Source organism: Sorghum bicolor, chromosome 3, assembly GCF_000003195.3.
Source record: "Sorghum bicolor cultivar BTx623 chromosome 3, Sorghum_bicolor_NCBIv3, whole genome shotgun sequence".
NCBI classification, from domain to species: domain Eukaryota; kingdom Viridiplantae; phylum Streptophyta; class Magnoliopsida; order Poales; family Poaceae; genus Sorghum; species Sorghum bicolor.
In genome coordinates this window covers 19,181,243-19,284,061 of record NC_012872.2, presented here as the reverse complement: position 1 = coordinate 19,284,061, position 102,819 = coordinate 19,181,243, and the positions used below count along the sequence as shown (strand labels likewise).

The window sequence follows — 102,819 nt, the reverse complement described above, 5'->3', positions numbered from 1 at the left end:
GGCTTCAGCTTCCTCTTCACTGCAGCGCTTTGCGACCATGGACGTTTCGTTCTTGTTCAAGGTGCTTGATGGTCTCCGGCAGTTGACTCTCTTCTTGCTGGGCTTGGGACAGAGCATCCTCTACTTGCTTGAGTTCGGCCAGTAGAGCTTCTCTTTTTGCCGATAGATCAGATACTTTCTGCTTCAGTGCATCACCTGAGGACTTTAAGGTGCCGATGTTCTTATGTTTCTCATCGGCTAAGAGTTTTTCTTTCATCATCTCCTCAGAAAGCTGGATTTGAGCGGCTCTATCGGCAAGGCGTCGAGTGGCTCTCTGGTACTGTAGCTGGCGGCTTTCTAGGTGTGCAGCATGGAAGAGGGTTTCTTCAGCATCGGCAGGAATTTGGCCTCTAAGGGTTTTGAACAGGGCCTTGGCTGGGTCAGAATCGTTGACCAGTTGAGCTGTGTCTTGATGAAGTATGGCCGATAGCTCCTCCAGCTTAGCCCTGGTTTCTGCCGATACATTCCCAATTGCCCGAGAGGAGCTTGCTTCCTCACCTTCTTCTTCGAAGATATCAATGGCGAAGGAGAATAAGCTATCAGGAGAATCTTGTTCCTGAAAATGAGAATGAAATAAGTCATTTTTATGGTCAAAGCTTCGGCAGACGATACTGGTGGAAAAATTGGATGACTTACTTGTTTCAAGGCAATTTCTTGCCTTTGACTCAAAGATACCGATGGAGCTACAGGTTGATCGGCAAATGTTGCCGATGGAACGATATCAACTGAAAGAAGACAGGAAGGGTTATGAGACTAAATGAGAATAAGTTTATCGGCGGAAGTATTGTTGAAATATGTTACCCGGAGGAGGAACAACAGTTGTCTGAATCGGGGAAACCGCCGATGATATAACTGGACCTGCCGGGCCAGTTGTTTGTTCACCCACGTCAGCTGATGTACCTTCTGTTTGAGGTTCTTCCTGCTGGGGTTCTTCCATCTGTGGTGCTTCCTGCATTGGTTGGGGAGATGGTGCTTGCTGTGTCTGGACTTCTGGAGAAGAAGGGGAAGATTCCACCGGGATTGGAGACACCGGAGGAGGAGGGGGAGTTGCCACTTTCTGGCGCTTTGTTCCAGCCTTAGCACCTTGGGTGCCCTTCCTCTTTGGCTGGCTAGACTGGGGGGCATCGGTACCTTGGCGTTTGGCTTTTGCCGATGCACCAGTTTGCTGCAACAACAAAAAGGAGTTTATGAACACAGATGGCCGATACAAAGATAGTCAGCATAAATGAAAAGGGTTTGACAAATTGCCTTGAAAGCTTGCGCCAGAGTGGAAGCAGTTACCGTTGGCGATGTCTGAGTTTTCCTGGTGGTAACTTTCTTGAGGCGCGCACCCCGATGCACGATGGAAGCCAGAGTGGGAGCATTGTGGCCGATTGAGGAGATCGGGCCTGAGGGGAACAAGTCGATCGGCTTGCCACTCCTGCTAACCGATGGGGGGGTGTTGTCAACCTGCAAAAGGAATACAGGGGTAAGTTACCGATGGAAATAGTATTGGAAAATGAGACATCGGTTTAAAATACTTACAGTGTCATCAGGGACTTCGTATTCAGGGTCGATCATGCCGCGGTATGAGAGGGCCGATCTGCAGAAGAGATTCTCTTTCCATTCTGCCCACCATAGCTTGTATGCCTGAGTGATAAAGGCAGCTGGAACCCATTCTGACAGATCTACATCTGTATCGGCATTTGGTGGTAGCTGGGCTACTCGAGTCCACTCGAGAAGGTTGGTGATGGGTTCTCTGGGCTTTATCACATCGGCATAAGGAAGTGCAATCGGCAACTGGCCGAAAGCTAGCTGGCGAGCTAATGCCGATGGATTGTAAAATTCATAGGTTTGGGGAGAGGTTTTTGTGCTACCGAAGAAATTCACTGGTATGGCTCTGGGAGTCACAATTGCCATCATCACCTCATTATCCCTGTCAAGAGCTTCATCAAATGGATTGAAGGTTAGAGGGAGCATGCTGTCTGGGTCATCATAGGCCAACCATGGTCGTTCATCTCTGGCCAATCCCTCATACAGAGTCTCGAAGAATCGGCCGATCTGATCCGGATTGTTCCCTGAACCGGGTAAGACTATAACGGCTTCGCCAAAGTTCAAGGGGGCACGCGTTGCCGATTCCTCTTCACCCAACACATGATTTTCGGCTATATCTCTTGGGAAGTGCTGTGAGAACAAGTTGAAATCAAGGCGCTTATGCAGGTGCAGATTGAGCCACATATTAATAAACCACCAGGGGCCTCCCAAGTTGCCGATGGATTGGCCAAGCAGGAGTTTCTGGGCTACCTGATGAAGAAGGTGGTAAACAGCGCTGAGCAAATATCGGCCGAGAGGAAATTGGCCACCGCTAGCCAGTCTTTCTGCTGCCGATAGATAGACAGAAGTCAGTCCTGCCGATCGACCACAGAATACAAACTTGTCCAGCCACATGTTCAGAAAGGTGGTTTGCTCCTTTAGGGTGACAGGCCCTCTCCCGCGGTACTTCTGGATGTACCCTGACCAACCGCCGATAGCGCGAGTCTCCACTTTGGCACTGGGGGCAGTATCAAAAAAGTGGGTGCTATCGGCAGAAGATATATCTAGCCCAGTGAGCATGGCTACATCGGCAAGGGTAGGAGAAGCAGGGCCGTGGCCAAAAACAAAAGCATTGAGAGTGTCTGACCAAAAGTAGGATGCAGCTATCAGCAGTGACTCGTTCCTGTGCATATCGACAATGGATAGCCTAATGCATTGAGCTAGCTTCCTCTCACCCCACTGGACTTCATAAGAATTGCTGACCCTCAAGAACCAATCTTTCCACCCTACAGTAGGGCTGGGCCAAGAGCGAAAGGTGTCTTTCCACAGATCTAAAGAAAAGTTTTCGGCTCTAAAGGGAATCCTGTTGGTTTCTGCATTGATAAGGTCGGTTGGATCTGGATTCCCTAGAGGGCCGAGGCACTGAAGGTGTGGTTGATCGGTAGGGATGACAATTTTGTTGGACAACTCCTAGTGTTTTGGGGAATAAAAATACAAAGAAAAAGGAAAAGGAAGATATTCAGTAAGATGAATCGCAGATGAACAGGAATGCGAGAAAAGGTACAGGAGATGAGATGGAAGTCTGACCTCAGGGACGACGAAGCCAATGGCCATCTTGTCGTGAAGAGGACGTTGGAGGGCACCGGAGTTGATGGAGAGGAGTGCTTGTCGGAGATCTTGAGGGTTGTAAATGGCGCCGCCGCTGGAAAAGCAAAGGTGGATAGTAGAATGGTGTAATGGGGGAGGAGTACCCAAGAAGGAACTATTTATAGGACAAGATGGGCAAGGGCAAATCCGACTTATCTCTTTGCCGCATCCGAGAAGCCCGAGGGTACTCAGGTGGATATGGTAACTGTTCGCACGGTAATCCAGGGATTGTGCAGGTGATTTGACGGGAAGCGGTCATTATCTAAAGATATTTTACTGTGCGAGATCTCCTGGTCGGTCCATCGGCGATATTCTATAACGGTCATCTTGCCGATGGGCGGATAGAGGGGAGGTAACCGTTTTTGCGAATATCCTGGTCAGAGCATCGGCAGATCTTTGTAACGGTATTGTTGCCGATGTACGACCAAGAAAGATGCCCGTTTAGGAAGTTGGGGATTTCGAGGAATCTGCGGAGAATTAGGATCAGAGTTGTCCAGATTGAAGTTGTCGGTTACCAGATTAGGAGCATTAATTGCGGAGAAGGCTTCATTACTGCAGAGAATTTCGGAGCATTAATAGTTTTATACTCCGAAACTGGGGGGCATGTGTTGACACCATTTTTGGGCACGTGTCTAGGATGGCAGGATAGGGTGGCAGTACGATGCGGGTTGCTGATGAGGATGGTTGCCGATGAGGGAGAAGTTGAATGTGACTAAGTCCACAGGCAGTAATATGGTGCCGATGGCTGGATAAAAAGGTCTGCCGATGACTATGGCAAGGGGATTGCCGATGATGCGAAGGAGGAGTCCGGAAGCTGCCAGTTGTCATGTGGAGGAGTTTCGGTTTGTCACGAAGGATAGTTTTATTATTTCCTTAGTTATTTGCATCGTTTTGTATACGGATTCCGTGTAATTTGGAATTCGAATTCTAATCGTGTCTGGTTGTAGCTCTTTGAGCAGGGTATAAATATAAACCCTAGGACCTTGTAATAAAAAATCAAGAAATCAATCAAACACACGTTTTTACTCATATTCCAGCATCTACTTTTCGACGACTTCGTCATACTTTTTTCTTTTTATTACGAGTTCTTAGGAATTCGTCGACTTAAGCTCGGCGTGTTCTTGAGTTCCGCGTGAGTACCTCTTAGCCGTGACATCCGGGCGCATCGCTGTTGTCAGGACTAAAGTATTCGAGTTATCACCTTTGCCGATAGCAAGGTCAAATCGGCTGGCACGCCTTAACGTTTGAATCGGGTATTAGCCCTTTGTGTTTGCAGATCAGTTTTGCATCAACAGAACCTTTTATGTACTAAATACTTATGGTTTGTAACCGTTGGACTTAAGTTTCAATCTATGTTATGTAACTTTCCGCTTTTACTCTGATTTCTCTTATCTATGAAATGTTGTAATACTGTAATGCTTAATGAGGGAATTCCTGGAAAGAATGTAACGTGGATGATTCGGGTTTTCCGAGGACACCCGACAGACTTCTTGAGTCATTTGGAACTCGTGCACGCCGATCAGAAGTCTTTGAGACAATGATGAGTGCATGTGGGCCACTTAATTCAGGAGGTTCTGCCACACTGAATCAGTATCCTTTGATCAATTATTTTTGTATATAGATGTTAATTAAACTTAATTAGGCCATGTTTTATCCCTATAGATAGTAGTTGTCTGTTAACAATTATCTCTTTTAGATCCAAGTAGATATAATAATAGAATAAGTAATTGTTAGCTAGACACCTAGATAACAACTACATCACTAGTTAGACCAAATAAGATAATAACAAGTAGTAGGTGGATAATAACAGAAACCTAAAAAAATTATTAGCTAGCTAATAGTTGCGCATCCAAACATCCTCCAACTAATAGGTAATAGTTAGCTAGCTAATATGAGATATAAGCAATTAGCTAGCTAACTATTAGCAGATTATGAATTAAAATAGATTAAACCAAGTGGTAGCTGAACTTTTAGAAATGGGTTTATATTTATTCATGTTTGGAGGGAGTAAAGTCGTAACAGGTTGAAAGCGAAATGAGTTTTACCTTGTTAATTAACGCACCCATACTTCAATGTACTACTACATGGTTAACAACCCTAATACCACTCTGTTTTAAAAACTCTCCATAAATAATTCTCAAGCGTTACAGAAAACAGCTAACTCATCCTCTAATTTATGAACCCAAGATTTTAGCTCAGCGCTTTTTTTTTTGTTGGGTCTTCAAATGGTCAGCGCATTCACTCGCAGATTCACAGGCTTCAATTGGGATTAGCAGACAACCCCGTCGAATCCCAAGGTCCAAAGGCCAGCAGAGGCAATAGAAATAGCAGTTTCTTGCACTGCACCAACCCCACCACCACCACCAAAAGCACATGCGTTTTGTAGCTAGTAGCAGTCCGAGGGAGTCGAGCTGTCCATCCAGTGTTTGTTAGGGAGAAACGTACAACACAAATGCAACTCGCCACAAACTGACACGAACACAAGCGTCCAGCGCCAGACTCCGCTCCGCTCCTGCCGAGTCCGCACACGCCACACCACACCGCCGCTAGCTCCTTCCTCCCTGTTGTTTCCTCGGTGACCACTTTAACTGTTGTTCATCGCATTGAGGGGAGGGGTGGTGCTACTGCTTTCCAGTACCTGCCTACCTGCACTTCCATCTGCTGCTTGCCTCCCGGCTGCTGACGGCTGGCCTGCGAATCCACCTGCATTTGCTGAGGCTCAGCGCCGCGTGTACTCCTCCTCCTCTGTGGTACCACTGACCTTGTCCTTTTGCTCTTTCCGTTTCCATCCCTGAAATCTGAAATCCTCTAGCGCAAAGTTAGTTCCTCTGTTTCCTTTTTCTTTTGTACCTGCAATCCGAGTGCTCCCTGAAGATTGGATTCCTTGGTTTCTCTCTGTTCTTCAGAGGGGATTCAGGAAATGCTCGGAGTTCCATTCCGCGGCTGAAACTTCTGGAAGGGTTTAAGGTACAGAGTTTTCTTCTCCGGCTTCTCCATGATCTCATCAGCCTTCCAAAATTCTAAACTTTTTTTCTTCAGTTCTTGATTTTCTTTCTCTTTCTCCACTTGGTTCAGTTCTTCCTTTGCCGCTACTCACTCCTAAGCGTTTCTCTATTTTTCCGATATATTAAAGGTTGCTGTTTCTGGTACCGTGAAAGGATTGTTCGGTTGAGAAAGGTTGTTGCTGGCGTTTCATTCTATTTTAATATTTGAGAACGGCGCCCACTAGATCTGAGCACGAGGAGGAATTTTTGTGTGGGCGGTATTTCAAACCGGAGGACGGTTTCTTCCCTGATTTTCGGTTTACTTACTTATGCTAGGGTGCTTTTACTTCCTCCCTTTTCAAACCTCGCTGATGCCGTCCAGGCTGTGAATCCGTTGGGGCTATCGCTATCATCTTTTCTTACATAAAAGTAGCATCATGTTACGCATATTTGTGTTATGTGATGAAAGTTCTGGATCTGATTGAATTTTACGTCACCTTTACTTCTCTTTGACTTCCCTGTCTTGTGGCAAAATTTCTGTACCTAAACTACTGGTAGTTTTTATCTTGTTCAAATTTTGTTCTTTTTTCTTTCTTTTTAGAAATGAACACACACTTCCTTGAAATATTACCCTATAAGGATGTGTACCTCCTCTCGTTTTTTCTTTACTTGACTGATTATGGATAGATAAGAAATGTATTTTAGTTGGCGAGTTTTCACTTCAGTTCTTATTGCAAGGTTTGCTCCTATTCTCGTCCTGGTTATTAATTTATGTTTTGACCAGAGAGTAGGGAGAACTTGGCCTCAGCGGTAGAGAAGGATATGGCAGCCACTGAAGCGGCCATGGACACAGGCAGTTCAAGGAGGTCACAAGATGACACCGCAACATTAATCCCCCACAGTGGCAATTTGGGAGAATCAAGCCAGAAGGGCGTGAAGACCACCAGGTTCAAAGATGATGACGAGGTTGTGGAAATCACCATTGTACAGCGTGATTCAGTGGCAATCGAAGATGTCAGGGCAGTCGATGACGGCTCCGGACATGGTGGTGGGTTTGATGGACTGTCACTTGTGTCACCTTCCTCATCAAGGAGCGGCAAGCTGTCATCGAAGATTAGGCAGGTGAAAAATGGGTTAAAGATGAAGAGCTCAAGCAGTAAGGCGCCACAGACACAGTTGGGAAAGAACGTGAGGAAGAGATTGAACAGAAGCAAGAGTGGCGCTGCTGTAGCACTCAAGGGCTTGCAGTTTGTGACTGCAAAAGTTGGTCATGATGGCTGGGCTGCAGTGGAGAAACGGTTCAACCAGCTACAGGTTGATGGCGTGCTGCTACGTTCAAGATTTGGGAAATGCATTGGTAATTTCAGTGGGTCTATTGAATATGTATCTCCATACAGCTATTTGAACAATGCTAATACAAGCATTGCTTTGGATTGTGCAGGGATGGATGGATCTGATGAGTTTGCAGTGCAAGTCTTTGATTCATTAGCAAGGAAGAGAGGGATAACGAAGCAGCTGCTGACTAAGGATGAGCTGAAAGATTTCTGGGAGCAACTCAGTGATCAGGGTTTTGACAACCGTCTACAGACGTTCTTTGACATGTTAGTAATTTTGATGAATATCTTATTAGTCCTGGCATGGTTTCCTTCTTTATGCATAACTGTATGTGATGCATTATCAAAATCCTCCTCCATATGAAAAAAAAAACTTGGCCTTACTCATAACATGTTATCTTAAAAAAAACTATGAAGCAAACTATTGTAATAAGTTTACACCAGCTGTTGTGTATTCAACAATTTTATTTGGCACCTACCATATGTTAATTTTTTCTGTTCAGGGTTGACAAGAATGCTGATGGAAGGATCACAGCAGAGGAGGTTAAGGAGGTCTGTCAGAAGAATCAAGAATTAAAAATCTGATATGTTCATGCTGTGTGTTGTAAGGTGCTAAGTAAGTGATAATATGCTCTTGCAGATTATTACCCTCAGTGCTTCAGCAAACAAACTTTCCAAGCTCAAGGACCGGGCTGATGAGTACACAGCACTCATTATGGAAGAACTTGACCGCGACAATCTGGGATACATTGAGGTCTGCCTAATATACTCACAAAAATAACAATTGTGGCACAGTCCATGAACTAACTCATGCTAAAAAATTAACAGCTTGAGGATCTGGAGGCACTTTTGCTGCAATCGCCATCTCAAGCTGCTGCAAGATCGACAACACAAAGCTCAAAACTTAGCAAAGCTCTTAGCATGAAGCTTGCATCAAACAAGAACACAGGTCCACTTTACCACTACTGGCAAGAGTTCATGTACTTCCTTGAGGAGAACTGGAAGCGCATTTGGGTTATGACTCTCTGGCTCTCAATCTGCATTGGCCTCTTCATTTGGAAGTTCATCCAATACCGTAATCGAGCCGTATTTCACATCATGGGTTATTGTGTGTGCACTGCAAAAGGTGCTGCAGAGACCCTCAAATTCAATATGGCCCTGGTTCTTTTTCCTGTTTGCCGAAATACAATCACTTGGATTCGATCAAAGACAAAGATCGGAGCTGTTGTGCCCTTCAATGACAACATAAACTTCCATAAGGTAAGACTATATGTACTCAGTATTGAACACAGGATGAACCTTTCCATTCTGTGGGAGTATCCATTCCAATTGAAACATAGTTCTCTTTTTTTATCCTAGACTAGAGGACCCATGAGAATGAATTGTTAACCTTCCCATCTGATAGTTACACTTACTAATGTGGAAATTACATTATGTAATATGTATGGAATTATTGTGCAGGTAATAGCAGCAGGTGTTGCAGTTGGTGTTGCTTTGCATGCAGGTGCTCACCTGACATGTGATTTTCCTCGGCTGCTCCATGCAAGTGATGTTGCCTATGAACCAATGAAGCCTTTCTTCGGAGACAAAAGGCCACCAAATTATTGGTGGTTTGTAAAGGGAACTGAAGGGTGGACAGGTGTGGTCATGGTTGTACTTATGACTATAGCTTTTGTATTGGCCCAGCCATGGTTTCGGCGTAATAGGCTCAAGGATTCTAATCCCCTTAAGAAAATGACTGGCTTCAATGCCTTTTGGTTTACGCACCACTTATTTGTTATTGTGTATGCACTGCTCGTTGTCCATGGGATCTGCTTATATCTAAGCAGGAAATGGTACAAGAAAACGGTAAACATATGTACACTCATTGGCTAGAGAGCATCTAATTTCTGAAAGTTAATAGTTACAGAGCATTTCTACCATTGCAGACTTGGATGTACCTTGCTGTCCCTGTGCTCCTGTATGTAAGTGAGCGCATTATTCGGCTATTTAGGAGCCATGATGCTGTTAGGATTCAGAAGGTACCTACAATTCCATTCCTTTGGTTTTGCATTCATTTTTTTAACTTGCATATGATGAGAACAAAGCAAAGTTCAGTTAGTAGGTGTGCAGTGTGCTATACACCCTTCCACCCAAGTTCTGTGTTCAACCCGAATTTCAGTGTCTATTTTCTTTCATTCTACAAAGATACCTACTTACTCTGCAGTGTTTCATTTTATTTATTTATGAGAAGTCATTTTGAAAGTTATGGTTTTTCTTTTTGACTTCTAATTTTGTGCCCTCTCAATAGGTTGCAGTATATCCAGGGAATGTTTTGGCTCTCTATATGTCCAAGCCACCTGGATTCAGGTACCGGAGTGGGCAGTATATCTTCATAAACTGCCGTGCTGTCTCTCCATACGAATGGTAGGCAGTTACACCCTTCCTCAAGGAAAGTGATGTACCTCAACTATATGATCAGCATATGACTGAAGTGCATAATATTTTTCTCTTGCAGGCACCCATTTTCCATTACATCAGCACCAGGAGATGATTATCTTAGTGTCCACATTCGCACAAGGGGTGATTGGACTTCACGTCTTAGGACTGTCTTCTCTGAGGTAATTTGACTCCTAGGTTTTGAGTTTTTATTGGTCCAATAAGATCCTTGTAGAACAAGACTCAACAACTCTTGGAGGATGGTGAACACAACTTGTGAAATTTGTTATTTGTGAACTTTGATATCTGATGCCATTGCTTTTGTTGTTGGAACTGACAATTATGTAAATATGAACCAGGCATGCCGTCCTCCAACTGATGGAGAAAGTGGACTCCTCAGAGCTGACCTTTCCAAGGGGATCACTGAGAGCAACGCCAGGTAGAATTTGTTTGATTTGTTTTGAAATGTAGTACAGTAAAATATACATTTCTTAGATTCATTGGACCCTGAAGTTTGACATGCTCTAGGTTCCCAAAACTCTTAATTGATGGACCATATGGTGCTCCGGCACAAGACTATCGGGAATATGATGTGCTCCTGCTCATTGGACTAGGCATTGGAGCCACTCCATTGATTAGCATTGTGAAGGATGTACTTAACCACATTCAGCATGGAGGATCTGTTGCAGGCACCGAGCCTGACGGCAGTGGCAAGGCCAAGAAGAGGCCATTCATGACAAAGAGAGCCTACTTCTACTGGGTGACCAGAGAAGAGGGATCTTTTGAATGGTTCCGAGGGGTCATGAATGAGGTGGCTGAGAAGGACAAGGATGGAGTCATTGAACTCCACAACCACTGCTCGAGTGTGTACGAGGAAGGGGATGCACGTTCTGCCCTCATTGTCATGCTCCAAGAGCTCCAGCACGCAAAAAAGGGAGTCGACATCTTGTCTGGAACTAGTGTCAAGACGCACTTTGCGCGTCCCAATTGGCGAAGCGTCTTCAAACATGTTGCAGTGAACCATGAGAACCAACGCGTCGGTATGTCATATCCTTTGTCGTCTCCCTATCATGCCGAAGCACTAGAAACGTTCTCTGTCGTCTTCCTATCGTGTCGAAGCACTAGAAACATCAATTGACTTCATCATCTACTAACATCTGATTACTGTTCAGGAGTTTTCTACTGCGGTGAGCCCGTCCTTGTGCCACAGCTACGGCAGTTTTCAGCAGACTTCACCCACAAGACAAATACAAAGTTTGAGTTCCACAAGGAGAACTTCTAAGGGCGTAACTGGAGAAGCGCTGGACGTGGTCCTCTAATGATTTCAGAATGTGAATGACAAGGGTTGTAATATATATACAAGTAGATGAATAAGACGATGGGAGTTATTTTGTTGTAGATGTCAAAGTAGATGAAGTGTCTTTGGGAACATGACATTTCATTTTAAAGCTGGTTTTGACAGGTCTGTTGTGCTATCTGCTCCTGTTGGGCATACCTCTATAGTGAAGATCCGAGGAAGGTATTTACAGCACAAGTGAGTCAGTTTCACTTGTGATCGTGAACTCATATTGATGCCTTGTACGCGTTGTTAAATTTTAGTCAGCTAAAATTATTTTAGCTACTCTTGGATGATTAATAAAACTAAACTATTTTAGTTTTTTTAGTCAGTGTGTTTGGAAGTTTAGCTACTAAAGTGACTAGAATTTAGTTAGGTAAAATTTAGCAAAGGAAACCAAATATGCCCTGAGTACTTAGTTACTTGCGGTGCTGTATATATTGTTTGATGTCTCGGCATTTCAGAGCTTGTGATAAAGAAATGAGCTTTCCCTTGCCCTTGGTGTTGCGTACGGATGGCAGCATGCCTGAACTGCTTTGATCCATTCTGCCACGGATCGCCCGAATGAACCGTGTCGCGCGGCCCACCAGTCGTCCGGACGCCTTTGCGCAGACGGACTTCTCAGCTCAAAGGGCCATTGCTTAGCTCCGCCTCGGGCCGAGTTGCCCCTGGCCCCTGCGCTTCCCCATCAAGAACGGAGAGAGTTTTTTCAAAAAAAAAAAAAGAACGGAGAGAGTTCCTCGGAAAAAAGAGAGAGGAAAAAAAACGGAACGGACAGAGTAGACCCGCCGCCCACAGCAGCCAGCCATCATTACCATCACCTGTCCAGGTCTCAGGAAGGTGGTTCGCGCACACGGGAGTGGAGGCGGAGGTTCTAGTCGCCTTGCTCGTTTGGTGTTCGACGAAATGTCTGTTACCACCCAGGAGATGCCAGCAGAGTGGTTGGATTATACATCGAGGACAATGGCGACTGTAAACAGACTGCCCTCATGGGTCGCAATCATGTCGATGTTCATGACCGAGGCGGTGCCGCTTTGATGCACTGAGCCAAAGGAGGTAAGTAGGTAACAATCTTGCTCCTACCTGTGGTGAAGTAATATAATTCTTGTTTATACTACATTTGCTAGCTCTTGGAATCCCTAGTTGTTCCATTGCCACTACTGACGACACTGCATGCTAACGGTAGCTGAAACCTGTATGGTGGTACAGTAGTGTCTCGAGTGAATGTGCCATGAATGCTAATTTTATGCTTTCTTTGAAGCAAATCTGCAGACTCTATGGTTGTGCATAGATAGGCCAAAGGTCTGCCTTGTCGTCCACATTTGTGGTGTCAAACCCAACCCCTAATGAGGTAATAATCTTGCTCCTACCTGTGTTGAAGTAGTACAATTCTTGATTCTTGTTTATACCTCATTTGTAGCTCTTGGAATCCCTAGTTGTTCCATTGCCACTACTGAGGACACTGCATGCTAGCGGTAGCTGAAACCTGTATGGTGGTACAGTAGTGTCTAGAGTGAATGTGTGCCATTAGTGCTAACTCCATGTTTTCTTTGAAGCAAATCTGACTTTCCTGTGCATGGATAGGCCAAAGGTTTGCCTTGCCGTCCATATTTGTGGTGTCAAACCCAGCCCTACTGAATTTAATTGTGGGAACTGACTTCTTAACTACATCATACATCCACATAAGTGGATAACGTTGGGGAAGCAGCTTGGACTACAGGGAGTCTCAAGGACTGTTAATGTTGTGCACAGGATTTTGTTTCCTGTATACAATAAAACATTTAGGCCGCTCCAACTTTGAGTGAGCTATGGAAAATTGCTGTACCTGATTGTGCCATCTGCTGGTGTGAATGAATAGATTAAAAGTTAAGACAGTTACTGCTTGCAAATAAACAGCTGTGAACTAGTTCAATAGAACTCTGAGAGCTGTATGGTAGACTGTGTTTCATCGTGTTAAGGTTGGTCTGCACATCAACCACCATTGGCTTGCAAATGAAGTAAGCCTGTTCTTTGTATGACTATATAGGCCTTGCACTTATCGAAGTAACCAGATCCTTAGATTGCATGCTGCTATTGTTGAAAATTAAGGCATCCTTTTTGTTTTTAAAAGCTGGATCCAACATGTTACATGAAACTATAAAACCAGTGACAGTTTCAAGAAAAATACTGAAATTCTGAATGTCCGAGACTGACTCATGAAGTAAAAAAAAAGATTGATCAAATGTAACATTCCAGTTCCTAGTGGCAGGCAGGGTACCTCCAGTTTGAATTGGCATTACAATACATTTTTTTTAGTGGAATGGGCAGGTGTTCTGCTGTTTCATTAAGGCTCCGTTCGGTTGTGGACCAACCCGGTCTGGATTCAATCTTGGTATGTCTTTTCTTCAGCACTTTGTACAACGCCGGAACCATTCCTGGCCGTTCCTGGCCGGGAATGGCATAAACGAACGGAGCCTAAGTTGAAAGCAAGTGGAATACTTGCATGGATCTGAGAACTACTGAATGCAACACTACTCTGCTAAAACGAAGAAGAAAACGAAACCACAGTACCCTACTAAAACAAAGATGAAAAAGAAAAGGACTGAATATAGCTGCTGTGACTCACATCCAGCCTCTAGATGCATACTCTGTCAATCACCCGAGGCAAGCCTCAAATAGAGCCCAGAAGCTGCTGCACTGTACGTGACTTGTTGTCAAACATGCATCGGCATCTTTTTTCCAAAGATTCCAGGCCGTATAAACTATGGTCGTTGTTCTCTTTCAGTCTGGTGTCTGGCCTTGCAGAAGTACCAAATCATTCCACCAGCCTTTGATGTTTGCTATGATTGGTTTGCAGTTAAGCCGGTTTGTTCAGACCATGATTCTATCTGTCTCCATACCTCCCTGGCATATGTACACTTTGACTGTTAGCTAATTAGATGCCTATAATTGTAATTCGGTCGTTCTGGTATTGGAGTCTGTAATAGTTGGTTAGGGGGATGAGATCATAGGCGTGCTTGATCTCATCGTAGCCTGTATGGAGTCGATGGAGTCTCCCGTCACGAGACGACGGCGCACGTAGCGCGCACCGGGTAAACGGGGCGGCGTTTTGGCGTGTCGTGGCGGGGGAGGGCTATGCGTTTTGGCAAGCCTATATATATCAAGTAATAAAGGTCGAACAAGCTGCGGTTGCTGGGCAGCATCATATCTCATCTTCTTCCTCGCATATTTTGCATCTTGTGTCTGAACTCGCCGTGATCACCCTGTGGTGACCACGCTCTCGGTGTGCCAGCGTTCGCGATCATCGTTGGGCGTTGTGTTCTAACCCGTGGTATCAGAGCGTAGGTGGCCGGTGCCGGAGGCGTGAAGAGGCGGTGGACAGGAAGAGAGCCAGGTAGATTGGATCTACCGTACGTGACACTACCAAAATGGTGGAGTTCTCCTAGTGTTTTTAGTTAGTAATAAAACACTACCACTAGTCAAAACACTAGGGAGTCCTCACTAGGAGACATTTACTAGGGAAAGTTTATACTAAAATTTGAATGCTAAAACACTAGAAGAACTCCACATCACTAGGAGAAATTGAAAAATCTGGTTGTGTGAAGAAGAAGAAGAAGAAGGAGAAACTCCCAAGATCGTCGACATGACGGGCAGCACAAGCGAAAAGTCTGACAAGGACACAATGGAGTGTGCGTGAAACCAGGCGGCTGGCAATCTCGTCTGGCCAATGCTTTCCCGCACGAACTATCAAGAGTGGTCAGCTCATGTTCGCTGCAACCTTGAGGCTATGTACCTGTGGGATGCGATCGAGACTGACAAAGTCGAGCAGCGTCGAGATCGACTCGCGCTCGGGGCCATGATCCGTGGCGTGCCTCCTGAGATGCATTCGATGATGTTAAACAAGAAGTCAGCTCACGAAGCATGGGAAATCAAGTCGATGCGCATGGGTGCAGAGAGGGTCAAGGAGGTTAATGCCCAGAAGCTTTTGGCGGAGTTCGAGTTGATCTCGTTCAAGCCAGGAGAATACATAGAAGATTTCGCTGTTAGGATCGGCAAATTAGCAACCGATCTGAAAGGTCTTGGTGAGGACAGCGTGACAGATACAAGGGTCGTCAAGAAATTTCTCTGAGTCGTGCCGGCGCGCTATAATCAAGTCGCGGTGACGATTGAGATGTTTTGTGACCTGAAGACGCTCACTGTCAAGGAGCTGGTAGGACGTCTCCGTGCGGCTGAAGATAGGTTCGGGCCTACACCGGAGTCCACCGAGAAGACAAGACAACCATCTCTGTTGCTTTCGGAGGAGTGGATGGCAAAGAACCGGAGTCGTATGATGAACGCTGATTCATCCTCATCAGCCGGGAAGAAAGGCGCTCATTATGTGAAGAAGGATAGAAACGGAGGTCGTGGCGACGGCAAGAACGACCGCGACAAGCGAGACTCCAGCAATTGTCATCCGTCGTCTGGAACGCCGAGACGCAATGGGAGATGCAAGAAGTGCGGTGTCTACGGACACTGGGCGCGGGAATGCTTAAACAAGAAGCCCGAGAAGGAAGATCCAGAAGATGCAGCTCACCATGTCGCAGGTGAACCAGAGCGGGGGCCGGCACTTCTGGTGGCAAGCGTGTGCAATATCGAGCGTTCGTCGGTCTCAGGTGCGCGTGGCCTGTTCCTGAATCAGGAACGTGTATTCCCGGCAAAGTTTGATGAAGGAGCGTGGGTGCTTGATACTGGTGCCACAAATCACATGATAGGTTGTCGGTCCTCATTGGCAGACCTGGATGAAACAATTCGTGGCGCTGTGAGGTTTGGCGATGGATCCACCGTGGAGATCTGCGGCGTCGGAGCAGTTACGATGGCAGGCAGAAACAAGGAGCATCGCGTACTCACAGAGGTATATTACATCCCATCTCTTCGATGCAACATTGTTAGTCTTGGTCAGCTAGAGGAGGCAGGTTGTCGGGTGGAAATCGACAAGGGCGTGATGGAGGTGTTCGAGCGTGAACAACCTGGAGCTGCACGGGGAATCTTGATCCGAGCAGAAAGGAAGAATCGCCTGTATGTCATGAAGGTTAATCTAACGTCGCTGATTTGTTTACTGACCAAGATGGAGCAGGAAGCCTGGCGGTGGCACGCGCGTTTTGGTCATCTGAATTTCAAAGCGCTGCGTGAGCTCGGCTCAAAAGGGATGGTAGAAGGCCTACCTCAGATCAAGCAGATAGAACAAGTCTGCGACGATTATGCTTTGGGTAAGCAGCACCGTGCGGCGTTTCCAAGAGCCTCAAATTATCGAGCTTCAGGTGGTCTTGAGCTGGTTCACAGTGACTTGTGTGGGCAAATTTTGCCGCCCACACCAGGAGGGAAGGAGTACTTCCTGTTGGTTGTAGATGATTACAGCCGTTTCATGTGGATTGAGCTCTTGGAGAAGAAAGTGAAGCATTGACATGTTTCAAGAAGATCAAGGTGGCGGCTGAACTGGAGTCTAGTCGTCGACTGAAAGCACTCAGGACGGATCGCAGTGGAGAGTTTAACTCAAGAGCGTTTGTGGTCCTTTGCAATGAGTTTGGCATCAGGCACAACACAACCACACCGTATACACCGCAACAAAACGGTGTAGTAGAACGAAGGAATCAGACAGTAGTTGAGATGGCGCGTTGTCTGTTGAAAAGCATGAAGGTTCCATCAAAATTCTGGGGCGAAGCTGTCAAGACTGTTGTTTATATTCTGAATCGTTCACTGACAAAGAGCTTGAGTGGGAAGACTCCGTTTGAGATGTGGCATGGCAAGAAGCCTAGGATCAACCATCTACGTACATTTGGGTGTACTGCATATGCTAAGATAGTCGGGCCTGGGGTGAGCAAACTGACTGATAGGTCAGTTCCAGGTGTTTTTCTTGGTTACGAGCCAGGAACCAAAGGCTATCGAGTTTACGATCCGATCAAGGACAAGCTGATGGTGACTCGTGATGTGGTTTTTGATGAAACAAAGCCATGGAATTGGGAAGGGAATGAAGGCAGGGCGACAGTTGAAGCAGCAACTGTGCCGTTTTTAGTTCAGAACCTGGATGATGATACTGTCCATAATCCGACAATAGAGCCGGCGGCCGTGGAATCTGAAAATTTTTCGACAATAGAGGGCGCTGAACCAAACTCGCCTGCCGTGTCAATTCCATTAGTGGGGGTGGTCACTCTCCCCATACTCCTGATTCTGTCCATGGAGCACCGACGCCGATCCAGTGGGCTACACCGTCTACTGGTGGGTCTGTTGATTCCGAAGGTGTGCGATTAAGGTATCGCACGATCCCTGATTTGCTTGATTCAACTGATGAGCTTCACGAGTTTGAATACAGTGGACTGTGTCTGGTTGCTGCTGAAGAACCGAGATCGGTGGACGAAGCATTGACTAAGCAATGTTGGCGTCAGGCAATGCAGTCTGAAATGCAGGCAATTGAAGACAACAGGACTTGGGATGCATGTGTGTTGCCACCAAAACAGAAGGCCATTGGTCTCAAGTGGGTTTTTAAGATCAAGAAGGACCCTGAAGGGAATGTGGTCAAATACAAGGCATGTCTCGTAGCAAAAGGCTACACTCAACGACATGGAGTTGATTTTGACGAGGTTTATGCTCCAGTAGCGAGGATTGAAACCGTGAGAGTATTGCTGGCACTAGCAGCTCAAGGTGGATGGGAAATCCATCATATGGACGTAAAATCAGCGTTTTTGAACGGAGATCTCACTGAACAGGTGTTTGTGCAGCAGCCTCCAGGGTTTATAGTTGGCACTGGTGATAAAGTACTCCGGTTGAGGAAGGCGTTGTATGGGCTTAAGCAAGCCCCGATGGCATGGAACGCCAAACTTGATAAAGAGCTTATCTCTCTTGGCTTTGAGAGGAGTAAGCTTGATCATGCTGTGTACCGGAGGAGCAACCGAAACTCTTTCTTGCTTGTGGGAGTATACGTGGACGACTTGATCATTTCAGGACCAAATGTCAGTGACATCAATGTGTTTAAGTCTGAGATGAGAAAGAAGTTTAGTATGAGTGATTTGGGTGTACTATCGTATTACCTTGGAATAGAGGTGAAACACAGGACTGACGGCATTACTCTTTGCCAAAGCTCATATGCAGCGAAGATACTCGATAATGCAGGGATGAAGAACTGCAATCAGTGTGAGACACCAATGGAGTGTCGACTCAAACTGAGCAAGCTAAAGGAAGGGGAGCCTCTGAATGCAACCGAGTACAGAAGCATTATAGGGAGCCTTAGATACCTGGTGAACACACGGCCGGATCTGGCTTAAGCAGGAGTGGTGAGCATGTATATGGAGGCATCTGGGAGAGAACATTGGGCTGCCGTGAAGCACATCCTGAGATACCTTCGGGGTACATTGGGATATGGGTGCAAGTATGAGAAAGGGGCAGAATTGAAGCTGATGTTGATAGGATCCAGCGATAGTGACTTCGCTGGAGATGTGGAGGACAGGAAAAGCACTTCGGGTGTGGGTTATTTTCTTGACAGCAGCTTGGTCACTTGGGCCTCGCAGAAGCAGAAGATAGTCGCATTATCCTCTTGTGAAGCGGAGTACGTCGCAGCAGCAGGAGCAGCATGCCAGGGAATCTGGTTGAGCCGACTGGTTGCAGACATGTTGCGAACGAAGGTGACAACGGTGAAGCTACTCATGGACAATATGTCCGCTATTGCGCTCAGTAAAAATCCGGTGCATCACGATCGAAGTAAGCACATAGATACCAAGTATCATTTTCTTCGTGAGTGCATTGAGGATGGCAAGGTGGAGGTTGATCATGTTGGGACTCAGAGCAGCTAGCTGACATCTTCACGAAGGCGTTGGGGCGCGTGAGGTTCGTGGAACTGAGGAGTGCTCTTGGAGTTGTCAAGGTGCATCTAGATTAGGGGGTGTTTTGTTAGCTAATTAGATGCCTATAATTGTAATTCGGTCGTTCTGGTATTGGAGTCTGTAATAGTTGGTTAGGGGGATGAGATCGTAGGCGTGCTTGATCTCATCGTAGCCTGTATGGAGTCGATGGAGTCTCCCGTCACGAGACGACGGCGCACGTAGCGCGCACCGGGTAAACGGGGCGCGCGCACCGGGTAAACGGGGCGGCGTTCTAGCGTGTCGTGGCGAGGGAGGGCTATGCGTTTTGGCAAGCCTATATATATCAAGTAATAAAGGTCGAACAAGCTGCGGTTGCTGGGCAGCATCATATCTCATCTTCTTCCTCGCATATTTTACATCTTGTGTCTGAACTCGCTGTGATCACCCCGTAGTGACCACGCTCTCGGTGTGCCGGCGTTCGCGATCATCGTCGGGCGTTGTGTTCTAACATTGACATCATCAGGTTGGCTAAAACATAATTTGCAAGTTGAGGCCTTGTTTAGATGTGAAAAAATTTTGGATTTCGCTACTGTAGCACTTTCGTTTGTTTGTGGTAAATATTGTCCAATCATAGACTAACTAGGGTCAAAAGATTCATCTCGCGATTTACAGTCAAACTGTGTGATTAGTTTTTGTTTTCGTCTATATTTAATGCTTCATGCATGTGCCACAAGATTCGATGTGACAGGGAATCTTGAAAACTTTTTGGTTTTCGGGGTGAACTAAACAACCTGGCCACCACTTTTTTTTGATGCAGTCAGCAGTAGGGAGTTTCCATTGCAGAAGGAGCCAGATAAAGAATTGGCACTTTGGTTCGACTTTTAGTTTCCAGATTTTGCTCCAGTTGTGATCCGGGTATGCACCAATGAATTGAACATGGTAAGAAGATGTTGCCGTATATTGGCCAGACGCGAGCGCCAAGTAATACCATCTTCCCGTTCTGGTAGCGTTGAGTCCATACTTCAGTGAACTGTCATAACTCTTCATTATTGGCCATGTGAAGTAAGCTGCACACCCGTCATCTTCCTTGCAATGCTGTGTCTACCGTTTGATTTTGTGCCAAAAAAGCCAAAAGCTGGAGCAGTATCCTTAGGTGCACAGCCATTTAACCAGTTATCCTTCAAGACCCTTGCTCTTTTTCCATTCCCAACTTGAAACCTTGTTCTTTTCCCATTCCCAAGTTGAAGGACTGTACAATGCTTGGGGAGTTTCTCCTCAGTGCTATTCAAATTGATTGGCAGGGCTGTCCATGGCTTATTTGGGCTGTCCGTTTGTACCATAACCATCCTAATCTCAAGGCACGGTTGAAGTATGCCAGGTCCTGTATGCCCAGGCCACTGAGCCCAGCTCTTTGCTCTTAAGGACAATCTTGCTAAGGACTTGTTTTAACTTGATGGCTCTGAGATCTCATTAGTGTGCCTTTTCTAGACTTAGAAGCCACCATGATAGTGGGGTTTTAGAAACCGGATAGGCTATTGCTTTTAAGTTTTTAGAGCCCAATTCACCCTCTTCCCCCCTCTTACACTAAGCAATTTTAAAAATGCATGGAGTACCTTTTGAAAGTGATTTTCTCTGTTATCATTGTATTCAACATTTTTTCGTGGTACAGAGGGGATACTAAATGGCTCAATGCTAGGTAGAACAAATGCATATGCATTTGCATAATGAGTGGGTCGTGAACTTGGCAGAATGACAATTGTGGACCTAAACTCTTAACATTATGCGTCAGACGAAATTCTCTCATCTCATTTAAAATTTTGCGCACATCGGACGCATCTAACATACAGATGGGCATCTCAATACCTGTTCTAGCGTTAACAGCCCGTGAGACTAAGGGCACCCTGTTTAGCAATACTTTTTAGCGAATAAACAGTGCTTTCTCTCACTAACATAAGAATCAGCATAAGCTAAATTTCAGCTAAACAAATAGGACCTCGAGATTCCGTAACTATGCCACTCGAGTACTAATCAAATACTCTGACACACACATACACACACACACACACACACAAGCTACTAGACTAAAAAAAAAGAATGACTTCTTTATGCAGAAGCACGTGAACCTGGGTGACTGGGCCTCGAGATTTGGCTCAACAATAATTTTTGCAAGTGGCAAATTTTGTAATGGCAAAATGAACATGGCCAGCCATGACGGTTTTAGATGTTGAGATTTAAAATTAACATGCCTCACTGGCTGTTAACGTTAATGTGCCTCAGTCTGGTCAATGTTTGCTCTGAACATCTAAAAGGAATCCATTGCTCAGCTGGTGGCTGCTGCAAGCTGGAGTGAGAAGCCAACCTCTCACGGGTTTCAGAGCTTCGGATCAAACGCTAGGAGAATTTTATTTTAGGCGATTATCATGCATTATGTACAAAACGTCATTTTTCTATTGTGGTTGCTGCTACAACCAACCAAACGCATCCACTTGGCTCCCCAAAGGTCAATGCACTGGCATTCGTCTTCATCTACCTCCAAAGCGGCAAAGCGCTTGCTCGGGCCATTCCTTTCTGCACTCTGAAGCCGTGTTTTCCCTGAGTTTGTTCTGAGCGTGTGTGTTCTCGTGAGCTCCGACTACTGCTCCAATGGGGGAGCTAGTGGTCAGCATGGTGGTTGGGCCACTGCTGTCCCTGGTGAAGGAGAAGGCGTCGAGCTACCTCCTGGAGCAGTACAAGGTGATGGAGGGCATGGAGGAGCAGCACAAGATCCTGATGCGCAAGCTGCCTGCCATCCTCGACGTCATCGCCGACGCTGAGGAGAAGGCGACCCACCGAGAAGGAGCCAAGGCATGGCTCAAGGAGGTCAAGGCGGTGGCGTACGAGGCAAATGAAGCATTTGATGAGTTCAACTACGAGGCGCTCCGCCGTGAAGCCAAGGAGAAGGGGCACATCCGCAAGCTTGGCTTCGAGGGAGTGAAGCTCTTTCCTACTCACAACCGTGTTGCATTCCGTAAGAAGATGGGCAACAAGCTTAGCAAGATTGTGCAGACCATTGAAGTTCTTGTGACTGAGATGAATACATTTGGATTCAACTATCAAAACCAAGCACCAGCACCAAAGCAGTGGCGTGAGACTGATTCCATCCTTGTTGACTCCGAGAATATTGCTGCCAAATCAAGAGATGCAGAGACGCAGAATATTGTTAAGATGCTGATTGATAGAGCTAACTTTGCAGAGCTCACTGTCCTTCCTATTGTTGGAATGGGTGGGTTGGGCAAGACTACCCTAGCTCAGCTCATCTACAACCACCCTGATGTCAAGAAGCATTTTGAACTATGCAAATGGGTCTGTGTGTCAGATGAGTTCGATGTTTTTAAGCTTGCAAACAAGATCTGCAATAAGTCTGAGAAGAACCTTGAAGAGGCACAGAAGACGCTCCAGAATGAACTTAAAGGAAAGAGGTAAAGTGGATTCTCTCTCATATATTTCTCAAACCTTTTTTGTATTTAATAATGTTTCTAAAACTTGCACCGTACCCTTTGTTCTAAAAAAGTATCGAATTCTAGTTTTTAAATTTAACCAAATGTATAACAAACACTAATCCTTTTGGTACTGAATCATGGAATATATTTTCAGAGCAAACTTATATATTTGGAGATATATTTTTTCATGGATGTGCCTGAGCAAGCATTGAATTAATAAATATAAGGAAACATGCGACCACATGCATGTCTGCTATTTTACTATGTTGATGATTCAAATGATGATGTGGACGGTTCCATGGGTAATAAAATACTAAGATGGTAATTTGTATGATCAATCGATCATAAAGGATGATAGCATGATTAATCGTATCATTTTAAACTGATACGAGAACTTAATGGCAATTTGTCCCCACGTGCCTTCTTTATAGCTTAATACCTTATTCATTTATATGGTTCTATGTGGTTTCATGTCAGTAAAATATAATATTTAGCTAAAAACTTTAAATTATTCAAGAAAACATGATATCAGTATTTTTTAGAATTAACATGATATTAGTATTGGCGTATTCTAAAAAATGATTATTTTTAATACTCTGCTATTGGAACTTAGTGTCAGCTGCGATCCACTACACAAACACTACATTGCTACGAAACAGCTATCCACTATTAATTACCTTGGATTGCACGAATATAGCCTAGTTTATATGAAAAGAAAAGTTTTTGAGTATTATAGTATATTTGTAAGTATAGCAATTAGTGTTCAATCATGGATTAATTAGTTTTAAAGATTCGTCTTGCAAAATACATATAAATTATTTTTTTAATTTATATTTATTAGTTTTAAAGATTCGTCTTGCAAAATACATATAAATAATTAATTATTTTTTTAATTTATATTTAATGTTCTATGTATGTGTCTAAACATTCGATACGTTGGGGCAAAAAGTTTTAGGGTGGAACAGTACTATTCGCTGGTCTGAAAAGTCATAGCTGATGAACAGGCCCGGCTTCCGGGTTCACAACGTGGGCTCAAGCCCGCTCTCCCCTCCTACCATCTCTAAAAAGCAGAGGAATTCTCCTCCTTTTTTTAAAAAAAAGTCATAGCTGAAAATATTGTTCGCTGATTTATTATTAGAGAAAAACACTTAGCTAGCAAAAGAAGTACGGCTTATAAGACAAGCGAACGAAAATAATAGGGTCTTACAATGTTTTACTCAACAACAGCCAAAAAAAACCTATTGTAAACGATAAATTATACATCAGAAGTGCCAAAACGCGTGGCAATAAAGAGCCTCATATAGGGTATCCACAGCCAGCCCTGCACCTAGCATTGCGCCTCGTCTTTATAATCCTTAGTGCCAAAGCGCGTGGCAATAAAGAGCCACATATAGGGCATGTTTGGTGGCCCGGGAAGTCTAGAACGTCTGTTCTGCTCCTTCCATATTAACCAAAGCATCAACGTCACTACGAAATCAAACTCATTACAATAAAACATACTCTCTCCGTTCCACAAATAAACGTATTTCTTTGACTTCTATAAAGCCAAGCTTAATAGGGTAGACAACCAAACAAGCCTATCTTAACTTGCTAGAGACAGTTCTAGGCTAGCCAGACTTATTTTTTAGCCAGGCTACAAGGAAGCCATGTAACCAAACAGACCCACTTCCACATTAACCAAAGCATCAACGTCACTAGAAAGTCAAACCCATTGCAATGAAACATATTATAGTCCGTAAATAGTCAGACAACTCTCTAGTATTTTCTACTCACTTCGTCTCTGTATAAATCAATTTCTAGAAAGTTGTCTGAAGTTGTTCCTTTTACCTGTTGCTTCTTTCGGTTTTGGTGTCTGTTGTTTAGTTGTATGGTGTTTTTTCCTCTATTTATTTAGCAAAAGATATCTTAGAGCGGGGGCTTCTCTTGTTGTATTCTCGCTCAAAAAAAAGTTGCTAAGGTTATTTTTTTAATGTATGACCAAATTTAATGAAAAGAGCACACATATTTACGACATCACATGAACACATTATGAAAAGATAGTTTATGGTGTATATAATGGTATTAATTTGGTTTCATAAATTCGTTCAAACTTAAAAATTGACTTAAGACAACTTTCTTAAAATTGATTTATCGAGAGACAGGAGGAGTATAAACTTACAAGATATAATTATAGATATTATTGTTTTTGAGATTGCTACAAATATAGTTAAATTTAATAAAATGTGACTTAGTCCAATCGTCCAAACCCAGAATTGCACTCCTTTTGGAAAGGACGCAGGATCTACTACTCAACATAAGCACAAGAGCATACAAACCTCACCCACATGTAATTTTCATTTTAAGTATTTCAAGCTCACCCCACTCTCTTACGAAGCTCGAAGGCCACAAAAGGCCCTCAAACCTGAGCTATAGGTGAACGCCATAATCAATCTGAGTTGCACGTTACCCTCTCCAACATGCAGAAAACTTGCAATCTCTGCTTGTGTTGTGTTCTCCACGCACTAATGCCAGGTTTATTTGTCACACAGGTATCTTATTGTGTTGGACGACGTCTGGAACGAGGACAGTGACAAGTGGGAAAAGCTAAAAGCCAGCCTTAAGCATGGTGGGAACGGTTGTGCCGTATTGACAACCACTCGCAAGGAAGGAGTTGCGAAACTAATGGGTACAGTTAAAGCCCATGACATTGTACTTCTGGATGCCGAAGCCATAAAGAAAATTATAGAGACTAAAGCATTTGGTTCACAAGAGAAGAGGCCAACTGAGCTACTGGTCTTGGTTGATGGCATTGTGGAGAGATGTGCAGGATCTCCCTTGGCCGCCAATGCACTAGGATCTGTGCTGCGTGGGAAGACAAGTCCAGAAGAATGGAAGGCTGTCCAAAGCAAAAGCATCGCCCATAACAAAGAAGATAAAATCCTGCCTATTCTCAAGCTCAGTTACGATGACCTGCCATCATATATGAAGCAGTGCTTTGCTTTCTGTGCTGTGTATCCCAAGGACACTGAGATTGACATGGAACACCTGATCCAACTATGGATGGCAAATGGCTTTGTTCCCAAAGAAAAAGACATTCGTCTTGAAACCACTGGTAAACACATTTTCCAGGAGCTTGTCTCAAGGTCATTCTTTCAAGATGTGAAGCAAATCAAAGGGGATAGTGAGGGCAGTGATGTGGATTGGTATTGCCCTAGCACTACATGTAAAATCCATGATCTCATGCATGATGTGGCACTGTCTGCCATGGAAAATGAAGTTGCTACCATAATTGATGAGAAGCCAAAGCAGAGTGAGTTTCTTCAAAACACTTGTCGCCATATAGCTTTGTTGTGTGATGAGCCAGAGGCCATTTTGAACAGTTCTCTGAAGACAAGATCATCAGCTATCCAAACACTACAATGTGGAAGAATCAAAAGTTCACTACATCATGTAGAAAAATACAGCTCATTGCGAGCCTTATTATTCTCTCAAAGAAAGGGCACATTCCTACTGAAACCAAGGTATCTACATCACCTGAGGTACCTTGATGTTTCGGGGAGTTTTATAGAGTCCCTTCCAGAAGATATAAGCATCTTATATCATCTGCATACGCTGGATGTTTCTCACTGTTGGCATCTTAGCCGGCTTCCAAAGCAAATAAAGTACATGACTGTACTCCGTCACCTCTACACTCATGGATGTCAGAATTTGGAGGGCCTGCCTCCAAAGCTTGGGCAACTCACTTCCCTGCAAACACTCACTAATTTTGTAGTGGGTACAGGGCCTGATTGCAGTAGTATTGGAGAGCTGCAACATCTAAATAACCTTAGTGGTTCACTGCAGCTTAGTAAACTCGAAAATGTGACAGAAGCAATAGATGCAAAGATGGCCCATCTTGAAAATAAAAAGGAACTCACAGCATTGTCATTAAGATGGACAACTACCGAGGAGGATAAACCAAACTGTCTTAAGGTCCTTGAAGGTCTAGAAGCTCCTTATGGACTTAAGGCTCTAAGGATAAATGATTACCGAGGAACCAGTTTCCCAGCGTGGATGGGTATGCTGCCAAACATGGTCGAGCTTCATCTTTATGATTGTAAGAAGTCAAAGAATCTTCCACCATTGTGGCAAGTACCAACTCTGCAAGTTTTATGTTTAAAAGGATTGGAAGAATTGCAATGCTTGTGTAGTGGTGATACATTCTTCAGTTTTCCTAGTCTGAAGGAGCTTATGCTGGTTGGACTGCCTGCTTTCGACAGATGGTGCGAAGTAAACTGGCTCCAAGGGGAGCAGGTAATATTTCCTCAACTTGAGAAGTTGTCCGTTAAGAAATGTGAAAAGCTGATATCATTGCCAGAAGCAGCACCGCTCGGACAATCATGCAGTCAGAATCGTACTGAGATATGGTCACCATTTCCAGCATTGAAGATACTCAAATTAAAAGTTCTAGAGAGCTTTCATGGATGGGAGGCGATCAAAGCCACTCAAAGGCACCAGATAATTCCGTCAAAAAAAGGACACCAGATAATGTTTCCTCATCTTGAAAAGTTATCTATTCGCAGCTGCCAAGAGTTGATAACTCTACCAGAAGCTCCACTGCTTGAAGAATTTTGTGGGGTACATTATAAAATGGCACTCTCAGCATTTCCAGTACTGAAGGTGCTAAAGTTGAGAAAGTTAGATAAATTTCAAATATGGGGAGCAGCTGATGAAGCAATTCTAGGACAACATATAATATTTCCGTGCCTTGAAAATTTATCAATTGGTTATTGCCAAAATCTGATAGCACTACCGGAAGGACCATTGCTCCATGAATTGTGTGGTGGAGATTATGAAAAGGCACGTTCAGCATTTCCGACATTGAAGGTACTTCAATTGAAGGAACTGGAGAATTTTGAGAGATGGGGAGCAGCTGATGAAGGAACTCAAGGACAACAGATAATATTTCCGTGCCTTGAAAATTTATCAATTCTTAATTGTCAAAATCTGACAGCACTACCGGAAGGACCATTGCTCCATGGATTGTGTGGTGGAGATTATGAAAAGGCACGCTCAGCATTTCCGACATTGAAGGTACTTGAATTGAAGGAACTGGAGAATTTTGAGAGATGGGGAGCAGCTGATGAAGGAACTCAAGGACAACAGATAATATTTCCGTGCCTTGAAAATTTATCAATTCTTAATTGCCAAAATCTGACAGCACTACCGGAAGGACCATTGCTCCATGGATTGTGTGCTGGAGATTATGAAAAGGCACACTCAGCATTTCCGGCATTGAAGGTACTTGAACTGGAGAAGCTAGAGAATTTTGAGAGATGGGAACAAGTTGGGGCAACTCAAGGAGGAGACACGATGTTCCCACATCTTGAAGAGTTATCGGTTCGTAACTGCCCAAAGGTGACAGCATTACCGGCAGGTACATCATCTCTGGCACCATCAGTCGGCCGTAGTGATATTACAACACGGTCATTTTTTCCAAAATTAAAGAAAATCGAGTTCTTTTGTTTAGAGAGTTTTGAAAGCTGGGGAGTGACGGAAGCAATTAATGGTGAACAATGGATATTCCCTGAACTTGAGACTGTCTCTATTTCTGGAATCCCAGGGTTGACAACTCTACCTGAGGTACCAAAGCTCAGCTCATTTGAAATAATATATGGCCACCAGCAGATCTTCTTAGCAGCAATTCCTAGAGTTATTGATTCATTATCCAAACTAGTGATATCTTTCAACGATCCAGCAGCAGCAGCCTTACCAGCTTGGCATGGTGCGTTTGAGCTGGCGGACAGCAGCAGTATTAAATCCCCTCTGACAAGTCTGCAGCTAGGAAGCAACTGCAATTTGCTCTTCCACTCAAGCGCACTAGCACTATGGACATCTTTTGTACAGCTCCAAGATCTGAGAATTCAGTACTGTGATGCGCTTGTCTACTGGCCAGTGGAGGAGTTCCAGAGCTTGGTGTCCTTGAGGAATCTGGAAATTGAGGACTGCAATAAACTGATTGGATACGCACCAGCTGCTCCTGGCCAATCAACATCAGAAAGGAGCCAACTTCTGCCCAACCTCGAGTCTCTAAACATAAGTTATTGTGAAATTCTGGTAGAGATCTTCAACATGCCCACATCTCTCAAGACAATGGAGGTTCTGAGGTGTCCTGAACTTAAGTCCATATTCGGCAAGCAACAGGACAAGACGACATGGAATCAAGGGCCTAGCACTGACGTCATGGCATCCACAGCTGCTGTACCAGAGCTGTCTTCATCGGCCAGCCGGGATCGCTTCCTTCCGTGCCTTGAATCCCTTTTCATACGGCAGTGTGGCAGCTTGTCAGAGGTTGTCAACCTTCCACCATCCCTCAGGAAAATAGAAATTTCGGGTTGCGACAAACTACGACTCCTCTCGGGCCAGCTGGATGCACTCCGAACACTGAAGATTCATTGGTGCCCAAGGTTGAGATCACTGGAATCTACCTCCGGAGAGCTCCAAATGCTGGAAATCCTCCAACTTTGGAATTGCAAAATCCTAGCACCATTCTTGTCCAGTGGGCCACAAGCATACTCATATCTTCGTTACTTTACAATTGGAGGCTGCCCAGGTATAAAGTCGCTCCCTTCGTCCCTGCGGCAGCGACTGGACAGCCTCGAAATATATCTGGATGCTCGTTATCAAGGTACCCACTAAACTATAACTTTGCCATTTCACCATCAATTGTGTAAAATCGTCTGCTCGTGTCTATTATCCTCGTCAAGCTGCTACTCGCTATCTAGAAATATATATCAGTTACCTTAGCCCTTAGTCATGCATGCAATATCTTGTTTAGGTCCTGAGATATATTTATCATTTGAATATACATGTGTGCTCGAATGTTCACTGATCAACTATGAAGTCACCAGTGTGCTATTTTTGCTTTGCTCCTAATAGAACCATTAAATGATATAATGAGCTTAATGTTTTTCATTGGAGAGAAGTGCAGCACACCACAAATGATTGTGGTGCCTTTCTGTTCATGTCATTAATTCATGAATTTCCATTAACTATGCCACTTTGACTTTCTACATAGCAAGTACTCCCTTTATCCCAAAATAAGTCTTGACCTCGAATTTCGAAAAGTCAAACAATCTCAATTTTGACCAAATATATACGAAAAATTACTAATATTATGATATCAAATAAACATCATTAGGTTAATTACATCATATATTTTCATAGTAGACCTATTTGGATCTACAAATGTTGATTGCAGAAAAGTCCAGCACACACACATGATTGTGGTGCCTTTCTATTCATGTCGTTAATCCCTGAATTTCCATTGAAGCTCATACGAGTTCCTATACTTTTCTGTCACTTAATTATGCTACTTTGACTTTCTAAATAGTAAACACTACTAAAGAGGTAGTTTTACACAAGACTGATGTTACCTTCCCAACAGAGATGCCAACGAAGATTTGTACTTGTCAATTTAATTAACATTTCTCCTATCTAGCTGACGGAATTTGACTAATTGAAGTTCAGGGAAATAGCATTAACTTCACTGATAGGATGCACAAAAGTGTAATATGTCTATTTTTCGTTTCAGAAAGAATTCGACAATTAGTCTGTACAACTTAGTAGCAATACACTTTTAAGATGCTATACCCGAATGTTCTTGCTGTACGCTTTTTCATGTTTCTATAAATTTATATGCACAAATCCTAACATAAGCTATCACCAGGTGCAAAGCTACTGAAGCCAAAGACATGGAAATATGCGAGCTGTAGAAATTAGTGAGCTGGAATTGGAAATAACGCGAAGCACAAAGAAAGGTTAATAAACAGGTTAGTACCATATCAACATTTCTTAAATTCTTGGGTCTTGATTACAATCATCTCGAGTTATTAGTGCTGATCGCATAACCTATCTGTTGCAGGGACTGATGTGCCTTGTTTACTGTCAGCAGCCAAACATCATGTATATAAGGGTCTAAATTTCTCTTCCACAAGCATGAGATGTAACACTATTATTTTCGCATCAAATGGATGCAGACTTGGGATATTGAAACTACTTCCCATGGAATACATATACATCTTGGTTGTTATTATCTCCCCATGACGAGTTTTGCATTTCACAAATGAAGTGCAAGTATGGCATTTCTTTTAAGTGAGCTCGGCAGAGAGACTGGCTTGTAATGGGCTAATGGCTCTAATGTTTATGAAAAATTGCTAGTTGCTATTGTCAATTGCTGACACTGCTACATGCCAAAGGTCCACTTCATGGTGCAATAATGCTATTGGACATAAGTAGCTGACCGATTCTGCAGTAATGCTATCGACATACAAAAATAGTCGGTTTGAAATCCAGCAACATGAAAACAACCTGAAGAATAATACAATCAAACGATGCTAACTTGGTGCTTGAAATGATTACAGCTGTGATGCTTTGTGCAGAGAAGATAACTTCTGGGTTAAACGAGATTCTACAAATACGTTTCGAGTTACAAGCAGCAGTTACTGGCTTATTTCGTGCTCAAAGCCCAATTGACAGTGCACGTCGATACATACTTGTGTGAGCATTGTTTAGTGCAGTCATTGGATTCTTCTCAACAACAAACAAAGCCACACAAACAGATAAATTCATTCCTTTATCACGAAATGAACTGTCAAGAACAAAACCAAACCTTGGAACTCATTGATCCAAGTTGCAAGTTGAACAGCGCAATTAAGATAGCACAACAAAATCTAGAATGGAACCAAATAAAACATTCTGTAATGACTTGCCATGAGATAATGTTAACCTGATAGATAGATGTCTACAGTATTTCAAAATACTAATAACTACTAGCCTAAAAGGGTTACATTTCAGTCCCAAACTCGGATGCAAGGCATATTTTCATTGAATGTTTCAGCAAACTTTATGCAAACTACTTAAGCATTCGCAGCAGTCTGAGCAGCAGCATCCCGCTTTCTCTGCTCCTCAATGATGCTGAGCTTGATACCCTTGCCCTTGGGGAGACTCACCCATGGTTTGTTGCCCTTGCCAATTGTGAACACATTGCCCATACGGGTGGCAAAGGCATGGCCCAAGCCCCAAGGCATCCTCCACATGAATGGTCTCAAAGCTTCCCTTGTGCTTCTCCCTGTTCTTTACCACCTCCCTCCACTAGTACACAGAGGTTCTAAGTCGGCGGGGGTAAAACATTTGCACAGGCGGTTTTAATTATAATGCGCCTGTGTTGTAAATTTCTACGGCTAGAATTGAAAACCGCATGTATAAAAGGCTCAGTAGAGGCGGTTATTGTAAGAAAACCGCCTGTGTAAATGAACCATTTACAGTGAAAATCTATTAACACAGGCGGTTCACATAACTGAACCGCCTGTGTAGGCTGGGGATATTTATATGAAGATAAATCACAGACGGTTTGTTAACTGAACTGCCTGTGTTAATAGATTTTCACAGGCGGTTCACATAGCAAACCGCCTGTGATTTATCTTCCTATAAATACCCCCAGCCCCTTCTTCCTCCTCAAGCAGAACCGTAGCTCGCAGCCACCTTCCATTGCAGCCCATCTTGGAGGTCCAGATTTTTCAAAATACAAGGGAGAGGTTTTGATCTTCATTTCTTGGAAGGAGGTGGCTAAGAAAGGTTAGTTGATGCCTCTAATGCCTCTTTTTGTGCCCTCTTGCTCAATTTAAGCTACTTTTTAGATCTAGGGTTTCACCATGAGAGGGAGAGAGTAGAATAGCTAGGTATGGTCTATATTTGCTCAAATGGGGTTGCTTAAGATGGTTAGATGATGTCTCTCCTCTCTTCTTTTTTATGTTTCCTTCTCTAATTAGTGAATCCAAGAAATATATATGTAGTAGTTTCCGTGAATGGTGTTTCCATGCTTGGGAAGAGAGAGAAAGATAAGTTTTCTTTTTAGTTTTTTAAATTATATTGTTTAGGATGTTATTTTTTATGTAAATTTGATTTAATTACGCGATAAGCATTTTTCATGTATGAGGTTGGTTAAGATGTTGCCTCTCCTCTCACCATTTCCATGTTTCCTTTTTCAATTTGATTTAATTGTTAGGTGTTCTTTTATTTTTAATAACAAATATTCCTAGACAATATTTCAATTAATTTACTAACTTTTCAACAGGTCATGATGGAGAGGTCCTTATGGATGTATAACTTATCAAGACTAGATCCATCATATATACCTGAGGTGCATAGGTTTGTTGATGCTGCTAAGAACCATGCTTTGAGAACAAAGACGAAGTATATATATTGTCCATGCTACGACTGCAGAAATATTCTTCTATTTGAAGATACTGAAGTAATCATTTCTCATCTAGTCTGCCGAGGATTTATGAAGGATTACTTGATTTGGACAAAGCATGGAGAGGGTAGCTCAGCGCCTTACACATGTTGGGGACCCAGCACACATCGACACCGTTGGTCTAGGCATGCCTGCTGATCAGTTTTTTCACGAGACACCCCATAGTGAACATGTTGGGCCAAATGTTACCGCTGGTGGATTTGCTGGGGGAAATAATGGTGCAAGAACTCATGTCTTACCAAATGATACGGCTGCGGAAAATGCTGAATTCTTGGAGGCAATGTTGCGTCGTCATACTGAACCATCAATGTTATTAATGAAAGGGATGAAGGCCTTGACGAAGGCAGCAGAAGAGCCTTTGTATGATGAGTCTAAAGGTTGTAGCAAAGAGTACACAACGTTGCGAGCTGTGCTAAAACTGTTAATGACAAAAGCCAGGTATGGTTTGTCTGATGCTGGATTCGATACGTTCTTAAGTATTATCGGCAATATGCTTCCAAAGGAGAACAAAGTGCCTGCTAACACGTACTATGCAAAGAAGCTGATCAGTCCGCTGACTATAGGTGTCAAGAAGATCCATGCGTGTAGAAATCATTGTATCATGTACCGAGGTGATGATTACAAGGACTTGGATAGTTGTCCAAAGTGTGGTGCAAGTCGGTACAAGACAAACAAAGACTATCGAGAGGATTGTGCTGCCTCCATGTGTAAAGCAGGGAAGAAGCGAAAGAAGTCCTAAAAGAACACCCAACAGAGTTCAAAACCCATGAGCAAAGATAAAGAAGAGGTTGACTATTATGCGCAGAAAAAGATTCCTGCTTTAGTGATATGGTACCTTCTAGTGGTAGATCGACTGAGGAGTTTGTTTGCTAACCCTGAGGATGCAAAATTTATGAGTTGGCATGCTTCTGATGAGCACAAAAATGATGGCAAGCTTCGCCATCCAGCCGATGGAAAGCAGTGGCAAGATTTCAACGACAACCACCGAGACTTTGCCAGCGAACCAAGGAATGTTAGGTTCGCACTGTGTACAGATGGAATGAATCCTTTTGCTGAGAGGAGCAGCAAGCATAGCACATGGCCGGTGATTCTCACCATCTACAACCTCCCTCCATGGTTGATGCAGAAGCGAAAATACCTTTTACTAACCTTACTTATCTCTAGACCAGTCCAACCTGGAGTTGACATGGATGTTTTCTTGGAGCCATTGATGGAGGAGATGAAAATGTTATTGGAAAAAGGTGTTCAAATGTTGGATGAGTATCACAAAGATTCATTCACGCTAAGAGCATTATTTTTGTTACTATCAACGATTACCCTGCTCTCTTTATTTTATCAGGGCAATTCAAGGGAAAGGTTGGTTGCATGGTGTGCATAGATGGAACCCATTACGTGTCCCTTAATGCATCTAAGAAGATAGTGTACATGAGGCACAAACGCTTCTTATCGAAAGGACACAAGTACCGCCTGAAAAAGATGGATATGTACTTTGACTATAATGATGAAAGGAACTCAGATGCACCATTAGGTAATAGCAAAGGCCATAGTGTTTTCAAAATAGTGAGCAACATTGAATTTGTGTTTGGAAAGAAGACAAAGGATTGAAAATTAAGAAAGGATGTCAAATCAACTCCAGGGGCAACATTCAAGAAGAAGTCCATTTTCTTCGAGTATTTGCCATACTGGAAAGACTTGGATGTACAACACGTGATCGATGGTATGCACATCCAGAAGAATGTGTTTGAAAGTCTAATTGGCACATTGCTAGACATCAAGACCAAGACAAAGGAAGGACTCAATTCATGCTTTGACATGGTGCAGTTAGGCATAAAAAAAGAGCTTCATCCTGTTCTTCAAGAAAATGGGAAGTACCATCTCCCAACAGCAAGCTACAACCTCAACATAGATGAGAAACATGTGCTGTGTGAGTGGTTGAAGAAATTGAAAGTCCCATCTGGATTCTGCTCTAGCATATGGAGTTTTGTGTCAATGAAAGACCTAGCACTCACCAACTACAACTCACATGATTGTCATGTCATGCTGACTACTTTCCTCCCTATTGCAATAAGGGCTATAAATCTAGTATTCTTAAAGATGGCCGTCACAAGATTGTGCTACTTTTTCAACAAGATCACACAAAAGGTAATTGACCGTGATGAGTTAGAATCCCTTCAGGAATTCACAGTGGAAACAGTGTCACAGTTTGAGATGTGTTTCCCCCCATCATTCTTTGATATCATGGTGCACCTTGTGGTGCACTTGGTTCCACAAATACAGGCACTGGGTCCCATATACCTGCATGAAATGTGGACGTACGAGTGTTTTATGTCAATACTAAATGGCTATGTATCAACTCGTGCTTGTCCCGAGGCGTCCATGATAGAGGGGTATTGTACCGAAGAGGCGATTGAGTCCGGAGGACCATTCTGCAATAATGTCCTAAAAGACCAGGTTGCAATAGGTTTGCCTCCGTCAAGACATGAGGCTAGGCTACATGGATGTGGGAGGATTGGACGGAAATTATTCATCCCACCAGATTACAATACAGTACTTAAGGCACATCACAGCATCTTACATCAGCTCTCGATAATGGAGCATTTGATTGAACAACACATGAATGAGCTTCAAGAACATAATCCTAGGCAAATAGAGGATTGGGTAATGAAGGAACACAAGAAACAGTTGTACACATGGCTAAGGGAGCAGGACATTCCATATGGGGAAACAATTGAGAAACAAACCATCAAGGCTTTGGCATCTGGACCATCACGCCAAGTCATAACATGGAAAACCTATGACATAAGTGGATTCACATTTTGTTGACACCATTTTTGGGCACATGTCCATAATCGGTAAAAGTATAGATCGGCAGAATAAGGCGGTGGTGTTTGGTCTGCAGGAAGAGTTGCCGATGGAGATGGTTGCCGATGGAAGGGTGAATGAACGTGATTAAGTCCATAAGTGGTGACATGTCTGTGCCGATAGCTGTGACAAGGAAGTCTGCCGATGACAAGGGAGTATACCGATGATATGGAGGGAGAGCCTGGAGGCCGCCGAACGGTTTGTGGAATTGTTCGAGTTCGTCACGGAAGGATAATTTTATGTTTTCCATAGTTGTTTGAGTCATTTTGTATACGGATTCTGTGTAATTTGGAACTCGAGTTTTAGTCGTGTCTGATTGTAGCTCTTTGAGCAGGGTATAAATATAGACCCTAGGGCCTTGTAATAATAGAATCAATCAATCAATCAATCAAACACACGTTTTTACTCATATTCCAGCATCTACTTTTTCGACGACTTCGTCATACATTTTTCTTTTTCATTACGAGTTCTTAGGAATTCGTCGACTTAAGCTCGGTGCGTTCTCAAGTTCCGCGTGAGTACCTCTTAGCCGTGACATCCAGGTGCATCGCTGTTGTCAGGACTAAAGTATTCGAGTTACCACCTTTGCCGATAGTAAGGTCAAATCGGCTGGCACGCCTTAACGTTTGAATCGGGTATTAGCCCTTTGTGTTTGCAGACCATCTTTTGCACCAACACATCTTTTGGCACGCCTGGTGGGACAGATTCAAGATCAAGATCAACATGTTGACTTCTGAGTTTGATTAAGAGAACGTCATCCCCGTGACGGAAGCCAATCTCAAGGATGAGCAGAAGCAAGCTATTGCTAAAGCCATGGAGGATTACAAGCAGCAATGCCTGAGGTCCTTCAGCATGAACAGGAGTGGCGAGGTGATCCAGAAGGATGCACTGCCGGCTCCGCGGCAGGTTACTTTTGAAGCCAATCCTGGCAAGCTTCAAGAGATGGTTGACAACGCTATAAACCGTGCTTTGATCAACCAAGCTGGTGTACTGTCCAATACGGTCTTCAATGCCGTGGCAAGAACTTTCAAGGAAGGACAGCTGCCACCAGATTATGTGGGTCCCACTTATCACCAACCGAAGTCACCAGTGGTCACAGCTCCATTGGCCGCTACGGCCGCTGCGGGCATGGAGATCCCTGTTCCGCCAAGCACGTTGGGAGTCACTAATGCACAATCTACGCCGATGACAACCAATCCACAGACTTCAGATGGGCAGATCAAACTCGCTACAGATATGTTGGCATCGGCAGTGTCAGGATTGACTCTTCCTCCTAACTGGTGGGGTTATGGTATGCCTCCGGAGTTAACGCCGGGTACGTCACAGACAACTGACATGAGAGGCAAGACTCCTATGACATCGGCACCTCCAAGTATGCCGATGAATCAGAGTCCCCAGTATACCACAACTACTACTGCAAGACCGCATACTGGGAATTCTCAAGCTCCAACGTTCCAGATGCCTAACGCATCGGCAGACTCAATGCTGATGCAACAGAGGTCTATGATCCAGCCAGGGTATGTCAGTTCAATGATAATGCCCAATTACCAGTCATCGGCAGGGCCTATGCCGATGAACGCTAATAGTGGATGGCTTGGGCAGCAAGTCTTTCCGCAAACGCCCTAACCGAATCATCAGGCTACAGGGTTCCACCAAGGACAGATCTATCCGGGGTTCCACAATCAGGGGATGCCTAACCACCCAATGAACCTTGGGCAACAGGTCGGCAGACAGCAGATTGGTGGGCAGCAGCTTGGCGGTCCACAGATTGGAGGCTAGATGATTAACCCAATGTTTCATGCAGATCGTGCGCCACACCGACACGTGGAAGCTTATCAGCAGGTGCCTGATCCGCAACAACCCCATCGGCAAGATGCCGATGCTTATTGGGCCGATAAGATTGCTGAAGTAATGAGAGACCAATTCGGGATAAAGCCCAAAGTCAATACTTATTCTTATCGGACACCGTATCCTCCCACATATGATTTGATTCCGCTTCCGCATCGGTACAAGGTACCGGATTTTACTAAGTTTTCTGGGCAGGATGACACGTCGACCATGGAGCACGTCAACAGGTACATCATCCAATACGGGGAAGCTGGTAACAGGGACGAGTTAAGGGTTCGCCTATTCTCGTCATCATTGTCTGGATCGGCTTTTACCTGGTTTATATCACTGCCTCCCAACTCGGTGATTACTTGGGCCGATCTGGAGAAGCAATTCCACAAGTACTTCTTTTCTAGGGTCCATGAGAAGAAGATCACCGATTTGGTCAAATTGAGGCAGCGCAATGATGAATCGGTTGAAAGTTTTGTGCAGAGGATACGAGAGGTCAAGAACAAGTGCTATAGTCTGGTTCTGGACGATCGGCAGCTAGCTGATTTGGCTTTCCAGGGTTTGTTGCCACACATCAAAGATAAGTATGCTTCTCAGGAGTTTGAAAGCTTAAGTCATTTGGTGCAGAGAATTTGTGATCAAGATATCAAGCCTTTTGAACCTAAGAGAGCATGGAACAAAAAGGTGTCGTTCGTTGATGAAGCAGCAAGCTCGGATTCTGACGAGGAACCAGTCATCGGCTTGGCAGAGTGGGTGAAAAACAAGAAGCCGATGTCTTGTCCTTTTGGACATAAAGAACCAGAGAAATTTGCGTTTGACACTGCTAAAGCCGATAGGATATTTGACTTTCTGCTCCAGGAAGGCCAGATCAAACTGTCACCTAATCACGTGATCCCATCGGTTGAAGAATTGAAAAGGATGAAATATTGCAAGTGGCACAATGCAACTTTTCATGACACTAACGAGTGCAAGGTGTTCAGACAGCAGCTGCAATCGGCTATAGAATCTGGGAGGATCAAATTTGATAGTTCCAAGACCCAGAAGCCGATGAAGATTGACCAACATCATTTCCCAACAAACATGGTGGATGCTAAGGGAAAGGCCAAGGTCTTAACATCAGAAGCAGCCGAAAGAAGTGCATCGGTGGATCCTCAGCATCAAGTCACTACTGCCGATGCGAGAGGAAGGGGCTTGGTCCAGGAAGGAACCAGCTCAGAAAGGCCTCCTCGATCTGGGATTGTAATAACTCACAGAAGGCCTCAGGAAACTTGGCAGCAATGAGAAGATCGGTACCAGCGCCAGCAAGAAGATTATCGTCGGGAAGAAGAAAGACGGCGACAGGAGTGGAATCGGCATAAGGATCACTGGAATTGTCCGTTCTTCATCCATTGCTGGGAGGAGAATATCAAGCTTCCTACTGTCAGAGATTGCCCTGAGTGCAACGGTTATGATCGGTACGACAGATCCGATCGGAGCTATCGTGATAATGATCGACGCTTCGATGGGCCGATTAGAGGGAGAGCATCCGTCCATGATCGGCTGGGGGGCAGACTCAGTGTGCACGACAGGCTTGGTGATCGTGTCCAATATTTTCCCATGAACCAGGAAGAACTTGAGGAGATGGCTAATGCACGAGTTCCCAACGAATTCATATTTTGCAGGGATGCCAATACGCATCGGGTGGAGTCAAGGGAGTATCGTCGCCCAGCAGCAAGACAGCAGCAACTTCCTCCATGGTGTCTAGAGGGTTTGACCAGGACTCAGAAGAGAAGATTGCAGCGTGAAAGGCGAGAAGGGTTGAGCAAAGGGGAGAACTCCGGACAGTCTGGGGATCAACAACAATCAGGTCCTAAGGGGGAAGGTCCATCGGCAGATGTCAACATGGTATTTATGTTGCCGATGGAGTTCCTTGCGCCGTCTAGCGATGATGAGGGGGAGTTTTCCGACCAAATAGCTCAGTTGGCTCTGGATCCGATGACGGCTATCTTCGAGAAGCCTGCCGATGATGAAAGGCAGCATCTCAAGGCCCTGTTTGTTAAAGGAAAAGTAGATGGTCAGCCGATGACCAAGATTCTGGTTGATGGTGGAGCTGCTATTAATATCATGCCATATGCAGTGTATCGGAAGCTTGGGAAAGGGGATCATGATTTCACCAAGACCGATATGATGCTTAAAGACTTTGAAGGGAATGTGTCTCCAGTCAAGGGGGCAATATGTGTAGAGTTGACCATCGGCAGCAAAACCTTGCCGACAACCTTCTTTGTGATCAGTGGAAAGGGTGCTTACAACTTGCTATTGGGAAGAGATTGGATTCACGCTAATTGTTGCATCCCATCTACAATGCACCAGTGCTTGGTTCAGTGGGTAGGAGATAAAATTGAGATTGTCCTGGGAGATTCTTCTTATGTTATTGCGTCGGCAGAGGCGGACACCTATGAAAGGACTAGGTGTATTTCAGGAGAAGTTTGGGAGAAGGATTTTCTCAAGGTTGCCGATTACGAGATTCCACCGATCCAAGCAGTCGGTTCTGACGAAGGTTTTTAATGGATAGGTTCGCCGATGATGGAAAATTAGGCCAGGGATTCACATCGACGATGATCTAGTAGAGGTAGACATAGGTAGTGGTGATAAACCTAGACCCACTTTTATTAGTGCTAAGTTAGATTCTGAGTGTAAGCAACAGTTAACTGATTTGTTAAAGGGATATAAAGATTGCTTTGCTTGGGACTATACTGAGATGCCTGGTTTGGACCGATCAATTGTTGAACATCGGTTGCCTATCAAGTCTGGATTTCGGCCACATCAGCAGCCAACTCGCCGATGTAATCCTAATATTCTCCCTGATATTAAGGCCGAAATCACCAAACTTATTGAAGCTAAGTTTATTCGGCAGTGTCGATATGCCGAATGGATTTCCAATGTCGTTCCGGTCTACAAGAAGAATGGGAAGCTTCGGGTCTGCATTGATTTCAGGAATCTCAACAAGGCCACGCCGATGGATGGATATCCGATGCCAGTTGCTGATCTGTTGGTTGATGCTGCGGCAGGACATCGGATAATCAGCTTTATGGATGGCAATGCAGGGTATAACCAAATATTCATGGCTGAGGAAGATATTCCAAAGACTGCGTTCAGGTGCCCTGGGCATGTTGGATTGTTTGAATGGATAGTCATGACCTTTGGCTTAAAGAATGCTGGTGCTACTTATCAAAGGGCCATGAATTTTATATTTCACGAGTTTATCGGCAAGATAGTGGAAATTTATATTGATGATGTGGTAGTCAAGTCTGGGGACTTCGCAAAGCATCTTGCCGATCTGCGAAAGGTGTTGGAGTGCACAAGGAAGCATGGATTGAAGATGAATCCCAATAAGTGTGCATTTGGTGTGTCGGCAGGGCAATTTCTTGGTTTCATGGTGCACCAGAGGGGAATTGAAATCAGTCGAAGATTTATTGATGCCATCAATAAGATAGTAGCCCCTACCAACAAAACTGAGCTCCAATCCTTGATCGGCAAGGTAAATTTTATTAGAAGGTTCATTTCTAACTTGTCTGGTAAAATTCGTGCTTTCAGCCCTCTTCTTAAGTTAAAGGCCGATCAAGAGTTTGTTTGGGGGGAGGAACAACAGTTGGCTTTGGATGAAATCAAGAAGTATTTAATGAATCCTCCGGTTTTGATTCCACCTCAGCAAGGAAAGCCCTTCTGATTGTATTTGTCTACCGATGGGATGGTCATCGGTTCGGCTTTAATTCAGGAGTTTGAAGGAAAAGAGCGTGTAATTTATTATTTAAGCAGGAGGTTGATTGATGCTGAGACCAGGTATTCGGCTATTGAGAAATTGTGCTTGTGCTTATATTTCTCTTGTATCAAGTTGAGGCATTACTTGCTGTCGGCCAAATGCACTGTTATTTGCAAGGATGATGTGGTCCGGTACATGCTGTCCATGCCGATTATGAGTGGCAGGATCGGTAAGTGGATTTTGGCGCTGTCGGAGTTCGATCTGCGTTATGAATCGGTTAAGGCAGTTAAGGGACAGATTATAGCCGATTTTGTAACCCAGCATTGCGGTACAGTGGAGACTTTGGAAATTGTGCCTTGGACGCTTTTCTTTGATGGGTCTACATGTGACCGGGGGGCAGGAATCGACATAGTGTTAGTTTCCCCTCGGGGAAGGAAGTATGAATTTTCCTTGCCGATTGTTGCCACGTCGACAAATAATCAGGCTGAGTATCAAGCTTTGATAAAGGGATTGGAGTTATTGAGGGAGGTTCATGCTGATGCTGTCGAAGTCTTCGGAGATTCTATGCTGGTTATAAATCAATTAACCGGAAGCTATGAATGCCGAAGTGAAGTTCTCATAACTTATTACGAGCGAAGCATGCAATTATTCATGGAATTCAAAGATTTCTGATTGGAGTATGTTCCTCGATTGCATAATGAAGAAGCCAATCGGTTGGCTCAACATGCCTCGGGATATCAGCCTATGATTGATGCAATATCGGCAATTGGTGCCGATGATTGGAGAAAAGAAATCGTTGATTATTTGAAAGATCCATCCAAGAAAGTTGAAAGGCCAGTTCGGTTCCAAGCCACCAAGTATGTGCTCCTTGAAGATGAATTGTACTACCAAACTATTGATGGGATTCTGCTCCGATGCTTGGATGATGATGAAGCTAGAAGTTTAATGGGAGAAATCCATGAGGGGGTATGTGGAGCGCATCAGTCGGCTTTCAAAATGAAGTGGATGATTAGAAGGAATGGATATTACTGGCCGACCATACTTGAAGATTGCTTCAAGTATTTCAAAGGATGTCAAGGATGTCAAAAGTTTGGCAATATTCAAAGAGCACCCGCATCGGCTATGAATCCTATTATCAAACCTTGGCCGTTCCGGGGGTGGGCTATTGATTTGATCGGCCAAGTTTATCCACCATCTAGCAAAGGGCATAAGTTTATTCTAGTTGCCACCGATTATTTCACTAAATGGGTTGAAGTTATTCCTTTGAAGAAAGTCACATCGGCCAATATGATTGATTTTGTGAAGGAGAATATCATTTACCGATTCGGAATCCCTCAGACGATCACTACCGATCAGGGCACTATGTTTACATCAGGGGAGTTCGAGGAATTTGCGATCGGCATGGGGATTAAAGTATTGAATTCTTCTCCTTACTATGCTCAAGCTAATGGGCAGGCCGAGGCGTCTAACAAAGGAATTATTAAGCTTATTAAACGGAAGATTGAAGAAAATCCTAGAAGGTGGCACACATTGTTAAACGAAGCCTTATGGTCCTATCGGATGGCTTGTCATGGATCAACCAAGGTTTCACCCTATCAGTTGGTGTATGGACATGATGCGGTATTGCCTTGGGAAGTTAAGGCTGGATCTAGGCGACTATCTTTTCAAGATCAATTGGCTGCCGATGATTATGCTACTTTGATGACAGACGAGTTGGATGATCTGGCAAGGCATCGGCTGAGGGCTTTGATGAGTATAGAAGAGAATAAGAAAAGAGTTGCCAGATGGTATGATAAGAAGGTAAAGGCTAAGGAATTTGCCAATGGGGACTTGGTATGGAAGTTAATCCTACCGATCGGAACAAAAATTCAAAGTTTGGCAAATGGTCTCCCAATTGGGAAGATCCCTATCTGATAAATCGATCGGCTCCTGGTAATGCCTACATTCTAGAGACTCTCAAAGGAGTTGAATTTCCCAGAGCATTAAATGGCAAGTATTTAAAGAAGTACTACCCCAGCATATGGGTCGATGCATGAAGTTTAAATGCGGATAACACTCCTATCGGCTGGATTAAAATGTTTGGGGCAGAACTTAATGTTTCAAAAGATGCCGATAACAGTCCTATCGGCTAGACTGAACATCAAGACAGCTGAAGAGCAGGCAGAGGCAAGTGTGTTGCCGATGAGGAACTTACATACTTAGCAGCGCTTGGATAGCCGATATAGCGCGTAGGCGGATCTGGTCGGCTGCTTCTATCTCCTTGACATCTTCATCGGCAGAGCCTTCTATTGGCTTCAATTTCTTCTTTAGCTGCAGGGCTTTACGACCATGGGTGTTTCGCTCTTGCTCGAGGTGTTTGATGGTTTCCGGCAGTTGATTTTCTTCCTGTTGAGCTTGGGATAGGGCATCCTCCACTTGCTTGAGTTCTGCCAACAGGGCTTCTCGTTTCGCTGATAGGTCGGAGATCTTCTGCTTCAATGCATCGCCTGAGGATTTCAAGGTGCCGATGGTCTTGTGGTTCTCATCGGTCAGGAGCTTCTCTTTCATCATCTCCTCAGAAATCCGGGTTTGAGCAGCTCTATCGGCAAGGCGCCGAGCGGCCCTCTGGTACTGCAGCTGACGACTCTCCAGATGTGCGGCCTGGAAGAGGGTTTCCTCGGCATCGGCGGGAATCTGGCCTCTGAGGGCCTTGAACAGAACCTTGGCCGGGTCAGAATCATCGACCAGTTGAGCCGTGTCTTGATGAAGGAGGGTCGACAATTCTTCTAGCTTGGCCCTGATCTCTGCCGATGCGATCCCAACTGCCCGAGAGGAACTTGCTTCTTCACCTTCATCTTCGGAGATATCAATGGCGAAGGAGAATAGACTGTCGGGAGAATCTTGTTCCTGAAAAGGAAAACAAAGTGGGTTATTCCATGATCAGAGCATCGGCAAATAGTATTGATTGAGATTGGATGGCTTACTTGCTTCAAGGCTATCTCTTGCCTCTGACTCGAAGACGCCGATGGAGCCACGGGTTGATCGGCTAGAATGGCCGATGGAACTACATCAGCTGAAAGTTAACAGAGAGGGTTATAAGGCTGAAAAGGAACAAATTCATTAGCAGTAATGTTATTAAAATGTGTTACCTTGGGGAGGGGCAGTTCTTGTCTGGATGGAAGAGACTACTGATGCTATAATAGAACCTGCTGGATTGGCAGTTGGTTCATGCACATCAGCCGATGTGTCTTCTGGCTGAGGTACTTCTTGTTGAGGTTCTTCCACCTGTGGTGCTTCTTGCATTGGTAGGGAAGATGGTGCTTGCTGCGTCTGGACTTCTGGAGAAGAAGGGGAAGACTCTACCGGGATTGGAGATACCGGAGGAGGAGGAGGAGTTGCTACTTTCTGGCGCTTGGTTTGTGCCCTGGTACTCTTGGCACCTTTTCTTTTCTGCTGGCTGGACTGGGGGGCATTGGCACCTTCGCTTTTAGTTCTTGCCGATGCACTGGTTTGCTGTTACAGAAAAAGGAATTTGTCAGTACCAATACAGCCGATGTTAAAGTAAGATTGAAGGTATAGGTGAGAAGGTTTAGCAGTTACCTTAAAAGCCTGCGCTAGGGTAGAAGCGGCTACCGATGGCGATGTCTGAGTTCTCCTGGTGGTGACCTTCTTGAGGCGTATACCCCGATGCACGATAGCAGCCAGAGTAGGGGCCTTGTGGCCGATTGAGGAAACTGGACCTGATACAAACAAGTCAATCGGCTTGCCACTCTTGCTGACCGACGGAGGAGTGACATCGACCTGAAAAATCACACAAAGGGTCAGTTACCGATGGAAATAAGATTGAAAGAATTGAAACATCGGTTTGAAAGTACTTACGGCATCACTGTGAACTTCGTATTCGGGGTCGATCATGCCACGGTATGTGAGGGCCGATTTGCAGAATAGATGCTCCTTCCATTCTGCCCACCACTGCTTGTATGCCTGAGTGATAAAGGCGGCTGGGACCCACTCTGATAGGTCTACATCGGTATCGGCACTTGATGGCAGTTGGGCCACTCGAATCCATTCGAGAAGACTGGTGATGATTTCCCTGGGCTTTATCACATCGGCATAACAGAGTGCAATCGGCAGCTGGCCGAAAGCTAGTTGGCGAGCTAGTGCCGATGGATTATAGAACTCATAAGTCTGGGGAGATGTTTTCCCACTGCCAAAGAAGTTCACCGGTATGGCTCTGGGGGTCACCAATGCCATCATTACTTCGTTGTCTTTGTCAAGAGCTTCGTCAAACGGGTTGAAAACCAGAGGAAACACGGTGTTTGGGTCATCATAAGCCAACCATGCTCGCTCGTCTCTGGTCAGGCCCTCGTATAAGGTTTGAAAGAATCGGCTGAACTTATCTGGATTACCCCCTGAACCGGGCAAAACTATGACAGCTTCACCAAAGTTTAAGGGAGCGCGTGTTGCCGATTCTTCTTCACCTAGCACATGGTTCTCTGCTATGTCTCTTGGAAAGCGCTGTGCAAAAAGATTGAACTCCAAACGCTTGTGCATGTGGAGGTTGAGCCACATGTTAATGAACCACCAGGGACCTCCTAGATTACCGATGGACTGGCCAAGCAAGAGCTTCCTGGTTACTTGGTGGAGAAGGTGGTAGGCTGCACCAAGCAGGTATCGGCCGAGGGGAAATTGGCCACCATTGGCCAGATTTTCTGCTGCTGCTAGATAAATAGAAGTTGGTCCTGCTGATCGGCCACAAAACACGAATTTGTCCAGCCACATGTTCAGGAAGCAGGTCTGTTCTTTTTTGTCAACAGGGCCTGTTTTGCGGTATTTTTGGATATACCCCGACCAGCCGCCAATGGTGCGGGTCTCTACCTTGGCACTGGGTTTGGTGTCGAAAAAGTGGGTGCTATCGGCAGAAGAAACGTCCAGGCCGGTAAGCATAGCTACATCGGCAAGTGTAGGGGAAGCAGGACCATGGCCAAAGACAAAGGCGTTGAGCGTGTCTGACCAGAAGTATGATGCAGCTATCAACAGTGACTCGTTCCTATGCATATCGGCAATGGACAATCTAATGCATTGGGCTAGATTTCTCTCACCCCACTGAACTTCATTAGAGTTGCTGACCCTCAGGAACCAATCCTTCCATCCCACGGTAGGGCTGGGCCAGGAACGGAAAGCATCCTTCCATAGATCCAAAGAAAAATTCTCTGCCCTAAAAGGGATTCTGTTGGTTTCTGCATTTATAAGATCGGTTGGATCTGGATCCCCTAGTGGGCCAAGGCATTGGAGGTGTGGTTGATCGGTGGGGATGACAATTTTGTTAGCTGATTCCTAGTGGTTTTGGAGGTAAAAAGGAAAAACAGAAAAAAAGAGGGGAAAAGAAAATGCTCAGTAAGACTGTGGATGAACAGGGATGCGAGAAAAAGTACAAAGGATAGTGCGAAGAACTGACCTCAGGGATGATGAAGTTGACGGCCATTTTGCCACGGAGGAGAAGCTTGAGAGTTTTGGAGTTGGTGAAGAAGGAGCCTCGTCGGAGATCTTGAAGCTTTGGGACAGCGCCGCCGCTGGAAAGAAGAAGTTGGGGTTCTGGAATGATGTGATGGGGAAGGAGTACCCGAGAAGGAACTATTTATAGGACAAAACGGGCAAGGGCAAATCTGACTTATCTCTTTGCCGCATCCGCGAAATTCGAGGGTACTCAGGTAGATATGGTAACTGTTTGCACGGTAATCAAGGGATTGTGCAGGTGATTTGACAGGAAGCGGTCATTATCTAGAGATATTTTACTGTGCGGGATCTCCTGGTCGGTCCATTAGCGGTGCCTGGTAACGGTCATATTGCCGATGGGAGAGAGATGTGGAGATAGCCGTTTGGAAAGATAAGATAACAGGTGTCCTGGTCAGTACATCGGTAAATCCCCTGTAACGGTAATATTGCCGATACGCGGCTCAGATGGAAGTGTCCGTTTAGGGAAGTTGAGGATTTCGAGGGATCTGCGGAAGGATAAGGTCAGAGTTGTTCAGATTAAGGTTGTTGGTTGCCAGGTTAGGAGCATTAATTGTGGGAAAAAGGCATCATTACCGCAGAGAATTTCGGAGCATTAATGATTCCATACTCCGAAATTGGGGGGCATGTGTTGACACCGTTTTTGGGCACGTGTCCATAATCGGTAAAAGTATAGATCGGCAGAATAAGGCGGTGGTGTTTGGTCTGCAGGAAGAGTTGCCGATGGAGATGGTTGCCGGTGGAAGGGTGAATGAACGTGATTAAGTCCATAAGTGGTGACATGTCTGTGCCGATAGCTGCGACAAGGAAGTCTACCGATGACATGGGAGTATACCGATGATATGGAGGGAGAGCCTGGAGGCCGCCGATCGGTCTGTGGAATTGTTCGAGTTTGTCACGGAAGGATAATTTTATGTTTTCCATAGTTGTTTGAGTCGTTTTGTATACGGATTCTGTGTAATTTGGAACTCGAGTTTTAGTCGTGTCTGATTGTAGCTCTTTGAGCAGGGTATAAATATAGACCCTAGGGCCTTGTAATAGTAGAATCAATCAATCAATCAAACACACGTTTTTACTCATATTCCAGCATCTACTTTTTCGACGACTTCGTCATACCTTTTTCTTTTTCATTACGAGTTCTTAGGAATTCGTCGACTTAAGCTCGGCGCGTTCTCAAGTTCCGCGTGAGTACCTCTTAGCCGTGACATCCGGGCGCATCGCTGTTGTCAGGACTAAAGTATTCGAGTTACCACTTTTGCCGATAGTAAGGTAAAATCGGCTGGCACGCCTTAACGTTTGAATCGGGTATTAGCCATTTGTGTTTGCAGACCAGCTTTTGCACCAACACATTTCATACCAAGTCCAAGGACCAAAAGAGCATGACACAAAATAGTGGTGTTCGATGCGAGGCCGTAGATGACAAAACTGGTGATATTATTGCATACTTTGGCTTTATCGAGGATATATGGGAACTAGACTATGGTACATTTTAGATCCCTGTGTTTCGATGTCAATGGGTTGAAGATAAACATGTCACAATGGATAATTATGGGGTCAGAGTTCTTGATCTAAGTAAGGTGGGATATAAAGATAACCCGTGGATCCTTGCTAATCGTGCTGCACAGGTTTTCTATGCTGAACAGATCCTTTGTAAGAATGAGAAGAAAAGTACCGACAAACCGAATCATGTAGTTTTTCTAGGAAAGCAACAAGCAGTTGGAGTTGACGGTGTATCGGATCTTGAGGATTTTAACCAGTTCAGTGATATGTCCCTCTTTGTGGACCATCCTATGAAGATAAAAAATATTGAGCGAAGCATCCCACAGAGTTCTTTACCATGGGTGCGCCCTGATGGACAAGGAAGAATAGTAGCGGCCTAGATTGTATCTGTGTTTCATCATGTAAACTCTGGTATGAAATGTATGTGAATCTCACACAAACTTTATGGAACTATATGTGAGACTTATGGATTTAGAACTATACTTTTGAAACGCTTTGTCAAATGCAAAAATGTCCTATGTATGAAATGTATATCTTGATGAGTGGAACAAACTTTGTATTCATGACTTTTCGAGTTGGGGACGTCTCGGGTTTCGAAAACGTGTGTGTAGCTGTGGAAATTTGAAATTTCAAAATTTGAGTGGTCCAAACTCTCTCAAATGAAAAGTTGACCCTTACACACAATGTGTATCTTGATGAGCTGGACAAACTTTGTATTCATGACTTTTGTATCCGAGACTACCAAGGGTCCGGTCAAAGTGACTTTTCAGAAAAAATCCAAGATTTGACTTGGTCAAACTAGGTCAAATTAGGCATTAAATGACCTCAAATGAAAAACTTTTGAATACGTGGATTTTAGAGCTCCTCAAGATACACATTCCATACATAGGATATTTTGACATTTGGGAAAGGATTGGTAAACTCTAGTCACAAAGTTTTGAATCTCACACAAACTTTATGAAACTATATGTGAGATTTGTGGATTTAGAACTACACTTTTGAAACGCTTTGTCAAATGCAAAAATGTCCTATGTATGAAATGTATATCTTAATGAGTGGAACAAACTTTGTATTCATGACTTTTTGAGTTGGGGACGTCTCGGGTTTCGAAAACGTGTGTGTAGCTGTGGAAATCTAAAATTTAAAATTTGACTAGGTCAAACTAGGCACTAAAACTCTTCAAATGAAAAAGTTTTGGATACAGAGGAGTTATAGCTCATCAAGCTCTACCTTTCATACAATATGCAATATGTATTTGAAATTTAAAATAATATAAAAATAATATATAAGTGTGAAACAATATAATTATGTTACAAATATAGAATATAGAAATAATTATGTTAAAATATTATTATATTATAATATCAATATGCAATAAAAAATAGTTACCAAAAATATAGAAAACAATAATAATAAAAAAAATTACAAAATTCTTTGTACAGGCGGGTGGTATTGACCACCGCGTGTATAGAGCTATTTCTACAGGCGGTTGGCATGGACCACCGCCTATAGAAAGCATTTCTACAGGCGGTGGTCAATGCCAACCGCCTGTAGAAATTAAGGCCATATATACCCCACACGCAGACCCGAAATTTTCTAAGTCTGAAGGCGCCAGTCTCTGTTCAAACTCACGCCGCCAGGCTGCCCAAATTTCCGACGAGCTCACCGGCGCACCACCCTTCTCCTTTCATCGCCGGCATCTGCGCTTCCACGGGTCGAGGTAAGCTCCCCGACTGTGACAGGTGCGGGTGCGACGCGGCTGCGCGCGGCGGCCGATGCGGTGGAGGCAGAGAGCGCGCGCGGCGGCCGTGGCTCGCCGGCGGCCACGCGGCGAGTGCGGCCGGCGTGGGAGAGTCGAGGTGGCGTTGGGAGGCGAGGGGAGTCGAGGCGACCGGGGCGTCGGGATGGTCACCCGAGGTGGCGGCGGCGTTGCGGCCGGTGGAGAGGACGAGGGTGAGAGGGAGGGGGAGGGGAAGGGGCCGGTGGGCCGCCTGCCCAGCTGGGCCAGCCCACCAGCGGCTAGTGTTTTATTTTTCTTATTTTTTATTTTTCTTATATGATATATAATTGTCCTAAATAAATGTATATAATGTATTATTTATTATTAATTGTCTTAAATAAATGTATATGATGTTTTATTTTTCTTATAATTATTAATTGTCCTAAATAATTATTAATTGTCCTAAATAAATGTATATGATGTATTATTAATTATTAATTGTCCTAAATAATTATTAATTATTAATTGTCTTAAATAAATGTATATGATGTTTTATTTTTCTTATAATTATTAATTGTCCTAAATAATTATTAGTTGTCCTAAATAAATGTGTATGATGTATTATTAATTATTAATTGTTCTAAATAATTATTAATTGTCCTAAATAATTATTAAATGTCCTAAATAATTATTAATTATTAATTGTCCTAAATAATTATTAATTATTAATTGTCTTAAATAAATGTATAGGATGTTTTATTTTTCTTATAATTATTAATTGTCTTAAATAAATGTGTATGTTGTATTATTAATTATTAATTGTCCTAAATAATTACTAATTGTCCTAGATAGTTATTAATTGTCCTAAATATTTATTTATGTGTAAAAATAATAAATAATTAATATTTGCTTTTAGTTTAAGTGTCTATGTATAACCATTATTTATAATGCAATTATTTACAATGCAATTATATATATATGTGTATAAAAACAATTAGTAATATTATTTCTTTCTTTATAATGCAACTATTTATAATGCATGATGCATGCTAAGTAATTATTTGTATAGATTATCACGATGACTTCGCCAACCCCAAACCAAGCGTCAGGGTCTGACCGCATCGACCAAGCACCGGAAAAAGGTTCGGACCACACAGAGAAGGTGCAAGTGTCACACAACACTAAGCAAGCACAAGGGTCGGACCACACGGAGAATGCAAAAGAACGTGAATCAAGTCTTTCGTACGAGACCTCCCCTAGCGACATTCCAAATCCTCGCATAGAGAGGAACGCTCGTCGTGAATTAGAACGTGACCCTGATTACATTCCAGAAGGAGATGAGGTGATGAATTACTCATCCATAATTAAATCTTTCTAACTTTTATGTCCTTCAGTATATGTACAAGAATGATTTATGTTTTTAACTTTTAACATGAACGTGAGGTGTTATCTCAGAACTGAAAGAGATCCTATCCACATGAAGGTGCACCCAAACCGACGACGGAGACAACCACCGAGAAGACCACCGAGAAGACAGATGACAGAAAAAGGAAACGAGGTGATAGAGGATTGAATCAGTTTCCAAAAGTCACGTTTAGAATTATGGATGTGAGCCCGACAGGACTACCCGTAGCTCCTCCAGAGGCCTTACCTAAGTGGCGTAACGCACTTGGATTCTTAGTTAGGGACCATCTTGACATCACAGTCAGAGAGTGGGCAAAAGTGGACCAAAATGAAATCAAAAGAATATGGAACAAGCTGCTTACATGGTTTGTTTTACCTTAGGGTTCAAAAGACCTAGTAAAGGAGTACACATTGAAGCAGTGGGGAAACATGTTTAGGAATTACAAGTCCGAGTTGAATTCTAAGTGGGCAAAGAAAGGGTTGGACCCGACAAAAAGGTATAAAATCACTGCTGGTCAGTGGGTAGTGTTTCTAGAGCACAGGAGTACCGAGGAGTTCAAAGCTTTGAGCGAATCTAAATCCGAGCTCGCAAAAAGGAACAAGTACCACCACCACCTAGGCACAGGTGGTTACCAGCGCAAGCTTGCCCAATGGGAGCAAGAGGATGAAGCGCAGAGGGCTAAGGGTCTGCCAGCGCTCCCTGACCAACTTGGTCGCAGGGGCTCGAGGTGGACTCATGCTTGTGTACCGGCAAAGGAAGCCAAGTCTGGCTTATCATTTTCTAACCCAATGGTCGAAGAGGCAGCGACGAATATTCTCGCGGTGGCAGCTAAGCAGCAAGCGGGCGAATTTAAACCTCAAAGGGAGAAAGATGTCCTTACTGTTGCTCTGAGTAACCCAGAGCATCATAGTCGTGTACGAGGCATCTCATCAAAATAAGGATGAAAAGAAGGATTCGGACCAGAGTGAGAAGCAATGTATAGGAAACGGGATCGCTACAAGGAAGAAATGTCTAATTATTTTAAGGAGGAGGCTAAGAAAGAAGTCGAAGAGGTGATGTCTAAAATCCTCTCCAATCCTCCTCCTGAGTTGATGCAGCAATTGGCGACCGCAATGTCTAGCCAATTAAGTGGCCAGCAACCTCCTCAAATGCAGCTAGTTGTCACCCCGACAACCACAGAACAAGCTCCGGTCGTCCCAAGCAGTATTGCATCTACCAGAGACAAGGTCCTCTATCCAGTTGATGAGATTGATAGTCCTGTGCCTTGCTCCCTAGTCATAAGGTATGGTTTTAACAATAACCGTACAAGGGAAGTAGCCACAGGACTTGCGATCCCGGGGCGTCAATTCCATGGTAGTGAGATCCCTAAGGACTACTGCAGGGTGGAAGTGTTGACAGTTGTCCAAGGATATGAGGACGACATGCTAGACATTCCCGGTCTCAATGGCATTGAGAAACTGGGACAAGCTATCAAGAATTTTATTCTTTAGCCTCGACGGAACGTCCTGCTGTCTCAGCTACCAGAACCATCACCCCGAGAAGTGTCGCAGACTCAGGAGTTGTCCCATCCCACATCTCTTCCCACTCCACCAACCTCTCCAATCTTGCATCCACAATCCCCACCACCACCATCACCAATAATGCCTCAACCACCATCCCCGCCACCATCAAAACCCACTCCCCTACCATCACCTAAACCCCAGGCTTCACCACCATCACCTAAACCCCATGCTTCAACACCGCAATCTTCCACACCACCGGCAACCAAAAATGATGATAAGACACCACTGCAACCAAAGAAAACAAAATTCTCGGTCCCCAAATTGGTTTCCCCGTACGAGCCAAAGAAGAAGGCCGCTGGTACGACCCTATTTTTGTCCAGAATTGCAAGGAGCCGCACTTCAAAACTTGTTGACTTGGCAAAGCATGAGAAGGAGGGGTCGAAAAGCTTTGAAACACGTATTGTCAATATCAGGCCACCAACGAAGGATGATTACAAATTTGTCCCTACTAAATATATGAGCCAGGCAGACCACTACTTAGTTGGGACAAACTCAAAAAGATCCCAGCTGGTATAAAAAGGATGCATGACTGGTATATGAGAGCAGCTTCTGTAGGCATTGACACGATCAATGTGATTATACCACCAAAAGAATTCAACAGTGAGCGTATAAAGGCAATCGTTACCTTCGAGGACATGTGGCTAATGATGAACCTCCAGAGACTAGACGTGCAGCTGGTAACTGTGTTTGCATTGTAAGTGTCACTCGTACTATCTTGTGTTTTTATTCTTTAGTTGCATCAATTTTCAACATCTAACATACAAGTGCTCATTGCAGAATGAATTTTGAACAACAAGAGATGCGGTACGGTTTGGATCCAGATAGGTCTACCAGTAAAAGGGTTGCGTATCTGAGCCCGATGAAGATATGTGAGGAGCAGCACAACTTCAGAATCGGAGACAAACATGACTCCTTAGAAGGTTTGGATCCCGCTGAGCGTAAGAAGATAATAGATAAAAGTCGACTAGATTATGAATGTAAATACGACCTCTACATAGCCTTGGCACTGCTCAAGTATCAAGATCGAGAATGTGTAAGTGTCAATTTGTATTCATCGTCGTATTAGTAATTTGGGTAAGTGTCAATTTGTATTCATCGTCGTATTAGTAATTTCAATGGGCATTGCATCATAAATTTGATTCTCTCAGGGACCACTGGATCTGCCTCCTCATTAATCCTAGTCTAGGACGTGTGCTAGTCCTAGACTCTGCAAACTATGATCCTTCAAGTTATGAAAAATTCATTATACACTTGGAACAGTAAGCTGAGTGTTGATATTTGGGAACGCAATAAGGAATTGATCCGCAAGCGCACGGATATTGGTGAGCACTTCACCCGGGATGTTATCCAGAGTATCGTATTTATATTTTTATCACTAGGAGAAAGAGTGCATCTGACTAACCCGGTCTATTACTGCTAACCTTTAGGCTACAAAGAATGTTTCTCGATGTGAGCGATATATAGAGAAGACTACAACCTTAATCTCGTTCTAACCTTGGTAAGGATAATCTATTGTTCTATTGGGGAGGCTCACGGAATCTAGACACCACAGAGGATGTTCAACCCACACCTATAAACCCTATCGATCCTACTAACGTGATATGGGCTGCAAAGGTAACTCGGAAATGTCACGTTCCTCCCTACTACCACGGTCTAGCTAGTCAGGGGATATCTATGAGTATCCTAGCCCAAACACCACGTCTACGCTAGAGATGATTACTCTAAACTCTACGCGAAGAGATTAAAGTAAACTCATAAACCAAAGAACAATAAAACAAGAACTTACTAGTATTTAGAAGTCGAAATATTGAAGAATCCTAGGAGCAAGCTTCGGGTTAGGAGAACTTGATCCTGCAGGTACAACCTCGGAGTAGACACCGACAGGCCAGGCTTTCTCCGATCTACACCTCCACTCTATCTCTCTCAATCTAGTAGATCTAGTCTACTCACATTAGATGCTAAGCCCTAAGTCTATTTAGAGGAAATGTTATCCTTCGAGGGCACCTCTCAACTCTATGATGAACTTGTTCTCCTCCAGGGGCCAGGGGGTCTACTTATATAGTCCCCTTAGGTGAACATGGGTCGTTGGATCAAACCGACATTGATTGAACGGTTATCCTTGATCCTTTAGGTCGGTGGAGCGTGATCCGTGAGATTGGACATGATTGGGCACAACACCAGGGCGGGCGCCCTAGGGGGGAGGGTGGGCGCCCTGCCCTCGGGCCCGATCGCCTTCCCGTTCGTTCCCGTGGCTTCTGGAGTCTTCTAGATGGTAGAAAATTGCGTGGTGCGTTAATATCTCTATGTAATCCCGACATGTGGGCCTTTCTTCCTTTTTTCCTGATAACCCCCTGCAGAAACAAATAAACAACAAAACTCGTGGAATTCTGTCAGATCAAACCCTAATTGTAGGTGTTGTTTGTATATTGGTCCTTTCCCTTGTTTATTTGATAATTAAAATTGATACTTAAGAACCGTCAACAAATACCCCCATACTTAGGCTTTTACTCATCCTCGAGAAAATGATGGTTAAGAAAAATATCTGGAGTTAAAACATTGTAAAGCATTTTCTTCATACCTGCAGGGTGTTGTAAAAATTCACTGTGTACCGTTGTCAGGGAAATATATGTTCAAGAGTAGAGGTCCTTCCTTCTCAATCCTATTACTTGGAGTTTTTGTATATTTTTGAAAAGAAATCTAGCATACCTTTATCCTCATAGGTTCTCTCAGGTCACTCATTATCTTTTATATCTCACTGAGGCTGTTTTAATTTGCAAAAATTCTCAAGCATACTTACCTTGCATTTATTGCCTGATCAAAACGGGATCCGAGGAGAAGAATGCCATACTCTTAGATCAAAGACTTTGGAAATTAAAAACTGGTCAACTCTTGCTGGCATATTGCTTATTAGAGGGACCATGGGCTATCATTTTCTTCTTTTCTTCTTTCTTTTTTTAGGTGGATACCGAGGTACCCCTAATTCTACTACCGGACACTTGTCCATTTTTTCTGCGAGGTTGTCGAGCACTTGCTCCTTTTTATTTCCTCGAAATATTCCTTATTTTTGCATAGCCCATGCCTCTAATGCAATAATACTTCAGAAGAGTGAATCTTTCTGAATAAATATCTTGATCTTAGGAGCATGATAAATCTCTCAACAAGGGTCTAACTCATTTTGACAAACTCAATACAGAGTAGATAGCTTTTATTATTATATTTTCAGGTTTATCATGCATATAAAACATTGAGGATGGTAGCTAGAATTTTTTTGAAGATTTTGAAATAAATTCTCCAAGCAGCAATGATATCAAGAATAAGATACTCATACTCTATCATCTCACATTCCACAAAGACTTAAGTAACACAGGGTTTTAAAATGATTTTTTTGATAATTGCAAGTTTCAGGAAATATCACAGAGTGAGATTAATCATGATTAGAAAGATGTTAATCTTTTTAATTTATCATGTCGGAGACAGTATTCTGCACAATCCAAGATATATGTGTATGTGTAAAGTAAAGTGTGCAGAGTATGTACCTGAATCGTGGAGTGGTGTAGTCGAAGTGTATTTGGCACGTCGAGGGATCTCCCCCATACTTATTTTCTGCTTTCTTGTATAAAAAGAAAGTAGAGACACACAAGACAAATAATAATACTCTTTATTAATCTTGAGGCAATTATTACAAATGACTAGTAATGAACTGAAGCTAACAGTAAATCTAAACCAAATTTAAAGATAAATAACTAAGATGCATTGCCTCAAGATCTAATCTAGATAACTTAGCGGCGCTCTAACTCCTTGATCTTCTTATTGGCACTAGCAAGATCATGCCTAAGACCTAGTATAATGGTGTTCTGGTTAGAGAGCTGCCTAGTGATAGAGTTCACTGAGGACTGGAGGTCTATGATGACCTTGTCTAGCCTACAAACGTTCTCATCAATATCTACTATAGTCTTGCGACACTTAGGAGGTGTCTCGAGAGCATTGAGAGCGTGCTTCGGGGCTGCCTTTGGAGGGATGAAACGGACTTTGGCTGCTCTAATCCCCTCAAAGTAAGGCCTCTCCTCCTCCGTAGTGTAGCGGATGCTGCTGATCTCATCGCTCCGGTTGGTCTTGACTCCAACGACCCTCTCATTGGGTCTAGGTGGAAGGATCCTTGTACCGGCTGGCACCTTGATGGTGGCCTCCTTCTTGGCTGATGGTCCCTTGAGAAATAGGGGTTGTGGCGGTGCGGTGAGAACTGGTTGAGCATGATAGGATTGGGCGGAGCTGCGCTGGCGTAATGGCATGGCTTCTAGCTGTCGCTCTGTTTTGGCCGGGACGAGAGCGTGGGCGTCGGGGTCTTCCTTGGGCTTCTTTTTGAGGTTGTAGGGAATGACTTCGCAATCATCGTGGAACTCTTCGGCCATTGGAGCAGCAGGGAACTAAGCAAGCTCTAATTGAAGAAGGAGAGAAGGCTTGAATGGATTGGTGTTTGAAAACTGACGTCAGGGGTCTGTTTATATAGGGGTCAAAAAGTGCCTCTAGGGTTTGCTCGGGCTACTCCCGCCGCCGTGCGTGCGAAACTTTCCATCTGTAGTATTATTTGGTTTACCATAAATGTATTTATTGCGACGGAGGAAATCAGGACTGAGAGGGGGCAGGGGCTGGGCGCCCGCCCTCTTCATCAGGGCGCCCGCCCTGTGCCTGGCCCCTCTGTGGGCCCACTTCCTCGAGCGTGCTTCTAGATGCAGACTTAATTAGAAAAATATATGCATGGCCCTAAAACGTCAGCTTAAAAAGGTTGGGCTCTAAATCTCCATGGGAAGGTAAAAATGGATCACGTCTATCTCTTCTAATTCTTTATTGGGCTCTAAAAATAATTTAAGACGTTGACCATTTACCTTGAATAACGTACCTTCATTATTTTGAAGTGTGATAGCTCCGTGGGATGATGAATTGATTACCTTGAATGGTCCTTTCCATTTACTCCAGAGTTTTCCATGCTCGAAAATCTTCACCCTGGAATTAAAAAGTAATACCTTATCTTCGGGTGCGAACTCCTTCTTCTTGATCCTCTTGTCATGCCACCTTATGGCCCAGTGTGCTTTGAATTCTAGTTCAACAGGTAGGTGGCAAGTCTTCCTGTACACCAATTGGTATGGGGACATTCCAATTGGGGTCTTGTATGCTGTCCGGTATGCCCAGAGTGCACCGGGTAACTTGTCCTTCCATGCCATTCCCATTTCATTGACTGTCTTCTGAAGAATATTCTTGATTTGCTTGTTGGAAGTCTCTACATGGCCACTTGTCTGAGGATGGTAGGGAGTAGCGACGTTGTGACGGATTCCATGTTTTGATAGATATTGCTTGAAGCGTTTGTTGATGAAGTGTGCTCCTCCATCACTTATCACTACTCTAGGAACTCCAAATCTTGGAAATATAACTTCTTCAAACATCCTCTTTGAACTGATGTTGTCGGCATGCTTGCAAGGTAGTGCCTCTACCCACTTGGAGACGTAGTCAACTGCCACCAAGATGAACTCACACTTCTTTGATGGGGGAAATGGACCCATGAAATCTATTCCCCAGACATCAAAGAGCTCAATCTGAAGGATGTTGGTGAGTGGCATGGCATCTCTTGTGTTTATGTTTCCGTGCCTTTGACATGGCCCACATCTTCTGATATATTGCTTTGTGTCTTCATACATTGTAGGCCACTAGAATCCACACTGCCAGATCTTTGAATGTGTACGGAATGCTCTATAATGACCTCCATATGGTGACGAATGACATCTGTCGATGATCTTCCATCCTTCCTCAGTGGTCACACACCTCCTGAGTAAGCCATCAGAGCATACTCAGAAGAGGTATGGCTCATCCCATATATGTGAACGACTTTCTTGAATAATCTTCTTCTTGTTTGCTCCTGGTGGTACATACCCTGAAACCATAAAATTAACAATATCTGCATACCAGGGGTCAGACCTGTTAATTCCGTAGAGCATGTCGTCCCGGAGTGAATCATTGATGGGGGTTTCCTGTGGATTCCTAAAATACATTCTAGACAAGTGATCAAGAACAGAATTTTCTATTCCCTTTTTATCTTTTATTTCTAAGTCAAATTCTTAAAGTAATAAGATCCATCTAATCTGGCGAGGTTTAGCATCTTTTTTAGTGAGCAGATATTTTAGTGCAGCATGATCAGTGTAAACAATTATTTTAGCTCCAACTAAATAAGATCTAAATTTATCAATGGCAAAGACAACAGCGAGAAGCTCTTTTTCAGTGGTTGCATAATATAGTTGAGCTCCTGTCAAAGTTTTACTGGCATAAGCAATTGCATGATGCTTCTTATTTTTAGTTTGTCCCAAAACTGCCCCCACAACATAATCACTAGCATCACACATAATCTCAAAAGGCAACTGTTGGCACTAGCTAACACCACTTGAATACTAGGTTGTCATCCCCAGCATGATGCCAGAGTGTACAAAGGTATTTATAAGTATGGAGGCTCTCTAGAAAATAATCTATTCTATCCGCAAGCGCACAGATAAAACACCTCATTGTAGCATTTCACCAAGATAAGTATTCCAGGTATCGTTATTTATAATTTTGCTTAAGAGAACAAGGGGTGAAATTAAAATAAGGATTAAATCTATCAAGGTATAGACTAGAGATAAACTTGCAAGAACATGATTACTAATGAGAAACTCGTGACACAGTCACTTACTTTGGCAGGGGGTAAACCATAAAGATAATGATAATGAATTATAAGTTCATGGGTAAATAACACAGCGATTAGAAAATAGACTACTCCTCATATATGTAGGTGACGTCGGATTAGCTAGAGAATGGATTCTAAGTTATCTACTATCTACTAAGTCACAATCTACTCTAGTTATCTACAAGATCATGTATAGCATAAAAGACTCTTCATTCATGTATAAGGAACATTGCTAAAGTAAATCAGAACATCGTAAGACTTACTCCGCAATACAAATTCTGCCTGTCCTATCGACGGAGGGTGGACTATATAAGAATCAATGAAGCTGTCACTATCGCGAACTACCACACGACCCGACCAATAAGATACATTTGCAGGTAAATAACATCTAAGCACCTCGCCCACATGTGATCTACCACTTAACTCCCTCGAGTTAAGAGCTAAGCACTTTGCAAACTTATACATAAACTCATTATGAATCATAACTATATCAAATATAGAACTAGAGCAAACTAAGAGCATAATAAATAGAGACATAATGTAATTAGAACAAAGTATTAGAGAAAGATATGAATAATACCAATCTTTATTACCGAAGATCCGAATCTAGAGCGTAGTGCTCTACTTCTCTAATTGCTATCTAATCAATCCTCTAAACTTGTAGGATTAGGGAGTAGCTAATTCTAATTCTCTGTGGGAGAGAAGCTCTAAACCCTAACTTTGATGGCTACCTCTGATAATGATTTCTCCTCTTCTCTTCTCTTCCCCAGGGGTGGAGAGGCCTTGGTTATATAGTCTTTTCAAGTGAATTTGGGCCGTTGGATCAAACCGACATTGATCGCACGATTTTCCTTGATCCTTTAGGTCGGTGGAACACGATCTAAGAGTTTGGTTCGGATTGGCCCCGAGACCAGGGCGGGCGCCCTGCCCTCGAGCCCGTCCGGTCTCCCGTTCGTTCTCGTGGCTTCTGGACTCTTCTAGATTGAGGAAAATTGCGCGGCACGTAATTATCTCATTGTAAACATGACATGTGGGCCTTCTCTCCATATTTTCTGATAACCACCTGTAGAAATATATAAACACCAAAGCTCGTGGAATTCTGTCAGATAAAACCCTAATTCTAGATGTTTGGTGCATAATGATCCTTTTCCATGTTTATTTGATGGTTAATTTTAGTACTTAAGGACCGTCAACAAACTCCCCCAAGCTTACCCTTTGCTCGTCCCTGAGCAAACAGCTAAACTCAGATGGATCAGGAGTTGCTATGATGTTTTCTTTCCTGACAGGCACACATGCTTTTATATAAAAATTCTTCCAGATTAGAGTGAAGTGTCATGGAGCTTAGTACCTGCACTTAAGTCTTAAGTTATTGAAAGACAAAATAATTAAGTCAAGCACTATTCCTCCTGTCTATACTTCACCTTTGTTCCAGAGTTTTTCATAAGTTTTCAAAAATAAATTTAGAGTTCCAAGCAATGATTCTCTCAAGTCTCTCTATATGTGGTATTTGTGGATCCTTACCAAAAATGTCACTTACCTATAGCTAATGGGATATTTAAGTGGAGCTCATAGGTGTGAAAAACAGCTCATACATATGTTGTCTAATCGAGCCATGGATCCAAAGGAACTCAGCATATAATTAAATCAAGATGTGCATGTGTGGTGGAGTAAATGATAGTGATGGTAAAAGAATGTATAAGTGATAATAAAACTTACTTCTCATTACTCCTCATATTACTACCTCTCCTCTTCTTTGATCTTTGCTTTGGGAGAACATAGGCTATCTCTCTCTTTTTTTAGGTGGGTAGTAGATACCCCTAATTCTACTGTCGGACACTTGTCCATTTTTTCCGCTCAAGTGGGCATCTTTGTACCCCTAATTCTACTCCGGACACTTGTCCATTTTTACCTCTCGTCTCACTCTTTTTCTTTCTTTCTTATCTGAGGTTCCAGGCACTTGCCCCTTTTTATTTCCTCGCATATTTTTGTATAACCCATGCCTCTTCTCTATTGGATCTTTTTAGAGAGAGAGAATAACAACACTTGGGACAGTGAGTGATAATTTTTAGCAATTTTAATGGATGGTGGTGGAGGGTGTAGTAGATGTGTGCAAGTGAATATCTTAATTTAACCACATGAAAAGCTCCTAAGGGTCTACACAGCTCGATCAACTCAATGTGAATATATGTAAAAGATGTTATAGCAAGTATGGCTGTGTCGACAAAAGCTGGTCGGCAGTCTACCTTGGGGTATACCCACGGTAGTAGTTTATCGGTAGACGGTGCACAAACTACGAACTCGATGGTGACGCAAGACACAGGCAAGCTTTTTATCCAGGTTCGGCCGCCAAGTTGGCGTAATACCTACGTCCTGCGTCTGATTGTATTGATTTGTGTTGAGAGAATAATGATGTCTGACTTGTCCTCTAGGGGACCCCTGCCCCTCCTTATATATCGTGAAGGGACAGAGTTACAAGTAAACTATCCTATTTGGTACAATATCTTGTAGTCTTGCGGTGCACGCCGACCAGTCGTGCGCCGCACGTCTTCATCCTGTGGGCCGAGCCACCTCTAACGGTGCGGCCCATATAGGACTATGAGGGTATAGGGGTTTATACCCCCACAGCTAGTCCCCAAGCACCATGTATTGTGATGTAACACGCCGTCTTGAGCTTCTTCGATCAGTGAGGCTTAACGTCTTCAATAAGCAGGAAATTCGTCCAAACAGTTGCTACGGTATTTTGACCGACTCAAAAGACAGTTGATCAACAATGACATCGAAGAAGCAGGTTGTTCAAAGAATGCATGGTGCTCTTAATCAAAAAAGATTTCTTTCCTGGTGAAGTGTGCCCACTTTACTTTTCTGAAAAGTATAGTCTTTCAAAAAGCAAGCATATTCACCGCAAGGTGAAGTGTGCCCACTTAGTCCCCGAGCCTGGTAGTAGGTGACGTAGGCACGTGGTGCCAGGGTCAAAAGAAAAGTCCTCAAAGAAATTCTGAAACTGAGATGCATCGCCAGATGCATCGTACCGATGTAGTCCCCGAGCTTGCTGGAAGACGAAGTATGAGCCTTGTAGCAAGGTCTAAAAAATTGAATTTACCAGTCCCCGAGCATATCATGCTCATCTGCAATTGAATAGAAAAATCGACCAGTCCCCGAGCTTAGAACGCTCGGTGGTCGGTACAGTCCCCGAATTCTCAAATTGGTGAGCTGGTCGACCAGTCCCCGAGCGTACAATGCTCGGAGATCGATACAGCCCGCTGATTCCCAAACTAATAGACTAGGCGACCAGTCCCCGAGCATCAAGCGCTCGGTGGTCGGTGCAGTCCCAAAAAATTTAACGACCAGTCCCCGAGCATCAAGTGCTCGGTGGTCGGTGCGTTCCTTGAAGTTCCGAGTTGATAGACTGGACGACCAGTCCCCGAGCATCAAGTGCTCGGTGGTCGGTTCAGCCCTTGGATTGTTGACACTCTACCATGTTCTGTCTGCTTGTCTTGAAAAATTTTACCACATAAAGGTTGACGTGACGAGACCTCCTGACGGGATGTCAGATGGCGGCATGAAAAGTTGCGCCTGGCAACTGTACAGCCGCCCTTTGCGCGGTTTGAGAAAAGGAAACCATCAATTTGTACGAAAACTCCGCCGCATTAATTGTCGATAATCATTGAAAACCGAAGTGCCGTGTCCGCCGTATGGCCCGCCCACTTCCCCAGAATGCGGGAAGTGGGAGGGGTGGAGTTGCGATTTATAAAATCCTAACATTAACCCCGCATTGCTTACCCTGCCATTGCCTTCAAGCTTTCCGCTCTCGCCTTCTTCAACCACCTGCACCCTCCTAGCTTGAACCACCGACGTCAGGAACCACCCTCCTAGCTTGAAATCACTCCCGTATCTCCAATGGCGAAGAGGGCCGAGCTGATGGCCAAGGAATGGAAGAAATCCCGCAGCACCGCAAAGTCCCTCGGTGACCTCGTCGATATGGGACTGCTGCACAGCCCGGAGCTCGGCGGCTGGAGAGCGCCTGAGGGGGAAAGCTACCCCGACCCCCGCGCTGGTGAGATCATAGTGTTCGAGGATTTCCTTAAGAGGGGTTTTGGGGTGCCTGTTCATCCTTTTCTTCAAGGTCTTCTTTTGTATTATGAGATCGGGATTTGCAATCTGCACCCGAACTCAATTCTTCTCATTTCCACTTTTATCCATCTGTGCGAGGCCTATGTTGGCATAGAGCCGCACTTTGATCTCTTTCGCTATCTTTTTTGTTTAAGAAAAAAGAGAGCGGTTGGAGGCTCCAAGGTTGCAGGTGGAGTATACCTCAACCTTCGCGACGGGATGAAGAACCGTTATCTGCACTGCCCATGGAACACTTCCCTAACCAAATGGTACAAGAAGTGGTTCTACATCAGGGAAGAACCAGGCAGCTCCACGTTCTGCGACCGCCCAGAGTTCGACGGCCAAGTGGCGGACCTGATGAAGCTGATCGACTGGTCGCACTTGGACGGGCTGGGCGTGGTCGGCAACTTTGTATGTCGTCGGGTGATGCCCTGCCAGAAGAGGGTGCATTCGGCATACGAGTATGCCGGGAGCCTGGACCCGACCAGGATGCGGTCTGAGGTCTTGGAGAAGGCAGAGGTGCAGCAGCTGTTGAACGAGCTGTTCAACTTCGCGGACGGGGGCTTCGTCCGTGGCAGTGATCGGGTGCAAGCCTTCAAGTTGGGGCAACCAGCACCTAAGGTATCTTACCAGTTATTTCTCCTTAGCAGTTATTATTGTCAGCTGCTGACTTGTCTTTGTTACTTTTGCAGATCGGAGATGTTGACCGGTGCACAGTGTTTGTGTCACTGGCGCCTGGGATGGAGAATCCCGCAGGGGAGGATCCGCCGGTGGAGGACGCTGCTCGGTGTGATCGGTAGACCAGCAGTGAAGAGGAGCAAGCCCGTCCGGCCCCGACCACCGAGGAGAGAGTGGCGGGGAAAAGGCTGTTAGCAGCAGATCCTTCGCCTGCGCCGACGCTGCCGGCAGAGAGCAGCCAAGCGTCAAAGCGCCGTCGGCTCGTCCGGATCACCGACAACGACGACGAGGAGGAGGAGGAGGCCGCACCGTCTCTGGTCCGAAGGCCTCGTAGCCGCCCGGATAGTGCACCGACCACTACTGATCGGGTGGCCAGCGCCCCTCCTGCACCGCATGTTATGGAAATGGGGGCGCAGGTGCCGACCGGCAGGGCTAGGAGGAGGTTCACCGCGGCCCATCGTCGATCAGACCTGTGAGTGTTCAACTTACGTACTTTGGCGATTGTTTTTGTTTTTTTTGAAAATGCTGCTTTGTTCTTTAGCGCGGCGTCGGACGTCAACCCCGACCACGCCGCCGACCAGAGGGTGGCCGAGCCTGCTTGTGCTGCTGAGGACGCCACGCCGCAGACCACAGATCAGCCTGCGGCAACGGCTGCTGCTACAGGCGCCGAGAGAGAGTCTGCCCCGGCGAGTGTCGCGGCGAGCACTCTGCTGAGGGATGGGGAAGCAGCAAGGACCGCTCCTCCGAGTAGCGTCGCGGAAGGGGAAGACAGAGCCTCGACCCCTCCCCCTGCGGAAGAGAGGGGAGTCCCAACGCCACCGCAGGCGGGGGCCTCTTCGTCCGCAGGCTCCCCGGGCCTGGTCCAGGGGCCGGTGATGCCTACGACCACGACTGGTGGCGGTGCGGCAAACGAGGAAACCTAGGCGGCCTCCGACGACGAGGTGGAGGAGATAGAAGGTCGCCCCCGTGATGGCCGCCAGCATGTGTACGTGTGGTGCCAACGCGGGGACCACTTCATCGGGCACGAAGAGCTCGCGGAGACGGAGGAGGCCGACAGGGTAGAGCGCGCGGCCAAGCCTCTCGTGGATGAAGTCAAGGTAGGTGGTCTGTTCATTGTTCAGCAGTTATATGTAGCGCTCCTGTGCTCAACATATGTGTTTCCTTGCAGGGCGCGATGAAAACGGCGAAGTACCAAAAACGGTGCTTCGACCAGATCGAGGGCATAGTGGCCGAGAATAAGGCCTTATCCTCGGAGCTGGACCAGCTGCAGTCCGAAGTTGGTGAGAAGGTGGCCGAGATGAGTGCTCAGGAGGAGCGCCGTCTCGAGCTTACTCGGCGCCTAGCCGATCAGTATCGGCAAAGGACAGGTCAGTTGCATTCTCCGAACAGCTGCATATAGCTGTGTGATTAGATCTGCTCACCAGGAATGTGTTATTGTAGGCTTGGAGGAAGAGGTTGCTCGCCTCCGACAAGAGAAAGAACAGCTCAGCCAAGAGCTTGCCGGGGCGCTGGAGGCCGGGCGCCGAGCAGGAGAGGAGCTGGACCGGAGGGACCGGGAGCTGTCTGGTAATACGCGCCGCTCCCGTTGTTTGCCGCTTATCGCCCGTTTCGATATGTTGAAGCTAACATCTTGCTTGATTATCAGTGCTCAAAGCGAACACCAAGAAGCACCTGGACGAGCTGGTCAAGGATCGGGACTCCTGGAAGGTTAATTGTTGTAGGATCTGGAAAGAAGTATCTCCGGTCCTGGACTTGATCAGCCCCGAGCTTCCGGAGAGCCAGCCCCGCGCGCCGAGACTGACGCCAGTGGAAAAGGCACAACGGGCGTGGGACTGGCTCCAGCAGTTCGTGAAGGACGCCGGGGAGTTTGCTGGCGTGCATATCCTCAGCATGGTGCGCGCCCACTACCCCCTGGTCGACTTGTCCAGGCTGGAGAAGGGGTACCCCAAAGAAGTCGGCCCGCAGGAGGCGGACGAGCTTAGGGCTGGACTGCTAGACTTGTCGTCGACGGTGATCGACGACATCAATCTATGCGGGACGGCCACTCCCCCCGACCAGCCGGGTTCAGACAGGTCAGCCAGGGAGTTATCGGGGGCGTCCATTGCCAGAGATGGGCGGTCGAAGCCTGCGGTCTCGACCAGCCAGGCGCCGGTGGCCCCGACCCCTTCGTCCGGGCAGCAAGGCCAAGCGGGTGATCAGCCCGAGCAGTAGGCCAGTAGAGTAGTCTGTAGGAGTAGACTAGTGACTGCCCGTCAGGGTATTTATTGTAAACTTTGTATGTAAAGTTTGTAATAAAGTTTGCTTTTGTCATGACTGTTATTTTGAGCGCTGTGAAGTTATCTGAGTGACGTGTCACTGTGTTTGATTCATTTCCGTCTCAGAGGACATTGTTGCTCTTTGCCGAAAGCTCTGCGTGTAAACAAAGTATAGCCAAAAAGAAAAAACTTTTATTATTGCCAACTATAAGAAACTTACAAGCAAAAGTTACTAGAACTTATGGATAAAATCGGCGCAGTTTGTCTATGTGCCAAGAGTTAGGCACGCGTGTTCCGTCTGGATATGCCAATCTGTAGGATGTGGGTCGTGTGACCTCGGCGACCACAAAGGGTCCATCCCAGGGAGTGGATAGCTTGTGCATTCCTTCCTGGCTTGTTTTCCACCTGAGTACCAGATCACCGACCACGAAGGAACGGTCCTTAACGTTCCTGTTGTGGTATCGTCTGATTGCCGCAAGATACTTTGTTGTTCGAAGGCACGAATTTAGACGCTTTTGTTCCATGCAGTTGATTTCGAGTTCCCTGGTGTTGTCGGCTGTTGACTGGTCGAACTTTTCAATCCTTGGAGATCCGAAGGTTATGTCAGATGGCAGTACTGCCTCGGTGCCGTAAACCATGAAGTAGGGTGACACCCCGGTGTTCCGACTAGCCTGTGTTCGGAGGCCCCAGACCACGGCCGGTAACTCTTTCATCCATCGACCAGGTGCTCTGTCATTCTCGGTGTACAACCTTTTCTTTAGGGCGTCGATGATCATTCTGTTTACACGTTCAACTTGGCCATTTGCCCATGGGTGAGCTACTGACACGTATTTTATGACTATGCCTGTGTCATCGCAGAAGTCCCAAAATGTGGTGCCAGTGAACTGAGTACCCAGGTCGGTGATTATACTGTTTGGGATCCCGAATCTGTGTATGACTTGATTGAGGAACTCCACGGCCTTCTCGGAGGTTGCCTTGACCAGTGGCATGTATTCAATCCACTTTGAAAACTTGTCGATTAATACGAAGATGAACTTGAAGTTACCAGGGGCCGGTTTAAATGGCCCGATCATGTCGAGCCCCCAGCAAGCGAAAGGCCAGGACGACGGTATAGTTTGAATCTCATGAGCAGGCACGTGGGTCCGTTTAGCGAAGAACTGACATCCCTCACAGTGCCGGACCAGTTTTTCTGCGTCGTTGACCGCGGTTGGCCAATAAAAACCTGCTCGGAAGGCTTTCCCGACCAGCGTTCTCGAGGCAGCATGATTGCCGCAGGATCCAGCATGTATGTCGTCTAGGAGCTTGATGCCATCATCTTGGGATATGCATTTGAGCAGCACTTCAGAACTTGCATTTTTTCGCATAAGTTTGCCGTCCACCAATATGTAATTCTTTGATCATCGAATGAGGCGCTCGTTCTCTGTTTTATCTTGAAAGCCTGTCCCGTCCGATATATACCGGATGAATGGGGTGCGCCAATCGCGGTTACTGGTTGTCGGAGTAACGTCGTCTATGAGCATTGCCTCAATAGGTTGCTTTTCAGGCGGATCTTTGCCCACACTTGGCTCATGGATGTCCTGGACGAAAACACCTCGCGGGATCTGGGCCCGAGATGACCCTAATTTTGACAACGCATCTGCTGCCTGGTTCTTATCCCGGACCACGTGGATGTACTCTATGCCATAGAAGTTGGTTTCCCATTTGCGAATTTCTTTGCAGTAGAGATCCATCTTCTCGTGGGTTGCGTCCCATTCCTTGTTGAGCTGGTTGATAACTAAAGCGGAGTCGCCATAGACATAAAGGCGTTTGACTCCCAACTCAACGGCTAATCGTATGCCGTGAAGGCATGCTTCGTACTCGGCGACGTTGTTTGATGCCGGAAAAAGGATCCTAAGGACGTAACGCAGTTTGTCCTTGTTGGGCGACACGAAAAGTACCCCAGCGCCGGCGCCGTTGATGTTTAAGGACCCGTCGAAGAACATCGACTAGTGGTCGGAGACGTCGGGAACAGGAGGCTCGTTGAGATCCGTCCATTCTGCGATGAAATCGACCAGGGCCTGAGACTTGACTGTGGTGCGGCTCTGGAACTCCAAGGAGAATGGGCATAATTCCATTGCCCATTTTACAATTCTGCCGTTGGCGTCTTTATTGCGCAGGATATCCCCAAGAGGGAAACTGGTGGTTACCAAGACTCGATGGCCGTCGAAATAGTGCTTTAGCTTTCTTGATGTTATTAGGATGGCGTATATGAGCTTCTGTATTTGCGGATATCTGGCCTTAGACTCGTTTAGGACTTCGCTTATGAAGTAAACGGGTCTCTGGACCTTGTAGACGTGGCCTGGCTCGTCTCGCTCGACCACTATTGCCGTCGACACAACCCTGTCAGTTGCAGCAATGTAAAGTAGTAGGTCTTCATTGGGCTGAGGCGCTGTAAGGACAGGCGGTGAAGTGAGAAAGGTCTTAAGCTGGGTGAACGCAGCGTCAGCCTCTTCTATCCAGGAGAATTTTTCTGACGCCTTCAGGAGTTTGAAGAAGGGGAGGCCTTTTTCTCCTAGTCTTGAGATGAAGCGGCTGAGAGCGGCCATACATTCGGTGAGCTTCTGAATATCCTTGACATTCTTAGGTGGTCGCATGTCAAGTACTGCTTTTACTTTTGAAGGGTTTGGCCGTATGCCGTCCCGACTGACGACGTTGCCGAGTAGTAGACCGGAGGGGACCCCAAAGATGCACTTTTTGGGATTGAGTTTCCACTTATACATGTTTAGTGCTTTGAAGGTTCGGTCTAAGTTGTCGATTAGGGTGCTGGCATCCCTTGTTTTGACGACGACGTCGTCTACATAAGCCTCGACGAGGTCATCACGAATCTCGTCGTGGAGGCATTGCTGGATGGCCCTTTGGTAGGTTGCCCCGGCGTTTTTGAGTCCGAAAGACATGGTCGTATAGCAATATGCGCCGAAAGGAGTGATGAAAGATGTTTTGATCTGATCGTCTTCCTTTAGCGAGATCTGGTGATAACCAGAGTAGCAATCTAGAAAAGAAAGGAGTTCGCATCCGGCCGTTGAGTCGACCACCTCATCGATGCGAGGGAGACCAAAAGGATCTTTAGGACAGTGTTTATTGAGATCAGTGTAATCAATGCACATTCTCCATTCATTATTCTTTTTGCGTACAAGAACCGGATTGGCAAGCCAATCGGGATGGTACACTTCTTTTATGAATCCGGCTGCTAGAAGCCGTGTTATTTCTGTCCTAATAGCCTCCTTTTTGTCACGAGCGAACCGTCGCAGCTTTTGCTTGATGGGTCTTGCGGTCTTCGAGACATTTAAGGAGTGCTCGATCAGGTTTCGTGGGACGCCGGGCATGTCAGCAGGTTTCCATGCGAAAACGCTTACGTTGTCCCTTAGAAACCTGACGAGCGCGTCTTCCTATTTAGGGTCTAGGTTGGCCCCGATGAGGGCCGTCTTCTCGGGACTGCCTTCGACCAGCTGTACTTCCTTATGCTCCTTGGACTTTGAGTTCTTCCTGGCGGTCTCCTGCTCGGGTAGTCGAAGCTGGTCGGGAGGTAGCTGTGCAGCCTGGGTTACTGTCTCTGCCATGCGGATTGAGAGATCGATTGCTTCGGTGATCTTGAAGCTCTCCTCCTCGCAAGTGTATGCAGTGTAGACATTGCCCCTGACGGTTAGGACGCCTTTCTCCGTGGGCATTTTAAGGACCAGGTATGAGTAATGTGGGACTGCCATGAACTTTGTTAGCGACGGTCGGCCCAGTATAGCATGGTAAGTCCCATCAAAGTCAGCGACCACAAAGTTGACGAACTCTGTTCGGAAGTGGTCGGATGTGCCGAATTGGACAGGCAACGTTATCTGTCCGAGGGCCACTGAACTCTGGCCAGGCAGGACTCCCCAGAACTGAGCGTCGTAGGGTTTTAGCTGTGCCGGAGATAGCTTGAGAGCGGGCAGGCTGTTACGGAAAAGGATGTCAATGGAGCTTCCTCCGTCCACGAGTACCCGCTCGAATCTGATGCTATTGATGTAGGGGTCCAAGATTAGAGGGAAACGACCTGGCTCTGGGATAGCGGCCCACTGATCCTTCCTGCTGAAGGAGATCTCTCTGTGTGACCACGGGGGGAATTTTGGGTCTGCGATCAGGTCGTCCGAGCTGTCTATGTTGAGGCAGGCTCTTTTTAGGAGCTTTCTTTCTCGCTTAGATTCGATGGAGACCTTGCCCCCGAAGATGGAGTGGACCACGTCGGTGGGACTGACATACTGGTGTCGTGGGTCCCTATCTTGGTCCTCGTCCTCGTCTTCGTGGTCGCGTCCGTCTTGCTTCCCATTCTTCTTGGCAGAGTCGTCTTGGGCGGCCCGTCGTGTGTAAATGTTTTTGAGGACGCGGCACTCTTCCATGGTATGGTTGGACTTTGGATGTAGTTGGCACGGTCCCTTCAACGTTTTGTTGTAGTCTTCTTGGTAGTCCCGCCGTCCGTTGGGGCGTTTGACCGTATTTACTTTGTGGTCATGGTCGCGGGGGCGCTTTCCTCTGAAATCATCGCGGTTGTCGCGCCGCCTATCCCAACCCTCCCTGTGGTCACGGTTGTCGGGACGTCGGTGGTTCCTGTTGTCGAAACGACCGCGACTATCATCTCGCCGGGGAGGCTGGTCGGGACCTCTCGCATCGTCCCGGATGAGTTTTTCTGCGTCGTCGGCGTCGGCGTAATTTTTAGCCGTGGCGAGGAGCTCGGCCATCGTTGTTGGCCTTTTACGCAACAGCTTGTTCCTCAGTGCTTCATGGAAGCGCAGCCCCTTGATGAAAGCAGATATGGCCTCGTCGTGGGAAATCTTCGGGATCTTAAGGCGCATATCTGAGAATCGCCGGATGTAATCGCGCAGAGGCTCGTTTTTCCTGTCCCTTATCCTTTCGAGGTCGTATTTGTTTCCAGGCTGCTCGCATGTGGCGATAAAATTGTCGATGAAGGCCTGGCGCAGCTCTTCCCAAGAGTCGAAGGAGTCCTCGGGCAGGCCAAGAAGCCACTGGTGACCAGCCTGGTCGAGGACTACTGGGAAGTAGTTGTCCATGACGTGCTCGTCTCCTGCTGCTGATCGGACGGCGATCTCGTAAAGAGTGATCCAGTTTTCCAGATTTTCCATGCCGTCGTACTTTTTGAGTTTCTCGAGCTTGAAATTGCGGGGCCACACGACCTGGCGGAGATGTGAGGAGAACTGCCTCAGGCCCGGGGGGCCGTGAGTTGCATCATATTTGATACGACGCAGGTTTTCGTGGACTGCTCTCTCCGTGGCGCGCCTGTTGATGCGGTCTCGGGCGTCTTTGGGAGGGATGTTGTATCGAAGATCCCTGTGCTGGTTTACTTCCTCACCACGCCCATGGTTCTGCTCGCGGTGACCGCCAGCATCCCGACCGCCGTCGTCACGCCGTGAATTTTTTCGATGACCGTCGGTGGAACGGTGCGGTGAGGTCCGGCGGCGGTGAGTCTGGTCGGAGGTGGCCTCCGTATAGGAGACGGCTTGGACTCTTTTGAGCAGAGTGGCTGTCTGTCCCATTGCGGCGATCAGATGTGCTCGAACGCTGGTTCGGATGCCCTGGCAATCGGGAGTGTCAGGGAGCCGATCTAAATTGGCCATGGCCACAGCCATGTTGGCGCTTGGCGTTTTGTAAACTGGCTGATCCCCGACCATGTCGAAAGCGTCGCTGAGATTATGCGGCGGGATTTGACGTTCCTCGTCCGCGCGTCGTCGGGCGCGATCGGCGTTACGTTGCTCGCGGAGCTGCCTCTGCTCGTCTGTTTCTCCATCGACGACCAGCTCGTCAGCACTGACGTTGAAAACGATGTCTCCTCGCCGTGGTGGGAAGACCAGGAAACGAGAGAAGCCCGGAGGATGTGAAGGCAAATCCAGATCGTTGTCCTCGTCGTCGGAGTTTATGACCTCGGTGGGGACGGAACCAGTGCTCGAGTTTGTGCTGGAGGCCTGGCCGTCCCGTAGCTCTCAAATCGTCACCATGTTGACGTAATTACGAGCTGGTCGACCGTTCCGTTTTGGCAGCCAACCCGCCTTGTTGAAAAGGGGTTGGACGTGCCGTGAGTAGAGGGAGGCCGAGTTGTTCAGACCGCATGGGTAATCCTCCTCCGGGTTAGCCTCACGCTTGACGAATCGTCCTGAGGGAGTTGAGGTTATTGTCATAGACGTTCTCAGCCGTTCGTGTGTAACGACACGAGTTGGCCGGTGGGATTTGAAAAAATCCGTTAGAGTGGCTTGATCAGGCTACCGCGAGATCCCATCTACTAGTTGGGAAGCTTCGAGTAGCTTGGAATCAGCGCGATCAAATGCTTGGAGAAGGTCCGAGCAGTCGACCTCCTTCCCCTTGTAGCGTGGGAGTGGTGGTCGGGCGCTCGGTGCCGTCATCCGAGTGGTCGGAGGCGACGTCATCCCAGATTGGATGTGGGTTTCTTCCGAAACTGTGGTCGTGAGAGCACCGCCACGCGTCGTCCATGTGATCTGGCCGACGGTGAACGTGAGGCCTTCAGGTACGGCCGCGGAAGCTGGAACTATGACCATCTTGTTCGTCGGAGAAGTTGTACGCACACCCCCTACCTGGCGCGCCACTGTCGACGAAAGCTGGTCGGCAGTCTACCTTGGGGTATACCCACGGTAGTAGTTTATCGGTAGACGGTGCGCAAACTACGAACTCGATGGTGACGCAAGACACAGGCAAGCTTTTTATCCAGGTTCGGCCGCCAAGTTGGCGTAATACCTACGTCCTGCGTCTGATTGTATTGATTTGTGTTGAGAGAATAATGATGTCTGACTTGTCCTCTAGGGGACCCCTGCCCCTCCTTATATATCGTGAAGGGACAGAGTTACAAGTAAACTATCCTATTTGGTACAATATCTTGTAGTCTTGCGGTGCACGCCGACCAGTCGTGCGCCGCACGTCTTCATCCTGTGGGCCGAGCCACCTCTAATGGTGCGGCCCATATAGGACTATGAGGGTATAGGGGTTTATACCCCCACAGGCTGTGGTAGGAAGTTTGTAATGCTAGGAACTCATCATGTGATTTGTAAGTTTCCAAAATAAATCTCCAGAACTTAGTGTAGTAGGAATAAGATAAATAGTAGCTCAAACTTTATATCATGTCTTTCTCTTACCTAGACTTTAGTTTTATGCTTCCCAAAGATAGTAATTTCAGTTTTTAGTAATTCCTGGAAGAACTCTAATATAAAAGCTAGGTATTTGTAAGTAAGTAAACAGAGCAACTGTTCATCATTTCCATCATATATATATATTTTTTGGTCTTTTTATTTTTTCTAGAGATTAAATTTAACAGAAAAAATAAAGCACACTTATCTACACACTCTTTTTATTTTGTTTTCATGTTTATAGAATGCAGTAAATTAAAGCAAGAAAATATTTATTGGGTTTTCTAAGTTTTTCTCTTTAAGATAAAATACTAAAATAGAAAAGAATAAATAAGAAGAGCAAATAAAAACTTACTTGATAAATTGGGGAGGAACTCCCCCAAGCTGGATGTGGTCGTCGGTCTTACCCAATGTTCCAGAATCGCATCATGGTGGTGATGTTGTCGTTCATTGTCGTGGTGTCTTGTCTCAGTTCTTGTAGTGCAGTGGCGTGGTCCTGGTTCCATTTTTGTTGCTGTTCCAGGAGTCGTCCATGTTCTGCTTGCATGTTCTGGATGTCGAGGAGAGTGTTGTCGGTACGGGTGAAGAAAGCACCGGCCTCTTGGTAGTAGTCGTTCGTGAAAGCGTAGGAGGCGTCGGAGTATTGTCATGAATCGAATTGGGGCGGAGGTCTGGACCCTGAAGCTCCATATGGATCAGTGGAGTACCTACCCGTATGAAAAGGCGGGTTTGTCCACTGGTGATCTAGACTCTCCGGCCATGTCTCCTGTGTTGGCTCTTGTGGTTGCGCATGTCAAACCCATGGGTCTCGAAGGACTCGGGGGTTGTAGTCGCAATAATGCAGGTGCGCTGCTTCTTCTGGTCCGGGATCAGCTCCATACCAGGTGCGTTCTTGATGGGTGGTCATCCTTTCAGATGCCACTCGCTGTGGAGCTCTCTGGTTTATCTGTGTTACTGCAATCTCAATCAAAAAATTTTGAACAACGTAGAGGCCAAGGTTTGGGTTAGATAACCGAATCTTGCCTTTATTATCATATAGCATATACATTATATTCCCCTCTTTCTTTAACATCCGAGCTTGTCTAAATGTGTCATAGCCATGGTAAATCCGTAACTCATCTATGAATTCCAGTTATGAATTTTCTAGTAAATGAAGATTAGAGGCTAGACGAGTGATAAGTGAAGTACATCCTACTGGTCCCTGAAGACTAGGTATACTAAGCCAATGAGAAACCAAAAGTGTAACAGGTGAAGTGGGTACTTTATTAATGGTAGCATATAGAAGTTATAAATCTCCTACTCTTACTTTCCTAATATCATCACGATAGAAAAGATTGTACCCAAGCCATTTGTGGAACATCCTAAGAGTGGGGTGTTCCATGTCACTGGTTCGGGCTTGACTATAAAAATTATCTCTAGATATCTCTATCCAGAACTGGTGTCTCTCAAAATTAGGTAGGTCGGAGTCAATGTTCAGGATGCATCTTGAAGAGAAACCAAGATGGTCGCTCAGTTCTCTCCAAGACAACATAATCTCCTGTTTGAACATCCGAAAAACAATTCCCCCCTCATAATATTGTAAAGTGCAAAGAAATTCAAGGGTGAGAAGATGAGAACCCAGCTCAGTTATGTTTCAAAAATATGTCCAACCTAACATCTAGAAAATTAAGTCGAATTCTGTATCCATACTTGTTTCTTGTAGCAAGATTGGATCAAGAGTAGGGGTGTGAATGAAATCTTTGTTCTTCAGTTGCTGGTAAACTTCCTTTTCCCTTCGGGTCTTTAGTCCAAGGTCTCCTATCTTGAGGAGGACCTTGACTTGCTGATCAGATGAAGATGACGGAGCTTGTGTGCACGTCGGGTCGACGCTCATCTTTGATGGGTGCGAGGAGTGTCGGGATGAACTCCTTGTACCTATGTTCTTGAGGGCCTTCCCTGCGTTCTTCACCTTCTTGAACATCCTGTAAACAAAAGTTGGCAAAAACACAACTAGTGGAAAATGTGAGAGAAAATATTAGTGGTCAGCTGTCCGGAATGTCAGTAGTCTAGGGGTTAGTCATTCAAGACAAGTTTTTATTTTGGCAGAACCTCCCCTAACAACTTTTACTTCCGCTTTGGACAGCAGGATCACTACTTACTAGGTGAAACTCACTCTCTTACTCAAAAACTTCCAACTTCTTTCCCACTCTTCTCTTCCTCTCTACTCTCTTCTCTCTTCACTACAAGAGCTCCTTCTCTGGAAACTGAAACTTGCGTGGTTTTCTGGAATGCTTGTGTGATGGAGATGGAGGCAGGAGGTGGCAATTTATAGGAGGAAGAGGGGACAGGGCAGGCGCCCTCTATAGGTGGGCGGGCGCCCACCTTTGGTGCCCATCCTGGCTGCCCTTTCTCCACTCCCTTCTTTGCTTAACTCTTACGCAAAATAATGGATCATGGGTGGTGGTTGGCCGGTGGAAAAGTGCTAGTGAGTGGAGTTATGTTGGTGGATCAAATAATGTGATGGGATGTATGTGAGGTATGGTGTATGACATGTGGGACCCAAGGAGTGTGGGTCATGCTTCTAGAAGGTTGCTATGATTAAATATAATGCAGAAAAATCTATGAGAATTAAAACTTATTGAAATGATAATGGAAAAATATTTTTGTGCCTCCACAATAATTAATAAATATGGGTTATTACACACCATAAATATTATTGGCTTTTTATTATTATAATAATGCTATGAATAAATATGACTAATGCAAGAATTAATTATGCAAGAATTTAAACAATGTGGATAAATACCGATTTACCTCCCGGTGAGGGTTTGGGATTTTTAGGTCCCCCGAGCTGGACCTCCAAATCTTTTAATCTTCTGAATTACCGTCCTCCAGAGATGGTGTCTCCAGTGGTTCTTCTTCATGAACTTCCTTCACTGTAGAGTCTCTCTCTGGTCTGGGCTTGAATGTGAAGTGTTCTTCTTTTCCGTTGATATTGAACTTGATTTCTCCTTTCTCGACATCAATGTGGGCATTGGCGGTGCTCAGAAATGGCTTTCCAAGGATAATGGACACTTTTGAGTCAGGACTCATGTCCAGTACCACGAAGTCTACTAGCACAAGGAAATCTCTGATCTTGACTGGAATGTTTTCAGCGATGTCGAACTGATTGATCTGCTAGTTGTAGGCACATTGATGTTGGTTCTAGGGTCGTATGCTCAAGCTTTTTGTAGACTGATGCTGGCATCACACTGACACTTGCTCTGAGATCACAAAGTGCATTATTGAAGTGTTGGTTTCCGATTGAGCAATCAATAGTGGGGCATCCTGGATCCTTCTTCGTTCTTGGTGGTTTATTGAGGATGGCCGCACTACATTCTTCTGTCAACTTCATAACCTCAGTGGTGGGCGGTGGTCTCTTCTTGTTAAGAATATCTCTGATGTACTTTGCATATGTGGGTACCTATATGGCATCAAGTAGAGGTATGTTGACATATAATTTCTGAATGACCTCTACAAACTTACCAAACTGCTCATCCGACTGCAGTCCTCTGTTTCTTCTAGGAAATGGCAAATAGTTGGTGTCGTGAAAATCTTTCCTCATTTCTCCAGCTCTTGGTGGTTGTAGCAGATCTTCTGCTTCAGTTGGACTTTCTTCTTCTATCACTGCTGGTTGCACTGGTGCTGATGTTCTTTGTTTCTCTTTTGGGTATGGGGGATCCCTGGTGGCTTTGCCTCCTCTAGTAGTTATATTCTTTACCTGCTCAATGTTAGTAGCAACAGGCAGTGCAGCAGCTAACTTTATTAATTTAAGCTCTACCCTTTTATTAAGAGTGTTTTGCTCATCAAAGGCAGTTAATAGAAAATCCATTTTATTGTGTATATCTTTTAGAGATGATTCATTTGTATCTAGCCTTTGTTTAACTTCATCATTAATTTTGGTTTGTTGAGCAATTATCTCTTTTAATGAAAGTTGCTTGAAAGTGTTACCTGAATTCATACCTTTGCTATTGGGTTGACTCGAAGTGGGTTGATATTTGTATGTTGTCTCAATGGCCCTTTGATCTTCTTTGAACTTGGCCCTCTGGTCAATCCAATGGAGCAAATTTTCCATCTTGGTTGATAATGCATTTACTTCTTCTGGTATTTCTTCAGTTTGATGAAATTGTTGAGCTTTATCTTGGAACTAGCTTTGGTTTTCTGCTATCTTATCCAAATGTATCTCTGCTTTTCCAATTGTAAGCTCCAAGAATGATCCTTTAGCAGATGCATCTAGGCACTCACGAGCCTTCTGGGTTAATCCATGGTAGAAGGTTTGCATAAGTAACCATGCGGCCATTCCATGGTGAGGACAATCTGATATGTATCCTTGAAAACGCTCCCATGCTTCTGGTGTCTGTCTTCTGCTGTTGGAAACTGACAATATTTCCTCTTAAGGTAGTTGTTTTGCCTATAGGGAAAAACTTTGATAGAAAGGCATTTGACAAGTTCGTCCAGTTGTTGATGTTATCTTGATGAGTGTAGAACCACTTCCTTGCTTTCCCTTCTAGTGAGAATGGAAAAAGGCGAAGCAGTATGACGTCTTTGTCAACTCCGTTGATGTGGATTGTGCTTCCAATTTCTAAGAAATTCTGCAAGTGTGCACTAGCATCTTCATGTGCCTTTCCACTGAATTGTGTAGCTTGCACCAAATTGATGAGGCTTGACTTGAGCTCAAACTCGGGTACTCCTTCTACTGCAAATCTTGGACCAGTTGGAATGTTCTCAAGACTTGGAGCAGAGAATTCTTGCAGGGTCTTCTGTGCCATAGCTTCAGCAATTGGTAGCTAGCTTCTTCTTTCTTTCTTGATTGCTTTGGTTCTGATGATGAAGAGTTGAATGTACCCAAAGTCAATCCTAATATACCCTGTATAAAAATATAAACATAGAAAAACAACAAGGTGAACCTACCAAAGCAGAGGTGCCTTGTTATGATTTCTCACTTAGTAGCTGTTTTATGCAATTATTTCTCTATAGTCTAGTCTAATGTTTTATGTGAATAACCTTGACTGATTTCCTGACTTTCCTTACCGTTCCTATGTATTACCCTTTTGGTCCCCGGTAACGGCGCTAGAAATGCTTGTTGACACTAGCTAACACCACTAGAATACTAGGTTGTCATCCCCAGCATGATGCGAGAGTGTACAAAGGTATTTATAAGTATGGAGGCTCTCTAGAAAATAATCTATTCTATCCGCAAGCGCACAGATAAAACACCTCATTGTAGCATTTCACCAGGATAAGTATTCTAGGTATCGTTATTTATAATTTTGCTTAAGAGAACAAGGGGTGAAATTAAAATAAGGATTAAATCTATCACGGTATAGACTAGAGATAAACTTGCAAGAACATGATTACTAATGAGAAACTCGTGACACAGTCACTTACTTTGGCAGGGGGTAAACCATAAAGATAATGATAATGAATTATAAGTTCATGGGTAAATAACACAGCGATTAGAAAATAGACTACTCCTCATATATGTAGGTGACGTCGGATTAGCTAGAGAATGGATTCTAAGTTATCTACTATCTACTAAGTCACAATCTACTCTAGTTATCTACAAGATCATGTATAGCATAAAAGACTCTTCATTCATGTATAAGGAACATTGCTAAAGTAAATCAGAACATCATAAGACTTACTCCGTAATACAAATTCTGCCTGTCCTATCGACGGAGGGTGGACTATATAAGAATCAACGAAGCTGTCACTATCGCGAACTACCACACGACCCGGCCAATAAGATACATTTGCAGGTAAATAACATCTAAGCACCTCGCCCACATGTGATCTACCACTTAACTCCCTCGAGTTAAGAGCTAAGCGCTTTGCAAACTTATACATAAACTCATTATCAATCATAACTATATCAAATATAGAACTAGAGCAAACTAAGAGCATAATAAATAGAGACATAATGTAATTAGAACAAAGTATTAGAGAAAGATATGAATAATACCAATCTTTATTACCGAAGATCCGAATCCATAGCGTAGTGCTCTACTTCTCTAATTGCTATCTAATCAATCCTCTAAACTTGTAGGATTAGGGAGTAGCTAATTCTAATTCTCTGTGGGAGAGAAGCTCTAAACCCTAACTTTGATGGCTACCTCTGATAATGATTTCTCCTCTTCTCTTCTCTTCCCCAGAGGTGGAGAGGCCTTGGTTATATAGTCCTTTCAAGTGAATTTGGGCCGTTGGATCAAACTGACATTGATCGCACGGTTTTCCTTGATCCTTTAGGTCGGTGGAACACGATCCAAGAGTTTGGTTCGGATTGGCCCCGAGACTAGGGCGGGCGCCCAAGGGGGGAGGGCGGGCGCCCTGCCCCCGAGCCCGTCCGGTCTCCCGTTTGTTCCCTGGCTTCTAGACTCTTCCAGATTGAGGAAAATTGCACGGCACGTAATTATCTCATTGTAAACATGACATGTGGGCCTTCTCTCCATATTTTCTGATAACCCCCTGCAGAAATAGATAAACACCAAAGCTCGTGGAATTCTGTCAGATAAAACCCTAATTCTAGATGTTTGGTGCATATTGATCCTTTTCCATGTTTATTTGATTTTTAATTTTAGTACTTAACGACCGTCAACAGCAACGACCAATCAGGGGGTTGAATGATTGGTGCCGAGATGCGTGCATTCTTTAATAAGTTGAAAGATGTTAGGCATGCATCATCAAATTCGAAAGGAGCATCCTTGGCTAGCAAAAGAGTAAGTGTTCTAGCAATAAATGAAAAATCTTTTATGAATCTGCGATAAAAACCAGCATGGCCAAGAAAGCTTCGAATTCCTTTTATATTCACAGGTGGAGGTAGTTGTTCAATTACTTCAATTTTAGCTCTATCTACCTCAATACCTCTTTCATACACTAGGTGTCCCAACACTATTCCTTCCCTAACCATAAAATGACATTTTTCGAAATTAAGGACTAAGTGCTTTTCTTCACATCTTTGCAAAACCTTGTCTAAGTTTTCAAGACAACTATCAAAAGTTTTTCCATAAACAGAGAAATCATCCATGAAAACTTCCATAATCTCTTCAATCATATCAGAAAATATAGACATCATGCATCTTTGAAAAGAAGCTGGTGCATTACATAACCCAAAAGACATTCTACGGTAAGCATAAGTTCCGTATGGGCATGTAAAATTAGTTTTGCTTTGATCATCGGGATGGATCGGGATCTGGTGATACCCTGAATATCCATCTAAGAAACAAAAGAACGAATGGTTCGCTAATCGCTCTAGCATCTCATCTATGAAAGGTAAAGGAAAATGATCTTTTCTCGTGGCTTTGTTTAATTTTCTATAGTCTATGCACATCCGCCACCCTGTGACGGTGTGTTGCGGATTTAGCTCGTTCTTTTTATTCGTAACAACAGTCATGCCTCCCTTTTTAGGCACAACTTGAACTGGGCTCACCCACTCACTGTGCGGCACAGGATATATAATCCCTGTATGCAGCAACTTTATAACTTCCTTTTTAACTACCTCTCTCATCGCATTATTTAGTCTACGTTGGGGCTCTCGAGAAGGTGAAACAGAAGGATCTGTCGGAATACGATGGGTGCAAATCATAGGATTGATTCTTGTAAGATCTTGGAGTGAGTAGCCAAAAACTGAGTGATGTTTCTCAAGAATGGTCATTAATCCCAGAGTTTGCTCCTGAGTGAGTTTATCACTAATGATCACAGGAAACTCTGGATTATTGTTTAGGAAAGCATAGATAAGACCGGGTGGTAAAGTTTTAACCTCTATGGGAGGTCTAGGCGTTTCTGCAAACTCGTCTAAGGGTTTAGGTTCAGATGGTTCAGCTTCTTCTTCTGTGAAGAAGGGAGCTTCGTCTTCTAAGTCTGGTTCTTCTAAAAGCTCTAGAGATGCAGCCTTTACCTCCTCCATAGGATCAGGCAAAAGATATGACTCAGCCTTATTATTTAAGGAGTGTGAAATTGTTACTGGAAATTTAGAAGTTTTTCCAAAAGAAATGTGTAGTTTTCCAGTATGACCTTCGTAAAGGAGTCTTCTAAAAGGTTGTCCTATCAACAGGTCGAAGTCCCATGTATCAAAGATATAGAAGTTCAAATGAACCATGGAGCCTTCTACCATGAGGGGTAGGACATTAATGATTCCAAGACTGGGGACTAATCGTCCCGAAGATTCCTTTATGACCTTTGTTGTGGGGGTTAAGACCAAATTTTTAAATAATTTAAGTGCAAAAGATTCATACATGACGTTGATCCCCACAACAGGATTATAGAGAGCATCAAATTGATCCGAATCATAAGCACAGCGTATAGTTATAGGAGGTGTGTCCAAACGGATCACATCAGAGGATAGCTCTAACCCTTCCAACCATTCGCTACTCATGACTGAGATAAGCTCTCTCAATTAATATTCAGTTGGCAAACAAATGCTAAAATGGCCGTTTTGGGGTTTGTCAATAGAATGGTAGTTTGAAATGTTTCCAAAATCGGCAAAAAGATCAGATTCTGTATCCAGCATGAAATCAGGTGGTGGAATTTCTTCCTTTTGTGGCTCAGAACTTGGGATAGCTAAAGTAGATGGAGAATTTGGCAGAGTGTCTACTTCGGCTTCGTGGGTTTCATCATGAAGGGTATTATCCATCTCAGCTTCTAGGATTCTATCTAGGATCACTCTAGCATCATCAGTAGGGATGCGAAAGAAAGAACCTCTAGACATTGTATCTAGCATTTGTTTACGATCTTTCTGAAGACCTCGAAAAAAGTGAAATAAAAGAACAGGGTCTTCAAGATTAAGGTTTGGACCAGATTCTAAAAGATCAGAAAAATGTTTCCAGGATTTTCCCAAAGTTTCATTATCTTTTTGTTTAAAAGATAGGACTTCGAGTCTAAGGTCTCTGATTCGGTCGAGGGAATAAAAATCTAGACAAAAGTTGGCTCGTAAAACTCCCCATTCACCTCGTTGTTGACTTACATTCTGATTATACCATTGTCTAGCTTCTCCCCTTAAAGAAAAAGGAAAAAGCTTCCAACGTAAAGTTTTATCAGAAATGCCTTCAATGCGAAGACAATCACATGTTTGCTCAAAATCTCTAATATGATGGTAAGGGTTTTCGTCTTCCTTTCCTGAAAGAGATAGGTTTTGAATCATAGCAATCAACCTGGAACTTAACTTATACTGGGATGTTTGGATAGGCTATGATGACTCCCATGGTAAAAGGTCAGTCTCCGAAGGTGTTGCAAATTGATAGATTGATTTAGAATCTTGGTTTTCCATAAGGTAAGAATAAAGAAAGTAAAGAATATAAAAAGATAAGAAAAGATAAAAGTATAAATACAAGCTAGTAGTAAGACTCAAGGTTATCTCAGCAAATCGTCTTTCTCCTCGGCAACGGCGCTAGAAATGCTTGTTGATATTTAGGAACGCAATAAGGAATTCATCCGCAAGCGTACGGATATCGGTGAGCACTTCACTCGGGATGTTATCCAGAGTATCGTATTTATATTTTTACCACTAGGAGAAAGAGTGCATCTGACTAACCCGGTCTATTACTACTAATCTTTAGGCTACAAAGAATGTTTCTCGATGTGAGCGATATATAGAGAAGACTACAACCTTAATCTCATTCTAACCCTGGTAAGGATAATCTACTGTTCTGTTGGGGAGGCTCACGGAATCTAGACACCACAGAGGATGTTCAACCCGCACCTATAAACCCTATCGATCCTACTAACGGGATATGAGTTGCAAAGGTAACTCGGAAATGTCACGTTCCTCGCTACTACCATGGTCCAGCTAGTCAGGGGATATCTATGAGTATCCTAGCCCAAACACCGCGCCTACGCTAGAGATGATTACTCTAAACTCTATGCGAAGAGATTAAAGTAAACTCATAAACCAAAGAACAATAAAACAAGAACTTACTAGTATTTAGAAGTTGAAATACTGAAGAATCCTAGGAGCAAGCTTCGAGTTAGGAGAACTTGATCCCGCAGGCACAACCTCAGAGTAGACACCGACATGCCGGGCTTTCTCCGATCTACACCTCCACTCTATCTCTCTCAATCTAGTAGATCTAGTCTACTCACATTAGATGCTAAGCCCTAAGTCTATTTAGAGGAAAGGTTATCCTTCGAGGGCACCTCTCAACTCTATGATGAACTTGTTCTCCTCCAGGGGCCAGGGGGTCTGCTTATATAGTCCTCTCAGGTGAACGTGGGCTGTTGGATCAAACCGACATTGATTGAACGGTTATCCTTGATCCTTTAGGATGGTGGAGCATGATCCACGAGTTTGGACATGATTGGGCACAACACCAGGGCGGGTGCCCTGCCCCCTGGCCCGATCGCCTTCCCGTTCGTTCCCGTGGCTTCTGGAGTCTTCTAGATGGTAGAAAATTACGCGGTGCGTTAATATCTCTATGTAATCCCGACATGTGGGCCTTTCTTCCTTATTTCCTGATAACCCCCTGCAGAAACAGATAAACAACAAAACTCATGGAATTCTGTCAGATCAAACCCTAATTCTAGGTGTTGTTTGTATATTGGTCCTTTCCCTTGTTTATTTGATAATTAAAATTGATACTTAAGAACCGTCAACATTGAGTACATTAAATATTCATACCTACTTTTATGAGAGTTTCAGAATAACTTGAGGATTGTGTATTCGATACTATAGGGCCTATAGGTATTATAAGATCAAAGGTGGAAGGTGCAATTCATCAGAACCGGGGCAGCCATTGAGATTATTTTATAAATGGCCGGTACGTACCAAAATATCACAAACTGTCTTTTATAAATATAATATGCATATGACGATGTTGCAACTAATAAATATCCACTTTTTTGTCATACATCAGTGCCATAAGCAACCAGTCGATCGGTCCACTGTGGATTCTACGTCTGCGAGTTCATGAGAGAGACCGGAAGATATGTAACTAACCCTTCTAAGGTATTGCTCTAATAGTCGTTTATATAATTGTGTCATTTTTTGTTGCTAAGCATGTGTTATATGAACTATAAATTTATGATGTTTCTAACTTCCTCTGCAGCAACATGAGTTGGAAAAGACGAAGAGCGTGACTGAAACTGTTCTATACAACATAGTTGAGGACCTCTGCACTTTTCTCTTGAGAGAAGCCATTCCCACCGAAGGAGAATATCACGACCCGACCAGCGTCCTTGCAAAGCCTGAGTTTAGAGCGCTAAGAGATATTAGTAGGCTAAAGCTATCTCGATCGGGTTATTAGAGCAGAGGTTTCTAATGTGAAACCTCATATGTCTGTGAACAAAAAACTTTGATGTGTGATATTTGTAATTAATATAATTTTATGTACAAAGTAATGATATATATAAATATATTGCATGTTGTATTGGTTGAATCTTCTAGCCTAACATAGTTTCAATATTAATGTATATAATATATATATATATATATATATATTATAATATTAAAAATAGGGTTTGCAGGAAAATTTGGAAATTATGTTAAATTGGAAAATCTTACCATAGGCGGTTCTGTTATAAGAACCGCCTGTAGAATTTCTACAGGCGGCTCACATAAATGAACCGCCTGACGGTTCTCAGTTAACCGCCTGTGGAAACTTTTATTTCTACAAGCCTATAGCCACTGGCAGTTCGTCAATCCGCCTGAATAAAGGGGTTGCGAACCGTCTGTACTAGTGTACCATAACGACATTGCCCACGTCAAACTTGATGAAATCAACGATCTTATTTGTCACCAGATAAATCTTGATTGTGTCATTTGCCTTAATAAGAGGATCAGGATAGCGGATGGTGCGCCCATCATATGTGTTCAGATACGGAATGCCCTTCTGACCAAACTGGACAGAACGGACCTTGCAAAGCTTGAACTGCAGTAAGAGACAATTTTTTACAATCTCGGTAATAAAAATTCTGCACGAAAATAAGAGGTAGAAACATAATAATCACGATTGTTTGTAGAATAGCAACAGTTGATACATCACAATGAGTTCTAAGTTCTAACTAAAAGTGCAATTAAGAATACACATTGTCAACTACATATCAGAGTTATGTTTCTAAAGGAATAATATTGCTATCCTTACAAAAGTGAACTCCAGAGAATGTAAGGAAAATTAAACTGTTCAAATAACCAAGCCGGTACAATGAACCATCAACTGACAAAGCACAGCATTCAAACTTATATTTCCATATGCATTCCTTGCCAAGGATTAGTGTGAGATTACATTATGTCCTCAGCTAGTGCTCACCTTTGCGTCCTCATCCCTAACAGAGTGAAGACGGAAGCGACCCTTGGTGTCATAGAGAATTCTGTAGTTCTCACCAGTCTTTGGAATGGAAATGACATCTGCAAATAGACAACATAACTGCATAACAGATCCCTTCGCAACTCTGGAGTCTTTTAGACAGCAAATCCAACAGCCTTTCTTCATGGAAATTATTGTCACCATGTGTTGGTCAATTTGGTCTGTCCGGAATGATGCAATTTTCAGGAATGCTCAGCCCTCAATCCAAAGCTGCAAGGCTGTTTTCAAAAGAGAATTTGCTCAAGTTATTCTTCGAGCAAAGAGTAGTTTAGTCCCTCTTTTATGTCAATGACTAGAAGCTTATGTGTAATTTGGCTTATATTTTTCCTTTCCTTCTTTGTTTCTTGAGACTATGTACAGCTGCCTTCTTTTTATTAATCAATAAAAGCACAGTAGGGGGATTCCCCTCCTGTTTACATCAAAAAAAAAAGAGTAAATGAGAAATGTTAAATTGCCATACCCAAGAAAGAAACATTTGTGCATACCCATGAAGCCGTAGGTCTTGTCAGTCCTGAACTTGCCATCAACCAACACATGGAGTCCGAAAATGGAGGTTCGGAGGTGTCCTAAACTTTTAAGTCCATATTCGGCAAGCACAGGACAAGACGACATGGAATCAAGGGCCTACCACTGACGTCATGGCATCCACAGCTGCTGTACCAGAGCTGTCTTCATCGGCCAGTCAGGATCACTTCCTTCGATGCCTTGAATCTCTTTTCATATGGCAGTGTGGCAGCTTGTCAGAGGTTGCCAACCTTCCACCATCCCTCAGAAAAATAGATATTTCGGAATGCCACAAACTACAACTCCTCTCGGGTCAGCTGGATGCACTCCGAACACTAGACATTGATACATGGACAATGTTGAGATCACTGGAATCTACCTCCGGAGAGCTCCAGATGCTGGAACGCCTCTTTCTTCAAGATTGCGAAAGCCTCGCACCATTCTTGCCCAATGGGCCACAAGCATACTCATCTCTTTGTGAGCTTATAATTAATGACTGCCCAGGTATAAAGTCAATCCCTTCGTCCCTGCGGCAGCGACTGGACAACCTCAAGGATAAATATCTGGATGCTCGTTACGAAGGTACCCACTAAACTATAACTTTGCTATTTCATCATCAATTGCATAGAATCGTCTGCGCCCGTGTGGATTATCCTCGTCAAAGCTGCTACCCGCTATTTAGAAATATATATCAATTACCTTAAGCATGCATGTAGTATCTCGTTTACGTCCTGAGATATATTTATCATTTGAATATACATGTGTGCTCGAATGTCCACTGATCAACTATGAAGCACAAGTCTGGTATTTTTGCTTTGCTACTAAAATAACAGTTTAATGATATGATGAGCTTGTATGTGTTGGTGCAAAAGCTGATCTGCAAATACAAAGGGCTAATACCCGATTCAAACGTTAAGGTGTGCCATCCGATTTGACCTTACAATCGACAAAGGTGGTAACTCGACCACTTTGGTCCCGACAACAGCGATACGTCCGGATATCACGGCCAAGAGGTGATCATGCGGAACTTGAGAACACGTCGAGTTTGACTCGACGAATTCATAAGAACTCGTAGTAAAAAGAAAATGTGACGAAGTCGTCGAAAAAGTAGATGCTGGAATATGAGTAAAAACTTGTGTTTGATTGATTGATAGATTGTCTCATTACATTGCTCTAGGGTCTACCTTTATACCCTGTCTGAAGAATTACAACCAGACACGACTAGGACTCAAATTCTTAATTAAACAGAAGCCGTATACAAAACAAATTTTAATAACTAAGGAAAACATTAAACTATCCCCCGTAACCGATCGGGACACCGCTACGAATCAATCGATAACCTCCGCGCTTTTCTTCAGAGTCATCGACAGACTGCCTGTTGCATCCATCGGTAAACACTGGCACTGGTCATCGGCATCACCACCCCTGGACTTAGTCATATTCAATTGTTTCTCCATCGGCACCATCCTCCATCTGCAACCTCCCTGTAGATTAGCCACCATCGCCTAATCTGCCGATCTACGCTTCATTAACTCCAGATGCGTATCTAGAGACACATGTCAAAAAACGATGTCAACACATGCCCCCCAATTTCGGAGTATAAAATCATTAATGCTCCAAAATTCTCTGCAGAAATAACACCTTTCCGCAATTATTTCTCCTAATTTGATAATCAGTCGCCAAATCTAAAGAACCTCAGCCCGATTCTTCTGCAGATTCCTCGAATTTCTCAACCTCTCAACCAAATCTCTCTACTTTATGCGCTCATCGGCAATATTACCGTTAGAGAAAGCTGCCGATGGGCCGACCAGGCGATCTTGCACAGTGAAATATCTTCAAAATTATGACCGCTTGCCGTCAAATCACCTGCACAATCCCTTAATTACCGTGCGAACAGTTACCATATCCACCTAAACACCCTCAGATTTCACGGATGCGGCAAAGAGATAAGTCAGATTTGCCCCTGCCCGTTTTGTCCTATAAATACTTCCTTCTCCGGTACTCCTCCCCCATCTTATCATTCTACAGCTCAAAATCCACTTTCCTGGCGGTGGCATTGCCTGAGAACTCCGAGAACTTCAACAAGGATCTTCTCCAACAACTCTCAAAGCCTTCGATTTCTCCTTCCCTCAAGAAGAAATGGCCATCAACTTCATCGTCCCCGAGGTTGGTTCATCATCCCTCTTCCTTTTTACTTTTGCTGTATTCCTGTTCATCTGCAATTCTTTTACTGAGTACTCCCTTTTTCTTTCTGTTCTTCCTTCCTCAAAACTTTTTTAGGATTTGGCCGATAAGATCGTAATTCCTACCGATCAACCTCACTTCCAATGTCTCGGTCCGTTAGGAAACCCAGATCCCACCGATCTAATAAATGCAGAGACAAATAGAATCCCCTTTAGAGCTGAAAACTTTTCTTTAGATCTATGGAAAGATGCTTTTCGTTCCTGGCCCAGTCCTACCAAGGGATGGAAAGACTGGTTCTTGAGAGTCAGCCATTCAAATGAAGTTCATTGGGGTGAACGGAAACTAGATCAGTGCATTAGACTATCTCTTGCCGATATGGAGAGAAACGAGTCACTGCTGATAGTTGCCTCGTATTTCTGGTCAGACACGCTCAATGCTTTTATATTCGGCCATGGCCCTGCTTCACCCACTCTTGCCGATGTACTCATGCTCACCGGCTTAGATATATCCACTGCCGATAGCAATCACCTGATTGACACCAAGCCCAGTGCTAAAGTAGAAACTCGCGCTATCGGCGGTTGGTCTAGATATATTCAGAAGTACCAAAAGACAAGATCTGTCGGGGAGAGGGAGCAGGCAATTTTCCTAAACATGTGGTTGGATAAGTTCGTGTTCTGTGGGCGATCGGCAGGACCAACCTCTGTCTATCTATCGGCAGCGAAGAAACTTGCCAAGGGTGGCCGATTTCCTCTTGGCCGATACCTGCTTGGTGCTGCTTATCACCTCCTTCATTAGGTAGCCAAGAAACTCCTTCTAGGCCAATCTATCGACAACTTAGGGGGACCTTGGTGGTTTGTCAACATGTGGCTCAGTGTCCATATGCATAAACGCCTTGGATTTGACCTCTTCGCACAGAGTTTCCCAAGAGACATAGCCGAAGATTATGAGTTGGATGAAGAAGAATTGGCAACTTGCCCTCCTCTAAACTATGGTGAAGCTACCATAGTCCTTCCTGGTACTGGTGGCAATGAGGACCAGGTCAGCCGATTCTTTTAGACTCTCTATGAAGGTTTGGCCAAAGATCAACGGGCATGGATGCCTTATGAGGATCCAGAGACTAGGTTCCCACTCACTTTCCACCCCTTTGACAATGCTCTCAACAAGGACCAAGACCAAATGATGGCAATCATTACTTCGAGAGCCATACTAGTGAACTTCTTCGGTAGCGGGAAAGCCTCCAACCTAACCTATGAGTTTTATAACCCATCGGCACTAGTTCACCAACTAGCTTTTGGATAGCTGCCAAATGCGCTTTGCTACGCCGATGTGGTAAAACCAAGGGAAACCATCACCAATGGTCTTGAGTGGATTAGAATAGCCCAACTTCCACCAAATGCCGATACGTTAGATATCGACCTATCAGCCTGGATCCCAGCTCTCTTCATCACCCAGGCGTACAAACAATGGTGGGCAGAATGGAAGGAGCACTTGTTCTGCAGATCGACTCTCACATACCGCGGTATGATCGACTCCGCGTACAAGGTCCCCGATAACACTGTAAGTTTTCAACCGATGCCTCAATCTTGTTACTTTTGCTTTTATCGGCAACTTACTTCCTCTATTTTACACAGGTCGATGATACTCCACCGTCGGTCAGCAGAAGTGGTAGGCCGATCGAACTTCTCCCATCAGGCCCGATCTCTTTGATCAGCAACAACGCACTAAGCTTGGCGGCTTTAATGCACCGGGGTGTGCGCTTCAAGAAAATTACCACCAGGCGAGCGAAGACATCCCCATCGGTAGCCGCTACTGCTTTGGCACAAGCTTTCAAGGTACACTCTTTACTTTTTAACTTATACCGATTCAATTTTATACTTACACAACTTTTTCAGGACACATCGGCTGCTAAGGGAACTTCATCAGTAACTTCTACCGTCCCAACCAAAATTTCATCAATACTCTGTTACCCTTGTACTTATAAAATTTTTATTGTTGTATCAACAAACCAGCAAATCGGCAAAGACCAGAAGTACCAAGACGGGTGCCGATGCCCCCCAGTCCAGCCAAGTAAAGAGAAAGGGCCCCAAGAGTACCAAGTCACAAGCAAAGCGTCAGAGAACAGCGACGCCTCCTCCTCCCCTAGGGTCACCGATTCAAGTGGAATCATCCCCTTCTTCTCTAGAAATCCAGATGCAGCAAGCACCATCTCCACCTCAGCCACAAGAGATACCTCAGCAAGAAGAAATATCAGCCGATATACCTGAACAGACCATCGATCCAGTGGGATCAATCATTTCATCGGTGGTCTCCTCCATCCAGACAAGCACTGCACCCCCTCAAGGTAAAGTACTATCTATGAAATTATTGCCGATGAACCTATCTTTCCATCTTATAATTACCCCTGTTAATTTTACAGCTGACATTGTTTCATCGGCAACTCCGGTCGATCAACCCATAGTACCATCAGCCTCAACTAGCTAGAGGCGAGAAATAGCTCTGAAACAAGTAAGCTATTTGATCATCACTCTTTATTTTACCAATATTCATCATCAAATAACCTATCTCCTTTTCTTTTCAGGAACAAGATTCTCCCGACAGCCTATTCTCCTTTGCAATCGAAGTTTCCGATGATGATGGCGAGGAAGCAAGCTCTTCTCAAGAATTCGGTATTTCATCGACAGAAATCAGAGCAAAGTTGGAAGATCTGCTGGCCCTGCTTCATCAAGATACAGCCCAACTAGTTGATGACTCCGATCCAGCCAAGGCTCTGTTTAAAGCTCTCAGAGGCCAGATCCCTGCCGATGCCGCGAGGAAATCCTCTTCAAGGCTGCACACTTGGAGAGTCGACAGCTCCAGTACCAAAAGGCCACTCAGCGCCTTGCCGATAGAGTCGCCCATGCTCAGCATTCAGAGGAGGTAATGAAGGTAAAGCACCTTGCCGATGAAAAGCACAAGAGCATCGACATTCTGAAATCCTCAGGAGATGTGCTGAAACAAAGATCTCTGACCTATCGGCAAGAAGGGAAACCCTGTTGGCGGAGCTTAAACAAGTAGAAGAGGCTCTGTCCCAAGCTCAACAGGAGGAAAGTCAGCTGCCCGAGACGATCAAAACCCTTGAACAAGAGCGAAACGTCCAAGCTCGCAAGGCGCTGCAGATGAAGAAGAAGCAGAAGCCAGTGGAAGGCTCTGCCGATAAAGACATGAAGGAGATAGAAGAAGCCGATCAGATTCGTCTGCACGCTATATCGGCGATGTAAGTGCATTCGCTCCCATTGTGGGTTTTGGATAATTAATGATAATCAACTTAGGGACTAATCTGCTCTTAAAGTGCAAATCTACAGGAAATAGCCTATTTGATGGAGTTAAATAAAGAACCTTCGGTAACCTGCAGCTCATACGGACTAAAGACGTTTCGACCCTGTCTTCAACTTTGTTCTTTCTTTTTGGGTAATAGGAAACGCCGCACTATCAAGAGGGACATGAATCTGGTTGGCAAAGTGGGGATAAAAGTGCTCTCATTGCTGGTGCCTTTCTTAGCGGAGTTAGCAGACCGGAAGTTCCGGTCATTCAGACCGGAAGTTCCGACAGCCTTAGGGTCACGTCTCGTGTTTCAGCTTTCACTTCCGATGGCTGACCGGAAGTCCCGGTACGGACCGGAAGTTCCGGTCCAGGACCGGAAGTCCGCGCTGTAAGTTTTCTGCGGACCGTCTCGCGTCTCAGCTTTCACTTCCAGTGGCTGACCGAAAGTTCCGGTCCAGGACCGGAAGTCCGCGATGTAAGTTTTCTGTGGAGCGTCTCGCGTTTCGTTTTTCACTTCCGGTCAGTGAGCAGAAGTTCCAATGTGCCTGTACTGGCACTTTCTGTTAGTCGTGAGTAAACTAGAAGTTTCGGTACTTGTTATCGGAAGTTCCGGTACCTTCCTTTATATATATCCTTATCTCTTTCTAACCGTTAGAGATATCAGAACAACTCTCTAGCTGAGCCTTCCATCCTGTCTAAGCTGTGACTCACCTACTCTCTCTCCCCCTATGTCTTCGAATCTCAATCCAGATTGTTTGAGCTAGGGAAGTGAGATTAGAGAGTTGGAGCATAGATCTACGACTTGAGCACTTGGTTTCCCCTTCTTGCAGGCTGGTTTTGTGTTTATTACTCTTGGGTTCTCTGAACCCTAGCCGGCTAGGTGTTCTTCATGGTTGCCCGTGTTGATTTACTAGTGAGGGCACCCCGAAGTGTTTGTAACTACCTCTTGACTCTTAGTGGATATCTTAAGTTAACCTTTGTGGTTGCTTGAGAGAGGAGACCTTCGTGGTCAGACCTTAGTGGTCACCTCAACAACGAGGACGTAGGAACTCCTTAGTGGAGATTGCCGAACCTCGGATTAAATCTCTTGTCCTACTGTGGCGGTGGCTTCGACCACCCTCTTGCTTTGTGAGCTGTTGTCTGTCCTTTCCTCCTCCTATTTCACAGGGTGATATTCTTGGATCCGCAACTAGGAGTGAAAAGAAGTCGGTGAAGTTCAACACCAACTTCAACAATCTCCAGGAGTGTGTGGTGACACTAGATCTGAACTCCCCCTTGTCTTTTCTTAGATTTTGCAGTATCTTTAGGTAACCGGAAGCTCAGGAAGTCTACACCGGAAGTTCTGATCAAGCCGACCGAAACTTCCGATCCAGACTACCGGAACTTCCGGTCTGGTTACTAACTTTTGCAAGTTCAAGTTTGTGAGTTTCAGATTCTATCAAAAGGCCTATTCACCCCCCCTCTAGGCCAATTAGGTCATTTCAATTGGTATCAAAGCAAGGTTCCTCGTTCATACGCTTAACCGCGTGAGGAGTAACATTGGCCAAGATGGATCCAACAACTCAACAACAAATGGTTGAGCAAATCACAGCACAGATCACAGCATCCTTGCAGCTGCAGCAGAAGGACCAAATGAAGAAAATGCAAGAAGAGCTAGACAAGATGAAAGAACTCCTAGGTAAAAAGAATCACGAGTCGGATAGTGAAGGTGGAAATGAAGATGCTAGCAAGGTGTCAAAGACCTACAACAAGACTGGGTTTGATTATAGCAGCTCGAGCAAGAATTCAACATTGCCAATGATCAACCCTAGAAAGCCACCTCCATTTGATGGTATAAGGTACACCGATTGGGCTCATAGAATGAAGTTACATCTCATTGCCGCAAGATGCTGGGAAGTAGTGGACATTGGTGTGAATCCACCGCAAGATCCAAATGAGTGGACTCCCGAAGATGAGAGAGACTTTCATCTTAATGCAACAACTGCCACCTTGATTCTACAATGTCTTACCCCAGAAGACAACAACAAAGTAAATGGTATGGTGAATGCTAAGCAGATTTGGGACACCTTGAAGGTGTCATTTGAGGGAGACAAATGTGTAAGAGTAGGAAACATTGAGCTTCTACAAAGTAAGATTGAGAACTTCTGCATACTTGAGGGAGAAACAACAAAAGCCATGTTTGATAGATTCATGTCATTGATCAATCAAATTAGAGCACTTGGAGCAAAAACATGGGATGATAACTCTGCAGCAAGAAAGATTTGTAGAGTGCATAGACAAAGGAACAACATGCTTGCATCCGTCATCATGGAGAAAGACAACTATCACACTATGACTCCTCAAGAAATGCTAGCAAAGTTGATGCATCATGAGGTCTTGGATGATGAAGCCAAAGAAGCCCTAAATCAAAAGGAAGAATATAGCACTCACGGCTTCACATGGAAGTGAGTCAAGTCATTGTAACAAAGGATGTTGTGAGCACAAGCACAAAGATGATGATGATCTTGATGAAGAACAAGCCATGCTAGTGGGAAATTACAAGAAATATTTGAGAATGAAGAAAGATAAGATGAGGAGATATGGGGGAAACAAACCATATAGGAAGAGGTTTTGCTATGAGTGTGGTGACACTGGCCATCTTGCAGCTGATTGTCCCAACAAAGGAAAGAAGTCAAGATACAACAAGCAAAGTGACAAGAAGTACAAGGACAAGAAGAAAGGGGAAGCTCACCTTGGGCAAGAATGGCAATCGGACAGTGACAGTGATGATGATGACAATGAGAAGAAGAGTATAGCTGCCATCGCCGTACAAGAAAGATCCTCCTCAACCGAGATCTTCACCAACATTGTCTCATCTACAGCGCTCATCTCCGGCACCTACTCATCCCCTAGGCTCTTCGCCAACCTCTCCGATGACGATGATGACACTCCTACATGCCTTATGGCAAAAGGAGACAAGGTACAAACTGACTCCTCTCCTCAAACAACTGGTGATTATGATAGTGATAATGAAGATGATGAAAACTATGCTAACAATCTCATTAAAAAATATGGTAAAACTGCTGCAACTAAAATTCTAAAGCTAATATACGCTAATGACAAGCTTGAGTCATGCATCGAGTCACAAGGCGAATTGCTCCTAGAGGAAAGGGAGAAGAACCAAGGGCTCGAAGTATGTCTCTCCAAGGAAAAGAAGAGGGTTGAGAAATTGGGTGTAGAATTGTCTCTAGTCAAAGACTCCAATGAGCGATTGACTAAGGAACATTCCTCACTCAATGGCTCTTTGACTAGCCTAAAGAATGATCATAGTTTGGCTCAAGAAAGCCTCACAAGCTTGACAACAAAATATCATGAGCTTGAACTAAACTATGAAAAGCTTTGGTCTAGCACCTCTACCGCTTCCAAGGGTTCAAAGGCTTCTACAAGTAAAAGCTGTGAAAGATGCATAAATGTTGACATAAAGGCATGTGTCTCTAACCTTGATGAGTTAGCCAAAAAGGACAAAGAAATTCAAAGACTGAACACTATTGTCAAGATTGGTTGCAAGTGCAAGGACAAGCAGCCGGTAAATGTGTTCAAGGCATCCAGGCACCCCATAATCAAGGATGGCCTCGGATATAATCAGTACATTGGTAAGGCCAATGGGAGAAAAATGATAAATGGGGTGGCTTGTGTGAAGTTCAACAAGAGTGTGCCTCTTGTTGACCTTGTTGATAAGGTGAACAATGTTGCCACTCCTACAATCCCACTTGAAGACAACAAGATCATCAAGAAGAAGCAAGTGGAAGTGTCCAAGCAACAAGCACCTATCTCACGTAATCACATTTGTGACTACATGTGTTGTTGGGACAAGGATGGGAAGATTGTTGTGAAATACGTGGGCACCCTCAAGAAGAGACAAATCCTGAGGAGTGTTTGGGTCCCCAAATCTTTTGTGTCTAACCCCCTAGGTTCCAACTCGGGACCTAAAACAAAGGCTTGATCTTCTCTTGCAGGTCTATTCCTCTGGTGGGCCAAGTTGGGTGCTTGATAGTGGATGCACCAATCACATGACCGGAGAGAAGAATATGTTCACCTCCTTTCAACCAAGTAAAATCACAAGTGAAAGGATTGTCTTTGGTGACAATAGTAAAGGAGATATCCTTGGTTTAGGTAAAATTACAATTTCAAATGATAATTCCATTTCAAATGTTTTGCTTGTGGATTCGTTGGGATACAATTTGTTATCCGTCTCACAACTTTGTGAGAAGGGCTACAATTATCTCTTTACGGATAAGGGTGTGGAAGTCTCTAGAAGGTCGGATTCCTCTATTGCTTTTACGGGTCAACTAAAGGGCAAGTTCTATCTAGTTGATTTCACAACTAGTGGAGTAGGGTTCGAGACTTGTTTAGTGGCAAAATCTAGCATGGGCTGGTTGTGGCATCGCCATCTAGCCCATGTTGGGATGAGGAACTTGGCCGACCTTCAAAAAGGTGAACACATCCTTGGACTAACAAATGTTTCTTTTTAGAAAGATAGAATTTTCAGTGCATGTCAAGCGGGAAAGCAAGTTGGAGCCAAGCATCCCGCGAAGAACATTGTGACTACATCAAGACCACTTGAGCTACTTCACATGGACTTGTTCGGACCCAATGCTTACATAAGCATTGGAGGTAACAAATATGGTTTTGTAATTGTTGATGATTTTTCTCGCTTCACTTGGGTATTCTTTCTGAAGGACAAGAGTGAGACCCAAGGGATCTTCAAGAAGTTTGCAAGAAGGGCTCAAAATGAGTTTGAAGTGAAGATCAAGAAAGTGAGAAGCGACAACGGAACCGAGTTTAGAAACACCAACATTGAAGCGTACCTTGATGAAGAAGGCATCAAGCATGAGTTCTCGGTTGCATATACTCCACAACAAAACGGTGTGGCGGAAAGGAAGAACCGAACACTCATTGAAGCCGCAAGAGCAATGTTGGATGAATACAAGATCTTTGAAAAGGACTATTGGGCAGACGCTGTTAACACGGCATGTCACGCTATCAACCACCTATACCTCCACAAGTTGAGGAAGAAAACTGCCTACGAGCTACTAACCGGTAAAAAGCCTAAGGTGGATTACTTTAGAGTTCTTGGATGCAAGTGTTTCATACTTAATAAAAGATCCAAATGCTCTAAGTTCGCACCAAAGGTTGATGAAGGGTTCTTACTTGGTTATGCTACTAATCAACATGGCTATCGTGTTTTCAATGAGACCACCGGTCAAATTGAAATAGCGGTAGACGTGACTTTCGATGAAAGCGACGGCTCTCAAAAAGAGCAAGTCAATGCTGAAATTTTAGGTAAAGAAGAGCCATCTCGCCAAGTAATCAAAAAGCTTGCTACCGGTGAAGTGAAACCCGTAGAAGAAGAAGAAGAAGATGCACACATGCAAATTTCTCGTGACCCAAACTTGCATCATGGGTCAACCAATGCCCATGATGATGCTTCCACATCAAGAAGAGGTCATGACTCAAGAGAACAAGCTGGACAAGACCCACCTCAAGCACAAGAACCAAACCAAGACGGAGATCAAAACGTTCAAGATCTAGATTCTCCAATCAACCAAGACCATGAGGATGAAGATGATGGTCCCATTCAAACAAGAACAGCAGTGCCTCACCCAAGAGTTCATCACTCTATTCAACGGGATCATCCTGTTGATAGCATTTTGGGAGACATACAACGAGGGGTAACAACACGCTCTCGTTTAGTTGGATTTTGTGAACATTACTCTTTTGTCTCCTCTATGTTGCGAAATAGGGTGGAAGATGCCTTGAAGGATCCGGATTCGGTGATGGCTATGCAAGAGGAGTTGAACAACTTCACTAGGAATGATGTCTGGTCCTTGGTGGAAAGACCCAAGCAAAATGTGATAGGAACCAAATGGGTCTTCCGCAACAAAGAAGATGAGTATGGTGTGGTCACTAGAAACAAGGCTCGGTTGGTTGCCAAAGGCTTCACTCAAATCGAAGGTTTGGATTTTGGGGAGACTTATGCACCTATAGCTAGGCTTGAATCTATACGCATATTACTTGCCTTTGCTGCTCACCATGATTTCAAGTTGTTTCAAATGGACGTGAAAAGTGCATTCCTCAATGGCCCCCTCTCCGAAACCGTGTATGTGGAGCAACCACCAGGTTTTGAAGATCCACATCATCTCGATCATGTCTACAAGCTGGACAAGGCACTCTATGGGCTTAAGCAAGCCCCTAGAGCTTGGTATGATTGTCTCAAGGATTTTCTACTCAAACAAGGGTTTGAGATTGGAAAAGTCGATCCCACTTTATTTACTCGCAAAGTCAATAATGATATTTTTATATGCCAAATATATGTCGATGACATAATATTTGGTAGTACTAATGCGAACTTCAGTGAGGAATTTAGTAGGATCATGACCAAAAGGTTTGAGATATCCATGATGAGGGATTTGACTTACTTCCTTGGATTTCAAATCAAGCAACTCAAGGACGGCACGTTCATAAGCCAAACTAAGTACACCACCGATATGCTAAAGACGTTTGACATGGACAAGGCCAAACCCATAAAGACACCAATGCCAACAACCAGACACCTTGACCTTGTTGGAGACGGCAAGGCTATTGATCAAAAGGTATATCGCTCCATGATTGGATCTTTGATTTACCTTTGTGCATCTAGGCCTAATATTATGCTTAGTGTGTGCATGTGTGCAAGATTTCAAGCTAATCCGAAAGAATGTCATCTCATGGCTGTTAAGAGAATCTTTTGATATCTTGTGTTCACTCCTAATCTTGGCTTATGGTACCCAAAGGGCTCCACTTTTACTCTACTTGGCTATTCCGATTCGGACTATGCCGGTTGCAGGGTAGAGCGAAAGAGTACATCAGGGACGTGCCAATTTCTTGGTAGGTCTTTGGTGTCATGGACCTCTAAGAAACAAAACTCCATTGCCCTTTCCACCGCTGAAGCCGAGTATGTGGCGGCTGGCGCCTGCTGTGCCCAACTGCTTTGGATGAAGCAAACTTTGAGAGACTTTGGCTGTGAGCAAAGCAAGTTTCCCCTCTTATGTGACAATGAGGGGGCAATCAAGCTCGCTAATAACCCTGTAAACCACTCTAGAACAAAGCACATAGACATCCGTCATCACTTCCAGAGAGACCACCAATCCAAAGGAGATATCGCTGTACAACATGTGAGAACCGAATTTTAGTTAGCCGATATCTTCACTAAACCTCTAGATGAGTCAAGATTTTGTGCTTTGAGGCGTGAACTCAATATCGTTGATTCTCGTAACATAGTTTGATGTCTTGCACTCACTTGTTGTTTTAGAAATAGGCAAAAACGTTGTGAAAAGCTGTGTGATTCTTTTTACAAATCTATTTTTTATACAACCCCAAGATGTTCATAGTTATGTAATGCCTTCATGAAATCTGGACATCTTCGAGTTGGGTTAGGAATACGGTGTGGTTCACCAGTTCCTTGCTGTTCTGGGAGGCATCGGAACTTCCGGTCCTTTTGACCGGAACTTCCGGTCGTCCTTTTTACCGCGGTATATATACCGCTGAGGCGCTGACTGGGTAAACTTATCCTTTGACTCCCGTCCTCTTCTCTCCCTCCCGGCGGCGGCGGCGGCGGTTGACCGCATTCTCCTCCAGATCTCCCATCTCTTCCATTCTTTTCAAAATCCACTCGTGGGGAGTCTTGCCCTTGTCTTGGAGGTCGTCTTGGAGGTGGACGCGGGCTGCGGAAGGGATCCACGTGCGGGTTTCTCCTTCCTCTTCATCTAAGGCCAAGGTATGGGGTCTTTGCGCCCGATCTGCCAATGTCCTTTGTTTTGAGTCGAATCCTTGCACGTGCTTGTAGTTCTTTATCTCTTCGAGGTCTACGAATGCCTGTCTTGCAAGTTGCTTGGATGGATTTGTCGGAATAGGTCCACATGGTGTCCGTGGCTCTGGACCGGAACTTCCGGTTCATGCACCGGAACTTCCGGTGGGTCATGGACACCATGCGCTCACATTTCCTCGTATCTATCTGTTGCTGCCTTTCCTTATCTCAGTCTCATTCTTCTCTTATGTCTTTTGCAGCATGTCGGATCGCCGTGCGAATCGCTCTCACTCTGCTCGTCCCCGTCCTCAGAGTTTGGGGGATGGAGAGGAGGTTCGTGCTCGTGGTGCTCGCGCTCGTCGCACCACCAACCCTTCGTCCTCTCGCGCACCGGCATCGGCTGATGAAGGGCCTCGCTCCTGTCCAGATCGGTCCACCTTTCCATGTCCTCCTCCTCTCCATCGCACTGTGGTCCATGACTCTGTTGCTCCAAGTCAGATTGAGGTTGAAGGCCGGGCCATCAACCCTGAGGTTATTCGCAACTCTCCGGTGCGTATTGGACAGTTCACCATGAACCAAGTTCTTCAGCATCCTCAGAACCGTTATCCTCATCTTCATGGCCCTAGCACACCTGGTGACTGCATTCCAAGGCGTCCTATTGATTACAAAGCCCAATCTTCTGATGTAAAGCGCATGCGGCAAGACAACCCTTTTGCTTGGTCTAAGTTTGAGGGTGTAGATGATAGGTTCTGGTCTCAGTTTCATAATGATTATTATTCGTCTGTCTGCATGAAGAGGGGCATCCGAGGTCTCACTACTCCTATCATTATGCACAAGGCACCCACTTTTCTTTCTCTTCAAAGTCATAATCATCCCGATGTAGATGCCCTCATCCAGCGCCTTGAGGACTGGCGCATCTTGCCTCTTATGACTTTCAAACAAGATTGGAATTCCGAGATCCTTTGCCAGTTCTGGGCTACATTATATATTGATGAAGAGCACAAGGTCTTTCATTACCGCTGTGATTACCGACAGTTTTCTCGCCTTCTTGGTTTTAACAGGGATGATCGCACAACACCTAGTCTCTATGATCTATATCCCAATGGTGTAGGGATTTTGTTGAGGCAGCTCTCTATATTGATCCAACCAAAGCAAATGGCAAGACAGATGGTTTGAAGCCCTACTTCTATGTGCTCAACAACTTGCTCAGGGCCACTATTGATCCCAAGATCGGTGATGCTACTACTATGCAGAATCATGCTCCCACCATTCTTGTCTGCTTTGGGCTTGGAAAAAGGTTTAGTGTCACCGACCTTATGTGGCGTCACATTCAGGAAGTTTCCCTCACCTCCAGTCAATCTTTCCCTTATGCTCCATATCTCATGTATATCATTGAGCAAGTCACTGGTTTGGGTTTTCACCATGATGTCTCTCATCCGGATTGGAATGTGAAAAGGTTGCAAGCCAAAGCTAGCAAAGGGAAAGAGCCTGCAACTGATGTTGGTGGCCGTGACCATGAGCAGCCTGCTGATGATGAGCCCCATGTTCCTTTGATGGATCCTCCTCCTAGTGCCTCCGGTGGTCGTGGTCGTGGTCGTGGCAATGCCACTCGCCATGCCCTGCAGCGCTTTATGTCGTATTTTTGCTACTGTCAAGCAAAGTAGGACAGACGCATGACGCGCCTTGAGGAGAAGGCTGGTCTTCCTCTTGCTTCTCCTCTTCGCCCCTTTTAGGATCCCTATCAGGAGTTTGAGCAGCTGGATTTTCAGCAGTCAGGTGCCTTTGATCCTTCCTATGGGGCTGATCTTCCTGCTGGTTACACCATGGAGGATACCGAGGCTGGTTTTTCTTATCAGGATATCTTCAGTGGTGCTGATCACATCACAAGGACTTCCACTTCTTGGGCAGGCCAGTCTACCTCTGCTGATCCTTTTGGCAAAGCTTCCCTTGTCGACTATGGAGATGATGATGACGATGAAGATGAAGAGTAGTTCACTGGTGCTTTCTCGCGCGCCTACCCTTTTTGGCACTTGATGCCAAAGGGGGAGTGTTAGGCTTATCTTTATTGTAATAGGGGTAGTCAAACTTTTTTTAAAACAATTCCCTGCTTCTAAGTGTGGTGAACCATGTCGTAAACCTTTTTATTTTGTGTGATGAATGATTGTAGGGTAAATCCTCCCTGTTTTATCTCTATCTTTGCTTTGCCCTCTTTTTGTGATGAGTTGTTTACGGTTATGATGAATAACCATTTTTTTGTGATATATCCTGTCATGTGCATCACGCTTTCTTTTGCTTCACACACTTAGGCACCCCACAGATAGCAGGACTTAGGGGGAGCTCATCCTAAATGTATGTTATCTTGCTTATAATCAAGATTCGAAACTTCAAAACTTATGCATACATTAAGGGGGAGCTCAACCTAAAGCTTGGTTTTTAAATTCTTACTTTCAACTGTTTACATCTCTTGTAAGCCTAAGTTGGTTGTCATCAATTACCAAAAAGGGGGAGTTTGTAAGTGCATTCGCTCCCATTGTGGGTTTTGGATAATTAATGATAATCAACTTAGGGACTAATCTGCTCTTAAAGTGCAAATCTATAGGAAATAGCCTATTTGATGGAGTTAAATAAAGAACCTTCGGTAACCTGCAGCTCATACGGACTAAAGACGTTTTGACCCTGTCTTCAACTTTGTTCTTTCTTTTTGGGTAATAGGAAACGCCGCACTATCAAGAGGTGCCTTTCTTAGCGGAGTTAGCAGACCGAAAGTTCTGGTCATTCAGACCGGAAGTTCCGACAGCCTCAGGGTCACCGTCTCGCATTTCAGCTTTCACTTTCGGTCGCTGACCGG

The 102,819-nt window shown here is 44.6% G+C and overlaps 1 protein-coding gene and 1 pseudogene across 4 annotated transcripts; one reads left to right on the top strand and one right to left on the bottom strand.

The window, feature by feature from the left end:
- Positions 5,612 to 30,610, top strand: LOC8075354 (respiratory burst oxidase homolog protein B). Of its 4 annotated transcripts, none has more exons than XM_021455687.1 (14): positions 5,612 to 5,948; positions 6,105 to 6,165; positions 6,967 to 7,539; positions 7,624 to 7,783; positions 8,020 to 8,068; positions 8,157 to 8,270; positions 8,345 to 8,776; positions 8,978 to 9,364; positions 9,445 to 9,537; positions 9,807 to 9,922; positions 10,014 to 10,116; positions 10,294 to 10,373; positions 10,448 to 10,974; positions 11,107 to 11,500. In XM_021455687.1, the coding sequence occupies exons 3-14, from the start codon at positions 7,005 to 7,007 to the stop codon at positions 11,214 to 11,216; spliced, it is 2,706 nt and encodes a 901-aa protein (XP_021311362.1). In that variant the 5' UTR covers positions 5,612 to 5,948; positions 6,105 to 6,165; positions 6,967 to 7,004; the 3' UTR covers positions 11,217 to 11,500. The 4 variants fall into 4 exon arrangements, 2 of the variants coding, with proteins under 2 accessions (XP_021311362.1, XP_002457825.1); XM_002457780.2 differs by having other exon boundaries at positions 5,615 to 5,948; positions 10,463 to 10,974; XR_002450906.1 differs by lacking the exons at positions 5,612 to 5,948; positions 6,105 to 6,165; positions 6,967 to 7,539; ... (2 more) ...; positions 8,157 to 8,270; positions 8,345 to 8,776 and adding exons at positions 12,543 to 12,621; positions 19,896 to 22,536; positions 25,086 to 29,203; positions 30,245 to 30,347; positions 30,440 to 30,610 and having other exon boundaries at positions 9,281 to 9,364; positions 10,463 to 10,974; positions 11,107 to 12,326.
- Positions 31,327 to 86,770, bottom strand: LOC8075351 (annotated as a pseudogene).

Bases quoted from the DNA above. Each gene is read 5' to 3' on its own strand.
- LOC8075354 (XM_021455687.1), top strand. From the start codon at position 7,005: ATGGCAGCCACTGAAGCGGCCATGGACACAGGCAGTTCAAGGAGGTCA. The intron at 10,117-10,293 runs GTAATTTGACTC...AATATGAACCAG, and splicing joins TTAGGACTGTCTTCTCTGAG to GCATGCCGTCCTCCAACTGA. The intron at 10,374-10,447 runs GTAGAATTTGTT...TGGACCCTGAAG, and splicing joins ATCACTGAGAGCAACGCCAG to TTTGACATGCTCTAGGTTCC.